Here is a 144,179-nt window from a genome sequence, read left to right as displayed (position 1 = left end):
AATTCTGAAAGTTGTGAAAATGAGTGTCAGTGCTGCACACACGGCTTTGGTTCATATTTTACAACTGTTGGCTCCGGCAAAAACTAAGGATTGTTTCTTTAGTGTGCAGCGGTTCTAACGTAGCATGACCACAAAAGTCCTGCATATATCATTGGGGAGCAAATTAAAAGCAAAGCAGCAACATTGATGGTTTGTAGCTGTAACTTAAAGACGCATGTCAATTGCATATGTTGCGCAACGACGTTAAAACTAACGGACAGTAGAATGTATGTTCCCATTTTTACACTACGATTTGAAAATAATGGGAAGACGGTCTGGAATGCTGGGAGGACTGAACAAAAAAAACTCAACAATACTGGCATGGTGCTGTATCACATGTTGGCTGTTCACCTTTTAATGGGCTCTGGAGATCGTTCGACCAGTAACCGTGCCAGGATGGTCTCCATTACTCCCCTCCTTGCAGTGTAGGTTGGAGTCAAAATTGATCTTTAGGACATAAAAGTAACCTTTCAAATATTTGTGGACTGGAACAGTAGTGCATTAGGTGGTGCAGGAGACAGACAAGTACCTCAATAATGGATTTTTGTAGGCAGTAATACACTCTGGAGATGTATTGTCATTTAAAAGGCCTAATCGATACCTGAAATGTGGCGCCCTGTGACACCAATAAAAGTTGTGCTTATGTCCTAACTTAAGACATTTTGACAATTTTACAAAGTTATCCATTCGACTGAGCAGAGCAGAGAGTACACTAACATTGTCACCTCGTAATAAACGTTAAACATTTATATTGCTTTGGCATAACAAGCCTGAAATTCTATTCTATGCGATTCTATCAAGAAGTTTTCCTGTATATACTTGTAGCCAATATACCTGCAGTGGTATGACGGATAAACCTTCCAATCAAGAAGCTGTCGTAATTATGATGGGAGCAAAAAAAGAAGTCGGGTCATGTAATTATAGATATGTTGCTATGCCGTTGGCATCGGCAGATACATTAAATAACCACATAGTAAAGCCTTCTGTGTGAATAAAAACCTTGACAAACTGAGTATTTTCTCATCAGGAACTTGATTTGGTATGTGCTCATTGTTATCAATTGTTGTCGTCTATCACGATATCACCAGATAAGATTTAATCACGATACGATTCCATTGAAAGACAATAAATTCTTATCATATTGAATCATGGCCCAACCGTACAAAGTCCCTTTTCATGCCGTGTTAATGTTATTTTGTCCCGCTACCCGCTTGTCTTCATTTTCTCGAGTGTGTTCAGGTCGTTGCATTATTTGTCGAACACAACACAGCGAAACCTGTGCATACTGCTACACATTTGTGTTCCTCCTTTCACATTAAAGTAAGAGAGGCACAGTTGAAGAAAGACGGTTTTGGAGGAGCAGTGGCTTATTTATGTATTTTTTATCTTTTTATTAAATCTATTTGAATCTCCCTTCCTTGTTTTCTATTTTAAAAAAAGAATAGGAATCAATGCAATAATCCATATCTGTATGATTTTCCCATCAGAGTTGGGAGATAGCGCGTCACATTCGGAGTTTATTTTCCAGGCCTGTTTGATTGTGACGGACTTGTCTTTTTGCTCAGACAGATATTGTCTTGAACTCTGTCAGAGCGGATAGATGGAATGAAAGCAGGCCTCTTCCAGAGAGAATAAGTAAAAGGTTCAACAAAGGTCAACGCCGTGAATTATTAAATCTCTTCATTTCGGGAACGCAGTCCATCATTTGAGAGACGAGGGTTGCGCAACCTACAAGATGATTAATTTGCCAATTTTGATGGAAAGCCTGCGGGATGAAACTTGAATCAATTGTTTTATATGTTTGCAGTGTTTTCTCTCACTTTTGATGTCTTCAGAGACTCATTATCAGCTCCGAATTTCCCTCAGATTCCACTTTCACAGCTGCAATGAATTTTTTACAAGGCCGGCAGATCTTCAGGTGGTACCAGCATCTTTAAATCCATCGAGCATGCATTGCTCTGTGTCTCTGGTTGTATGTCTATACATATTAAATGGAGTGAGACAGAGTGACGGGCCGTGCGCTGCAGCAGTTTGAGTACTTATGGTAGTGCTAAAGTGCTTATGACAAAAATACTGAACTGTTACCCCGTATCAAAACGGTTGTTTTTTGGTTTTACTTTTATAGTAACTGTTAACAATTTTTTTAAGAGGTCTGAATACCAAAATGCATCATTACATTACATTACAGTCATTTAGCAGACGCTTTTATCCAAGGCAACTTACAATAAGTGTATTCAACATAAGTATTCAAGAGAACTACTAGTCACCAGAAGTCTTAAGTGCATCTCCTTTTTTAAACAAGCATCTAAGAGCATAAACCAGAGCAAAGGTACAGTGCAGAAACAAACCAGTACGAATACAATAAGTGCAACAAACTAGTATGAATACAATAAGTGCTGAGTGGAAGGCTCAGGGTAGGCCTTCTTGAAGAGGTGAGTTTTCAGCCTGCGCCGAAAGATGGGCAACGACTCTGCTGTCCTGGCGTCAGTGGGGAGTCCATTCCACCACTGTGGGGCCAGGACAGAAAACAGCCGTGACCGGGTCGATCGGCCGCAGGGACCTCTGAGCGACGGGCCAACCAATCGCCCCGAGGCAGCAGAGGGAAGAGGTCGGGCGGGGGTGTAGGGCTTGACCATGGCCTGAAATACATTTTAAGTTCTCATCCTTTTACTGTTTTTATACTGGATGCTTCTCTGGCTGCAGGAGAAAAATGTTGATTTCTATATTTATTCAACAAATGGTGTTGCATTAAACATTTTTATTAATTGCTCGAATAAATGTAGTCTTCAAAGGTCTCAAGTGTCTCCTCTCTCAACCCCAGGCTTCTGCAACCCTTCACCCATTAACACACACACACACACACACACACACACACACACACACACACACACACACACACACACACACACACACACACACACACACACACACACACACACACACACACACACACACACACACACACACACACACACAACAACGGGCACATGCGAATCTCTATGAGTATAATTTAAAAAGTGCTTGTTAGGAGAAGTTCAATCCACTCTGTCAGTGTTTACACTCTCCAGGCGGGAGCGAAAAAGCCATTGAGCCGGAGAGGATTCGCTGTGAAGGACTAGAACGGCTACCAGCGGACGTGCTGTAGTGGTCCGAGTGCGCCAGTCAGACGTCAGGACAAACACCGCTCTGTTTACGTCTGGAGTTCAGTGACTAACAGGCCATGAAATTACATTTCCACTCTGGGAGTTGAGGTCATCTCTTCAGTGCTACACCTGACGACAGTAAGCCAATACGGCGTCAAACTGTCATTTTAATTAGTGTCTCCTGTCTTGTATTAAAACATCTATTTCAGATCACGCACCCACTGATCTGTCCCCCAAGGGTTGTTTTAGGAGGTACGGCAAAGGGAACAATTGACACACTGAGGCAGTGTTCACAAATGTTCTGAGATGATTCTAAACGATAAACTGATAACGCCGTGTGACCCTCTGTTCTTTAAATCAGTGACCAGATTAAAAATTACAACCTACAAAATGCCGTTATATTGCCGATCTCAACCTCTTATATTAAGACATAAACAGCAGTGGTATAGCTCTTAGAAGCTTAGTTCGTCAACTGCCACACACACACAAATCTTAACCCCTCTCCTCGCTGATAATGCACACCCAAAAAAAACCCATCATGAGGATAAACCGGCGAGTAATTGCTTAATAAATCAAAACTGTCAAGCCAGTCAGATCCTGTCACACTCAGGCCAGGTTGCAGACCTGTAGCCTGGCCTGCAGATTCCACTACCTCATCTTTGGAATGATTTATTTGAGTTCTTACATGAAGCTGTAAATTGACAGAAACTCAAGTGTCTGTTCGACCACAGTGCTCCCAATGTATGAATCTGTCAATGCTGCGAATGCTGCAAACACAGACTCAATACGTTGATGCAAGCCGAGTGCTCAACAGGGCTGTACACACTTGGCACTTTAGACACCGTGCGTCTTTTCTAGGGAATTATTTGGTGACAACTCTTTGCACATCACCAGTTCTGAGCCTGGTGTGCACCGCTGGAAACCCAAAGAAATGAGAGCTTTATCCTCCATGCTAACAGGCACTGTATGTAAAAGATGTACAAAATAATTACGAGGATGAACGTTTATTTAACAACCAAAACACAGAATGTTATTCATAACTGAACTTTCATCTGTATTCACTTTGTCTGTCGGCAACAACACTACAAAGTAAGAAATAACAACAATAAACAGTTAAAACTGACAAAAACCATTCAATTCAATGTATAACTACGTAGTAATTACTTACTTATGGAAGGAAAAATGACCAAGTGAACAAAATCTGAAAGTCATTAAAATTGGGGTGGCAAAACACTCAAAAAAAATCAATTGTATTTTTAAATAAATAGCATATATATTTATTCATTTCACCGATAGTTGTATTAAAACTAAAGTCATCCTTCAGCCTTAAGTTAAATGCTTCATTTCTGTGGGCTTGCTGTCCTGACATTTGGCCTTCGTGCCCTCAAGAAACTGACACCAAAGGCCGTGTGGCCTTGCCTCTAAAAGGATGTGATTCTAGGCCGGCTCGCTGTGATCTTTCACAGACATCTGAGGCGAGATTCTTTCTCTCATTTGCACAGTGAAAATGTGGGTTGCATGTACTCCCAGCACAGCCTTCGCCTGCATACTTTAGATCCGTTATACATACATGGTTCCCTTTCATGCATTCCACACATTGTGTTTATGTGTTTGTGCCTAAATACAAATGCGGTCTCTTCACCTTTTGTGCGCTTGAAGGAAATAGCTGATTTCAGCTAAAAATCCTTCAGAGGACGCTATCCGTCGCTGATCAAATATTCATTGATCGGTTCCACAATCTGTCGGATGTGTCGTGTCGGTGTTTCTCCGTTGCATTCCGTTCACAGCCAAAGTGGCCTTTGCTATTCTGATCAATGCACGCAGGCCGACGCTGCTTTTAATATTTCCAACCACATCATTCAAACTGCCAAGCGCTAATGAAATACACATACTGTAATATTCAACACTTGCGCCTCAACTCCCCCGGTGGGTCTCACAATCTCCTTATATATTCAGGTTTCAGGGAAATGGCGATATTGACCTCTGAAGATTACCGGAGGTCATTCTGAGCCGAGGCAAAAATAAGACGGAATAGGAATGAGAAGAGGAGGCTCTTCAAAATTCATACTGTGTTTATCCCTGACGTGATTTCGCCCTATCACAATGGAAGACAAGACAATGCACGGGCGATAAGATCTATTGGGTTTATTTTCATTGTCTCTGAACTCACGGTCTCCTCCGAGGCGCCGCCCGCCCCCAGCCATGACCTTCTCTTCACTTACATCACAAGTTTTCACTTCACTTGTATTCCTTCCGTTTTTACTTTCTTTTATTACTAATTATACGGATACGTAACTTGACAATTCCCTCATTGCCTTCAGATTTGAGGAGAAACACTGGAGGAACGGAGGTTGAACCCGAGGTACCGATCAAGAAAGCTGCGCGTGAGATTTCGATTCAACGTTGGCGTGCAGCAGCTGGTGAAATAAATTATATTAAAGATAATAATGCAGCTCGTGTGAAGTGGGCTTCATTGGCCTTGTTGTCCGACTGCAACAGTGAAAGCGGAGCAATTAGACAAGCTCCCCTTGAAATCGGCATTATGTTTTTAAGAAGTGCACTGGTTTGAGTCCACCATCCTACATAACTTTTGTATTCATTTTCCCGTGCACAAGCCTTGCTTTAAAAAGTCCAATCGACGTGATGAACCAAGCATTTCACTGCCGGTATTTTAAGCAAATAATTGCCAAGTAAACCGCACCCCCACAGATACGACTACTGTTTTAAAACAAGGAAGTAATTGACTCTCAAAAGTTTCACAGCGGCATCTTCTGCTGTGTGTGTGTGTGTGTGTGCTGGATTTGAAAGCACGCGGTCCTGATTTGGTGTTTGACTTCACAGACTTGCAGAATCCCACGATAGAGGAGCTTTGTTAGCGGTTGTTCCTCAATAAAAACAAGTCTAATACCGCAGGGAGGAAGAGTAAGCAGTAAACATAACGGGGGACTTTTATCATGACATATTTATAAGAAACAAAATGCATTCATCGAACCGTTTTACAGTCTTTTGACCACGAAATATATCCGATTACAATCCAATCAGGCAGGTCGCATTGTGGACACACACATGCGGACACGGCTGAGTTACAATCTGGTATATTCGATCACAAAAGTTGTATTGAAAAGACAAGTGATTTTGACTTGTCCCAAAAGACTTCCAAACAACTGACCGTAAAATAAAAACGTATAAAAGATTAACTTCACACTTCAAGATATTTGAACAAGAGCCACTTCCTCTTCCTGTATATGCTCATGCCATCACCTCCGCCTACAACTCCTCTCCTTCATACTAAATATTGGTCTTTATCTCATGTTTTAGCTTTCTTGTATTGAGTTATGTACTGAGAGCACTCTGTGTGTAATTAGCAGTTGTACTTAATAACAGCTTCCATATTCCACTCAGGGCTGAACTCATGATAGTTATTTTAAGGACAGCGCGAGTGGCTCACATTCGGGGGACGGCCTGTGATGAGGAGAGATCCACATCCGTTCTGAGCAGATACTTGAGACCAATCGTTGCTCCCAGTCAAGATAATAAGAAGTTCTTTTCCTTATCACCAAAAAAAATGCTCCTCTTATTTAAATGGGAGAGGCAATTTCCCCTAGTAACTCTTATACCATTATCTTAATCTCCATTAGCAGAGCGGAGAGACCATGTCTAATCAAGACCAGGACCAAAACCAGAAGACATTTTTAAGATCTTCCGTCTTTGAGGGAGCGAGCAGCGGGACAGCGAGTGAACCTGGCTTTCACTTCATTCTAATCTCTCAGTCAAATTGTTTAAGAAAGGACACAAAATTACTTTCCAAATGAAAAATAGGGAAAACTTTCATGCTACTTTATGAATACTATTCCATTTTCGGCGTGACTTCACCCTTAACAATTTCACCCAAATTGAAAGAGAGCTTGGCGAAAAGTAAAATAGTGCAAACTGAAAAATTGGGGAATAAGTAATGAAGGTTCAGCAAAGAGCAAGTTATGATCCCTTACTGAATTCTAAAGCTAGAGACCATTAATTATCAGGGCTCCATTAATAATAAAAATGTATCCTTATAGTCAGTCAGCTACAGCACTTGAACACCACAAGTTGAGAGTGTCCTGCAAGCCAGAATGTGAAACTATTGCCAGTGTTGATGAATGGGTGCTGGTTCCTCTGACAGGCCATCAGGAAAAAGAAAAAAGGTTGAGAACCACTGCTTTAGAGAATAAAATAATAACAGAAACTTTTGGACTTAAGCAAACACGTCAAACAGCCAATACAACGTCTTCCTCACGCTGCGCTTTCCACCCCCATCTGCCTCGCACAGACACATTGTTTTCCGCGCTTTCATTTTTGACATTTCGCTTTGACGCACACGTGCAGTGATTCACCTCAGCTGTAGACAAGCGTGATGCCAGGTGTTTACTCCGGCACTGCAATCAGCTGTCTAGCTTGACACTGAGTCTCCATGATCTTGTCAACAGGCGGACATATTGCACGCTACATCGAAACGCGCACATGCGTGCAGACACATGCGCGCACACACAACCGTATGGGTTGTTAGGCTGGCGGCTTGAATCAGTGGGATGGATCTGTTCGTCATTGCTGTCATCTTAATTTTGGGCTTGGCGCATCCGCAAATCGCCCCCCACCCTCTGCCACCACGCACCACAACCACAACTAGCTTCCTCTGTGCCATCTTCATCGGAGTGGAAAATGGATGGGACACCCGACCACAGACACTTCTACATGGTTGTGCCTCCCTCTCCCAATCAACACAGAGCAAACTTGTTATGACTCCCCGGCAAAAATGTCTGGGGGGGAAAAAGAAAAAAAAACGCACGTTTTATCTCACGTTTGCAAATGCTCGGCCCTCGTTTCATCGAGCTCCCCTCTGTGAAATATATCCCTCCCTACTCAAGCCAAAGCCCACAGGGGCCAAAAGCCAGCGAAGCCTCTTATTGAAATTGCCATCTTATCAGACGAAATATCGCCGAGACATCGCTTCACAAATAGAGTGGCCTCGGTCAAGTGAGGTGCCATTTTATAAACCCCCCCCCCCCTCAGCATACAGTGACGCAGTCTGTATATTACTCAGATGTTTGGAGGATAAAGTGGCATAGCAGCAGTGGCCGACTCTCTGGGCTGCTTCAGGGAACAGCTGAGAGGGGAAGAGAGCGAGAACACACACACACACACACACACACACACACACACACACACACACAGTCCGTCAAAAAGTATGCTATTATACAGTATATTGGATTGTCTTTTTTTTTAATTCTCTCCAACTGAATAGAGCAGATACAAGAATAGAGCAGGAAATTAGTCTCGATGGAAAACTTGTGTCCACACAAAGTGGAAAACAAGTCATACTCCTGTCAAGAAATGTATCTAAATCTCACAGAGAGCCGAAGGAGGGAGGCTCGCTGGTACACTTTTTCCGCATCATCTTTATTGAATTCCAGTCACTCCTTGAAAACATCTCTGCTCCGAGCCCTCGACGACGCCGCCGATCGAAATCTAAACAGGTCTATACGCATTTTCTGCTGTGTGCTTTGAAACAGTTGCATTAAGATTTTTGCCTTTTTCCCCCTCGGCCTCTCACCAACGTGCTCCCTTGTTCAGGCCGCTCTCAATGCTCTCTGATTCGGGCTATGCTCAAATCTCAAACCCCTATCTTCAAAAGGCCATATGCCATTGCCTCTCTTTTGGGGGCTGCCTTAGATTGCCTTCTGGTAAGCACTTTCTGGGGAGCTCTGTGGGGATTGCTCTGTTTGATCTATGCTACCTGAACTACAATGGAGCCGCCGAGGAGGATCCCCTCTCTCTGATCTCTTCAACGCGCCGGCAGCACACACTGTGTCTCCCTGTGGGCTGCAGGCTAGTGCCTTCTGAGAAATACAAGCCATTTCATAGGCGCTCAATTCCAGCTATTTCAATTCCAATAGCTCACTGTCTTTAATCCAATTGGAGAGCTTTGAGATATCTGTGGCTCTGGCTAAAGTCAAGCAGTTGTTCTTCAGGGTCAGATCAGAAGACCCCGTCCTGATGAAATACTGGTCTCGCGCTTACTTTTCTTCTTCAAAATCTAGGAGTTTTATTTTAATGAATGATTGGTAGAAAGTGCAGCACATGGGACTTTGTGGTCATTTTGTGGCCAGCTTTGCTTGCTATGTAATCACCGGTAAAAAAAAAGATGAGATGATATCAGAGGCTTCAGGCTGCAAGAGGCTTATGAGAAATGTGTGTGGTTTTATTACAGCGTTTGGTTTGGCGTCATTCATGGCCAATCTATTCATCTTTACCTTTCCTTTAGAAACATCAATGGAGCTGTGACAATTGTGTGACACAAAACGTTTATCCCAACAGGATACTAACGTCTACATTGAGCAACTTAAATTAGCTTGGAGGGAGATTACACGTTGGATTTCTATGCAGTTCTGTTGCTGAAAGAACTTTTGCCCAGCGTAGGAAGTTGTTCACATGCATACATTGCGGGGTGAGTGCACGGTAGCTCCCATAAACTTCGCTAGTTTCTGTTTTAATTTGTTGTCTTTTCGTGTTCATTACTGGAGCGCGTATGGCGTGTGACAGAGATACGCTCATCAACATCAAGGGAATGAAGCGAGGGGATTGGATTTGAGTGCAGCGACCATTGAGACGATCACCGACTGCAAGAGCAGCCGGACCAAACTCCGCCGAAAGCAGAGTGGATGAGGAGAGGGAGGAGAACAGGGATGGAAGCTAAGCTAACCCAGCTAGGACCTCAGGCTGCTCCTGATGGACAGAGCGCAGGACTCCGGTTGGATGAGAGCAGGCGATGTTTACATCCTGAAAGTTGAAAGACAACATTTCCCTGATGTCGAATGTTTGATGTTAAGATGCCGTTAAAATCATCTGCCCAGAGAATTGTATTGTTGCTGTCGTTTAAAATCTTCCTGACAAAATGCACGACAGGAATCCACAACTTTTTGTTGTTTTTGTTTTGTTTTTCCGTGTGTAGCAAATGGGCTACAGCTGCATTTCATTGTGCTACATAATCAAAATACATTATCCTTGAGTCCTCGGACAGACTAATATTGTTTTGTGGAGGTCAACAGAATGGCACCAGACCAGCTCACAGACTGTGCACCATTAGCTGCTGGTCCCTCTCTTTCTCTCTGCTCCGTAATGTCAAAGCAGCCCAATGCTTGAATACCAAGAGGGGCAGATGAAGAATCTGGAAGAAAATAGACTGCAGCGGGGTCTCTTTAATTCAAGAGAAAAGCCATGTAGTGTCACAGATGCCGGCGTAGCATTTGGTCGCCTTACACCGAAAACGTAGCTCGCTACTGGAAATGTTATACGACTTTGAAAATATCTATGCAACCCAAACATTACAGGGAAATTAAATTAAACTAGTAGCACACTCCTAAACACTGTGCACAGGATCCAACACTTGTTTACAGCGTTACTGATTGATGTGTTTGCAGTGTTGAAAAATAGCTGTTGCATTCCTTAACCCCTTGACCTTGGATTTATTTTCAGCTGCAGAGCAGTGACTAAATTTAGTCCAGTAAAGCACACACAAACCAGATGGACAACAGTGGAAAGAAAAGACAATGGCTTCACATTAAGTTCTCGAAGTGGAAAAGCAATGGCAGCCTCGACCCTGCATCATCCTGAACAAACATTTCTATGTTGTATGTTCATGATGATGACCCGATGGATTATATGACTGTGGACTTTAGGCCCAGCAAGACAATTGTTGGTTAAAAAGATGGTTGTTTTGGATTGTGGATCAGAGAACGGTCTCATAACCAATAAATAAAAGATGTTTGAGGACATTTAGGAGACACACGCAGACTAATTGGACTTTCACGTTTTTGTAAGACAAACATCGCACTAGTTCTGAGTGATGAATCAGTTTTATCTATAGTTAACAAGTTCTCTTCAGACACAGGTAAAATATCAACATGGCAGCATGAGCGAACAATCTGGCCATGAAATACCTTTTCATCGCAAGTGCCCCATCAGAGGCACTGAAGATTAAAATCTTAAATGTGATAAAACCTGAGACAGCCCTACGTAACACCACTGTTTTAAAGAACTCATAGGCCTCAAGTAAGGAATTTGAACTAACGTTCAGCTAAAACAAACTACTTAAAGCTGGTGAAATGATCTGAATGGCTCAGCAGTGCCAGATGCACTGAATAGATTATAGCGCTCACATACACTGATAAATTAGGCTGATTAAGTCATCTACTATAAAAGATGCAAAGCCAGGCGCTTCGGCAGCTGAGCCTCTCATCAACCTCCAGTCAGTGTGTTTAAGCTGACCAATGCCAGCTACTCTAAATGAAGCAGTTAGGATCAATGAACAAACCATAAACCTTAACTATACAATTCATTCCTCTTGTATACAGTTGCTCCACATGTAAACACAATACCAATCAACGTTTGGACTATAAAAGCTCAAAGTCTGAAGTCTAACCACAACAAAGGAATGGCATGTGTATGTCAGCTCTCAGTTACACAGGCTTTGACTCCCATAACGATTAGCAAGCAATGCTACGTTTACTAGCTTTCCTTCAGCAGGGGGCCTGCTGCAAGAACAGCTGTTTGGTCTTTCTTGTAGAACTTTCCCCTCCAGGACAAAATGATGAATGAGCTCAGAGTCATTTCAAGGACAAGCATGCAGAGTCAGAGCTGTGTTGGTGTTGAAAGTTGCGTTAGTGTGTATGCATGCGTCTTAGTGGGCAATCTGTTGTTTAATGTCGTAGCCTGTCCAATAAATACAGTTATGTGGTCATACAGAGTGGTTAACTTGATGGTCAGTGTAATAATGAGGCTGTCTGCTCCGTCTCTTTTTTTTTTTTTATACAAACCCACTCAATTGTAAAATCCCCTTTCTGCATAACAATTAAAATTCAATTACCTGCAGATGCAGAGAGATGACTTTGCTTCCGGAACATGTGTTTTACACATTTATTTCCCTTCTGTCGCTCTTAATGCAATGACAGAAAAGCGTTAATGGGAGTGAAGATTGGAAATGGAGCCGTTTAGGAGGGGCAGTGGAAGGACGAGAAGACGAGAGTCAGAAAACTGATAATTGATATTGACGTCTGCGGTTAAATGATATTGCCACATGCTCCTCTTGGTGCCCGAGGAAAAGAGTGGTCGGTGAGGTGACATCGTCAGGGAATTTAAATTATCGGAAGTTTAGGAAATGGGCAACATTTCTTTCCTGCAGCTTGTTTTATTATAGTTTTAACATTCATGAATTTGTTCGAGGGATTTACAATCAAAGTGAAAATTCTTTTATACCAAGTTTCCGAAGGGCTCTTTAATAAATCAGCGGTTACAAATCAGCCATTACTTTGGTTAGTGCACTGTTATCATAACCACTAAAACTGATGGCTAAAACAACACAAAGATGAGACTAAATTTGCAATAGGAAATTATAAAAGACTTTTATGATTTTTGAAGTGTGAATGTAATCACCAGAACTAAAAAGCCAAGGTTAGGCTATAAACTACCTACACCACTGTCGCATGAGTGTGATGATGTTCTGACCTCTGCTCTTTTCAATGCTGTATCATAAGATTCTGCCTCCAACACTTTTCAAAAGCTTACTCCAGAGATGGAAATGAGAAGGCGCCATTTCCTGTAATTCATCGCGTGAGCTTCAAAAGCCACGGCATTGGCTGGTTTCCTGCCCCTACGGAGACTTTCGCCACGGCGCGTGTTGTGCACCATGACATAGACCCAATTCATCAAATGTCTAACTATTTATTATAATCGATTTAGTTGTTGCAGGCCTACTAAATTGATTGACTTATTATAATATGTTGGATTGTTCCATTAATCTCAGTCCTTCACCGCCACTGCCGACTCTTGAGAAAACACAAAAGCTACCGAAGACGAGGACGATAAACGCGGGGGAGTGCATGAACGTCCTCAGGAAGAGACTCCCTTTTATTAGCAACATCCGATCTACAGTACAAGAGCAAACATGTCTTGTACATGATGTTTAAATGTGTGTATTGACTTTTCGAAGTGGTCTTAGATCCCAGGGCGGTGGAGCATGACGCTTTATGTTAGGAGATTACAACGAGAACTGGGCCTCCATATCTCTGCTCAAGCCTAGAGGGGCTCAATGGTTATCTGGCCTTTTCTCATTAACTGAGAGATGAAAGCGGGGGCTCTGCTTCAGTCATGCGTCCCTTAGAGAGAACCTGAACTGGGACATTAATAAAGGACTAAAGTCTGAAGGGAATCACTCTGGTCCTATCTGTCATGGCCGAAGAGGAGTCATTTCTCAGGGCGTCGTAAGCCTCGGCTTCCACTTCGGTCTTTCGCATTTCCACGAAACCCCGTCTCAGACCAACTCCTAACTCAAACGAGAGCCCCGTCACCCTGAACCAGCGAGGGGTTAAATCACCCAAAGCCCCCGAGACTGTTATAATATGTTACATTTTACCGAAGCGGATATGGTTGGCTGCTTTGTGTTTAACATGAAAATATTATATATCATATGTGTGCAATTGTCCTAAGGCACCGAAGACACTTCTAATAAAGAGGAAACCCTTAACCACGGAAAGAGCAGATATGCAATATGAATCAATGGTTGCAAAACATGCAGGCCCAAGCAATGTTGGAATAAACACCACATGAGGTTTAATTAGGTTTTCACACAAACTTCCCCCTGGTCCTTTTAAAGAAACTAACTTTTTTCTACCTCGACCTGGGTCTCATTCTCATAATTGAGTCCATTATGACTACGGGTTATTTGAACTCACCATCTTCGGCAAAACAATTTGCTGAAGTCGACAGAGACCTAAAGCCTCTCATGTGCAAGCACACCGGTGTACACAGATTAATTGGCAGCTACTTTATTATGTAAGTTTCCCTCATATCCCTCTGCAATTAGCTACAATAGCTACGTTGATTTGAATGGGAATGTCCTCTCTCCTCCTATCCTATTTCTATGGTTACAGTTACATGAGTTGATCACAACAAGCACGTTCAGTTTACGCACACTCGTATTATTTACTCGTTTCTCTTGTTTTCAACATGGAGCTCCATTTGAGCCGATGTAAGTTGTTCACGCAGCTCAAACATTGATCAGGCTTTACATTCCTGGTTAAATGACCATTGGAATAAGCTGGCTAGATGATGTTAGGGGGTTAAATATTGGGAAAGTTATGTCCTTCTTAGTTTTCCTTTTGCATTTGATGATTACAGCAAAAAGTCTTAAAGGGCCAGGCACCCCAACGTGACCTGCCGCTCCATGCAAAACCCGAGTTGTCTGACATAGATTTCGGCAGTGTTTGAATAAAAACTGAATGCCATTTCTCTTTTTCTAGAGAACACCACATTTCCTACTTCTGTGCACAGGTTCAGAAGTCATTCATGCCCGGACTGCAAACCTGGCCAAGGATAAGACAAACTTAAAAGATGGCAGCGGAGTTAAGGCTTGGCAGAGTAAATGTTCCGAGATGGATGTCTGGATAGCTTTACAAAAGCACATCTCGGGAATTTTAACGGCTCTCACCTGCAATCCGTCTGGGCAAGACAAAATAGAGAAACACAATGTTGTTGCACCTTGAAAGTTTGACAGAGATATCAAAAATACTTTGCCAATCGATGTGTGATTCCACCAATTAGGCCAAGAGAGCCAGAGGAAATTCCTGACAGCATGACTGATCTGAGCGGTTTTAAATTGGGCCTATAGTTTTGAATTCTTGGCTGTCAGGGTGTATATTTGCATTTGCCTTAACAATTATCCACTTCCTGGATGGAAATCTCATTCTGGTTTGTTTAAGGTGAAGTAATGAATCCACAATTGGAATACAGCAAGTCAGACAAAGAAGAAACGGGTTATGCAATGAAGACAAAGAAGGGAAATTGAAATTTTCCGAGCCAAAGCACAGGGGAATGAAAATGTTGATTCCGGTAGAGAAGGGAAATGTGGATACAATATTACAAAATCTTCACAGCTAAATGTCGTGCTTTACTTGATTTTTGAAGAACAACGTCCCATCCCTCTGTTGAATTTGGTGCCCAGATTGGCTGGTGAACTCGTATCATCAAATAACAGGAAGCAATCTTCAAAAATAATGGAGCTTGCGATGAAAGATGGAAGCCAATAAGCCATGAATAGAAATAGATTTACGTCGTGATTATAATTTGAAATAGAAGTTTGTGGTCAATGTAGAGTACAAATATACATTAGAAAAGCGTACTCTGTGTAAAACTCAATAAGCGAGTGAGAAAAGCTTTTTTTTTTGTCTTTACCGTCTGTTCCCTCAAAAATATTACAACATATAAAGTTTAAAGGAGGAAATCATTTTTGAGAACAGCTGTCCTCTCTCTTGTACCGAGGCCTCGTTTGCTCTCTCTTTTATCTGGTTAATGTTAAAGTCCTGGACGTTGACAGACAACATATGACTTAATTAAACGGAGTAATTCCCTGGCAAATAAGTTTGAGCTTTTCTCAGCATATCGCCTGTTTGATGAGAAAATGCCAGAAGAAATGAAGCCCATCTTTCCAAATGACAGAGATTTAGCTCGTAGACAGGAGATTGTGGGGGAGCTTTCTCACTTGGGCAATTTGATATAATAACTCCATCTAATAACAGTCATTTCTTCAGTCGGAGCCCTTCCTGGGTTCTAACTGGGTTTTGAATGACTACCTTGTGAATTACCTGCGAGAGTCGTATTGCTAATGGCTTTTTAATCACCTTGAAAATCACTATATCCACCGCAAAAAAACAGCTCTCTTTTACTTGTAGAGAAACTTCTCGCGTCGCCTTAATGATCCTTTCCGAGCACACACTGTTATTGTTTTCCCGCTGGTGTGTGTTTCTGTTTGGAGTGAAGATGGCTCGTTCTTAATAGCGTCTTCCTTTGCCAATCTCCAATTTATTCCCTGGTTCACCTACATCATCTCTGACAAAGAGAAGCCACTGGGAGAAAGAAGGAAGGAGAAACAGAAGGAGACAGTGTGATCCCCTTTGCTGAATGCAGGTAATCTAAATTGAGTCTAATCCATAAAAAGATGGTATTAGACTTCCGCGGTGTATAGCATCACTGCAGAGAGTAACTCATAAGGGAATTCATTCTCCTGCCACGGCTCGTAGCCCTCGTCCTGCTTTCCTAATCTATCATTTCCTCCTCTTACAAACAAATAATATGCTCATTCTCTCATGTCATTGTGGATGTAATCGAGTAAACCCAAAAGCATGAAAATGCCACCAGTGTAGGTGTCAACTCCGGTTAGTGTAAGACTTGTATATCTAAAAGCGCAGCTTGCAGAGGCTTGGCATCGCGTCTGAGGAGGGCAGCTGAAAGAGAGTCACGTTTTTTTGCTCTTGAGTGTTTGCCAAATCCTCACAACTATTAAAGTGATAGCATCATGGTTTGGGAAAGGGCCAGAGGCCTCGATCCACAGTGTCACATGAGCACGCTGACAAAAACATTTAACCGGTTCAATGCTATCCGTTATTACATTCTCAGAATATAAAAGAGACTGCTTAGGCATCAGCAGGGAGCGCCGATACCGTCATCAGGCAGATACTGACTCAATCAGCTGGATCTATTCAATTCACTTCTATAATTATATACTATTCATTTTAATTCCGGTGTAGATTTTGACAAATCTGTTGCTGTAAAGCAAAGGTTTACACTTGAATTGGAATTCCTGTTAATTCTGAAGATTTATCACTGAGTTGCTGGTGTACAATTTATTTTAATAATAATAATAAATAATTCAGTGAATGTAAATCTATGTATTTATTTGATATGTATTTTTAAAAAAATGTTTACAAAGTTAGAAAAGCAATGTTTAAGTCAAGCCTGATGTTGCCTTACACATGACATCGTATCGTTGCTCAGTATCGACCTATAAGTCAGCACCAAAGGAATCTGAAGTGCTTCTTAGACACATGAATACAGTAGCGGTGCACTATTAGCAGAGCAGAGGAGCTGGAATTGATGAATGTCAGTCCAATTTCAAGAAGCACAGTGTGACTAATGTGAGAATAATGACAATTCACCAAATAGCACAGACATTATGAGAGAAAATAAAGGCAAGTCAGACTTCTTTCAGACAGTTTTTTTCCGAACTTTTGGTTTAAAAAAAAAAAAAAAAAAGACTGCATGTTGACGTCTTGAACACACGTCAAAAAGTGATCAAACCAAGAGTCTCCCAATTTTATGCACCATTTGGCCCGAATGCTAACATAGCATGAACAGCGACCTTAACTTCGGGTCATGAAGGACAGCCCATTGTCAGTTTTGACTGGAATTGAATTTGTATGGAGTGAGGGATGTCACACATAGAGGGCCGCGGGGCCTAACAGCTTTTTGGCCCAGTGTTCGTCCCTCGGGATGATCCATAATTCATGTGGGAGTCGTGCACTTGTCACAGTGGCTCTGTATAGTGACTTCCACAAAGAGGAGAGGTGTGTGTGAATGGCAAACACAAATGCATCTTCCCGACCCAGCTCGGTTCCTTCACTTGTCCGCATGGTAATGTCGAACTGGTGGTGTAGGCAGAGGTGGCCTTGCTGTGCACGTTTCGTGTACAACATACGATTGTCGAGTCGCTCGCATAACATGCAAGGACATGTTTGAGGAGGATTTTATGAATAAATTACATTTAAAATGTATTTATTGAATACATGCACATACCTGCATATTATTTCATAATGTTGCAAGGGATGGACACAATGACACAAACACCTGTACGATATAATGCAATCTAATACAACGCCGCAGAAAATAGAGCTCCAAACATTACCATAAGGCTCAGTCAACACCTTTCTGGCACGTTCTCATCAGAAGATTTGCATTGTGAGCCTCACAAAAGGCTAGTATGTATTTCAGACCTTCCTTATTACATTAGATCGTGCAGGTGTTCATTTTATTATTTCCCCACCTGTTCACGCTCTGTTCTCCGGGTGTATTAATATATTCGTGGAAGAGAGCGGACAACATATGCATCATGACTAAACACACACACTGAAGACGCTGTTCAACCTCTGGAGAAGCATGTATAGCTAACCTGAGCTAACCTTGGTGTCATTTGCACTTTAGGTCAGCTGATTTTCTTCATCTGCTTTACTCACGCTTCCCAATCAGTGGCTCATTCACCAGCTGAGTGGCTAACAGCTGACCAGTAAAGTCCAAATCGAATATGTGTCCTTACGATAAAAGAACCTGAACCTAGCCTACTGCTCTTATTAAAACATTGTCATTCTAAAAGAACCGGTACTGATGGAGTATTGTACCGTTATTAATGGCAGGGTATTGTGATAACTTTCTACTATTAGTAAACCGTGCAACACCACCTCTGTTAAGCTTTGTTTACACTCACACATGGCACCGTAGCACTCACTAAAGCGCTTATGCTCAACGCGCTGTTTGTTGTATTATTCTCACAACAAACAATTATATTAGAGTAAGGTGACTCTTCACATGTAATGAATTGTGTGTACAAAACAACATTATTGTGATATTCTTATTTAATTGTTTAGGGTAATGGTATTCAATTTTATCACATCTATGCACATTTTTAAACCGCTTTTTTCTCTTCTGAATCCCCTTAAATATAGTTAGTAGAATTACCCAATTTCCCCACAGAGACCCGCAATATTTCTTTGTAATATTATTCTCTTTGATCTCTCCTGCCAGAGTTGCTGTTCTAATACATTACTACTCCTCTCCGTGATGAATTATAGTTATCGCTGTCTTGCACTTTCAGGGGGTTCCCGCTGAATGTTAAAATATGCGCAGCATATTCCAAACGGCTTCTTACTTCCCGTGATCTGTAGCTGAACAATTCCTATTTGTGTGAACTCCAGCTCTCCCAGCTCTCCTACAAAACCAGACACAAGAGGATTGAGACAGCTGCGATGAACTGCTACTGAACAAAAAAAAAAAAAGAAAGAAATAGGACGAATCTGAGAAAGCAGCAAACATACCGCTGAAAGCTTTTCCAAGGATTTTCTTTGAGTTACCCTCAGAATAAACTTCTCCATTTCCTCTAATGCATATATGCCATTCAGCAATGATGTTTTCACAGATCAGGAGACGGTGAGGAAGTTAGAGTTTAACACAAATGAACAGGAAATATTTAACTTTTTAACTTTGCTTTTTTTTTGTAACACTTTTACAGCTTTGACCGTATATTCTTTTTACATTGAAGTTAAATGTTCCCCATCGTACCCACTTGGCACTATTAACACATGTGTGCACAGGTCGATCCTCATCCGTGTTGCCATGGAGAAAATAGCTCAATGCCTGGAGGTCACGACTGGGTCAGTAATGGAAAAAACGAATGCAGTTATCACCCTTCAAAGACGTGGCATTTTGCCTGTCAACTCTTTCCCTGCATGCCTCCTTAATATCTGCTACAAGGAGACAACAGCTGAAAATATGTTAATGTGAAATTTCTCATTTTTAAGCAAGGACACCTTAAAGAAAAAAACTCTGTGACCCCGCCCCCGAGAAAGAAATGTGTTTACATTCCTCCACTGGCAGTCAGTGAGTGGAGAGCTACAGAATGGATAAATAGACACATTTTGTTTCAGAGATCATAAATATCTCATCTGACTATAACAGTATGGTGGAGGAGAGATTGGATACATATTCAGCGACGCGAGGGAGGGAGTAGGTGGAAAGGGAGAGATTTCAATATACCTCCATAAAGCAATAGACTGCAGCAGCAATATTCTCCATGCACAAAAATGACATGTGCTGATGGACTGTTTTTGGCATTTGAAAATTGATTCTCTGTCCCATCTTCCCAAAGTGCCCCGCAGCCATTTTACAGCTTTATAACCAGGGCAACTCTCACTCTGTGATAACACTAATTGCCCTTAGAATTCATCTTAATATGTTTTGCTGCAGATCATCACCTAATTACCGCTAACAAAGAGCAGCTGGAAGGTACATGGTATTAGTGGAAGTAATGATCCAATGGTAATGAGAACGGCGAGTTAGATATAGACATGAGAGTTGAATCAACGTTACGGCCGTACTCGTTTCAAGAATAGAAATTTAAAAAAGCATACACACAACGCAAGGCAGGAGTGTGGTGCTTCAGCACTATATGCTGCAAAGGGTCATTGTTATACAGCAGTCATAGCAACCATCTCAGATAGACCACTGTCTGCTCCAACAGCTGCACTTCACAGGTACTTGTTTGCCTTGCTTTAAGTGGTATGAAAATAGCATGATGGCTGAGGTCTAAATGACGATGAAAGCAGATCGTATTCAAGGGGCACTCCATCGATTTTACATAATGGAGGTCGGGATATTCGTCACAATACTGAAGGCTCTGAGAAAACAACCTTGACGATGTCTTCGGAGTTATCTCACGTTGGGTTCGAGACTACAAAGTTCTTTACTCAAAGCTTGTGTTACCAACTAGGTGGTGTGGAGCTTGTAAGACATGGACATCAGCAGGCATGGGAGGCCTAATGAGAGACACTAATGCGTGTTTTTGGTGCAATGCTTACGTAGGGTATAGTGCCCCTTTAAGAGATGAAAGCACTAAGCAGGGCTTGTTGAAATATATCTTGAGAGAAGAAAATGCTAATTTTTTTCCCAGTAATGGTGGATATGTTGCTAATGGAGGCCCATCTCACAGTAGAAGTTAGTACTTGGAATGACAGCGATGCTTCCAGACTAAAGATGTGCTTAATGCAAGTGGAGTCTGTGCATAGATGCACATCAGAGGTTTGGATTTAAACCCGAGCATTGGATTTTGCCGTTGATAGCACTACTGCCACACTATACGCCCGTTTGGTCCATGATCAGGATCTATTATGCTTCAACTATACTGCCCAGCTACATACTTCAAATAAGAAGAATAAGAGACTACGGCTATGAGTAGAAGGTTTGGGTGGAGATGTTTGTTATTAGATGCGTTACTAAAGAGCAGCAGATTATCGAGGTTTTCTTTAGTTTTCTTTAACATTGTCTTCACTATTAACAATTTCTGCCACCTTCAGAAGCTTGTCGGAAAGAACACCAGCAGCCAATCACAGCCCTTGCAGTCCCCACATCACATCTCCGTAGCCACCGTAGCACAGTGTAGCTTCGGCGTGCTACGTGCGTAGAGTCCGAGACTACGCGGTAACCCCTTGACATGCATTTAAAAATCAAGCTTGACTTCACACGTGTAACCGAGCAGAAACCTTTGGCAGAAACACAGATTCACAAAACCTGTGACATTTGTCAGATGAACCGTTGCGCTTGTTGTAAGCTGCTCTGATGCAAAGAGGTGAGTTTCGGAGCAGCGTCCGGCCAACAGCTCTGTCCGTGCTGAGCAAACAGGAGGCCAGGAAATGTTAGCTGGCTAATACGGGCCTGCAGTCAGCCAAGACTGACAGTGTGGGTGCAGAGTGGAACAGAGGCAAGGACAATCTGACTGAGGGCATGAGGGACGATAGACATCCTGGCTGTGTGTGTGTGTGTGTGTGTGTGTGTGTGTGTGTGTGTGTGTGTGTGTGTGTGTGTGTGTGTGTGTGTGTGCGCGCGCGCGCGCGCGCGCTGGCTGGAGGGAAGCAAGTGGAAATTAATGGTTGTACAGACACCAAATGGCAGCTGGGCAGGTCTCCGGCACGGTCCAGAGGACTGTCGGAGAAAACCTGTTTATGATGTAGCCTACTGGACTCTGCTGAACAGCCAGATGAAAAAAAGCGTTCCTTCCCACAAGCAAGAGATACGGTGAAATGTCATCGTGTTGCTCGGGAACTTCCATGCGAGTTTAGTCCAAGCCCTCACACTAACGTGGAATAATTAGTCATACTACACGGATCTAATCCAAAAGGGAGAAGATTAGCAGATTAGCCCAGCGGTTAAGAGTTCACGTCCCTCGTCTTCTGCGCCTGCTCCAAGCTGGACCCAGAACCAGAATGACGAGTCACTCGAATCATTCTTTGAATGAAACAGTTGGGATTGATTGTGCTTGACCGCTGCTTATATTGCGAGTATAATTTAACTGTTGTGGAATTGTTTTAATCCAACATCAAAAAGTTTGATCAAAAAATGAATGTGAGAGGATCCTCTTTCAAAGTTGTCTTGTTATTCTTCTGGTACTTTCATTCAATCTGTGTGTAAAACTATTCTTTCATTCTGTTTTTTCTCTTGACTTTTCATGAAATAAAGTATTTTTTAAACCCCCTTTTTTCTCACACCACAGCCAATCAAAATTAACTTTGTTCTCATGCCCAATCACATTTAACCAGCAAGTTTTGAGTCGCATGTTTAAACTGTTCCCATCCACCTTGCACGTACACATTGATGTATAGATGTGCAGTATTAACACACGAAAGCTTAGTACCAAAAAAGACACTTTTACAGACCGTAAAATGTAGCGCTGATCTAACTAGCCAATGAGGAAGTGTCTTAAACTTGCATTCTCTCTACTGACCAGCAGGGGGCGACTCCTCTTGTTGCAAAAAGAAGTCTGGTTGTATAGAGGTCTATGGGAAAATGACTCTACTTATCACGTGATTCATTACCTCAGTAAACATGAGTTTATGATCCCAATTGCTAGTTTAATGTCTTCTTCAATGCATCATGATGTTCGTTTAGTAAGGGCGGGGTACCTTGTGATTAACAGGTTGTATACATTGTCTTGACGTCACTCTTCCGCATTCCAAATATGGTCATTTCTCTTCACTGGTTGCAAAAAGCCACGACGGCGACGGCCGTTATCCAAGATGGCGATGGCCAAATTGCAGAACTCGAGGCTTCCACCCATTGGTTTGTGGACACGTCACAATGACTACGTTCACTTCTTCTATACAGTCTATGGCTCTAAGCCTGGGCCAATGACAAGGGCTGAAAGTCACACATTCATATTCTTTTTCAATTCATTTCAACAGCTTATGTCATCAGAATACTTAAAAAGATGGTGCGGGCGGTACTTAAACTGGCTTTAAAGTTATAAAACACCACTTGCAAATAGTCTTTTCGACCTTGCTGCCACTCAATAAATCCTTTGTATCTGCTCTTGAGTCTTCTGACTACCTTCAATGTACAATTCAATCACCACCACAAAGTGTCTCAGCATAAATCAAGGTGCAGTGGGTCAGCCCTCAGGCCCTGCACGGCTGCAAGTGTGTCTTTCAGTTCTAACATTTGTATTTTCCTACTGCGAAACATTTGCTGAAACCTTCAACTTCTCCATTTCAGAACCGAAACTAGGGATGTCAGTTTCTGTTCATACAAGAGGCGCTCTTTTGACTCATTGAGCTTTGGCGCCACATTGAAGCGCTATATCCATCCAATTTTAATATTTTGTGTCGTAAAGGTTTTGTTGAAGTTTGTCCTTCTTTGATCAGGTCTTGGGTGTTCCGATCAATCGGAACATACGTTCTGAACAGTGTGATAGGTGGTCTATAAAGGCCGATCAGATGACGCATTGCTTCTGAATTGAAACGCTTCAAATACTCATTCGTCTGTTTTCGAGCCTGCTCTTTAATTCGCTTTGAGAGGGACACAGCTCGCTAAAGCTTCCTTTCAGCGGCTATGTTAAATTAACATAACAGACTGTAAAAAAATAAAAAACATGCATAGCCGGTGAAAAATGCTCTCCGTGGTTAACCAATTATTAATTAAACTGTTGACATCCATAACCATAGCCAGAAAACGCTGCACGTGCGTTGGTGCATTTACTCTGTTAGAGACGATGGCGAAGCAAATGAAGTTGCTTGACTGTGGGGTTTGAAGTTTGACTGAACCGTCAACATCACAAATGAAAGTGCAAATTTGACAAAGAACCACGACGAGCACTGGAGCTAAAAGCCACTCAAGCTGGCAGCTCAACGACATGATGAGACCATTGACGAGCCGATGATCAACGCCATTCACGAGATTTTCATTATTAAGCTGACGAATGGCTGCATAGCATCTTACCAGCTCAAAATATAAGGTGACTAAAAACGCCAGCCATCGTTAGTAAAAGTTGATGTCTGGTTGCCAGCCAAACGCTTTTAAAAGTTAGTGTTGAGCCCCGCTCTAACCTCTGTAACCTTGTCTGTAAAAGCTCTCAATGCAGCATGATATCTGCAAAATGCTCATAACTGTTTGGCCAAACTGTCTTCCTCCTCCTCCTCCTCCTCTTCTCTGTTCTATTCTGTTTTTCTTTCTAACTGAACGGGCCTGAACGGCAGCGAGTCGTAAGGAAAGCCGACATTGCTCCTCGGGTCATCATTTAGAACATACAGTAAACTTTCTCAACAGTTTGTGGCAACTCTGACAAGTCTTAGTATATCCACATTGAGATTCTGTCAGGGTAAACCCTCAGACTCGCGAATAATCTCCTCTCGTCTGCAGATGTACTTTAAGTTTGCCTCTGATAAGGCTGCCGGAAAAGGGATCAATACTTGACAAATCAATCTGATCAATAATCAGGGAGATTAGGGAGGCGGTGCGGTAGAGAGGATTTTGAAGCACTCTCCCCTTGCATTCCTAATGACGGGCGTACTTGAACACAACTTCAATGACACCGAAATTCATTTCAATTTCACGTCAACTTTTAAGCCTTTGTGTTTCCTCCCACATTATCACTGGAGGTGGTTTCCTGCAGTGAATAACAACTTTTTAGGTACAGTTAATCCTTTACATACACGCTACCACCTCTGCTCTATTTTACAGTGCTAGATGTTTAAAACAGACTTCATGACCGAAGGAAATCCAATAATGGCGGCTCAATAAACTATTTTGTTGGATCTTTTGTTGCCTTTCATGCGTAGATCAAGTCGTGATTAATAACAGACACCTGGTGCTGCATTAGCTCTCAGGTAGAGTCGCTTCTACTGTCAACCACACAGGCCCCGCAGGCAGAAAGGATGTGTCACGACCCATAATGTCTACGGCTCCATCATCCACGCTCTACGTGTCTTTACTAACTAAACATAAAAAAGGGGGATTATCTTTTCTTTGGCGTACTGTTTTAATACCAGGTGTGTTCAAAAATGAAAGGACTTCAAATGAGTTTTCCGTGCAGAATAAATTAAATCACAAATAAATAAATTAGCAGTTGCCCGAGGCTCAACAAATCCATCTTTTGTAAACACAAATAATAAGAAAGGCAGAAAAAACGTCCATATCTCTAAAGACACAAATATCTTGAGGCTGAAACAGCTTAGTTGTATTCACAAGAAGAGTCTTAGCGTGTTTTTGGCCAAAGATCCCATGTTATAGAGGATTTTAGGGCTTGAGCCTGATTATATGGGATCTATTTAAATGACATCAAATTGTGTTTGTTTTCGTCCTGCATTAATTCCAGCCCTGTGATCACTCCCTTTTTCCAGAGCGATGAGAGCTGGTGACTAGTGGAGTCCATTCCTTGATACACAGCGTCTCCCGTCGTCACGGGGAGGATGAGACACGGTCCGAAACCCGTTTCAGCGGTTACCCGCTGCCCTCTTCTGCCAGGAGAGCAGAGCTGCAAGTGTGAGAAATGTGTATTTAGAACCACGCTGGGTTTCTACAAAGAGCTCGGCACGGAGGAGCACGTCCGTTTCTGTGCGAGCAAATGGAATAACGATCATGCCGGTGCAGAGGAGCTTTAGTTAAACAGAGCATGGTCATTTGTTGTAATCTGTGAGGCTGAGCTGATCCTCCCCGTGCACTATTACTGAAATACATCCATCCCTCTCAGACACTCAATAAAGACAACAAATAACAATATAACTATAGGAGAGGTACTGAAAAAGCACACCCTCACATACATGAATTAATAAGATATAATCAACATGGGGCCTGTGTAACAACTCAAAAAAAGCATACTCAGCATTGCTTTATCAGCTTGATACATCATGACTTTTCCTAATTTTATCAGAATTGCTTCTAAACATGACGCTTTTCGTCTTTTTGGGGTCACAGACACCCCAGCAGTTAAACATGGTTAAATACAATTATTGTAAAAAGTACTTTTACGCAGCAAAACCCGTCCAATAACAATTTGTGTTATTGGAGTTTTGTTCTCATTGACATATCCGACTGACCCCAAACATAAGTAACATAACTATTTAGTGTCCATTTCTTTGCCTGTAAATGACATCTTGGCAAACTGAAGGAATATATTGGTTTACGCTTAAACCATATCTAACTTTATTAAACATGAAATATTTCTTTATTCTTATAATAACATTGGTTTTTGGTCATTTCTGTATTCATCAAGCTCGTTTGTTGCAAATATGTCACTAAATATTCTCCAACACCAATATCTGTTGGACCCCAGACAAGAAGAAAAGTAAAACCAATAAGAACTAAACATGGTTATGTATAAAGATATTCGCCATGTTGATTTTATATTTTATGATGTAGCCTATGAGCTCCTCACTATCCATCTCTGAAATCAGATTTCATATTGTCCATACAATCCTATAACAATGAAACCCTGCAGTTCCATCATACCTCAGTCTTTGAGCAGTGATGGAGGACATCTTTCTCCATCTTAAAGAATGGAGTAACGATCCAGCGTCCTTTTACTGAAGCTAAGAGTTGCCTTCACGTCCCCTCAGCTGTGCCAAGGAGCCCTGTGACTGAAAGTCAGTTGGACAAAAAATATAGAGCTGCAAGCAGTAGGGCTACTAAACTGTTAATTCTAGTCCCTGATGTGGTGAGAAACACGGTTCAAAATTGTAAAACAAGGCACACAGAGCAACAAGGGATGACAGCATGAAAACATCTCAGTGTGTTTCTAGCTTGTGATGCAGGAGATAACAGAGGCCTCCTCCAAAACCCTGAACAATTACCGACAGAAACCGCACTCCACCTTTCACCGTGATTGACAAGAGGCTGCTGAAAATTTAAAAACTCGGAGTGAAACGTGTCCGATAGCGCGAGCGCTGATTGAGCATCTGGGGGTGAAGATGGCCTGTGGACACGTAGACAGCAGGTTGATTAAAAACGACTGATCTGATGTCTCCTGTCTTTATGAATTAATGCCGTGTCAAGGTGGATCTCCGCGGAAATGGACCGAGGTGTCACTCAAAACTTTAACGACCAAATGTGCTCGGCTCGCGCGGAGCTCCCGGTGTAAATTATTGACAAAGCTCGCCTGTCGTGTTTGAAACGTGAATACTGAAAGCGGTCTTCGGCTGATGGGGCTCGTTAACGAACTCGGTTCCAGGAGAAACATCTATACTGGAATCTGTATTCAATAGTGCAGCGAGTGCATTGCCATTTCCTGAGCAACAACCTTTTCCTCCAAAAACAAAGTGTATGTGCAAGAAATTACCAGAAGCCAAAGAAAAGGAAAAGGAAACCGACACCCACCGAGCAGAAATGTGTTTCACCATCTCGTAGGATTGGCCCATTAATTGTGCTCTGCTGTTGCAGATATATATCGAATTATTTTTTTTGTCAAGAAGTGGGGATAATAGATGGGAATACCTTCAGTGTGAGCCATTTATGTACTTAAAGGCTTATTACTCTAGCACCGTTTGGATTTATCTGTCTTGACTGTAAAAGATAATTGAACCCATAAGTCAGCGGGTTTGGATGTGTGTGTGTGCGTGTGCATGTGTGTGTGCGTGTGTGTCTCAGAGGCGTCTCAGGCGAATCTTTTAGCTTTCTTTGAGGCACCATAAATTACGGTTAGTCTGGGAACAAAAATAAATACCTGACAAAATGTATACAAGTAAAACAAATAACACAAGCAGTCTTGCAGGAAACAAATTGGGCCTCTGGGCTTACAGCCTCTTTGTACTTTAACTCAGTTTAAGAAGAGAAAAACATGGATAGATGGATGCTTAATTTCACATAGCACATCAACCATTTCACGAGTCAAACCCACTTAGTAAAATGGACTGAATTCAGCTTACTTTGGCTGCTTTATCTTCTTAAAACAGGAATGTTGCGTCACCCAGAGGCAGTCTGACCTTGGGTTTGCTTGAGAAACCTGGAGCACCGACACCCCGTCTGCTGAGTGAATAAAATCATGAAAGCGTTTTAATACGACTTGACGTTTCCTTTCACCTTTGCCTTCCTGGCAAGACCCACTTTTTGGAGGTGCCACTTCCGAAGAGGTTTTGTTGTCCATAGGCGAGGAGCTTTAATTGACTTTTGAACCGGCTCAGTGGTTTATACCCTCTTCTGCTGCATATTTTTACTTGAAGCACTGTATTTAGGCCTATCAGTTGTGTTTTTGGGTGGAAAAAAAATGGTGGGCAACAACTTTGCACAGATGTAAAAGACATTCAACCTATCATGCAGGTGATAACCTAACGGGGCACATACCTCCTCAACTTGTACTGCTCAATTCCCCCGTTTGTACCGCCGCTGTCCTGCTGCTTTCATGTCTGGGAATCGTCTCATAAAAGATGTTTGAGATGCTGACAGCCAGGTCTTGACCAGGTCACCATCACGAATCCGATCAACACACAGGGGAAGCGATAGAGCATCTTCTCCGACAAGATAGCGTTAGCAATTAGCCACTTTACCACTCCGCATTAATTTTACCAGAGGTTTGGTTTATAACAGTGTCTGGTGGCTGGTGGGTATCGAGGTGTTAAGTCTTACATTTTTCTCGTGCAGTATAGAAGATAATCCACACAGTTCACGGTGATGACAGTTAGCCTACTTTAAAATATATAATGACTTCTGCAAACTAAGAGCAAGTGCAGGCAACGCTACTTTTCAATTAGCCAATCAAATTGCAGCTGTGCAACAGGAAATCAGCCCCAAGTGGCATCACATTTGAATCACCTGCTTTCAAATACTTTGGGAGCCAAACACAATATAACACCATTTTGAATCTATTAGATTCAGCCACTGACCTTACATTGTCAAAATCATTAAATAACAATAGGTGTTTTTTTATGTCATGCATTAATCCAAAATTATATACATTTCTAAATGACCTTTTTCCCACTTTGTTTTTTCTGTTGCCAGCAGGTGGGGCTTTTTTTTTGGGAATCTTGTAGATTATCTGACCTGAGCAGGAGTTTACAGAAATTGCCCATGATAGATTTTTTAAGGCTGATTCTGATGTGCTGCCCTTTTTCACTCACTACATCTGAAATTAAACTGCTTTTGGCCAAAAACATATCTGCTTTTACAGTGATTTAGTTAGTTTTCCAGCAGAATCATGTTCCTGACAGTGTGGAGAAGGCTTTGAAACAGACCATCAGTGCTTCCACACAAAGTCGGCCGGGAGTCACAAATTCAATATAGTAAATATGAAATAAAAACAGCTACACATAAAAAAGGGATTCCCTGAATTTTCTTTAATTCATGCCTTTTCTTGTGAAATGCTACAAAGTTTTATCTCTTGTGCCCAAATAAAATTAAGTTTTGCTTCAAGTCACCATAGGGTGGCGCACCAGCTCCACAGGGGAGCCTCAGTATTTTGGAGCCAATATGGAATCAGTTTGGAAGGGTTAATTCCTTTAACATTCAGTGAAAATACACTTTGTCCAGAGTTACTTTCCAAAGACCTCAGTGCAGGGCAAGGGATTGATTCACACTAGTGCATCCATTACTGCAGTCAGTGTCAAACTGTTCTCCCAGCAGCTGTCACCAGCAGCTTACATGGCCAGAAGAAAGGGCGCGTGAGGTTTTATGATCACTCACTGAGGTAGAGGAACAGGAAACCGTCCATGGCCTATTGTTGCTTCACTGGTAGAGCTTGATGAAAAACAATGTAATGAATTGGAGGACGACAAAAGCGCCACACAGAAGGTAGACAACTTCTTTGGGCAAAGAAAGGCAACATTTAATTTGAAAACTTTTCTTTGAATAGGTTGAGTTACTTTAGTATAATCTTAAAGTAGCCTTTTGGCATAATCACAATTCAGTCAGTTTCCTAATCTGTTTTGTTTTCTTCTTTTGTCTGTGTAAAAGCCATAAAGCCAAACACTGCTTTCCCATTACAAAAAAATAGAGTGTATAAAATATCCACATCAGCATAGACATTAGCTTACAGTACAGAGGTGCAATAGTTAACACCTATTTTGAATAGACTAAGTTCTAATATCGGTAGACCTTAACACACTTTATATTTGACCTTACAAACAAGAACGGGTAAATCGCATTTTTTCTTTCTTAACATTGTCTCTCTGTACTTGCCGTAGTGTTGTATAAATTCCTCCATAACCGGAAGTTCCACCCCTTTTCATCCCCTCTCTGGCAAACTGAGTGAGTGCAACATTTACACATAAACGAAATCACAATTTATATCATCATCCATCCTCTTTAATACTAATAATCATATCCTCGGTCCTGCTAATTTACACATAATCAATGTAGGAGCAAGATGACCAGATACTTATTTGCTTTCCAACACTTTTTCCCCCGTTGTTATAACCGATGAACTGACTCCATCTTTTTCTGCCATTCCGCAGCGTTCAGTCCGCTGACACGGCAGCATGGTAAGGACTACTTCTCATTAAACTACTTGGAAGAGCTACGTCTGCATACCTGCAAATGTTGAATATTGTTCCCGTGGACATGGCTCGACGTGGGATGTGTTTGTGCTGATCTATATATAAAGCGTCACGTTATAAAGCGGCTAGCAATTGTGATTAGCATTAGCATGTTGCTGCTCGCTTGGGCCAACCGTCTACAACCTGTCTCACAAGAATGGCATGTCCTCGTTAAACTACTAGGCTAGCTAAATATGTTAGCTCTAGCAGTTCCGAACTAATATGAAACTGCCACTTTGTTCCGGAGGTAAATACTCTTAAAACTACTATGCTAAAGATGTTAGCTAACTGATGTAGGCTTCAACGTCACTAGCCATGGGTGCCCAGGATCAGTTACTAGTGAGACTTTGAATAAAAGTCCTGTTTTACCGTCAGCAAGATATGCAAACATCTCAGGCTGATGTGCTCGTGATGCTTTTAAAGTCTTGCTAGAGTAACGATGGACCTAGTGCTGGGTTTCGATTTCTAGCAGAAACATCAGTTCCACCGGTCCCCTAACATCACTTTGTTGTTAATTCTCAATCTGTGGATTTTGTTGCCCTCCAGAATAACTGTGCTTTCTCTGATCTTCATTTGTAGCCTCGCAAAATTGAAGAAATCAAAGATTTCCTGCTGACAGCCAGGAGGAAGGATGCCAAGTGTAAGTTGACAGTCCAACCTCTCTGTACTAGTTGTAAATGACAGTTTACTTAATGTATACACGTAAGCCCATTTAACTACAAGGTGGATGGACAGGCGACAACTTGCAGTTTTGCCACTGCAAGATATTAAACTGTACACCTGAGCTTTGTTCAAGTAAAACAGCCCAGACATGTCCTTCCTAATTGACTCTTCCTTACAGAGGACGTAGATGGTGTTATTTAATTCTTCAAATGTATTTTAAATATTTGCAAGTGTAACCTGGAGTCGTCCACAGCAGGTCAGCTGAACATGCCAAAATGTGAAAGGCAACCAAACACGTTAATATATGTTGAGGATAACAATAAACTGTTAGCTTTCTTTGTCTTGAATGGTACTTTTCTTTTTACGGATTCTTCCTAGTTCCAATTTTCATGCGTGTTCAGCAGATGTGGGAAATGATTCCGAAATGATTGGCCTGCAAAATTAATCATTAGTACAGTCGGTTTTGGAAATTGTTCAAACACTCATTGTGATTTTAATCAACGCTAATTTTCCTGTTGAGTTTGATCTGGACTGTCTCGTTTGTCTTCCTTCAGCCGTAAAGATCAAGAAGAACAAGGACAATGTAAAGTTCAAGGTGCGCTGCAGCAGGTACCTGTACACCCTGGTCATCACAGACAAGGAGAAGGCGGAGAAGCTCAAGCAGTCCCTGCCCCCAGGTCAGTGTTCTTCTTTCTGTTTTTATTTAGTTTCAGGTGTTGTTGACGAGATGTCGGCTTGTGAAGCAAATGCAACACATCTGGAAAATGCAGTCTCTGCCCAAACATAGAAATAGTGAAATAGTAGTCAATGACATTGAATATATTAATAATGTACATTTGACTTAGATTGTTAAGTTTTTAAGGTTGCATCGTCCCTGGGTCTGATTAAAGATACTTTGTGGAGTATTGAACCACTACTGACTTAGAACACGTTTGTACGAGTGTTTTGTTTAACATGCATGTGCACAAGGATGCACATGCATGTGACCATCACAGGCATAGCGTGATACAACTGTTGACAGCAGAGGAAGGTTATCCTGGTAGCGATGCTGTGTAAAAGGAAAGAATGTGCTAATAATACAATAAGTCAGACTGATGTAAACAAGGCTGATTCAATGTGTTTATTGGGCTTAAGGAACATAACCAGTGCATACTTTGTAGAAATATTTGTATAAAACTGTAGTTGTTTACAGTATAAACTGGGTTTTGTAGTATTTTAAATAGGAAAAGTCCTTGGGGATAGATGATGGGTTCTAATGGAGGATTTTAAACTGTAACTTGGTTGTGAAAACTTGCCACGTTGGTTTATGTTATATTTGAAAGTCTCGGTGCTGATGACCACTGAACTTTGTGCAGGAGCAAGAGTCAGAATAAATCATGATTAAGAGGAACGGTATACACATTTAATAATGACTACAGGTCTATGATACAAAGGAGGAGATGTTTGGGTGTGTAGCCTGATGAATCACCTTTTTTGCGGAGTTAGCAGTTGACGCCCACGTCTGTATATAGGCCTAGTTGACCAATTAAATATTGCCGTTATGATCTACTTAATGATTTTTGCATCCGACGGTCACCTGTGTCTGAACTCGGTGCATGTGGGTTTTTCATTCTGTCAATCTGAATGTGCTCGTGACCAATGAAGAGTATGAAAATAGTGAACATTTTAAGCCAATGAGCTCAGAAATTGTGCTTCTGATGACATAGTTCTAGTCAAACAAAAACCACAAAGTTGTGCAAATAAAACATTCTGTTGCGTCTGTCTTCTGTGGAGATCTGCCAAGCTGTGATGGAAATATAATTGGACGGACTACTATGATTACTAATTAGGTTGTGTTATGTGGCTAGTTGTGTGCATTCAGTTGCTTTTAAAGTAATTTGACACTAATCCTCCATAGTAGCCTCCTCGTTAAAAGATTTCTATCAACTTAATTATGGCTGGCAACTATTTTTAAAGGTAACTGCAGAAGCCGGTCTCTGTATGTTTGTTAGATTTTCAATGAAGGGAATGTTTAGTGTTTGTGGTAATTGAATTTCCACAACGGATTCTCAACTGTGGTCATCAGTGGGTATTCATGACACATTCCTTCAAACACGTTGAAGGAATAATCACAACAGGAAAATGAGTTCCTGTCTTTGCTGGTGTGATGTTTTACTCCAGTGAATATTTTCTAATCTGTCGTCTTTGTGTTTGCAGGTCTGGCTGTGAAGGAGCTCAAGTAAATCCGTGATGTACAGATAATTGTAATAAAAATTGGAAAAAAACTAGTAATTTCTCTGTGGTTTTGTGTCCGCTGTATTGAATGCCGTAATGCAGACATGATGGATTTGTAAAACTGAATTGCATCATGTTGCATTAATATCAACGTCCTGGGTATAGTGTTCCTGCTTGTTAAAATATTATAGGTCACATGTGGTGTTTTGACATCTTCCCACGAGATGTCAGAATTTAGTTTTAATAAAGTGTGTTAAGAGAACATCCTCCATTCCTTAGACGCGTTAAAATATATCCACAATGTGTTATGAAAGATGTCTCTTGACTCTTACCTAAAACGTCTTTACCGTGCCTTATGTCACATCTCACTCTATAATCAAATGTCCATTAAGTACATATATGTACTTATATCACCACTGGTGAATTATGAGGCTTTGAGCAGTAAATGTTAAATTAGAAAAAGTTGACTGAATACTTGATTTTCCAGAAATGCCTCGCAAGTAAATGTATTTGTTCATTTGTGCAGCAAATTAATAGGAACATCTGCAACTCTGTTAACTCTGCGTCTATTTAAAAACTTAAATTAGGTCTAAGATGCATCTGAATATTCATACATTGTATAGCAAGGACAATACACTTATAAAAATGTTTCTGCCCTGGTGTTGCGTCACACAAACGTGTTACTAAAACCCCAGGAAACGCTCACTCCTAACTGGGTTTCCATAATAAAACCAGAGATTACAGAATGTATGAAGTGACCAGTCAATGGGATGAAAACCAGCACTGGTTTGATTTCACTAGTGTAGTTACAAAGTGTCCACAGATGTGAAGACAGCCCCATATATAATGACCACCTGTTTATTTTACAGGTGGGGAAGATAAAAGTAGCTACAATGTGACATGAATTAGACTCGGTCCATGAATTGTCTTCTGTAATTGTCTCAGTTGACCACTAGGTGGCAGTGCTGTAGTTTAATAAACTAATGGAGCAACACTTAAAACAATGAAGCATGTCAAAATTAAAATGATATTACAACACATTGAATACGTATATCTGTTTAACACTCGTGCCACAAACATTCCGGCATATATAAAACTCCTCAAAGGGGCGTTTTTGCGCGCTCCCGCACGCTATCTCCTCCTGTCCTGACTCGGTGCGCGTTCCCGCTGGTGACTGTTGTGCGAGTCTGGAGCAGCTGTCGGTCGGATAGGAGCTCGGGGTCCTCACGCAGACGCGGAGACATCGTCGGAGTGTGATTTATTTCTTCTTCCATGTAAAAGAAAAAATAATAATCTCCGTCGGATTTCACTTTGCAACAACACCGTTGACTCTGCAGGACTTCTACGGTTTCCCTCACGTGCAGCTGAGAGTGTGTTTCCACAAACGAGCATGCTCTAATCATTGCCTTTGTTTGATATGAGACGGGGTTAAGATCTCCGGAGCCTGCTTGAGTGAAGGGAGGCTAATTCAGGTTGTGGCCGAACTTTTTTTTTTTTTCTTCCTCGGGGTTAGGGATGTCTTCGGCTCGGGTGGATTACATTGCGCCCTGGTGGACTTACTGGCTTCACAATTTCCCTCATATCAACCTGAGGTTGCAGCCCATCGACAACAGCTTCCAGCCCGAAGAAGAGAACTACCAGCAGGTCAGTAGAAGAAGATGGGACACGGGGCTTTATCAGGAGCCCAGTGATGAAGGACACGAGTAAAACAGGGGCACAATATGCCAGTGTGTGATACCCAATAGTGAGTTTTTAACGGTATTGGGACCTCTTTATATAATAACCCTTCAGTATATGGCTCATCATCCTGACACTCCTGTGCTATCACTGAAATCAGTTATCATCAGGCTCTCTGCTGCCTTCAGATTCAAATTACATTTTGCACTATTGATGGAACAAGTGGCCCATAATGTCTCTGTGAATGTCGTCCAGTCCACCACAGTTATTAGGAGTTACATCCAGTCCCATTCATCAGTGGACCAAGTACAAAAACAACAACCTCGCTGTCTGTTTAAGGTGTTCTTTCTAAAAGCAGTTCATCTTTGCAAAACAAATGGCATGAAACCATTGTGTTGGTAGCTCAAGAAGGGGTTTCCCCTTCAGAAATATTGCAGAAATGTTGTTTTGCATAAGAGACCGAACATGCACATCTTGTAAATACTGCCCTCACTTGGGCTTGGTTACATTTTTCATTCATTATTAAATTGGACAAATCAAGTAAGTCCATGTCCTTTGGGGGGCCGGAGAGTGGATCAGGGAGCCCACTTGTGTGCGAGTGTTGGCATAGATTTGTTTCCCACATGGGACTTAAAGTGGTTCCCGTCTGTCTCCGGAGGGGAGCGTTTCACACAGTTTGGAAGTGGCTTTGGGTTCAACTGTTGGATGGCTAATGACCCGCTTGTGAACACATGTCAAATACCATGAATGATTTATGATTTCAACGTTTAATTTTTCAGTGTTGCAGCTGAGCTCCTGTCGGTGCACATGGTGGGCACATCATGCTGAGAACAGATGACATTTTAAGTTAATTGCTGCCACGCAGAGTCAGGAGGTCAGGGGTCCAAGGGAGTCAGAGAGGGGCCTCGTGAAGATGTGGAAGCGATTCATTTCACAAGAAGTGACAGACAACGGAAGAACCAGTCATGGGAACGTTGTGTGTTGTCAGTCGAAGGTAAAAGAAACATCTGATACAGGATAAATCAGTTAAATGTAGGCTCAAAATGCCTGGAGGAAAGGAAGGATACCAGGCAATAATATCACAAAAAGAAGTGAGATATTGCTTGATATTACTTTGCCATTCCGCTTTCACTTTCGTTCGCCGGCCGGTGTTTTCAGTAGGCCAGTAGGACAGCACAGAAGGCCCATGCAGGTATAAAATGCACGGGCCACCACTGGTAAATATAGTATTCACAATTGACTACATTTACCATCAACACTGATTGGACATCCCCACAAAAGCTGACTAAAACATTGGCTTCAACATTAGCTGTGATGCTACACTTAGCTTTTAACGCTACCACCAACAGTAGCAGTTTGATGCATTTCTGCTATACAACATATCGCATGGCGGCACAACTATATTGTTTTTTTTTTTGGTCGTGTTGGCAAAGTGAAGGTCATTTCTTTTCTTCCTCCGTGGCGTTGTAGAAGTAGAGTCGGGGGTGCGGGAGGGGAGCAGCGCTGCTCCGTCTGAGAGTCTGAGAAGACTGTCAACCACAGAGAGGGAAACCCCCATCATCGCAACCATCATCCCGCCTCCATCTCTGACTTTCCCATCTCCGTTTCTCTCCCTCGCCGACTCAGCCGCGATGCTGCTGCTCTCTTTTGTTTGTTTCTGTTTGTTTCACAGATGTAGGTCAGGTCCTTCCTGCTCCCACTTTGTAGAACTATTTTCCCGCAGAGCACCAGAGCTAATGACACAATTTCAAGCTGATGTAATGCTACTTATGCTATTACATTCCCTGTCAAACTTCATCCTGATCACCACCTCCTTGGTTGACTGCATTAGTAGCAGTGATGATATGCTGCATCCTGCATAGCATGAAGAACTAGGAATGTGTGTGTGTGTGAATTATACTTGAATTACAGAGACACTGTGGTATTAGTGAACGTTTTATCCAGTTTGTTTGTGCACTGGGGTGATTAACAGCATTGCAGCTGTGTTTAATGCTGAAGAATTCAGTCTAACGGAACAAAAATGAAGCTTTTATATAATCGAGCCGTGTAATGTTGAGTCTACTCTTTTGTTCAGGAATTGCTGAATCGATGTTTAGCTGGTCGCTGTGAGAGTATCGAGCCTTTTAATCCACACAGTACGCCTTTTCAGGGGGAAACTGTAATTGGCCGGTTGTAGTGTGGGCAATCCTGGTGGATTCCTCTGTTGGCTTTGGGCCATTGAATGTGATGGAATGCAAGGGGTCATGATCTTCCACTGTTCTGTGTGTGTGTGTGTGTGTGTGTGTGTGTGTGTGTGTGTGTGTGTGTGTGTGTGTGTGTGTGTGTGTGTGTGTGTGTGTGTGTGTGTGTGTGTGTGTGTGTGTGTGGTAGTTGGTTTCTTCCCTCTGTTGGATTGTTAGTAATGGAATTTCTGAATCACCTGACTAGAGCACTTCTCTAATTTCTGTCTTCTGACAATAAGCAAGCTATTCTTCTTCATCACACACACACACACACACACACACACACACATGTTTTGGAAAATCTCATCCAGTGAAGCATCAGAGTTACGGGTTCTGTGTGCGGTTGAAACAACCTACAGTAGGTCTGTCTCATGTGTTTCATGTATTTCTCTGCTCCTAATCATCTCCCTGTCCCGAGGCCTGGAGGACGGAAAGAGGGCAAAAACTGAAAAAGTTCATCCCAAAATAGGACAGGGGCCTAGTTTTTCTAATGTGTGTGTGCGTGTGTGTGTGTGTGTGTTGAGCCAGACATCATGTGTAGGTCAGCAGGTCCTAATCCATCTGACATCCCTTCCTGTTTCCTGCTTTGTGACCCAAACAAGTTTGTGCCAAATGTTTTTTCTGTCCATCACGTGGACTGCTGGCACTCACACCCTGATACCATCCAAGCAGCCGGGGTCACAACAGTTCATGGAGTGGTGCCGGGATGAGTCCTAAAACCACAAATGAGTCAGCATTTTTGCACCTCCAGTTCCCTCGTTTTCAAGTCGGTTTGTTTTTTGAATGGGGTTCAAAAACGCACGAAATACGGTCTGTGGTTAAAACAAGCTTAAGAGATTTTAGCATTTTGTTCTAATGTAAAAAAAAAAAAAAAACGCATCCACGCTTCAACAACCCTAAAAGTGTTTTTCCTTTGTGAAGATGATCTTTCTGAAGAAAACGCGTAAATATTTTCTTCAATAAGACTTCAGCTCACTTTATAGAACTGACAGCTTCGGTTACTCAGTAATTACGTTTGAGTTCAAGGCAAAAATAAATCAGTTTTATGTCCTTGACTATCATGGACATCTAGGTAGATTTCCCACTTCCTGTACATAATTGGAGTTAATGAAGGAACATTTGTCCATCAGGGTAACAAAGGCTCTTTGTCCTTTACAAAACGATCTGCACTTTTGTCGTCTCGCCACTGATCACTTCAACGTCGAGCTCAGACAAGTTTTCTTTTGAAAGCTTTTATCTTGCTGCTACCGTGGCCTACAATGATACGGGATACATGAACGAGCCACAGACCAGGATATTCAATTACGGGAGCAAACGCACACTCTTAACACCCACGACGTTTCTGCTTCATTGGCGCTTCTTGCAGAGATTCCCTGTGAACAATGTTCCACCCGAGCGCATACAAACAGCCTCCTCCTCCAGACCGCTCTGTTTCTTCTGTTGTCTTTGGTCCACCCCCCCCCACACTCTCTCCTCTTCTGTGTTCATCAGCATTTCCTTCACTTTCCCCTCTATGTGCACTGATGTTAGACCTTGGCATACCGATCTAAATGTTGTCGTGTGTGGAAGACGGAGAAGTCATGAGGGTAAAATATGTATTTTCCCACTTTTAGAAAAAGGATAACGTCCTTCAAGTGATGCGTTTACTGCCGCTATGATTTCCCAATTTTTTTTGTTCTCAAACATTTAAATAGCCCATCTTCACACGAAGCCTTTTCCTGATCACAGCTGATTTTACAACTGAACGCGGAAGCTGTTGTGTTCGCTGTGTTTATTTTCCGTGATAGAAAAGGAAAAAATCCATTTTCTGTTCAGCTCTCACAGCTGCTCCGATTTCATTGGAAATTTAACAACCCCTGTCGCCTCCTCCTCAAGAAAAATCAATCCTCAATCTGTCGTTCTTGATTTCCATGCTTCTTGTCCCAACTCAGCCGTTTGTGTGAATGACTGTGAGACCTTATTGTTAAAACGGGGATTCTCCTCAGCTCAGCCGAGCAGTCTCTGTTTGTTTTGGTCTTCGTTTGTGTCATGCATGCATACAGAAAGATGCACTCAGAGTGTCCCCTCTGGCTCTCCAAAAGGCCATTAACCCCAATCGGAGTAATTAGCTTCACCCTATTGGCTACTAGACGGTATGGCCGAGGTCTGTACTAATCAGGCGGCACGTCCATCCCTCGTGCTGATCCAACAACATCTAAGCAGGATACGGCAGCACTGATGCCGGGGGTTTATCAATGTTTGGTGGTCCTCTGTGTGTCGTGATGCGAGTGTGGCGATAAAGAACTGAACTGGGACAGTCGGATTCACGCAGCCACATTCCCATCCAGCAGAAACAACAATGAGAGTGTGCTCTTCATAGGAAGCTGGGGGGGTTGGGTTTTTTGTGGGGGTGCAGCATCCAAACCCCGACCTCTGACTCCCCCGGGGGAAAAGGTTTGGGCTTTGGGTTCGCAGAGGGTGTCAAGGAAAGGGATGACTCGCTTCACTGCACCCCAAAGGTGTCCCGGTAAGCATGGCCCCCGCACAGAAGTGGTTCCAAGAAAGAGATTCGTAGCGTTTTTTTTTTTTGTTTTTTTTTGGGGGAACAACAGGAATAAGCCAAACATTTCTCTCGCCAAAGCTGAAAGGAAAAATCTCAGAAAACGAGCAGGCACTAGACCTCGCAAAGCTCCAGAGACCCTCAGGTTGTTGTGGCAAAATGTTCAGGGTAACAAAGCAGTGCAGCGTAAAAGATAGGATCCTTTACCAGCAAAGCCCCCCTTCTTCCTCCTCCTCCTCCCCCCTGTCATCCATAACCCATGGGTCACTTTGCTGGGACTTAATGGCGTCCCAGCTGTGAACACGGGCAGGCCCGGCCGAGTGCACTCTGCTGGAAAGAGCCCCGGTCCCTGGGGCGCTCACCCGAATGTCAGAGTGCGACAGGCAGCAGCATGGAGGAGGACAGTGAGTCGGACTGCTCCATTGATCTTTGGGGGGGGGGGGGGGGTGTTTCTTCATAGTGATGATGCCATTTCTCAAGGCATTCGGTAGCCTAATTCAGCCCTTTGTGGCAGTACAAATTCTTTAAATAAAGTGCTGTTATTATACTGTGCAGCATGTTAAATATATCAAAGGAGGAACTGTCTGCTGCTGTAAGATTTCTAAAAGGAATCTGTCTGTTTTTTGCTCTTCGAAGGGGAACTCCACCAATTCATGAAGATCAGTTTACACGAAAAGTACTGAAGACGGTTGGATAACGTCCGGGGGAGCTTTGAGAAAATAACTGATCATGCTATTAGTGTTATCTCAGCTTGAGCTTGCATTATGGGAATTGTAGAATCCATTGCTTTCGGAGCTTTACTTCCAACTAAAAGTCATGATGTCGCCCCATGATTTTTGAAACCTGAAAAGAAAATCAAGAGCAAATTACAGTAGTTAAATGTAAAAGACTAAAACCATCTCTACTGATTTCCAACAGCAAGAAGAGGCTCCTTCTGCTCACTTTAAGGTGGAATTGTCTGTCTTTGTCCATGTCTTCCTCCATCTCTAACTGACCTGACAACCGTTTAACCCCTTTCGAGTCGAGGGAACGTCACTGTCCATCCGGTCCACACACATTGTACATCGGTGCACGCTGTGCGCCTGGAGACCTCCTCCACCTACGCACAGCTGTCTGCCACCTGCCGGGGAGCAGCCATGCTTGCGGAAGGCACTTCATATCGCTTAGCGTGCAGATAAACACGACTCCAAGCTTGTGGAATTCCACTGTATGCCTTCGCTCTGCTCTGCAGATGCATCGCAACAGATGGAGGAGCTCTCCAGCTCCATCTATTAATTATGGTCACTACGTGTTTATTAAGAATAGATTCATAATGGGCGCTCAGCGTAAGGCACAGACTATATACCACTTAGACTTAGACACCTCCTGTGTTTTCTGTTGGTTCCATTCTGCTCTAGTGAACAACCTGGAATAACAGAGTGCCCATCAAGAGGCATTTATTTAGGTCAGATCTTTCCGTCTGATGAAATGAAGGCGCGTGACTGTGAGGCTTTGTAGGACCAGTGTGTTGCATTTTTGGGGATCTATTAATAATAATTATGAGTAAAATATTCATAACTATGTGTTCATTAGTGTATAACCACCTGAAACTAAGTACCGTGTTTTTCGATGGCTTAGAATGAGCGGTTAATATATACATCGGTAGCGGGCCGTCTTCACGGAGTCCGCCATGTTGCACCGCCATATTTCTACAGTAGCCCACAACGGACAAACTAAACACTGGCTCTAGACGGAGCCTTTCGTCTTTTTACGCTACCTGAAGGCCACCGTAGTTCTACAACAAGCTTGTGAAACTGCAGCAAACACGAGCAAAACTGAAAATTTTGTGATCGGTGAGCCGAACCAACTCCGACCCACTACCCCTTTAAATACGGGTACATGGACCACGATGACGCTTGATTTATTGCAGGGCTTCAGTGGTTTAATCAGTTACTTTGTTAACAGAAGCTTGATTGACAATCCAGACGGCTGGAAAGTTCCTCTTGTGTTAACTTTGCTGAGTTCACCTGCGTGTCACCCCTTAAGTTAGTCATCCTTTCGGGCAGAGCGTATGGCTGATTTTTCCTGCCACGCTCTTGTGTGTTTATTTTTGCACATTCAACAATGAGATGCGTAGGTTTGCTCATTATATTCGGGGGGAAGAGAAAGAAAGAAACGCAGCGTTACGCAACGCTCCAGCCTCAGGGGGGACTACAATGGACTCTTAATAGGAGGGAAACTAGGCCGTGCACTGAGTGATGAAGAGTGTGTCTGAGGTGGCCATGTGGATGAGGAAGCTGTGTCTTTGTCTTCCCATTGTGTGCACATGGAACGCCCAAAACACACACTTTCGTCATTCAGGCGTTCTTTCCTGTGCCTTCACTCCTTCTCATTCACACGCTGCTGTCTCACTGTTTTCATTACCATCAACAGTCCCTCCATCACACTGTCACCCGCTCTTCCTATTTCTCTTCCCCCCCCCTCATCTTCTACTCCCTCCACATCCTCACCTCAGGGATTGCCTTTCCGCTCAGCTAGATCTCCCTTCCTTTCTTTCCTCGTGTCATCGCCTCCAGCCTCGTGCCCCCCCCCCCCCCCCCCCCCCCCTCCATAGAGGAAACAAAACCGAAGAGGCAGTGGAGTGGGCCTCTTGAGTTAAGAATGAGTAAGTAAGGAGAAGGTTGTTAACATATCGAGTCGACTACTCAGACCTAATTCAGATAGCGGTAAAGTGGTCAGAGCTGCCAATTTGATTATTTACCAAAGAGCGAATGTGTGCACACTCCGGTCGGTGAAAGATAAGTGGTGTTTTTTAAACTAAATGGAAGGTTGGGAAGTGATGGAGTTGTGTGTGTGTGTGTGTGTGTGTGTGTGTGTGTGTGTGTGTGTGTGTGTGTGTGTGTGTGTGTGTGTGTGTGTGTGTGTGTGTGTGTGTGTGTGTGTGTGTGTGTGTGTGTGTGTGTGTGTGTGTGTGTGTGTGTGTGTGTGTGTGTGTGTGTGTGTGTGTGTGTGTGTGATCTTCCACTGAATGGCTGCTACATAATTCAGGAGCCATTACTTGTGCGTCCTACTACTGAGAAAGAAAGGGCAGTAGAGAGAGATGGACAGAAAGAAAGTGGAGAGTGTTGTTTTGGCCATAACTGCGTTAAAAGCTACCTTTGGAATAAATCTTTCACCAAATACATTTGTGATTTCCTTCTAAAGGGCCGCGAGCACTTTTTACAGACGGGCGACCGCGAAAACCGGCGCTGGCACGGAGGTATTATATTATTGACGGTTGTCCGTCTGTCCGTCCCAAACTCGTCAACGCGATATCTCAGGAACGGGTCGAGGGAATCTCTCCAAATTTGGCACAAACGTCCACTTGGACTCGAGGATGAACCGGTTAGAATGTGGTGGTCTGCGGTCACAATAGTCTAACCAAAACTCTCAAAATTCACATGCTAATTATGACAATTTCAGTATCTGAGTATCTAATAGGATAACATGATGAAGTGGTGACATGGATGTAAACTGCAACTTGACTAGTTGACCAGAGGAATACAACCCCCGAGGCTGGTTGAATTCTACAAGGGGTTTTCGGCAGGTTTGGAGGCTTAAACACCATGAAACTCAAAGCTAAAGCAAAGTTTATTCTTTTTAAATGATCTGTGTGAGGCCTAAGGAGCCCCAGCCAGCCCCCCCCACCCCCTTCTGCCACATTCCCTCCTTTCTCTGCATTGCCTGGCTGCAGGGGAATCACAAGGCAGAGGCACGGCAGCTCAAGGAGGCCCGTCACATGCTGCTCGATTCAAATAGGCTGCGATTAATTCGCCCTTTCACTCGTCCTCCATCCCTAACTAACCTGCGCGTTACCATGACGATAAGAGCAGCTGGGTGGCCCTCTCTTTCTCCTCTGTCAAACAATCTGCCCCCCCCCCCCCCCCCCCCCCCACTATTATCCACCTGAACCCCACATCTCCATCTCATTTAACACGTTCACCTCAATTACACCCGGTTTACGCCAACTCTCATCACTCCCAAGCCCGCCTTCGAGACGACACGAGGAGCGCCTCTTTGTCTCACCTTGGTGCGCTCCGCCATCCATCTGTCTGAGCACACCCATTAACACATTTACCATCCCGCCTCTTAAACCCGCGGCGCTAAATTTCCGCTAATCTCCGCACCTTTTTCACGGGGCACTGGAGAATATGAGAGAGCGGACGGGGTCAATGAGAGGAGATCCTTCCTTTGACGCTGCTTCGACGTTTTCCTTTTTGTTTTGTCTCTCTCAGCAGATGCGTGGCCCTCTACATGAAAGGCATGTAGCCGTGAAATGGGACAAGATGAGGCACTGCGCCCCAACAGATGGAGCTAGGTCGAGGAGCGAGGATAGATTATTTTTTTTAGGAGAGGGGAGCAAGTGACAAAGATTCAAAGTGCAAAATGAGTCAACACGCATGATCATGATATCCACAAACATCCTGCAGTCGTGTTTTTGCTTTTCTATTAGCGAAGTCGACAGCAGAGGGAATGTGTCGGATGATGAACAGCTGTTTTGAGGCTTCTGGAGGATTAGTCAATTGGCGATTTACCTGCCTCTCTCGTGGCAATCGTTGACATATATCCTTCCATTTTTTGATTTTAATCCCACACATCACAGCATGAGAGCAGATGGCTCAGCAATGAAAAGATTTCAGATAAACTTAAAAAAAAAAAAAAAGGAAGAGTAAAGGGGGGAGGGACCGAGCTTCAATAAACCCATCTGCTCACAGATGGATGCAGAATTCATGCGAGGCTGTTAGGCCGGTCTCGCAGAAGGTGGGATGGGGGCTAAAGGAGGAAGGAGACGGGGAGGATAACAAGCTCGCAGGATGCAGCTGGTCTTGTTTTCGGAGCTGTTGAAGACGTTCATTCGTGTTTCTTTTTGTGTGTCTTATTCACAGTAACTGTTTGCGTTAGTTTGAAATTGTTTGTTTCTGCCTACAGAGACATTTAGCAGAGGACTGGGATTTATCTAATACTACAGTGGAATATGTTAAATGGAAGCTACGGGAAAAATTAAGGATCTGTAATTTTGTTACTTCAGTCCATTTCACTGACAATACTTTTTCTGTACGTTCACGTAAGTAGATGTTGAATGTGGGAGTTTAAATGGGTACATACATGGTGTGCTTGTGCACACATTTGGGTATTCATGGTGCCTACCAGCCCACAAACTATCAAATAAGACAGCCCAGTCAGCTTTTTGTGGGATGTCCTGTTCAGAAAACAAGCAACTCAACAAGCCCATCAGATTTGACGTCCCCCTTTCTATGTCACATGCAGACTCATTTAGAGTATAACCCCCCCCCCCCCCCCCCCCCCCCCCCAGACACACACAACCTCATCTGAGTATCTCCACAAACTACCTTTGCAAAGGTGCAAAACATATTTTTCTCACAAGCAAATCAAGAGCAGACTGGGCTTTTTCGGGAGGCGGGGCTTAAAGAGACAGGAGCTAAAACGGAGTGTTTCAGACGGAGGGTGAATACAGGTATATTCAGACAGACAGTATGAGAAAAATAATGTGTATTTTGAACATTAAAGCATGTAAACATGTTCTAGTAGAAACCCCAAATTCAAGTATGAACCTGAAAATGAACATGAGATGTCCCCTTTAAGTAGGTTCACACGCTGGTTTTGCTACTTTTATTAAGGTAAAGGATCTTCTTTCACCACTGTGTACCTGTTCACAAGTCGCTGCATGCATTTTGCATACAATATCTCACTATTGCCATTATTGTGCGTGCACTATATCATGTGTACACTTTCTTTTAGCGAATGTAGCTGCTGCACACATCTTTATATATTCTAAACTCACCACTCACTGTTTATTCCATGTATTATCCCTATACGTGTGCATTACTATGCACTTCTGGTTAGATGCTCAACTGCACTCTCATTCCAATCGAATTATCATGTAAAGCACATTTAGTTCACTTGTAGCTAAATGTGCTACGTGACCTGAAAAAGACTGCATTGCCTTGACTTTAACGGGTTAAGTTACGTAAAAGCATTAGTCACAAGTGACCCTACATTCCACTTCAATCATTCAATGATCTCCCCCCCTCTTCTCTCCCTCCCCTCCCCCCCTCCCTCCCCCTAGTCCCTGATATTCCTGGGCTGCGTGGCGGCTGCGGGGCTCGGCCTCAACCTGCTGTGCCTGGCCATCTACCTGAGCTGCTTGTGCTGCTGCCAAAAAGACGAAGAGGAGGAGAGCAAGAAGCCCAACTCCTGCTGCGTCACCTGGTCCGCCGTCGCTGCCGGCCTCATCACATGGTGAGGGAGTCAAGACGAGATGTCATGACTAACTGCTGATCACAGTGCACACACACACACACACACGCTCTGTTGATGTCTGCCGTGCTGCGTGTTTTCACGTTTTTCACTGTATTCCCACACGAGATCCATAACATATTGCAGTTCATAGCTCCTTGTCCATGCTGTGTGTCTGTCTATCTGCCTGTCTCTGTTCTCCCATTTTGTATTCTCAAGGTGTTCAGCATCTCTCTTTTTCTTGTCTACATGCCTTTCAGGCCACCTCTCTTTTTGAAATACCCCGAGCTTCTATTTGCAGTTGTGCAGACACTTGTGGTTTGGGTTTTGGAATAGCATCGGCAGTCGTCTTTATTTGCTTCCTTTTCATGAGATCAGTCGTCTGATCTGTCTCCGCTAAGTCTCTTTTACTTCTGTGAGACATTGATGTGGAGGAAATCTCTCCGATAACCCTTAGCCATTCCACATTTAAAAAATGATTTAAAAAAAAAAAAAAAAAAAGAGATGCAAAATGCACAAAAGAGTGGGAGTTTTTGACATTTGCACAAGCAGTGTTTTCTTTGAACATCCGTCTGTGTTTTACACACACAAAACCGTCCCTGTTGGGAAGCTGCGGCCTCTGGTTTTGGGAAGGATGTCGTGGTAGAAGCCGTCCTGATTTGGGTGTATCGTGAATATTCTGCTGACAATGTGCATTACTGCCTGTGACGGACAACTGGCAGACAAATCTCATCACCTTGATGTCCTGAACCTCTGGATGGGCTGCATCAACTGAGTCTGCAAAATGAAATGCAAAAAAAAAAAACGTCATGTAGGGGAATAGGTAACGATGCAGTATACAAGATGCATATAATAAATAATATATATACATTGCAGCTCTCTGTTGAGAAGCAGCACTGTGCAGGATAACAGATATATACAGAAAATAAGACCGAGCTAAATTATAAAATTCTAGGAATATTTTAGAAATATTACAGGGATCATATACACTTGACTTGAGATAATAGTCCATGCAGGTCACTACTCTGCATACTCTCTAAAGAATATTACTCAGGTCTTGAAACTAACTACAGCTCAGAAACGATAATGGACTCTTCTTTTTTTTTTTTAAACGCTTACAATACTTGTAAACAACATTCCCCTCCAGCGTGATGCTCGCCTGAACCAGCAGACTGTTAAGTTTATCAAGCGTAGCCTATTTATTTTGCTTCTATAATAACCTCCTGTTCACATTGCTGGCTGGATAATGCAGCACAAATAATGGAAAACAGGTCACACAGGTCGCTAATGGTGAGTGCAATTTACATTTTCATTAGTGTCATTAGCACAGATCTGTTGTCGCCATCACAAAACAGAAAAGAAAGAAAATAAGTTAAAGCCTTATTCTCATGTCTTATGTATGAGAAAGTGGAAATTGTTCAATAAACTACTTATGTGGTTATGTGCGTCAGTATCTTTCGGATGATATCTGACCCAGTGTGATTTAACAGCGGAGGAGCCGTGCAATAAGATGCAATTTGTTTGGGCTGGAGGCTGCTGGATCTCAAACGAGTCTGCGGTGAACTGAAAACTTTCCTGATGTGAAATGACACGATGTTTAGTTGCTCTAAAGATTAATAATATCAGTGTTACAGCGGTTATCCCTGGAGCAGTTCATCATCTCTACCTGGATCCAACTTTTCATTCTGCTGCCGACTCAAACCTGCAAAATCAACCCGCGACGCTGCTGACGAACATCAACTGTTGCTAAGATTCATTTAGTCTGCTAAAGGTACCAAAACACGTGTACCGATGCAACGCAGTCAGCACTTCCGTCACAAGAGAGATCCGATTAAGCCGGTCAATGAGATGCGCTCTCCCTTCAAAGTAGCTAATTGAATTTGTTGCCAGCAGAGTGGATGCTTTTCTCAACCATGCGACATTCATGTTGAGCGACCAGCAGTGGGTAATATTAAATTAAGCCTCGAGCGTTATCGTACATCCATCCATCCGTCGTGTTTCGGAGAAGGTTAATTGATAAATGGATACGCTGAGAGCTCAGCGCTGCCGGCTAAGTGCTCGTGTTCTGTGCCACCTGTAGGCGAACCACGACAATGGCTTACATCAATACAGTGTATATGAAAAAAAAAGAAAGGAAATAAATGCATATCCATGGAAACATTTCAAAATAATGAACACTCTCAATTCAAAGCTAAATGCTGGTCGCTAAAAGCAGGATGATGAATATTCTGCATGTCAAATAAGCTTCGAATTGAACGCCACTAAAGCACTAATCATACAACACTTTAACATTTATTCTGCGGTTGCAGTCCGCTTCTGTTCCCCCCCCAGTCAACCCGTCTTCATTATGTGACATTTAATTATGCATGTGCAGTTTCTTAAAATATGCCCAGCGACTTTAAAGTGGTAGCCCTCCTCGCATTAAAGATGTATATGTTGCAGAGTCACAATGAGAAAAAGTGAAAATACAGCTGCAAGTAGAAGAAGCCGAGGACTGTGGGAACTGTTGTGTAATGACGTACGGTGTATTCACACATATAGTACGTTAAAGTCTTGTTGCGTTTTGCTTCTGACAGATTGGCCCAAGATGGTGGATTCTGTCAGAAGCCCTTGTGAGTCGATTATCTGGGTGGTGGATTAGATTTTAAACCAATCTGCAAGAATTCTCCCCTCTAAAGAAAATCATATCCATCTGTCTGGTCTTCACTTCATGTTGGATACAGAAGAATATACCTTGAGTACCATGAAAAATCATGTGCGTGTCATATATTTTGGCTGAATAGTAATGCCATTAGTGACATGTTTTGGTCTGGAGTAGATTTAAAGAGCTCGCATTGGCCCGACTTGATGAGCTGTAAGACTTAATGGTGTGAGATGAATGAAGAAACATCCTGTGGGAAATCAACTCTCCTTCATGTGATTCCTAACTTTGATGATGACAGTCCTCTGGATGTTTGGAGCGATTGTCAAGTGGGGGGGTTTTGAATTGGACTTGGGAACCGGAAAACTAGCTTTGCTTTAATCTCGTCAGTCCAGATCCTCTTTTCACCCTCACTTTACCCCCGACCTCTCCTCCCTTTGTCCTCTCTCCGTTCACCTCTCCCCTCGTCCTTCTGTCTCTGCTTAAAGTCCTGCCGTCATCCACTCTAATTGTTGTTTGTCCGTGGCTGGAGCTGTCCGTCCTAATTAACACCGGTGAACCCAGAGCAGATCTCACATTTAGCTGTGGTTGCGGCCCTGTACACAATAATTAATATCGGCTTATCGTACAACATATGGACATGACTTTGATCCTTTTTATTATCGAGGGTGTTATGGACTTTTTGTAAGACTTATGGACATTAGCTTGATAACTTTTACATTTAGACTTTTACAATTCCAATGTCGTAATTTATAATATATTTTGGAAGACTTTTATTAAGCATTGCAAGGGTTCTTTATGTTTTGCCAATCAGTTTCGACCTTATAATCGTCCCTTGGACAGTCGGATGTAAACCATCAAATAAATGAACATGTCAAATATTAAGACTTGTTGAAGAAGTCTGAGGCACTCAGGAGGGTAGTGTTTTAAAAAGCCTTTATTAATACCGTGATCAGTAAGTAAGTGACATGATAAACGTTTTAAATGCTTTAAATGAAAGAGGTATAAACCGTTGTCAGTATTCTCCAATCTACTCCAAATGCAGAGACTGCCTACTGCCAATAGGATCCTCAGAAGTTATTCTTCTTTCCAGGACACTTGAAATATTTATTTGTGTGTGTTTATTATGATGGGTGTCCGTTGCCAAGTGGAAATGAGAATGGAGGAAACATGAAAAGGGTGTGAGAGAGAGAGAGGAAGAGAGATGTCTGTTTACATGACATCGCTGTCCTCCATTGGATCCCGTACAGAAAAGATTTGGCACACATGAAAGCAATAGAAATCACATCAGCAGTAGTGTTTTAAAGCCCTCATTTCACTTTTTTTTTGGGGGGTCATATATTTTTAGTAACTCACACTGTATAACTTTCACTTCATGTCAGGCCTTAAATTGGGTATTTTGAAAGTTCTCCAGCTCTGAAAGTGGAGATGTGTTCATGCAAAATTCAGATAGGAGCTACTTGTATTGTATATTCTAGGCCTACTGCATATTAAGGGACATTTCTTTTTTCGGGTGGCTCTTGCTGAGACTTCAAGTAAAATCTAAAATGTCTATATTTGTCATATCAGGAGAGTCATTGCTGCCATTTTGGGGCAAAATCTCAAATATTCAAACATGTCTGAGTCTATTACTAGTTGCTGAGGGCATTCTTTCTGCTGCAGGCTTTTGGTTCCCTTTTTCTGAATTCCCCTCAATGTCTTTTATCCACTTTGTCATTTATCAACATGACAGTTTGGATTTTTGCTCAGTACATGGTATGTCTACTCCGATCTATGATATTCTTTCTCTTTGAATTAGACCGTGGATATGTGAAGGAGCAGCACTGGAAGGGGCAGAGGAGGAGACCTATTCTCCTTCTCTGCATGTGCCTCTCTAGTCCTCCCAGTTCCCTTATAAAATAATTAGATTCCACCATTAAAATATTTGCACGCTTCAAAGAAGGCCGTGTTTCTCCTGGCTACTTCTTACCCGATACATTTTTCTGTGTTCAGACACAAAGAGATAAAAGGAGAGAAACTCCTGTGGTGTGTTTCCGTTTTGAAGGTGAAGCTTTGGTGGGAAACAAAAAAAAAAAACATCCAACAAAGAAAATGTACCAGTTATCATTTGTAGATTATTATTAAATGTGGGTGCATTAAAGAAGTAAAATCTTCTCTAATATGTTCCTCTGCTTTTTCCTGTCTTGCTCTGTTCGTCCCATTGTCTGTCTCTCTGCCTCAGTGTCATGTTGTTTGTTGTAAACTGCCTACATGTATATTCAGCCTACACCGCCTGCTTGTATCACTGTCAGTCTGTCTCTTTTGGTCTGTCTGCATCCTTTACTTGCTGTCTCTCTCCAAACTGATGCTTTTTTTTCACGTCTATTCTGCCTTAAATGTATCCCCCCCCCCCGCACCCCCACCCCCCTTTTCTACCTGCGTCTCCCTGAGGTTTATGTTAAAACCTGCAGAGTGGGTGGTTTACCTGCAGGGGGTCAGTTAATGAGGCTCTGTCCTTGTTTTACTAAGTAGGAAAATAGCCCCTGTTGTTCTGCCCCACGCTGCGCTCAGCATCCACCACCACACTGCTGCTGCTGCTGCACAGGTACAGCAGCTCTGCCAGACCCCAGCGGTTCCATACCAACGTTGCAGGAAGCGTCGTTGACCGTGGATTCATGGCATCTCTTTTTTCTGCTTAACGCTTATCCGGAAGATCAGGGAGGAGTCGGGAGAAACCACGAGGTTAAATAGGCTGCTCTCAAGTCCCCTGACCAATCATACAAAGCTGTGGCCTGCTCCAACCATGCTCTCACAACAGTTTGGCTCTGCTCCATGGACTCTCATGCAATAGTTTTATATTTAGTCTTCATTTTTAGGCCGGTGTTGTGGATTTGAAGCTAGTCATGGTTAAGCGTTGAGTAATAGTGGCACTCCTTACCCGGAGAGGTTGGAAGGAGATATATACGTTTCTAAAAACGTTACGTTTCTACCTAAAAACTTGTGGAGCTAGCATTAGCAGAGTACGTTAGCACATCATAAACTAGCATTAGCACTTCTCTGCTCTGCTAGCTACTGAATGTAGAGACAAGCTGCTCTTGCTTTTCAATGTAACGGTGAATAAAAACCTACTTGGTTTTACAGGAACAGTATTTCATTGTCTTCTGTCTCGATCGGCACTTTTACATCATCATCCGTCGGCTTTAGCTTCTTCTTTTTAACCTGTTTTTGCTGATGAATCAGTTTGACATCCTGGATATTTCCTTGAAATTCAAATCTGTGACCCCTCCTTCTCTCTGGAAATTTTCTTTTAGTTTTTCCAAAGAACTTGATCAAATATATGTAGTGAGTGCAGTTTGTGACAGTGTGGGCTCCATGGTAGCTCTGACAGCTTGGTGGAGTAGCAGGCGGGGAGGCAAGGCTTTGTAAAGGGTCAGGGAGGCTGATTCCTGCTTCATTTGGTACCAACCTGCCTCTGGCCTTCATCTGGAGCACATCTTGTGACGGGGACAGTGGTGGTTTATAGCAACCAGGAGTACACCAGGGGGTACTTTCTCAGTTGCTCGAGTATACGTGGAAAGATTGTAGAGTAGAAATCACAAAGAAAACACCTGAACACCATCGAGTGTGCATGGAAACTAATTATCAGAAGATGTAACCGATGTTTAAAAGAGATAGCTAAAAGTACGACATGATTAGTTATCTGAAAGTAATGGATGAGCAGCCGGGATAGAGGTAATGGATACATCCTTGAATTGAATTAGCTATAAGTGGATGTGGTGATTATGAGATCAGAGAAATCTGTATTGATGTTTTATGGTTTATGAAAGAAGTGAAGAGGCAGCCACACTCATGGAACCTTGCAGAATTAACGAGGTCATAAAATATAGACCTTTAATATATCATCAAATCAAACAGCCAAATGCTGCATCCGCTCAACTCAAGCAGTGAAATTGATCCCAGTTAAGCAGTTTGCCTCCCTGGTTAATATTGACTGGCGTTGATTATCAGATAAAGCACTGAGCTCTGTCTCTTTGTAACAAGTGGCTACCTCCATTGTAATACAATAAACACCTTTGAATGTAACGCAGTATAGTTTAGGGAATTATACTGGGAAAACCTGAATAAATGAGGAAAACAAAGAATGCAGATTGTTGCATACAAAGAGGTACAAGGATCTCAAACCAGTTAAACCATCATGGGACATTTGGGAGCAACATGTTAGACAGCAGAACTCTCCACTAACTCCAGTAGAGTTTCAGACACTTCTCTGCCAAAGAGCATTGAAAATGGAGGCTGGTGGTGGCCAAACACCTTTTGCTGAGACGCTTCACGTTGGGTTTGTCTCTCAATTTGACAGCCATGTTAACCTGAATCAACACCTCTGAACATTAATATTTCATAAAAGTAGGATTTGCTTCAGGGCTGTTGAATTGGATTGCGCTGGAGGTAGCTACGGGTGCACCTCAAGTCCCAGTGAAAGGATAGTTAGAGCATCTTGAGCTTCTGTGCTGTGAGTATTAACCAGTGAAGCGGAATGTTTGAGCGATGTATGGTTACAAGAGGGATTTAAATCAAATCATTTGCATTTGATTGTACCGCTAAGAAGTGGGTGGGGTTAGAACATAGCGTGATGCGGAGCGTGACACCTCACTTGTCGCTAAAGGCTGCAGTTTGATTGATGGGTGGATGTTATTGGTTAAAGTTGTTTATATTTTGTTTTGCAGGCAGAAAAGAAGATTTGGTTTTGATATAAAAAATAGGAAGAAATTGTTTTGTGAATATTTTAAATAGGTGCACAATATGACCCGATGGTTTCAAGGGACTAAAAAGGCATTTCTTTCACTTCATCTCTATTTTAATAAACTGGTGACTCAGTGTGACCCAAATATGTCAGCGGAGGTGTAGGCCATGTCATATTCTGAGTCTTAGAGATCCGGACCTCATCTCTCATCTTATGATCAATTTAGTGTGGTGAGTGTGTGTTGGTCGACCAAAAAGTTTTACTCGTCACGGTAACTTTATGTCCTTTTGCTGTGTCATTCAGAGACTCCTTTACCTTGGAGCTTTATCTTAAGTTCCATAAAAGGGTAATCATTTCCTCTGAAGTTATCACAGGTGGTTTTTATTTCAGGCGAGGGACTATAGGAACTATAAAACACACCTGGCATTTTACCGCACTGGGACTGTTGTTTGTTCATTCGTCCCTAACGGACATCTTTGTCTGTGCCGTCAGAGTGTGCTGTGAGGCATTACGTGTCCACATCTGATTTATTTGTGGGGTTTGTCGAGAGCGATTTTGTGGCGGCTCTCAAATCCCATCATGCAGCAGTACAATGCCACGGCACTTTGGGGAGAAAAGAAGCTCAAAGAGACTACTAAGAGTGCGGGTTGATGGTTATTCTGTCTGTGCCGATGCTCCTGCTGAACAAATGGAATCCTTGGATGACTGAAGCAGTTTCAAAATGATGCATACACACACATGCCAAAAACCTGTATTGTATAATTTCTGGTTCAAAGAGTTGTTGTTTACGGAAATGAACACAGAAATCCAAACAGTTTCTCGCGGCTCCACTGCTGTAAAGACGCCTTCGCTTTCTGCTGCAAACCATTCGTTTGTTTGCAGGTTTTCTGCACGCAGATTTCAGTTTCAGTCACTTATACATCTCGGAAAGCGATGCACGAACAGTAAAAGAGGACACACTCAGGATGAATCACATTTGATCCCTCCCACAACCTTAATTGCGTGTCTCCAATATGCTCCCACAAGACGCACACACGGCAACTTTCCCAATCTGTCATTCATTCTGTTTGGCTGACTCTGTTGACAATTAACTATTTCTTCCGTCTCCTTTCAGGGATTGTCCCAAAGTGCCTCATTACCTTTGTATTTCTCTTTCCCTGTTCATGCAACAGTGTTCATGGAGAAATTGATGATAAAACCAAAACGCCAGAATGACAATGAAAGGACTGAAAAAAAAATCAATAAATGTTGTGTATGTGCTGTGATCTGTTGAGCCCGAGTCCTTGTAGGTATTCTATCTCTATGCACCCAGCTCCCCTCATCCATATATAAAAAGGCTTACCTGTGCTTCCACACCTTCTTCTCTCTGCAGCATCGCGGTGGGTGTGGGATTCTATGGCAACAGCGAGACCAATGACGGCGTGTACCAGTTGACCTACTCCCTGTACAACGCCAATCACACGCTGGGCGGCGTGGACAGCCTGGTGGGTAAAACGTTAGCGTCGAATGGTGAAATGTGTCGCGCACATAAACGCCTCACGATGTCCGTGTGTGATTTAAGTGGCGTCGTGTTTTTAGTTTGTGCCGTGTCATGAGACATACAGATTATAGATGAGAGGCCCATCCCGCCGGAAACAAACAGCTCTGAGTGAAAGGCTTCAGAACAGCCGGTTGTGATATTTTCATACACACAAACAAGCCCAGAGGACTCAATTTAGTATGCCTTTAAATGTTTTTTATAGTCTTTTTATGGCTTTTTACTGCTACAAATTGACAGCCTCTCCACACAAAGACTCCTTCTTCCCCGACACACAGCCTCTCACCCTCCTTGCTCCACCTTCTCCCAGCTGCTGTGGCCTCGGCAGAAACTCAGTATGTGTGCCTGATCTTGTTTCTATTTTTATCTGCCTCACTTCCCATCACACAGACGCCCAAATGTAGCTCGCTGTTTTACAAATTGAACTCTCAAGATGAGACTTTTTTTCTCCTTTCAGTCAAGAGTCAAACTTAAGTTAAATCAGTTTGATATTTTCTCTCTCTTGACTCCCCCCCCCCCCCCCCCCCCCCCCCCCACCAGTGTTTATGAAAAGTTGTCTTTGAAGTGATTTGTAATATTAAAGATAGAGACTGGTAAAGTTGAACTTGAGACCTAATTTGAGACTTGCACAGATTAATTTGACACTTGTAAATATTACCTTGAGACTTGACATGAAGCTGTGACACACAACATAGTGTAGTGTAGTGTTGGTACACATCAGCCGTGTGTTGTCGCCTCAGCGCTGTGTGACCTGCAATGATCCTGTGACGTGTCGGCGCTGGCAGAGACCCCGGGTGACTTGCTGTCGAAGAGTAGGGATTAAGTCTCCATCTGTGTTAATGGAGATTAATGTGGTGGTATGTGAACCACTTAGTGCGCTGACTCAACATGGCCTCAGTAATAAACACTTTGCAGAGAGGGTGAAGAGCCCACAGCACTATGTCAGGACTTGACTTACACAGATGATAAGGGAACACAATCCCAGATTTGAATGCAGGCTAGTTCTCAGCTGTCTGGCTCTGATTGATGCACTTTATAAATAATTTAAACTGGAAACATGTAAGAAGTCTGCGATTACTGATGTTGAAAGATCAGTAGTGCTGCTTTAGATTGTCAGTTGGGATTAGTTCTCACGTTTGCCTTTTTGATTTAACACGGAGAGGTTGATACACTTCTTTGTCACTTCTAGATTGTATGAGTTGTCCTCTCATCGTCTTCTTGTGAAGCACTTAGCCACGTTCATCTCTCAAAGTCATATTAGCAGGCGGTGAGAAATCATTAATATATAGCTCATCTGAAAGCTTGTCGGCGTGTCCCTCTGGGATGTGTGAACCCGCGCAGGCACATAATTGGACATGGTGGCCTTTATTTTAGCAGTGTATGCGCGTGAGTGCGCTCGCCTGCGTCTAAGTGTGTGTGTGCATGAGTGAGTTCATTTGCACGCAGCTATAGACTGTTAAGGAGTCCGGTTCTCGAGTGGGACAAAGAGCCCAGTGTGCCACACACAGTTCCCAGTCTCCCCCCACCTAATCAACCATGAGCCCCGGAGACAAAGCCGCTTGATGGGGAAGAACAAGGAGCAGTGCTCGCCCGTCTGATTGGCAGAGTCGGGGTTGAAATCTGTATTGAAATCATCGACAATGAAGGCCTCACTGCCCTCTCCCCCACACAAATGCCTTTTTAGCGCGGCTCCAAGAGAGTTTAGAAGTGAGTTTGCTTCTAAAGACTCCGTATATAAGAGAGGAAAGGAAAGAAGTTAGACTCATTATCATCAGATGCTTTTTTTTTTCGGGCTACTGTTGAGACCTTGATTAGCTACGGTCTGGAATATATGCATATGATGTGTTTATGCACACAGGAACACACTGTCTCTCTTCGCGAGAACGTCAATTTGACAAAACACTTTCATATCGAGAGAGGTGCCATTTGGAGACGCTTAAAAAACATCATCAGGGCTGTTGAAGATATCTGGAAACTGGCCAACCAGGATGCTTCATTGATGCTGTGATGGGACTGACGTTTGAAGTGGTTAGCCACACTAATAATAACTCTATTGTTTGGAGATGGGTGTTGCGAGAGGTTTTGGCAGCCAGCAGTCACCCAGTGGGCTGGGTCCATGTCTGGTTCGGTCCCTTAGCATTTGGCCGGAGCTCAAACACGGTTTGGAAGTTGGCCCACTACATAATTACAAACATGCACATTTCCACAGCATTCTCATCATCGATTTTTTTTTTAAGAATAATACAAAATAATAAGGTTCCATCACGTCAAAGACCGATAGTAGATGATTCTTTGTGTTTGTGCATGTTCCCAGTTTGACCCTAGTTTTTATATAGAAAGAAAATATGTTTTCTGAGAAATGGTTCTCCTCAAAGGAGTCCAATTATCTCGGGGTCTTGGTGTATTGTTCATGAGGGATGGGTGTGACATCCACAGACGGATCAGTGCAGTAAAACATGATTCATGGTCACTGCAAGAGGTTAACTGGAGTCCATCTGTGGTTACTTACAGCGAAGGTCTTTATCTACAGTTCAGCATCATATTTCTGCTGTCGATGTCACCGCCACAACACTGGCTGGATATATCGTATGCGACCAGGTTTCTGCCTGTAATACAGAGAGCAGGGCAGGGCATCACCATCTCTTTCTGTTTGTTGTAGTTCTTAAAAGAGAGAAATGCGTTAGAATCCAGGAGAAGAGACAACATCTTTTTCTTAGTTGTTTAGGAATCAGAAGGTACTATTAAACAGCTGCCGTCCCAGGGTTCAAATGTAAAGACCCCTTTGATGAACACATTCTCTCTCCCAGCTAGTCAAGTGATGTCAGTGGCCCGACGGTTCATTCTGTGACGCTGCTAGTGTCGGTGTTTGATGTGTCAATAACGGTGTGTCAATATGCGATCGTTGCATACATACAGTCTCTTTTCAAGATACATTTCTTCTGTAGGTTTACTTAGTTTTTAGGTTTACTGATGCAACAAAAGTACTTGATGAGGTTTAGGCAACAAAAGTACTTGGTTATGATTAGGCAACAAAAGTACTTGGTGAGGTTTAGGGAAAAACACTTTAAACTAAGTATGCTTGATATATAAAGGTCTGTTACGTAACAAAACTAAAATCAGACAAAAGGTAACAAAAGGTAAAATCCGATACTTAGGATCTTAGGCTGTTTGGATCTGGACGTGTGTGTTGTTTTGAGCTCACTGCAGGTGTGATCCAGTTGAGATATGGCTGAGAAGCTGAAGAGAAAGCTCTGACGCTGTGTCATCTCTGCAGCCAAACCCACTTCCACCTCTGTGTGAGCTCTCGCTCTCTTTAAAGAACTAAACTACTACTACTCCTTGTTGGAACTGCTCTCCTGTGGTTGTGTGTCACTGTACTTGCAGACACTCCCACTTCCTTCCTTCGGTTGACAGTCTTTGCCGTGTGGGCCATGGTCTTGATTTAATGCCGGCTCAGTGTTTCATCAGCAAAACCCATGCGGGGCAGCCTCTTAAAATCTCCGTGGTCATCAAGTATCTGAGAGAGAAAAGAAGAGGGAGGAAGGGGAAGAATATATATTTTTAAAGAGATGTTCTGCTGAGCTTCGTTACCCAGCGGTGAAGATGCGGTCTCCATCTTCGTGGTGACCGAGCTGCTGAGGCACTTCGGAGTTCAGACCCATGTTCCATTTCACGCTCTAGCTCCCACATTCAATTTTAATGGAAGAAAAGTCTCTTCACTGCCGAGCAGAGACGAGACGAATTGGAGCAGCGAAAAAAAAGGTTTAATCCTATATTTCAACCTTTGTTTTACTTTAACAAATGTGCACATTTTGTCATTTATCAAGCGATTACGGGACGATTACATAATCTACAGTGGAAGTGGTTCTTGGATGCTGGCTCAGTCTTAACGTGGTCTTTGGGGTATGATTCACACCTTTCATGATACAGCATGAAAACCGACTTTGCCCAGCAATTTTCTTTCTCAACTCAGAGAACGACACTCTGGGAGGTTTGCGTCTTGAATTTGAAAATGTTTTTTTTACAGCCTCTCTGTTATGTGCTCAGAGAGTCATCGCTGAAGAATCGCTTCCTCTGACATCGTGTACAAGCCTCAACGGGCGTAAAGATAAAGATCCAGTTCTAGTGAAGGGAGTAGTATTCATATTCTGTGGAACCTCAGAGACAGTATTGTAGTACACACATACACACACATCATTTCACAAAGAGATATTTGCAATCAATGTTGCAGTATTAAAGGACCAGTGTGTTGCATTTTGCGGGATCTATTAGCAGAAATGGAATATAATATTCATTAGTATGTTTTCATTAGCGTAACATACTATATAATAATAATAATTACACTTTAATTACTATAAGTATAAATTATAAGTGTTGATAGTAATACTGTTTTTGCCATCAATAATGCACAAACGTAGTTCTTTGAAATGGCATATTAAACCCATATGAAACAATAACCAAGTTCTATGTAACTATAGATTATATTTTATGATTTGATGGTAGAACCAATGAGGCAAGGAGAAGGATGTGTGACTAGCTGACCACACCACCCCCACCCTGTTTATTCCCTTTCCTCAAGCTCAAATCTGATATTTCACTTTTATATATTTGTTTCCAGCCCAAGGCCACTTGTCATTTGTCACATCTGAGTCATTTATTGTGATTTCTGATGTTTTCTTCATTGTGGTGTTTCGCCCATAGTAAAAGAGCTCTGCGCCAAACACACTCCGCTGCAAATTGTTTGTTTTGAAGGATGTGTGGAAGAGAATGCTTCTCCGTGCCATCAAAACATCAGACTGAGATAAAGACTGAGGAGACTGGGAATCATATCTACTTGATCGGTGTGGATCACTTACACGGTGAGGTTTAGACCGAGGCCAAGGAGAGATTAGCTGGATTGGCTGTCTCCCCAGGCGTCTTAGATAAGATTCTCACACAAGAGGCAAGGATCAGATACGCGCCTGCATTTCTCATCTGCGATTTCAGTCTGAGGAGGAAGCGATCAATGATCAGATAACAAACTACGCAGCACCACCGGCCTGTGAATGTGCTCTCAGGGGCTGCCTCGGTATACGGTTCTTTGTTTGTCGTTTAAAAATAACCAAGTGAGTGTGGGATCATTGTGGTTCTAACTTGGGCTGCACGATACATCATTTCAGTACAGTGATCACCGTTCATATCTATGCAGCCACTGTGTTTATGACTATATTGTTTACTAGAGCACATCGCAATATATATCGCGGAAATAAAAATATTCTCAGTAGTATAAATCCATTTATTCCAATGTTGTTTTGTCATTAAAAATATTAATCACAAGGGATTTTTCTTGTCCAAACACGTGAACTGTACATGGGGCAGTGGTTAGCACTCAGCAGGAATAGCTAATGAATGCACTGATGGATATTTTTGGCCATGCTGTGTGTTTAGGGAAGGCATTGGCGGTCTGTTTATGTGTTTACCACTTCGGCTCAGTACTGAAATATGTCATTAACATTCTTTAGCACCACAATGGCATCGTTGAACATCCTGAACACTGTTTGCTTCACATAATCCCAAGAGAATGCATTTGAATAACTTTGGTGATCCTGTATTTTTTTATTCTATCATCAGAATTATTTTCATTTGTCCAAAACTTTGGTTTAATACGAGATTCCTGCAAAACTAATGGCAGTCCCATCAACCTCAACTGTACTTTGTGTTTTGTGCTAATTAGCAAAGTTGGCATGCTAGCAACTCAACTAAGATGTTGAACCTGGTTAGTATTACTGCATGTTTGCATTGTCACTTTGAGCATGTTAGCATGCTGCTGTTAGCATTAAGCTCAAAGCACAACTGTGCCAATGAACGGCCTCGCTGAGCCGCTAGAGAGGCCGCGGACTCTCTGTCTTGTTTGCAGCCATCTAGCGTGGCTCGCTCTTAGAATTCAAACCCAACTAATTACTTCCACCCAACCTCCCCTCACCTCAGCTCCAGCAAATCCTCTGCCTGACAAACACAGCAACAATATGAGTTTTCTCTCCTGTGAATGCCAAGTACCCAGAGCTGAATGGAAGCGTTTATTACCCTTTTTAATTATCAAATAGCGGGATGTCTCTGTGAATGCCATTTCCCTGTAAACAACTTCTCCCTTCAAGCAAAGTACAGAGTAATTAAAGCCAAGGAAACGGGTCGGGTCTGTACGCGAGATGCCCGCTCCCCACAGATGATGTGGTTTTGCGGTACTTGGCCGACGAGGTTAAAAACCTGATGTGTGGAAATAAACGAGTCAATATGTATTACTTTTGTTTGTCTTAGAGGATCACGCTTCCCCTCGGGGAGTAAATCAGTTGCTCTATGATTACATGGCTTGAATAGCTAGTGAGGTATCAATTTGGAAATAAAGTCGGACAAACAGCAGCAGTCATGGAATACAAATCTCCAGCACCAGCAAGCCTACTATTTCACCTCTGTGCTCTCCACTTTTGGCTGATTTCCAAGCTGAACTGTTTACTTCACCGACACCCAGCTCTCCCACACTGCCCCCTCCCCCCCTCTCTCTCTCTCTCTCTCTGCTCTGCTGCACAGACCAGCCTCATGTATAGGCTAATCTCACCTCTGGCCACTCTTTTTTTTCTATTTCTGGGGAACTTTCTCAGGCAGAAAAGCTGACCAAAGGCACCTAAGAGAAAGTCTGTCAATACATTATTATTTTAGTAGCAAAGCGGAGGATATAAAACATTAGTGTATCCTCAAACTGGCATGTTTTTCTACTGTGCCTTACTTTTACCGGAATCGTGCTCAATCACTGCTCGCCTGTAACTTCTCAATGCATACATTACCATGCCTCATGAATAGTTCAGTTCATTAGCTTTCATGCTTGATGTTCCACTTCCAGCGGCAGCGCATGGCGTACCATTCATCTCTTTTCCTTCCTCTCCTCTTCTGCCCTCCAGGTGACTGGAACCATGGGCAACATGAGGAGCGGCCTGCACCAGCACCTCGCCAGGCTGGACGAGATCTTCGCCACGCGGGGCGACTACGTGCAGACCCTGCAGTTCATGCAGCAGATGGCCGACAACGTGATCAAACAGCTGCTGGGCCTGCCTGACTGGGAGGAGGCTAAGGTGGACCTGGCATCCATCGCTGATCAAACAGCGAACATGGAGTACTACAGGTGAGGAGCAGAAAAATACATGTGTCGGGCTTGTTCAGTGCAGGGTGGCCACGGAGCTCGGGTCATGATGCCACAGATGTACAGGTTTCTGAAGAGATAACCCCTCAAAGAAAAAATGGAACACATCCAGATCTCAGAGGAAGACATTCAGGAAGTGAAGTGGAAATGTTGTTTACTGCTGCCATGAATATTTTTCAAGGGTTAAGTGCATCAAGAATTTTGAGGCAGTCACAAATCCCATCACTCATGCATTTCAAAATGCAAATTAGCAGAGAGATGTTTAATGGATATAGTTATTTATATCTTGGCAACAAGTTGCATCTTCATACACTGGTTTGTTTGGGAATAGCCGCCTTAAAGGCGCGGTTCCCACACGATACTCGCGCTGAATGTGGGCCGCGCCAATTTGGGTCAACCATACACACACACTTCTTTGCGATGCGAATGTGCGTATTTTGTGCACGTGTAACCGAGGCGCTAATTGCAAATTACGCAAGACGAATACACGAGATTTCCGTCATTCATGTCATTAAAACATATCGCAGATGAGATTCTCTTGTCGTCACTGACGTCGTTGACTTGGAAATTGAGGAAACGTTGTTGTAGCCGCTCGTGTGGGCACTTTAGAACTATTATTTCTATGATCATTTTTTAAAAAACACAAATTCAAGTCAAACATATAGATATATCTCCATCTTAGACATGCGAGATTCACTTTAGCTTATAATATCATGTCTCTTTTATGGCTGCAATCACTGAGCAACTTGTCAGTTGAACATGCAGTTGAATAGATAATTCATGTGTCGGTAGTTACATACTTTATGACCTTAATATATCACATGATATTTAGTGGATGGGATGAAACTTGGTGGTTGCACGCGTGTATAATCCATTCACGTGAATGTGGAGGAGCAGAGGCGGTGCTGGTGGGGCGTTTAAAAGTAGCAGAATCCAATGAAATGATTAGCAATCTTTGCATCAACACTACCGACCCTAATGAACAGCTCCAGTATGTTAAGGACTGTTATCCTAGGACGTGTCTCATTACAGATAAACTCACACTCTTATCTCAAAGCAGAAACGGGCCCATTGCCAATTGTTTAGCCCTTGTGTAAGCTCGATGGGAGTTATGTGCAGTCTGCAGTAACAGACAGGCTGGTGTGTTTGTATCGATCTGCAATGTGACTCCTCTCCTCGGCCGATAATTCAATGCCCCACATAGCTCCGCACTAATAGAGCAGAGCAACCGGGAGCAGACAGCCGGACACTGTAAGCTGTTAATAGACTCGTTATCACTGCCTCAGGCCCCCAACACATAGCTGTGGTCGGGCGTGCATGTGTGTGTCTGTGTGTGTGCGCGTCTGTGTTTGCGTGTTTTTGATTTGACTCATCAAAGTTGGCTGTCTGTCGTCAACGTTCTCGTCCTTGAATATTTTGCTTACTTGTCGAACTTGCTCAAAGTGTCATCTTACTCAACTGAGAAACAAACAAAAAAAGACTCTTTTCTATTTTTATTCATTCTTTAATCAAACTTTCTCTCACTTTTTGACGTTGTCAACACGAGTACATTTGTGATTTTATTAATTTTTTACTCCAGCTTTGCAGTGCTCAGGTATTTTAAGACGGGGGCTCTCAACCTTTTGTAACTTAAGGCACACTTCTAAATGTTAAAAAAATGTACTTGACAAAAAAAGGAGAACAATAAACTGGGCTGTAGATATTTATTATTTATTCCGGCCGGTTCAAAGTGGTCGCGGACGCGGAAAAGTGCTGCCGGGGTTATTTCGGCTTCTATAGACCAATTGTGCTGCTCACTGGCCTCTGGTGAATGAATAAGTGAGTGAATCATTATCTAGCGTAAACAATATCAATTCTATATACGTGGTATAAATGATGTGATTTACATAAATGATGAAATATGCATCCCACGTACTTAACTTTCCTCTCCTCTTTCCCTGCGATTCCCCTCCCACATGATCAAACTTCAAAATCCATCCATTATATTTATTATATATAGCCCAGAGCACATATTTATCAGCCGTGTCTAAACAGTGACGAGCACACACACACACACACAGAATAAGATTTGCTAAATAAGGTTCTGCCTTAATGCGACAGACAGTGCACTGGATTTTGCTTCTCGTTCCACTGAGCAGTAGCTTAGCTCTTGTAATGTGTTGTGTAGCACAGTGGAACCAACTATACCTGGGAAAGACATCCTGCCAGCAAAAACTGATTATGTTTTTACTCTGTCTTTTGAAAATAAATAGATTTGTACATGCATAATACAGTAAGTGTTTCAAATCAGTAATACAAACTGTAAAATGTAATTTATGTTACATAGAAGTATGATGTCATTTTACGAGCTCATTAATGGGGTCCCTCTGTGAGTGTGGGCCCTGGGTCAGTTGGCCCCCTGCTATCCCATAAAACCCAGTATTGATAGACTGTGACCTCTGACCTCTCTGTGGTGAATAAAATGCCATTTCTATTATCGCTATCAACCTTTCAAACTGAAGACAGGCACATTTGGATCTGCTTCTTGATATGCAACACAATGTCTTGAAGACGTACTTTTCTATCGTACGTAAATCTAACCCCCGCATCCCCATGCGTGTCTCTACGCTGCACTCAGTCTGACTCTAATTGGATTAAGACGACACAGACAAACACGGTGGCGGTGTCACCCGAGAGCCTCCGTGTGCACGTTGATGTCCCAGCCTCTCGTGCTGTTTACCACTACCAAGAGAGGGGGGGGGGAGATGAAACGAGGAAGAAATATCAAGGAGGTGGTGGCGAGGGAGAGACATGCAGGGGGAGAGAAAAGGGGCTGGAAGGCAGAGAGAGACAGAGGGGAGGGAGATTAAAGAGCGTGAAGAAGAGGAGGATAGAGGGGTGCATGCGGGTGAGTGATGAGGGAGGATATGGGAAGAAGGCCTAGTGCTGCTTGATGGAGGAATAAAAGGAAAAAAAGGCTGAACGAAGTGAGAATGATGTGGCGCCGATGGGTGCAGGAGGTATAATGGAAAAAGAGAGTAAGATGCACACTGATGAAGATGAAATGAGAAAAACAGGAGGTGACTTTAATTAGGTGTATCGATTGGTAAAGAGTGAAAAGGTGATATATAACTGCCCCTCCTCCCCCCCGTTTGTTTCACAGCATGACACATTCAGCCATATGGATTTGAGTCCATCCATTATTAACCATCTGCACAGGCTTTCTGTGTGTCCGGTCCCAGACTGACCACTGCTCACATAACAGATGGGTACACTGAGGCGGGCAATACCGGACAGGATTACACCCTCAAGCATCAACTCTCTCTCACACACACACTTACACACACTCACACACACACCTCAGATGACAGCATGTGTCTGTTGAGGTGAAAATAAGTGGGACTCTCTCCTGGTTGTATGAATAGAGCTGGAGACGGCGTTGGAAGAGAGGCTCTCCAACGCTGTTACAAAATGAAGTCAGATTGTATAGAAGTCTATAGAAAATGACTCACTTGATTTATTACCTCAGTAAACATTGTAAACATGAGTTTATGGTCTCAATCGCTAGTTTCAAGTCTTCTTCAATACAGCATGATGTTCATTTAGTAAAATAGACCATAAAGTGGAGTGTGTTTTAGGGCGGGGCTTACTGGGATTGACAGGTCGCTGCCGCTACCAGAGGTGTATATGATGTCTCTACGTCACTCCTGCGCATTCTAAATATGGTAACTTCTGTACACCGGTTGCAAAAAAAACAACATGGCGACGGCGAAATCGGCAAACTTAAAATTATTTTTCTTTTTCAAGTCAAGATTTTGTTCTGGCATGCTGAAAGACTACCACTCAACACTGTTTGGATGCTGACTACAGAAAAACATACTTGAACAAGCAACACATTAGATTAATATTTTATTGTTTGTAGTTTCTAAAATTTTGTTTAAATTTTACAATGGATACAGTGGCATTGTTACTGATAGGGAATGATGGGAAAAACCGATACCAATAACACCCAGGTTACATGAAACCGTGATTCCCCCTTTAACTTAGCATTCAGCAGCAGCAGTTTGATTGTGTGTCTCTGTCTGTCTCTGCAGGTGGCTCACATACCTGCTGCTCCTCATCCTGGACCTGATCATCTGCCTGCTGGCCTGTCTGGGGCTGGCCAAGCAGTCTCGCTGGCTGCTCACCACGTGAGTCTAATACGTCCTGTAGAACTGAGCCATTCACAGAGCCGAGAGCTGTTTTTATGTTTACAAAAGAAAAGAAGCAATGCTTTGGTTTTATGTGTGATTTTTCTAAAGGCAGGAGAGGGAAGGATGAATGAGAGAAGGAGTGGATTGGGAGACTAGCTGACTCCAGTAAATCCCAGCTAACTGGGAAACATTCATTTAGTTTTAGTCACATTTGTGCTGCAGCAGCTGCTACAGATTCCATTTGTCCAGATGTTACATTACATTATACACACATTGTATAATGCTCACTTCTCCAAACACTAGATAATTCCTTGTACATTGTCTTAGCTAAAACCAGACCAAACTTATGTTTTCTCCCAGTTACTCCTCGATTTACTTAACTTCATAAAGGTATAAAAGACAAAGTGGATCTAAAAGACAGAGTTTCTACCACCTTTGTGGCAGTTAAACACGCTCTCGTCCACATCTTGTTATCCTGAAAAAACAGATATGATACGATTTAACAGAGAATGAGATGAGTAAGTACGAGTTGGTGTGGACAGAGGAAGGTGGGGGGCGGGCGTTGCTTCACTTCTCGTGGGAAATCGCCCGTGAACGAGGCAGCAAAGTATTGGATCATGTCGCTGTGCAAACACTGCCCTGCGAGCCCTGTTGTATTTCACCATTTGCCTTTCAGCGGTGCCAGCGGTAGGTGGAACTCGCTCGGAGCGTTTGCCGCGTCAATAGCTTTGCTCTACAAATTGGATTTGAGAGCTGCGGAGAGACGGGAGCGAAGCCGTTTGATGATATCAACAATATTACAACTTCCTGCAGATCGTTGTTCCGGTTTAACACTCGACCTGCTTTAAATGGCTTTGGACATGAATTACATCCAATAACAGACGCAGCGTACTGTATCTCCTCACCCTTGTATGGCACGCCGTTACTTATTCAGCACTGTATTTTTAGACCTTTTTTTTTTTTCAGATGAATATTTTTTTTAAAACTGTACTGTAGAAACGGTGTATTTATATCACGTGCAGTGCTTTCATTTAATCTCCTGACTATCTATAACTTAATTGTATCCTTCTCCTCTGGAATGGGATTTTTCTTTTTTTTCTCGCTGTAAAGGAGCTTTTCATGGGGCATGAAATCCACCCGGGCCCTCCGCTCATCCAGCCCTCTCACTCTGTCTCTCGTAATCAGTCAGTTCAGGGTGTGAGCCGCACTAAACTCGCCCTACTAACCACCACCCCCCCCCCCCCCCCCCCCACACACACACACACACTTCCCTCTTCCCAGCCCCATTGCACACACAAGATGAGTCAGTGTCAAGAATGTCTTCCTTCCCAATTGCATGCTCTCTTCCAGCAGAGTGGAAGTGGTTGGAGGCTAGCGGGAGCAGATTACACTCACGGGCCTGCCGACTCTTCCTGGTGCTTCTAACTGGCTGACTCTGTGTTAGCATGACACACAGTAACAGCTTAGAAAAGAAGATACCCCCACATGTGAGGGAGGAAGAGACGTCCGTTGACCTCGCTGTCAGCAGTTTACCACCATGGATTTCTTCTGGTTCTGCATGTAGCTGCTGAATTCTTTCAATTTGGGCACTGCAAACAAATTCCCATTCACCTGGGAACACAACACAACATCGGTTTGGGTGAAGTGAACCCTAAAATGTCATGATGTAAAACAGCGTAAGCCTATTTCCAGGTTTAATGTCATGGATTTGCAAGATTGCCCGTGCACCTCATGCACAGGAAAAATAAAGGAGTGTAGAAACTAATTTCCCTGGATGACAGAAATCATTTGAGCGAGGACGTACACCGAGAAGAATTGTCATGTAAACAGACAAAGCGAATGATTTGAATGCGCTGAAATTATAATGAAACACAATCGCGGCATTGAGAAGAAAGGAGAAGAAAAAAAGCCATTATTTACTGCCCGAAGGAAGCAAATGGAAATAGAAGTTCTGTGTGTAAAGTAATGTACAGTTTCACAGAAATAGTTCAGGTGATCTCAAATGTCCAAAGCATGGGCGGACCATGAGACAACGGGTCTCTGGGCACAGACATGTATACGGCCCCTCCATGGGAGCACAACACACACACTTTAGAGTTGTTTGGCCTCTTTTTGTTGTCGTTGCGCATTTTTGTAGTTTTATGTCTCCTTAAGTCTCTTTTGTAGTTGTTTTGCGCATCTGGCTAGTCATTTCACATCTCTCAGTAGTTTAGTCTTGTCGTCATTTTGTGTCTGTGTTGTGATTTCGAGTGTCTTTGTAGTTTCTTTTTCGTCTCTTTGAGGTTGTTTTTCCCATTTTCATAGTTTTTGTGTCTCTTTGTAGTCGTTTTATGTTTCTTAATGGTCATTTTGAGGCTCTTGCTGGTTGGTACGTGTCTCTTCGAGTTACTATTTTTAGGTGGCCCTTGACACTTTGGGCCCCTAGACCTCGGGTCCAGTAGCTGCAAATCCAGGTCAAAACAGGTTTTGTAAAGGAGAACTGGTTCTCAATTGACTTATCTGGTTGAATAAAGGTAAAATAATAAGTTGACAGCATGTCCCCAGTATTTCTCATACTTTTCTGCTTTTTTTAAATTTCCGCTGATTTTAATTGACACATATAATGATGATTTATGATGGTGAATAGAGACCTGACTTCCTTGTATCCTTGTATAATCTAGACATGACAGCAGTTTGGAGAAAAACAGCTGTGTTTGTTAAAGCCTCCACGCCGGCCACAACACGATATCTCAGGAACGTCCACTTGAACTCAAGGATGAACTGATTCGAATTTGGTCATCAAGTCACTGTCACTTCACAAAACATGCTTTGGGCATGAATAAGAAGTCATATGCTAATATAAAGAGTATAAAAATGATGAAGTGATGACATTTTGGACGGACACGGACGTAAAGTGCAACATGACTGGCTGGCGGAGGCCGACAACCGAGAGGCGGCATTTCGATGTTCAGTAAAGAAGAAAATGTTCTTCCCACACTGATTTAATTCAGAGTGACTCGGCCTCATCCTCGGCGAGTGCGTTCGCTGTAGCATCATCTGCCCTGCTCATTTGCTTCTGTGAATTTTTAACTTAATGTGTTTTGCGTCAGGTTTACACCCGAACTCCTGCTGTTCTGTGGAGCTCAGTGAATCCCCTTTGACCACCAGAGCGCAAAAACTGAACGCAGTCTTGGTTTCTGACGACGTGGAAGAGGCAGTCAGAGGGCATTTCTCCATTTCTCCATAGTTGGTCAAAGAAGCTCCCGCACTCCGATATCACTCAACAATAAACTGTCAAATGGGCAAAGCCTGGCCGATACATCCTGTTTAGTTTTTTTATGAATTAGAGAGATGTCAGAAATACAAAACATCATTTTGTTTAACAGACTTTTTTTTTTCTTGCTCATCTTGTGATGCCTCAGATTCATCGTGGAGGGCACTAACTAACAGATATGATCAGGTTTAGGAACCACTGCGATAGAGATGCAGCATGTGTGGACAGACACACTTGTGTATTGGTCTCAGAAAACAAAACTTCCCATGTGACCGTAGGCAGAGACGGACATTACTGCGGTAAAACCACGCTGAACCACTCAGACAGTCGAGCAACCTTTGCATCTGTCCTGCTTCCTGATTTTAAATCAAGATAAGGACGCGGATGTTGACGCCTTGCTCTCCTTCCCATCTATCCCCTTGTGAGGAGTCGGGGCTCGGTATCGGAGAGGAGGAGGAGGAGGAGGGAGGGGGGGGGGGGACACACTACAAGAGTGAAAAACTGATAAAGAGGGAGGCAGAAGGCTGAGAGAAGATAGGGGAGGCCGGGGCGAGGGAATAGAGAGAGTAAAGAAATGGTAGGGAAGAAAAAGATAAAGGATGAGTGAGAACAGAAGTGGTGGCTTGTAAATTCAGTGTTGAGAGCTCAGTATCTTCTCAGCACATTGAATTGAATTGGATTAGCCAGAGTGTTGAAAAATGAGTGGGTTCTGGACATGCATACTCAAATTATATTTAATCACAGGTGACATGCTGAAAGGGGAATATCTGGAAAGTGCCACAGTGGTGAAATCAACAGGAGCTTATTGGATTATTTCACATAACAATAGCTCAGTGTTCATCTTTAATGCGTATTGATCTTCTGTGCTGTTTCATACACAAAGACAGACCCATCGACGCTCCCCTGCATGCAGAAACGCTCACCCGAAACCCTCCCATCTCTCCCCCTTTACTGTCACATGTCTCTGATGTCATTTTGGGATACTGTGAGCTCATCAGGGAGGGAGCCTTCGGTAAAACAAAACCACATTTGTATGTCCTCGTGGGTGCAGGGAGTAGTCACCCTCCCAGGGGAGCGTAATCGAATGTAGGCCGGCGGAGCGGATACGCCATGCCTCGGTTCGTGAAGCCGCGGCGCCGCAGCTGTACGAAAACATAACGTAGCCGATGACAGGACAATGACATCACCACTCCGGGTCCCCCGGGGCTCACGCTGTTTCCTTTCAGTGACAGAAACCGTTATGTATATAGCTCTGTTCGCGTCACTGTACTCCCCTTGATGCTCTGCAAAATTCCACTTTTTTTGTTTTAGTTTTTGAGATTTTCCACTCATTAGTCATCTGTACCGCAACGTGTTAATTCTTCCTCTATTTTTGCTGCTGTTGAAATTGATATACTTTCCTTTATGGATCTCTGCAAGCGGGACTTTAATTTAGGAAGCCTAGCCTTATATGGTATTCTGTAATTATGCTAATTTACAACTGTCAAGAACTTCCACTCATCTCTTTTCAGCGAAAAAGCTTTAACAAATACCAAGACAATTGACTACCTGCCCGAATACCAATCAAATGCACCTAGCAGGTCAACATAGTGCGACATTTACCAGCTACAATGAGAGATGCCTTTTTGTTTGTGTAGAGCAAAATAGAGCTGAAAGAGAGTGGACTTCCATTCATTAGGTTGGACACAATCACGTCAAACGAATGCTCCTTATCTGTAAATAAGCATCTGTTTGCTAGCAAGTCCTGCATATTCACTTAAAAGATATGTCAGTGTTGTGTTTGCACCTTGTTTCTGCCTCCACCAATTGGCCAGAAAATCAATTATTGCAGGTTAAACTGACAAACATGAAGTACTCTCCCAATGATTTAATCAATACAAATGATTGGAACGAACTTACTGGAACAAGCGATTAAAATCATGAATTATTGTGTTATAATTGGACTAATTTAGAAAAAACAGTCTTTCCTTCATTTGGATAAATGACGAGCCTTGCCAAGCCGTCATGTCCTCGTTGCCGTGGCTTCAGTTAACATGCATCCAGTGACTATTTTACCGTGACCTTGCTGTTGCTTTGTGTCCCTGCAGGATGATGGTGTTTGGAGTGCTGACGCTGGTCCTGAGCTGGACCTCTCTGGGAGCCGAGCTGGCCACTGCTGTGGTAAGCTGCTCCGCCTCCTCGCCCCTGACTGATGCGCTTACCCTAATGTGAACGAGCGTGAACCGGTCTGCAATCAATTCTTGTCGTGGCTGACAGTGATGATGAATCGCTTTAACTACACGCACATCGCACTTGAGAAATGTCTTTTAATGTGTGTGGGTGAGGGAGGAGAGACGATTATATACACTGCTGCACATCTGCTTATACTGTATGTACCTGCACGTGTAGTATGAGCTGCATAGCTGCTGATGAAGGGTCTTTATAGCCTTCATTCTTCTTTTTTTTTTTTTGCCTTCTCAGTAAAGAGAACTGACTGCCCCGATCTTCTTCTGAACTTTTGTGTGAGGTTTGTCTTTCTGTCACCTCGTACGCTTTTGATCTCTTTCAAACGGCACGCTGCTGAAAATAGGCCCGACAAAAGAAGAAAATCCCAAAACACGAACCATGTCGGCATCATTATACAGTACAAGCCTGAATAACTTGAATCGAAGTCAAGGATTATGACAACAGGAATCCAATTGCGGCTTTTAAAGCCCATCGTGCTGAATAGGTGAATCATTTCAGTGTTTCGCTCCATTATCGTCCCCAAAATGACTGCGACCTAGAGGGCAAGAATTAGAGTGATATGCAGGAACACAGAGATGCATTTGAAAGAATATCAGATGGATGAGCGCTGGTGTTTGACTCACCTGCCTCAGGCAAGTGTGCTATTTTTCTCAGGTTTATTGTTGGGTGTTGTGTTTTGACTCAGGGCCATAGAGGATTTAACAAGAGTGAATTTAAGTTGGCGATAATGAGCATCGGGTGGAAAGCAGCAGGAGGTGCGATCAGCTGCAGCAAATTAGTCTCTGGTTTCATCTTCCTTTTAATCATCCGTCTCCTTTACAAGTCTCCACTCTCTGTGGTCAATGTTTGCCAGACCGATGGTTGAAATCCTGGTGATGCCGGTGCTATGAAACCAAGACAGGGTGCACAATACAGAACTGCCAAAATCAAAAGTGTTTTTCTCTGGGTAACATGAATATCACAGTAAATGTCATGAGAATCCAGCATTACTTACCTACTATAAAAAATGTAGTTTGAGCGTAGCCCTCCATGAAAGCCTCCAATGTGAACGAATAGGAAAGGTTGCCTAGGAAGCAGCAGAGGAAAGGTCAGAGAACGTCAGGAACATCTACAGCCATCTTTTACCAAAAAGCGAGGCCATCAAAATCATTGGAAATGATCATTGGGGGACCATAAATATCCAAACCAAAATCATAGCAATCCGAGCAGAAGTTATCGAGATATTTCACTCTCTAGTAAAGTGAACTATTAGTGGACAGAAATCATTCTTACATGTTGTCCTCTCAGCGTGAGTCACAGATTCATGACATTTACGCCGGCCTGTTATGTAACCTGTCTGTAGCGGGGCGTCTGTCTGAGGCTGACCCTGACTGGACTGTATGGTTAATGTCCACCGGGCCTTTTCTCCACTTTGAGAGCAAAACACCTCCGCTCAAAAAGGCCGCATAATTGCTCAGGCGTCGATACAAACAGCTGTGGAGAAAAAAGCAATTATATGAGCAATCTGCAGTGGCTCCATCGTCAGCCATCATGTCTTTGTGTGAATAATTGTGTGTTGCGTACGTGTGTGTGTCTTCTCTATTTTGTGTTAATGTGAGGGGTACAGACCTGTGTATGTGTGTGCGTTTGTCTAGGTTGAGTGTGTGCAACCTGCTTGCATGAAGGTTACACTGTGTGTGTGTGTGTGTGTGTGTGTGTGTGTGTGTGTGTGTGTGTGTGTGTGTGTGTGTGTGTGTGTGTGTGTGTGTGTGTGTGTGTGTGTGTGTGTGTGTGTGTGTGTGTGTGTGTGTGTGTGTGTGTGTGTGTGTGTGTGTGTGTGTGTGTGTGTGTGTGAGAGAGTTCTGCAAGTTCTGCTCTGTGACTCAGCACAGTCTGCTCTGAATATGAATTACACTTTTTTTGCCATACACATAATACTCTGTAGGGCTGTCAATTGTTTAATAATTTAGTCTCTAATATGTGGGAAAATGTCCAAGGTTTTCAAAATAGCTTTTTTGTCCGACCTAGTCTCAAAGATATTACATTTAAAATGATAGAGAAAAGTAGCAAATCCTCACTTTGCATGCAGTTAATTAATTGTAATTTGTTGCCATTGTAATAATTGATTAATTCACCAGTTGTTTTAGCCTTAGTACGTCCACTTCCTATAACGTCTGTGGGGGTTAATTCAGACTCTTGATGCCATTTCTGGGGGCTTTTAGGGGCTGCAGACTGTAGCCAACACTGGACAGGTCATCAGTCCGCTGCAGGGTTTAAAATGAACTGACATTCACGCCTATGTGCAACTGTCCACGTAAACTGGTTTAATGGTGTCGGCCTGTTGAGGGGAAGGGGTGTGTAAGCTGGGAGAGTATCCCAGCCAATGGTGGCCACTTAGCCTTCGAATCTCCCCAAACATACTGCCGTCTGAAAATGTCTGAAAATCCCCGCGGCCTCCTCCACCCTGACTCAGAGTTGAACTTGTGAGAATGTACTCGCCGCTGCAGCAAGACTGCTGTGTCCCACTTTAAATGAGACCGAGTGTTGCTGCTGCGCTCTGATGATGTCGGACAGCTGACACAATCCACAGAAAAACCCAGCGTGCCGGTGTGTGGCGCGTTGACGGTGCATTTGTTTGTCTTCCTGAGGATCTTCCTGAGTGGCTACAGTCTGTGTTCACAGGTGTGCATGTCAGATGTTTTTGTGCTTGAGTGGTTGACAATGTTTGTGTGTGCGCATGGGAAACTTTAAATTGTGTGTGTAGGCTGCAGTTAGTGCATAATGCATCAATGCATAATAAATGCAGCCCTTCGCAGAACTTTTAATTACATCATCTCTCAGAGAATCACTGGTTTCCCGTCAGGAATTCAAACAAACTCGCTCCCCTATTGCAGAGCTCCTTTTTCTTTACCCACTATTTCTAACAAACTAGCTCCAGTTTGCCGAGGAACTCTGCTCGCTGTATCTCAGCCCTCCGGAGAAGGTTAGGCTCCGCGCAGTGTGTTTGACCTGAGCCCGAGGGACATTTAACATTCAGACAGAGACCTCCGCTCCTCACTTTCGTTATTTCGCCGAGGCGGGTTTCTTGTTAGCACTGTGCGGTGGAGTGAAAGTGCTCCGTGAGTGACAGAACCGAAAAGTATTCCTGTCTAGACGTGTTAAAGTGGATTATAAGAGCAGCCTGTCTTCTTTACTTTCCTGATAAGAATGATGTCAGCAAAACTTCATAGAACTATTAATGAAGTAATGTCAGAGTATTTGGCACTCTGATTCATGTCTTCTCTGAAATTTCTATCTTCAACCTCCTCATGTTACGGATGATTCATTCTTTTTAGCCGTTTTCCGTGTCGCTGCTCTCACACGTCTCCTGTTGTTTTGTTTTTTTCAGGGCACAAGTGATTTCTGCGTGGCCCCAGACAAGTTCCTCTTGAGCCAGACAAAGGGCGTCATCGGCTCTGGTGAGTTTCAGTGTGAGTCATGTGGCGTTAATGGAGTTGTGATTACGAGAGCCTGAAGCTGTGGCTGTGACACTAACTGCACTTCAGTGAAGTAAAAAAATAAATAAATAAAAAGCAGACGTATGATTAGTTTGTGTTTTTTTTCACAGATATTGTTCATTACTACCTTTACTGCAACCAGACCCTCTCCAACCCCTTCCAGCAGGTAGGACACAGGAGGCTTTGCTGAATGTTGACTGATGAGGTCTAGTGGAACATCAGCTCATAAAACGTCTACATGTTTAGGTTAAAACTGCTTAATGTAGTTGAAAAATGTCGTGGACATCTATTAGCGAGGCCAGTAGCTAACGCTGTAGTCATGTCATTGATATTATTTTTTAATATTCTACAGTAAAAAGATGTACACAGGGTATTTACAGGCCGACTGGAGTATGTTTAGACTCAATTTACTTAAATTTGACTTTTTATGCCAACAAAATAATCCCACAGTGGGAAAGTGATGGGTATCGGTGTCTGAGTCTTACTTTTGGGGAATACAGATACCGTTTTGATCCCTTGCTTTTGCATTTACTGTATGTAAATGTGGAGCAGGACCTCACTACGTACTGAAATATAATCATTGAAATGATGATGCAGAGGTGGGTTTATGTAACCTAGAGGTTTCAACATAACTGTATAAACAGATTTTGACCTGCAATTCACTACACGAGTGCTGGATGAGGAGTTAATTTCTTCTTTCTCTATATATCCAGTCCTGTCTGTCTGATTTACATCCTAACTTCACCTCACAAGTCTGCATCACAAGCCTCCAAACACTTCCTGAATCGGCTGTCACCTCCATCCTTCTCTCTCTCTCGCCTGTATTTCTTCAGTCAAGGAAACAAAACATGGCAAAATGTTGCAAAAGCTCCGAAAAACAAAGGCTTTTGAATGTGCGACAGTTTGGTTAACCCTCCTCTCCCCCTTCTCTTCTGAGGGCTCTGTGAGATTTGCTCTCTGGAGAAGCAGAGTAGATGTTACGGGTCACCACACTGGCCTCAGCGCTGACATCAGTCAGTGGCAAAGTCAATTTGTGCGAGCTCGGATCTTATTATCTGGCTCGGCTAGACGTGCCCCGAGGATAACAAGAGCGCAGCGGCAGAGGGCAGACAGCCGTCACCCCGCCTGGTAAACAAAGTCGGCGCTCTTCTTCTCTGCCACACAGATACCCAACAGGTGCAAAGTTCGCCAGCGAGCTGCCAGATGCATGAATTCACTTTCGCTTTGGCAAACAAAACAAGCTCTCCCTCTCCCTCTCTTTCTCCCTCATGTGTCTCTCTCTCATGTATTCTCAGTCTGAACTGCAGCACTGCCCCGCAGTTCCACCCTCCGCGCTCCCTTGTGCTTCAGCGCTGCGGTGCATCTCTCCTGCGTCAGCTCTGCTTCTTACCGCAGCTCTTATTCTATTCTCATCAGCGTCATCTCTTGCTTCTTTTCTCACCGTCCTCCTCCATCCACTTTCTCTCCGTCCTATTGTTATTTTACTTTATTTGGTCGAGAACAAGCTGAAAGCCAAAATGCGATCAGGCTTTAGATTGTGCTGCAGAGAGCAGTTTTGACCACGGACAGATCCAGAGGAAAAAACTGCCAGATCATAGGAAAGCAATTACATTTATGAATGGTTGAAGTAATTGACCATATCCTGTTTCAATTTTAATATTGTGCCACATGCCAGGGGGTTTCCAGGCTGCTTTTCTTAGGTTGGGTGACTGTGAAGGTAGAGTTTTACTTTGGAGATGTGACAGATTAATTCATTTATGGCCGCGTGTAATTTAAAAAGAGGCATTGAGCAGAAGGTGCTGTCTTTCAGGTGGCTTGAGATTATCCACTTATTGTATTGTACTGAATGTGGAGGTTTATTTTGCCCCCTGTTGGTGGGAACATAAACCTACACCACAAAGACTTGAATGTTGTAAGATAGTAAAAGGATATTTTATATATATTCACTACAAAGTCATGACATAATAATATATTTGGTCAAAAGACTAAATTGACAATTTCCACTTACCTTTTTGTGGCCCTCTGTTGTATTTGCACGCTCTTTACTCTGCGTGCGTTCAAACACACTTTCTTGTTTGCAGCCTCTGACCATCTTCCAGAGGTCCCTGACCACCATGCAGATCCAGATCCAGGGTCTGCTGCAGTTCGCCGTGCCTCTGTTTCCCACAGCTGAGGTATCGTCACGCAACACAAACACCCGGCTGTGACTTTCACGCTGGAGCGCAACAGAGTTTGATACTTGTCTGTCTGGTGACCTCCCCACAGAGAGACCTACTGGGCATCCAGCATGTGCTCAACTCTTCGGAGGCCAGCCTGCACCAGCTGACCGCCCTGTTGGACTGCAGGGGGCTCAACAAGGTTCGTTCACTGCATCCTAATTGGCATCACAGCAGCACAACTAGGTCATCGGGAGACTGAAAGCTGAACCGGGACCGGAGCAGAGCAATGCGGAGCGGAAAGAATTTCAGATTTATTGGGAATACCTTTTCTCAACGGTGTTTTCCTACTAACGTGTGTGCACTGTTAAACCTGTGCAGCGTGGCTCATGACTGCACAGCAGGTTACACGAACAATGCCTTCCTTTTTGTCTGTCATATTATTTGTTTGACCTCTTCAGGACTACCTGGACGCAATGGTGGGGGTGTGCTATGACGGGGTGGAGGGCGTCCTCTACCTCTGCCTCTTCTCCACCCTGGCAGCCTGTGCCTTCACTGTCATGCTGTGTGCCATTCCCAGGGCATGGAGACAAATTGCATGCAGGTCAGTTCGCTCTCTGCTTCTCTGCCCGAGCGCCCTCATTTCCCCAGGCTGCAGCCATTTCTATGCAGCTTCCCCCTACTGAGCCAAACCAGTACGAGGATCCAAGGATCATTTATTGTCATTATGCAACACAGGGATGCACAGCGAAATTCAGATGTAGCCCGTATTCAACACAACAAACGCAAAATAAAAGCAGTAGTACATGCCTTGTAGTGCGTCTTTTGAATTTGCATCATAAGGAATGTAAACAGCAGCAACAAAAACAATTCTCTGGGCAGATAATACGGCCGACATCTTCACATTATTAATGAAACATGAGAGAAAAAAACATTGTCTGTGTTTGAGCACCAAGTGTGTATGTGTGTGTGAATATTCTGTACAACTGCTACAGATAGAACTTCAATTGTGAGCGCAAGGTGTTAATGATACTTCTTCAAGTAGCGTATCATTCAGTGGCATTAATCTATGTTCACTGTGTGTTTCCTTCTCGTAAACGCTTCTTTCACTTTGCAGTCTGACACCGATGACTGATTCTGCAACCCTTATCAGTCGTTTCACAGTTGCCCTGATGGCTAACGCACGGTCAGCATTAGCTTTGAGCCAAAACGGGCATGATATCCTGTGAGAGTAGTAGTATACACTGTAAGTTCCACTGAATTTAATAATATGCGTCATGTCTGTAGTTCAGATTTGACTGATAACTGAGTTGTGACTCAGAGAGGAAGTAGTTTAAGTACCTTAATTGTCTCCATGAGCTGTGCGTCACAGCCTCTGCTGCTGCTACTGCTGCTACGACTCACCATGTTGACTAGCAGCCAAATCAACGGCCAAACTATAACAATTAACTTTACCAGCATGCCCCGGCCCTCCTTTTTACCTCACACCGTATATCTCTGCCTCACGTCTCTCCCTCCGGCAACACCTGACACAGTTTGAAAACCTCCTCTCTTCCTCCTCTAGGGAACGAGATTATGACGACATCGACGAGGAGGATCCATTCAACCCGCGGGCGAGGAGGATGGCCTCTCAGAACCCCAACCTCACCAACATGCACAGCTTCTGCAGCTACAGCAGCAGCATGGGCAGCCAGAACAGCCTTCACCCGCCCGCCCCGGCTGTCTCCAACGCCCCCGTGTCGGAGTACATGTGAGTGAAGCGGGAGTGACGTGTGGAAGCAAACTTCTAAAGTTCTTCATTTCCTCTGAGCCGCTTCTTTCGCTCTCTTTCTCAGGAACCAGGCGGCTCTGTTCGGGGGAAACCCGCGGTACGAGAACGTCCCTCTGATAGGACGAGGCTCTCCACCCCCCTCGGTGCGTTGGGTCCCAGAGGCCAAGTCCTTCCTATGATGTCACTTCCTTCTTACCTAACAGACAGATTTAGCCTTCAAAGCTCAGGAAATTGTTTTATTAGAAGTAACTGCTGGTAATTTCATTCATATTTTGACTGGGCTCACTTGCTCGCGCAAATGTTAAGCCATATCTAATAACCTTAATTGAATCAACTTTTAAAAAATTATTTCTTCATTTAACGAGATACTCTTTCGTGCCTTCCTCTGCCCTCCATAACTCACTGAGGCTGACTTACATTACCAGTGCAAGGAGAGGAGACGTAATGTGGTTAATATTTAATATGTAATCATGAAGTGAACATCATTTAGCCTTTCTCAGGCCAAATTGCCAGGAGGGAGAGATCCAGGTCTTAAACCATAAACTCACTCGCTGTTGACACTAAAGCTTTTATTTCCTCGTTGAATTAATTCGCCCCTCGCTGGGCCACTTGTCTCCTGTTACTCTACATCACAGGGATAAAAATAGAAACATTCTGGATTCAATTTTCACTGGGCAGAGCCTCTTATTAACATGCTGTACGAGTGTGAGATGAAATGCAGCAGTTAAATGCATTCTGCAGGTATTGAATCGACTTTAGAGCAGTGGTTTCTATTAAACAACATTGTTGACATTGTTGTGATCATCAGGTCAGGAAGTACAAACTAAATTCATATTTTATTTTTGATAAATTGCATGGTATTTGTTGTTGAGGTTTATATTTCACAAATATGTAACAACGATGAATACATTTTGTACTTTTGATGTTGTGTATTACCACAGTTTTATTGTGGTATTTATTACAGTTTGTAGATGAAGAAAATGATTTTGTTAATGTCATAACTTTCATTGACCTATAGTTCCAACATGATGTACTTTGCCTTAAGACTTCTTTCCTAATGAATGCCAGCAAGTGATGTATAATGATCTTCTCCTCATGACTTCAAATGTGCAGCATCATGCAGTAGTCTGCGGCTAACAGCTTCTTTTATATATTTTTTGTCTGTCCGTTTGTCATGTGTATGTTTGTATCTTTCATTTCTATATTTCCTCTTTTTTTTGTTTTACTCAACTTTTGGAGATATACTCCCAGCAGTATAGGAACCGAGTAAGTCTTTTCAACTCTTCCTCTGGGTTAACTCACTCACTTTTACCTCTGTTGCATCTTTTCCTTCACCTCACATCACTTCGTTTGGTTCCTGTGCAGTTTTCCTGTTCGGCATGGCTTTTTCAAACTCACAACCTGTCGTCCTCATTCTCAGAGAGTCTGTTTGAGTCAGTGAGGGCGTGTCTGCCCCCTGGCGTTCACGGGGTGCTACTGCAGCCACGTCCCTGGGTTTCCTCACAGTTAGCCTCCCTGTGCATGCAGTTCTGCTCCACTCATTCAATTCTACAGCTTGCACTGCCGCAAGGTGTTCTGCACCAGTCGTAGTGTACTGCTATAGAATTTATTTTATCTGGGTATTGACAGATTAAAAACGACGCTACTGTTAATGTCAAAGTGATTGACGTGTTACTAATTGTACAAAGTGTAAATTACATTGGTTTTCTTTGCCATGAGTCAGTTTTGTAGGTATGAGTTACTAAAGGAGTACTCCGCAAAAAAATCTCTCTTTTAAGCGTAGAACATTCTCATTCCTGTAGGCTTGAAGGTGGCTCTGAAATGTTTGTGACGTGCTTCTTTGTGGAAGATGACTAGACTCCCAGCGGTTACGACGGATTCCAAAAGGCAGCCCAAAGTTGTGTCAAAATGTCCTCAGAAACTTCTGAAACCACTCCTGTGAGCCGTAAATTTAAGTCCACATCCTGCTTGCTTCAGTATAAGGTCAATGGCAGAGAGGTGGATGATGCTGCAGCAGTAACGGGGACAAGCAAACAAGTCCAGAGGGGCACAACCAGACAGGCGGAAGGCAGACAGTGGGGGGGGGGGGGGGGGAAACACAACAAGAATAAAAAAAGGTCAAACATTGTGTACTCAGTGGGTGAAGGGCAGGTACCTGCCCTGTAGCCAGTGGCTGATGAGTAAATCGGGAGCATTGGTGCAGGTGGGTGTGGGGGTCAGGTGGTGAAAGCTGGTGAGAGCATATCTGGAACAACTGCTGGAATAGCCGGATCTGAAATGGCAGGAAATATTAAAGGAATGGCTCCACATTTTTGGGAAAACTGTTCGCTTTCTTGCCAAGAGTTGATGAGATCCACACCGCCCTCAAATTTGCATTCTGCAAAAGATGGAGCTATAGCACACAGTTAGCTTATAAGACAAGCGGAACAGCTAGCATGGCTGTGTCCGAAGTAGCATGTGTTGTCATTTATTGGTGAAATGACAACACTGCCATAGTCTGGGCCGCCACTTCAATCCATCGTAACTTCTGCGTATCCAAGCTGACTACCTACACCTGCTAAGCCTCACTCTTTACAGAGTCACCTTTCAATCCTACACGTGGTGAGAAATTGATGGGTTTTCAGTGGACTATTCCTTTAAATCCTCATGGCATTTTATTTCTTATTAGCTGATGATTAGGTTCAGTTTGTGAAACCTCACCCTGATCTCGTAGAATCAGCTCGTAACATCCTCCGTGTGTGTCTGTGTGTTTGTGTGTCTGTGTGTGTGTTTGCCTTTTTCCTCCACAGTACTCACCCAGCATGCGGGCCACCTATCTGTCCATGACGGAGGAACAGATTAGACACTTTGGGAACGACTTCCAAGCATAGACTTCTTTATCTGACCGAGGACGGAAACAGCATCACGCACTCACACACACTCTGCAGACAAACAGTGTGTGGCCACTCCAAGCATCCCAGAGGGGCAGTGTGTGACATCTTATCAGTCCAGGTCTCCGAAGTCTGTGCGGTGTTGGGACAGTAGAACCATATCGGTGGTATATTTTGGAGGGAACTTGCTAAATATTCCTGACACGTGCTGTCGAACTTAACCTGCTGTTGATACGTTGTGTTCGTCATGCTGTGTCCTCTATTGGGGAGGCATTGAGGGAAGATCTGTCTTTATATACCTGAGGATTCATTCCTCACTGCAGTAAAACATAGCAAAGTGTTCACTATAAAGTAAGAAAACAACCTGACAATTAAATAAGAATTCATCCCGCCCTCCCGTTTTTATTACATTACGAAACTTACATTCAGGTCTCCAAAGAGAAAAATGTGAACATGACAGCTGATGTAAACATACTATTTGATATGTATTGCGCTTCGTCCTTGGTATTTGTGAAGCACAAACGCAGCACTGGCAGCACACAGCGGGAGGTATTGTTGAGGTATTTATTTACATTCCCACACAGACACGCCTGCAAGTGAAGCTTTATGTTTCTCAAATCTCCTGGAGACGAGACTACCTTGAGACCACGGCTTTTGTATATATATATATATATATTGTACAATAACAGACAGTTGTCTCATTCGGATGTGGTTTATTTTGATTTTGTTTAAACAATGTGCCAATTTTATATATTTTTTTTCTAGTTTTATGTGGCGATCTCACATAGGATCACTATTTTTTTGTACTTTCTAAAGAGCCATTAATTCATGTTCTCTACATATCTAATCCCGCTAATAAAGTTGCAGTTTATGTCATAACTTGGGAAGCCGTGCTGCTCTAACAATGATTAATGAGAATATTGAGGTAATTATTTTCAGCAATTCAAACCATCCAAGCGGTACATGTTTGTATTGCCTAACAATGGTTTTCTGTGGGGATTAAATACTTGCAGTTTTGCTTCATTCTTTTTAAGCAGTGTCATTTCGTTAAGCATGTTGCATTGTACAGGCACTGAACATGGTGCTTAATTGTATGTGTGACCCCAAAACTATGGGGTGTAATTGTGAATTGAATAAATCTGTTTTCAGTACAACTTGATTGTTGTTGGGTGTTGATGTCCTTTGTGACCTACCCAAACAAAGGGTCCTCTAAAGTCTTATGGGCATGATGAGGAATTTTATTCTTCCAGCAGATGTCAGCATAGTGGAGCAAAAAAGTACAGCTCAGTGGATACTTCATTAACGCCTTGTTGGAACTGCTAAGAGTATAGCACGATACTTTGAGGTTAACTTTAAAGAAGATAAATAAACACAAAATGTATATATGTTCGCGTCTGCTTTGACAGAAGTATTACGATATTTTACATTAGTAAACAAAAGTTATACTACACTGTACAACATAGTCTGTTTCAAGTAAAAGTCCACACTGCATTTAATAGTCTTACTCAATTAAAGATATACTTAGGCTATTCTTATTTTCGGAAGTTAAAGTACCAAAAGATAAAAGTAGTACTCATTATACAAAATAGCTGATTTCCGAAAAATAAATAAACATAAATACAAGTATATAAATAATATATATAATTACAATAAGAGTTTCAGCTTTACACTAACATTACCGTGTTACTTAATCTATAGCAATACATCATTACTATTAATTGATTTATTTGTAATAAAAATCGACATAGTAACTAAAGCTGCGTTAGTGGAGTAACGTTACTATATTTTCCTCCAAAATGAAGTGGCGTAGAAGTAGGCTATTAAGCATACAAATGGAAAAACCCAAGTAGCCTACAGTAAGTTACCTCAACATTGTATCTATTAGTAGGCTACAGTACTTGAGTAAATGTACTTAAATCCCCCCACTGTGCATCTATGAAAGAACAAAATAATAATGATATTGGAAAATCCAGGTTTTATGTTTATAATCGTAAATTTGTTAGCGTTGTTTATCTCGCTTTAACTGGAGTCAGCTCGGATAGAACACCGGTGTTCCGCGGAATCTCCAGGGACGACGACGCACATGTGCGTACACACACATAGCAACCCGCGGCAGCGAGCGGAGCGAGGGACAGACGAGGAAGTGACTGTAGCAGGTGGGCAGATACCGGCGTTACCACCACCACCACCACCACCACCATCTCTCTGCAGCTCTTCGTCTGATACATTATTCCCGTGTTTCCAACCTGCGCGAGTTACGCACAGGACGCGCAGGACGAGGTTGGCTGACCGTCGACGCGCTTTAAAAAGACGGAAGAAAGAAACAAAAGGGAGACAAACGTGAATAGCTGACAGTGAGACGAGAGAGAGGTCGTTAAGTGAGCACGACGTGAGGTCGCTTAGCTCCGTGGTCGCTGTTGTCAGAGACCATTACACCAGCTGCAGAGTCCATTAAAGCGGCTTGTTGACTGTGAGAGCGCAGGGCTGCAGGTGTTTTTCTTCTTCAGAGGAGTTGACATGCAGGTACGGACAGTGAGGAGGAGGAGGAGGATGGTCCAGTGTCCCGTCTGTTGACTCTCTTTACCCTTCACTCTGTGACCATGAAGGACACGGGGGAGTCAAAGGAACACCAACTAACTGTGAGTTCAAACTACACCTATAACCTTTAAATGTTGCTTTTTTTTAACAGTGGCCACTTTATTAGGCGCATCTGTACAATCTGCAATCCAAATGCAGTTTTTTCCTTAACGTTTGTGATGCCTGTACGGTCCAGTTTGTGTTGACAGTCTGAAATGTTCTTATTGATTGATTTATAGTTAAAGGTGGCGTTACATCTCACTAACTGTTTGTCCGGCCTATTTACGTTCAAGAGGGAAAACACGAAGACAATGGGTCTTTGTGGTCATCACATACAGGTGGTTTGGATCTTTCAGGTGTAGTGTGCTTTTTACATCTTGTAAAGGGCTCACTGCATGGGTGGAATACGTTTGAAAAGCAAATGCCTTTATTTTATATTTACCTTTATTTAATTATTGCCCAATGCACAAACCCTTCAGTGTGCCTTGTATTATTTTGCATTTTATACTTTTTTGAAATCCTATTCCACCTATGCAATGAGCCCTCTATGACAGCCTAAAAAAAAACCAAACCTGCACAGTCTGCATGCTTTGGACTGCATCACATTGTACCTGGAAAAAAATGTATTTTTCAGTTTTTTTTATTTATTTTGTTTTTACAATAACTAGATCTTTCTTTTTATATTCCTAACAACATCCATTGTTGGTGTTATGTTTTCGATTCGCCGGCCTTACAAGACCTGCACCGTGTTCTGCAGCTCATATCTGAATAATTGAAGTGGCTGTTTCAGTTGCCAGGCCTCTCCCTTGTCCAGCGTGTAATACACTTTCTACAGGGTGCTGACAGACAGAGCGCTGTGTTATTACCCTTTGCATTCCCCCTTTTAACTGCGTCTGTCTGTGGCTCACATGCATGTGAGCCTCTGGGTAGGTGACACCCCCGCTGGGATTGTTATTGACTTTTTTCATCGTATTTGCTCCTATCAGAAGCTTTCTTATTGATCTCTGAATGTTGTCATGGAAAGAAACCATGCAGGGAGATAAAGTGTAAAAATAAGGAGGCCGTGCATGAGTGTATTGATGTAATAATAATACAATATTCCTCTCAATTGGTGGTTGAACAATTGGTACCCAGTGTTTAAAGAGGGAAGGCTAATATTTGTTGCAAAATGCCATCGCTCCGATTAGTTTCTGAGACATTGACATTAATCAGGCTGTGAAGTGGTTAAATGTGGAATCTAGAGTTTAATTAGATAGTCAATCCGTTCATACATCTGTTTCCTACACCTATTTATCACATCACCAGTCCACACACATACAGTCACGCACATTCATACTCATTGTAAGTCACTTTGGATTAAAGCATCTGCTAAATGACTGTAATGTCATTGCGTTTAAACAATTTAGTTAGCGTAGGTTTGAGCACAGGACCCTCTAAATGAGAGTATTCTTAATTGTCTGGTTGACTGTGGGGGAAAAAAGATATCTTACATCCTGTGCTTGACATTTAATAGATTACTCCTGTCATTTTTCTATTGCACTTTCATAAATTCGGGCAACTCTGGAGAGATTTCTTTTTCCTTTTTCCTTCAATAATCAAAACTCCAAATCGATGAGGACATCTAGACTTTTAGTCCTCACTCTTTGGTCAAGCTTTGATAAGCCTACACCTTCTTTAGACTATCTCCGTCCGGTTATTTGTCCACATATTTCAAGTTTTACATCCCCTTAATTGTAGTACATTTAATGGTCTAAAATCTCAAAGATAATCTGGACGTAATCTTCAAAGGTTATTTCCTTAAACTGAAAACATTATTTACCTGGCTTCACAACTAATACACTGATCAACATTGATGGCGTTATATTCACATGTATGCTGCTACTGATGAATGAACCCAGATTTTCTCCTATACCACACTCCTAAGTACTCTCAACTCATTTGCATATTCAACTACACCTCTAGCTCCACCTGAATCAACACAGAGTCCAGGCACATGTGTTGGAGAAGCAAGTACTATTGTGTGCCGTCAATAATGTTCCTACGCATCAAGGCAAAGTCCAAATCATTTTTTTTTTAAACTTACATTTTCTGTATATTGAATATTTCTGTCTTGATTAAATTGAAAGAGGAGTCAAATTCCCTCTCTGTGCCGCAGGTTGCCTTGAGGATCCGACCCCTCAGCGATGCTGAGCAGGAGGAGGCGGCTACGATCGTGGCCCACAGAGTGGACGACCAGGTGAGAGGGCCGTCCTTTATTCTACTGCTGTGTGTGTGTGTCAGTAACCTGTTTACCTCTGTGTGCATACAGTATGCAATGCACGTGAGTGTGTGTGTGATGGGGTCAGTGTGTGTGTGTGCTGTTGTCTCTGTTTCAGAACCCTCTGCCTGCCTGTGATCAGGCTGACAGATAAGGTATCTGCAGGGACCTCTGTAATGCCAACAGCTCTTTTAGAAAACAACTCATTTGTAAAGCTCAAATGTCACATTTCATTTATAACTGGATGCTGGATGACTTATACCCGTAGCAAAGAGCGTGACCTTTTCTAACGACTCAGATTTTTTCGTAAGCATGCGGCTGAAAGCTTCGCCATAGTGAACGCCCGGGGTTTAATTGGACATCAACCACTGCAGAGCTGTACTTGCATAAGTCATTGGGATTGATGGTAGGTCAGTCTCCTTGTGTTTGTTTGACTTGAATGACAACAAAGAGTTACAAACAAGGGCAAGCAGTCGTCATCTCTTTGATGGATTCATCTCAGTTATGGAGTAATTCCAGTGAGTCAGTCAGTTCGTTGTTTGAAAGAGTACTTCATCAATGTTGCCCTTTCATAACACTGCCAGACTCACAATGGACGGTTCAAGAATACAAAAATGAAAGAACAAAAATCAATGCAGCAGAACCAGATTGATCTTCACATTACCCACAATGCAACGTGGCCAACAAGAGTTCCGTTATTATAGCGACAGCTAATGTAGTCTCAAGTAGAGATGAGTAGCAGCTAAGGGTCTGGTAAGCTCACTTCCTACTAATACTACACCCCCACATTTATATTTTCATCTTTCAAACTACTCTTCTGCCCAAACTGACAATTTATCAGACTCGACACAGCTCCCTTCTGGAGCCACTAACGGCTTTACACAACTTGTGTTCACATCCCCAAGACCTGTTAACGGACTTTAATGTGTGAAACCACTTCTTTTTTAAATGCTTATTCTTTGCTATTTTTTAATGTTCTATAGGCCAAGCGATCAATCAAGTAAATATTCAATAGATTAATAGATAATGAGAGTAGTATATCAGACATTTCAGTATACAGTATATTTCAATCACCTAACATGTGGAAGAACTAAATTTGGCCCGACTGTTCACTGTATTCCCAACAGTCTTGTTTTGTGTTCATCTCTACTCAATACGAGCTGGCTGTCTAATTTATTTGGCAAGTAAACTGCTTTGAATAGAGCCTTTGTGCTGATTGTGTTTTCCATTAGAGGAAGCCGTGAGAGGAATGTTTGTGCACAAACAGAATGTAGATTGGTTATGATGGCCACAGTCCTACACCAGCAGCAGAAGGCTGTCTTACAGATATATGAATTACAACAGAGACACGGATTTATCTAATCCAACAATGAAAAAATAAAATAAACAAATAGGATTTGCTGTCCCTGAGAGGATCTCGTCCTTGGAGCGCCACCACTGTGCACAGCATGTAATGAGGTTGTTACCATGTGACCATATGAGAGGGACCTTCGAACTCCACGAGGACCGTGTTTACCAGCAGCCCTGGCTGTTGAACAGGGCCCCTCTTGGAGACCGTTTAGCAGCGCTAACAGTGTGAGTGTGTGATTATGATGATGATGATCAGGGAGCCTGCTGAGGTGTCTCTCCGCTCCGTGTGGGCTGATTGCGATGGTAGTGGGCGTGCAGGTGGTGGGCAGACGAATCCAGAGAAGTAACAGCGTAGCAACAGCTGACATGGTGGCTCACTTTTGCCTTGGTGTAACAGTGCATTCTATTCATGATTAGTAGGGGCTGTGTCAAGCTCTTGAAAGATTGTACAAGAGCACACTTCTAGAAACCCATAATCCACGGCGCTGAGGCCGGACTTGTTTGCCTTCTCGGAAGTAATTGAATTACGCCAGGTCTTAAGGACAACATCAGCACTTCTGTCTGCCGTGACATCATTAAAACAAGCTTGGACTCAGGGGATTAGAGCAGGTGGGAATGGTGCTGACACAGCCACCATAACACGGCTTTGTTATTGTCTCCAGCACAACCGAACCTCAGCGAGAAAAGAAACCCGTTTTATTGTGTGTCTCCTGTTCAGCTTTACCTGCAGTGTGTTGATTTTATACCCGAATAGCATAGTTCATAATGTATTATGTCTGTGGAGAGAACTGACAGATATGCTGTACGGTCTCTATGGGGTCGTATCAGGTCCACTCACGTTCACCGTTAAAGATTAGCGGAGATTACAATATACACACTTGTTATTGAGACAGTGTCTTGACAAAGTCTTACCTGGGCTGCCCTGACATGAATGGAGGGGATATAGTAGTGAGGAAGCAACAACAACACAGGCATGTTGTGAGACTTTAGACCACTAGAAGGCTGAATCTGTTTACCTGTAGCCGTCACACACGAATACATGCAGATATGTACTGTTACTACGATACATTCCACGCGCCGTCTCTCCACAAATACACACCACTGTGCACTGCTAACTTTGTTTGCGAGACATATGGCCTACATGTAGTGCTCAGACAGATTAGCAGGGCGCTCGTGGCTCACTGGTACGACGAGTGGGTGAGAGTACCCAGATCTGGCTCTCCTGGCAGAAAACAGACAACTTGAAGCTGACTAAGCCTGCAGAGATGAGCTCATCGGATGGGTTTTAGCTCAGGTTAAGCCTTCTGCCACCTGCTCTCTCTCTCTCTCTCTCTGTCTCTCTCTCCCTCACTGACAGACTCGGGGGATCCAGCCTCTGCCTTTCATGGACCACCTGTTATGCTCAAAGGGCTTTTCTCGTCCTTGAGTGAGTAGCACACAGTTCAGAGGTGGATTTACGAACGAGATATTAAACGGCTCAGGTTGAAGTATGTTTTTGTGCAGTCAAGGTCATAATATAAAAAAAAAAAAAGAGTGGCAGGCACACTGTAGGGAAGTGGCTTTTATTCCAAACTGTATACAAGATACAAGTTGGCTTTGCTGTATCTAAGCAGCAAAGCATGGTGCTGGTGGATTTCTGTCTTGGGAACTGATGGAGGAAATAGCTTGATTTCAAAAGAAGGAAAAGTGACTAATTCAAAAATGACAAGTGTAATGTAGGAACGGATTCATTTTGGCAGTAGATGAAGCGTCCTGGCCGGCTTTATAAAGACGGGGATATTAAGAAACCAGCCCAACCAGTGTTGAAAATGACAACAATGGAGACCAGATTTGGTTCAGAAAACCTGAACATTTTATGTTGAAGAGGAGAAGAGGAGAAACATGTTCTTTAGATTAGAAACAGACTTATGTGTGTTTTGAAAAAGCCTGTTTGGTCATTATTACCAGTATGCGTTGGTCCCTCTATTCATGATTTGTAGTTAATGAGTTCATATTGAAACCCACCAGTATGGTCCTTCAATAGCAATAGTAGCCTTCGTCGGACATCGTGCTCCGTCCCAGCTTGGACTAAAAGACCCAAAGAGGTGATGTCACCCCTCCTTAATTAAGAGGCTAACGGGGAATCTATGTTTATCCCCTAAGGGATAAAAATGGTCGCTCAGCCTCGTGAAAGAGAGACGCGAGAGGATCAATTCATATCACTATGCTGAATTCACTCTACTTGTTGTGGCCTTGGAGGCAGTACATGTACTTGTAAAGGATCCATAGCAAACATTACATCTATACACTACAGAATACACTTCATTTAAAGCATCTTTTTAGCTTTAGTGCATTTACACAGATCCAAGGTTTCTTATTCAAAATCAGTTTTTGAGGTCTTGCGAGTGGTGATTGAGTCAGTGCAGTAATCAAGTGTGTAAATGTATTCGTACACGTGTCGATCTAAATGTCTTGCTAGTAGGAGTGAGTGTTTACACCCTGCAGGATGTGTCTTACTTAGCACTGGGACTTGTTGAGCATGGGCTGGCCGATCAGTAGCTCACAGTGGGGAATACTTTATGGTGAGGCCTCGTCTCCATGGAGGCACATGGACAAGGTCGGGGCCATTGTTTTTTATTGTTTTTATTCGTGTCCCTCAGTAGTACAGTCCTACGTATGGAAGAAGAAAGAAAAACAACAGGGAAAGAAGGCTCTGTTTTGGTTGGGCATGAATTTTATATATACGTAAATACGCTTTGAAGAGACGTTTGTTCGACTCGATTGTTGGCAGGCTTCTCGAGCCAATTCCAGGTGGACTTTAAATGTAGTAACAATAAATATATCATAAGATATTGATGGTGGCATTTCATGGTCATCTCTTCAGAGTGATAATCGAGGACTTAAAAGCTCTTCTTTATAACAACAAGAGGAGCAGAGAATGAAAAAGACTTTCCAACCATGTATTCTTTCATGTGTTTATCTTAAAAACAAACAAACTGTGTGACAGGTGATTCATTCTGATCCCTGATAGAACACAAAAAAATTGTCATTTCTCCCCTTGATTCCTTTGTACAGATCAAGTCCTTTTAAAACAATAATCATGAAGCCTGTTCCAAGTACAAGTCTACTTGATTACAGTATGCTATGAATTGGCCCATTTTCTGCCTTTGTGGAGTACAAAGCACCTCACCTCAAGTGCTCCGTGTAGAGTTTTCTCCACCCTCCACACAGGTCTGTCAGTCAGAGGAGATTCTAATTGTCTTCACCTCAGAGGCTGCACTGGAGTTCGCCTGATTCAGCTAAACCAGCTCCCCCTGGAAAACACACTGGTGTGAATGAGAAAGGCGTGCTCCAAATAAGATGTAATGTGCTGCTGCTGAATGCAGAACAAATATCAGTATGTTGCATAGGAAATGCAATGCATAGACTAGGGATGTCATGAGAACCGTAGAGACTATCGACTACCAAATTTCAGGTATTGTGACATCCCTAGTCCCTAAAATTGTGAGAAGTTCCGGTATCCATTGAATGAAAAATGGACTTGTTTACTTGTGCAAACACAGAAAGTGTGATTAAATTAGAAGAACGCTGAGAGAGTGGACAGTGAGTAACGTGCATCGGAAATGCTCAGTCTGCATAAAAACGACCCAGTTCCCTTGTGGTCTTAATGTTCCCCGGCCCCTGGCTGAAGTAAATGTTCTCTCCAACACACTCCATCACGATAATAGCCTGGTTAAAAAACCTGGGTGAAAACATGAAAAAGGGCACACTTTGTCCACGCAGAGGCTTTTTTTTTTACGAGGCCGAGTGTTTGAATAGCCTCGCGGTTGAACAAGAGAGGGACAGGAACTACAAATGGCAAATGCCCCTCTTAGCTGTGAAGATTTAACCTCCACACAGGGACAGAGCCCGGAATGAGACCTGAACCCAGAACGGTAAGTGTGGCACAGCGGAGACGCAGAAATGAAGCACTAAAGAGTTTCTACTTTCTCACAACGCTAAGTTAACATGTCGGTTGCAAATAGACTGTCTGACCCCGGAAAAGTGGCTAATCTCATTTCCTCTCAACTCCACTTCTACTTCTCTGCCTCCGATGCGATGCTCTCTCCGACTCCTCTGACCGCTGCCCCTCCCTTTGAGTCTCTTTTACAAACGAGGGCCATTGTGCGTGTCGGTGTGCACGTGGTTTGTGTGAGTAGTACGTGATCCCTCTCAATGACATGTCTGCTCTTCCACTCCTAATCTCGTCGAGAGGGCAGGGCGTGGCGGCTCGCCACAAGCGGCCTCTGAAGGAGACTAGATGCTGGAGTGGCCCTGCTGTGAGTTCTTCTGAACAGCTTTTAGTACTCAAGAAAACACACTCATTGCCCCTGACTAAGCACTGCTAGGCCTTTGCTGCAAAGACCAGGAGACACCAAGGAATCACAATGAGTTTATTCATCAATTTTAAAAAAGCAGTATAATATAGTCCAGGCATCCCGGTGTCCTTGGGCGTATCATGAGTCATTCAGTCCACAGGGGGTTGATGAAGAGGAAGGAAGTACCCAAAGGGCTTTTGCTGTAACCTCACCAACTAATTATGTTGCAGATTACGCAAGCGTATTTTCCCATTTGAGGGGAAAAGCAGAATTGTGAAAGGAGCAGATCATTCGGTGTGTGCTCTGTTCCGTGTAATCGAATCAGGAGTGCAGTGTTTTCCTGCTTTCTTTATGACCACCTGAAGCAGGAAGTAGAGCCCGGCCGCGGGGCCATCGATGTGCCGTCTTTATTGGACTCCTGGCCAGAAAAACAGGCAGGGAATGGTCAATTGTAACACAGCTAATAGGTCCTAAGTTGATTCTCGTGATCGGCAATCGTCCTCTCTGAATCCCCTTAAGGCACAGACAAATTGAACTGAATGAGAGCTAAACAAATATACAGAGAATATGAAATGTGAGTGTGGTGAGGTGGAAGAGCAACAGGTGGCAAATCAGGATGGAGAACCGAGGTGGCACCGAGGACAGACAGATTGAAGCTACGCATTGAAGCATGTTTACAGAGGCAACATCTCCCATAAGTCCTCGGTTTTAAGGCAGCAGTGGGAGTAAATCTCTGAGGGTGTTTTTCTTCCTAATACCCCCAGTCATAACAACATGTTGTTTGTCTGGTAAGGCTCATCCATGGGACTACCTTTCCGGAAAACAAAACGATGGAAATGTAATCAGGAAGTAGTGCGAGCCGACCGTACCTCATCCAGAGCAGTGACGGAGCAGAAAAAGATGAGTCATTTTAGGAAACAAAAGCCTTTTTTTGTTTAGTTTTGAGGGCTGCATCCGGAAATCAAGAAATTGCAATTTTACAAAAATAGTCCTGAATCTCCACGCAAACATGCTAATGAATTGGGCTGAAGGGACTTAACGCTATTGTACCCAATTATCTTGTAGCCGGGCGAAACATAGAACACACTGAGACTTAAACTAAAGATACATATAAAATATATAATGAGTCTCACAGCTTAGACTACAAGTTTTCATTCTGGTTTCAAAGTTACAAAAGATCCATGTGCATGATTGTTGTGTAATAACAGGAAATGACTCATTAGTGCCAGCAGATGTCAATCAAACTGACAATAAAACTCAACAGTCACGAAGCAAAATGTTTTTCCAAAGCTTCAATACTGTTTGTCTCCATCTGCATACTAAATTATATCAGCACACTGATGTCTTTAGGGGATGCTTCATTTTTGGCTCTCTGCGTACTCAAACCCCTTTTTTGTGTGTCTGTTTTTCATCCATCCAACAATTTTCGTTTTCCGTGTAATGAGCTTCTCTGTCTCGCGGGGCAGCTACGACGCTGTTCTTTATTCTACGTATGTGAGCTCTTTCATCTTAAGAAGACGGGAGTGCTGTGTGTTTTTAAAAAAACCCAGTGGAAAGTTCAGCGCGTGCTGTGGCCGCCGAAGACGTGAAGCTACTTGAAAACACTAATGGCTGCTTTTGTGTTTCACATCTCTTACTCTGTCATGACTGATGGAAGCAAAATGGACTAAAATGCCTGAAAATAGCATGCTTTCTAGGGCCATTATATTACTGACGTCAGTACGTGTGAACATGGGCAGGAAGTTAACTTGACACTGTACTCAATGGCTCTCTGCACAGCTTGCTGCTACCAGCGTCTGAAAAGACCCTCCACAGGGCAGTAGTCAGCAAAGGTTTAAAACACATTTTGTTTTATACAATATAATAGATAAAAGGCAGAAAAACCTGCAATAGAGAGATCTATATCATTATGATAGAGTAAATCATAACACTATATAAAGTCATTAAAATGGAAAAAGATGCTGCTCTGTTATAATTAGACAAAATGTGATATGGATGATGTATATTCATCTTTATTAAATGTTTATGTGCTCTGATGGATACAAAATTTATTTTTGTTTGTTTTATTACATACCTGTACTGGTAACTAGGAATGAACAAAGACTGAACATAACATCCACTGTATGAATGGAGAAATGCCGGCACTATGTTCAATTAAAATAAGAGACAGTCATGAGTTTATGTCAGTTTATTTAAGCTTTAGCTGAAAGGTGCAATTTCGAACAACTCCAAAGCGGTAACAGCTGTGGTGTTTTGGGGATATGTGTGCGCCGCTTTTAAACATAGTTTCAGAATATTCTTCATCAAGGCTTTTTCTGCTATTGTGTGTTATCGTAATCGTCGGCGAAGTCAACGAAGCGGTATTTGAACGCTGTCACTGTTTTGATGCCGTAGCTCCAAGTTTCTGAGGTGTGACGTAAGCCGATTTGTTTTAAAGCCCATGGAAGTTATTTATTTCATTATTTATCGGTGTAAGATAAGTCTGCTGTTTTACTGTTTACTGAAAAAAAACCTATCATTCACCATTTTTGCAGTCAGTCTCCTAGCAACAGTGTTCTCACGACTTAGACCACCTGAAAGTGAAGCACACTGACTTCCATTTCCAAATTAGCGCCTCGCATGTTTCATTTGAAGGCAGCAATTATTCCTGGTTCACAGCTGCTCCGATGAAACTGTTGAGCGCTCACACTTGTTGGCAGACTATAACTCCAGCATTGCAGGATGTTTATCAGTTGTTATTGTTATGGATGCGGATACGGAAGGAGATTTTTTCCCAATATTATAAATACCAATGAAATTTGTTACACAAGGAAAAGGAAGAAGTTTGTGATATTTTTGCACTTGTTGGAAATAAGAACGTCTGGCACATGGATACTTGGTATATTTTATTTTATTTTGAAGGACACCCTGCACCCGCCACATCTTCACACTTAACTGAGATCCCTTGGGGGGGTTGAATGAATTGCTTTCATGGATGACAAATTGCTGTATTGTTCCTCTTATCCTTTGTAACCAGCTGTGCCTGTGCTGTCCAATAATACATCTGTGCGACATGCTTCAAAACAGAAATGATGAGGGGTAATGAGCGAGGAGGAGAAAAAAGAAGAGAGACAAATTGACAGCTGGCAGAAAGAAAGAAAGAAAGAAAATCTATTTCTGTCACCCAGTTCTTGATCTTTAGAGATGTCTTGTCCACTTAACATGTCTTTGAGATGTTAAGTGTGTGTGTGTCTCTGCAGGTGCATATACGAGTGTGTGAGTCTGAATTACAGCGTCTGACTGTACTGATCTGGCATTCGATTGCCACAGCCAGACGTCTTACGAAACCACAAATGTAGAGCAGACGTTGCCATCAGGCACCCAGTATCAGGTACGCCGTGATCCAACACACACCTCCGATCACCGAGAGCCCCTGAAACGGGATCTACAGCAGCATTGTTGGGGGGCAGAGAGGGCAGCTCCAAGGTTTTCTATCAGATAACCAGCCGCAATTGTGCCCTTTGGACTTTCCAAAGTTTCGGTTGCGTCTCTGAAAGAGCAGCTTGAAAGGTTGCCCCGTAAAGGTCACCGCTTAGACCTGATTGCTTTCTTTTTGTGATGTTGATCCTTTTATTCTTCGCGGTATTCTTGACCGAGTGCACAGATGTCATCGCTAAACGACTCTACGGGTATGTCATTGTGCAACCCAAAGATAAGGGGTGGATGGGGGCATGGTGAAACCATTTGCCAAACTATTTTACCACCTATACATCCCACTCTTTTGTCAATAACAGATGTATTTCTATGCAGATCTATATCCAATTGAAAATATCTCCTAGGATTAAAGTATAACAGCCTTAGTGGCGCCTTGATGATGACCCCCCCCCCCCCCTTCCCAGTTTCACACAAATTCACAAAGCCGTTGAAACTGAATTGGAAACATTCTTCATGGCAACAACAAAGTCGCACGGAGATGAGGCTTGAATACGATGGCGTCTCTGGGGAAAACAGGAGATGCACTTTAGATATTACCCGCTGATACATGAGCCACAGTTAAAAGCCTGTCTCTTAATCTCTCCGATACATGCATGTTCAACCCTGTGAGCTTGATAAAAAAGAAGGTTGTAACCTCATGACCCTTTGAAACCAAAGCGATAAAGACAAGACAAAGCTATAAATGTGACACCGGTGTGTACAGGTGGTATCGCTCCCATTCAGATTCCTTCTCCATCTGCGGTCTTCCTGTCTTGGGTTTTATTTTCTTCATTTTATCAGGCTTGTAGCAGCATGCGTACCTGCTTAAGTGGCAGTTTATCTTCTTGTTAATTACACTTAAAATGTTGAACAAGATATGTCTTCAGTTTCTCTCCCGTCTTACCTGCTGGCAATGAGAGCAGATGGAAGCCTGTTTTTGATGAATAAATTAAAGACAGGGAACCATTACTTTAGCCTCTAACCTAACTCTGTGTGTTATTACAGAGTGAGTGACGGCCAGCGAACCGTAGGCCGTTAAAAATGATTGAGATTCCCAATTGCTCTTTTGTCATTTTACTACTGATCCGAGCCATCATTTAGGTGTAATGAAACCAGTGCCTATAAAAGCGGTCGATGTCTACACGACCGCTGACTTTTGTTGGTTGTCTTGGCAGCGTTTGCCACTTGGCACACGCTAGTGGAGCGAGTCGGGGAGAAGCAACCGGGGCGGGCTGTGCTTGTGAAACCGTACCACATCCAGCCTTTGAATTATGGATCGGCGATGGGAGCTAGCAGCGCTATAATCAGCAAGAAGGCCAACCAAGTCAACCCTGCTGCTTTAACGAGCAGAACAGCAGGTCCTGTTGATTAGAAAAGCCATCAGCCGGGAAAGGTGCCGGGGCGAGGGTGCTCCATCGCACCCCACTGCTTTTCATGGCGTTTACGTAACTCCATCCCGCTAATTGGTTTCATGTCGCTGCATAAGCAAGCTGTTATTTTGACTTTGGCTGATCCTTGTGAGGATATGAATATTTTAGGAGCCTCTCTCTTTCACAGCCACAGAGTGTAAATTCACGGTCTGACTATTTGTTTTGTCGGCCCCCGGGGTCACGTTAAAAGTGAGACGGGCCCCGCGTCCAAATGCAAAGTGGCTGTAGCTCGTGATGTCCGCTGTGAAAGGGGGACGGCGTGATTAAAACGGTTAAAAGTGACACCACGTTTACAGAAGCTGTCAACCAGGAAATTGCTTTCCTTTCCACTTCATGGGGATTCTTGGCTCCCTCTGGTCCGCTTGTTTTAAAACTGAAGTCTCCTTTAGCGCCGGCCAGGAATTAGTCAGCAGTCAATGGAAAAGGGGCTGATTGGTCCCAGTAGAAAGAGCGACTAACTAGACCCAATTTAGATCCCAGCGGAAAATCTGACCAAGACGTCCCTGAACTGGACCATAATTGAGAGATTTCTTTGTCTAGTAAAGATCATTGTTAACAAGTCACTGCTTTTTCCTGATAGGAGTGCAGATAATGGCTAAAGGTCAGATAGAATTAACTACCATCATGTACCAAATCACACTGAGGACTCACACTTCTATTTTTGTTTCTATTTTATAATGTAGTAGTTTCCACTGTCAGATGATTATTGATCACAGTCTGGCCTAGACGAAGTTTAGACGACGAATAAGAGGTTAGAGAAGCAGAAACGTTGGCAACAAGACATGGAGAGCTGATAAATGTGCTCTGGTGCCCGAGTCTTGTATTAGAGTCTCAGCCAAATGTCCCAGTAATTAATTATCATTGCCATAGTTACAGCTTGCCCACTATTTTGTTAATTAACAGCAACACCAGAACATTTCTATTAATCTTATCAGGTGCTGTGTGTTTGCTGTATTGTGCCAGTGGTGTTTATAGAGTGGTTGCTGTGCAGCTGTCCACTGAGTCCCAGTTGATTCAGGTACAGCAAATAAGAGGGGTGAATCGGTCGGCTTCGCTGTAGCACCGAGTCTGCCCGTTCCAACTGCCTGATGAATAACTGACAGTTGGACCAGCTGATCAGGTCCTGCTTTGATCTGTGGCTGTGTGATGTTGTCGGTCAGTCCAAGTGGAGATAAAAATCACGTGCAAAACACGTGTTCACAGCTGACCAGCATCGCCTGCAGACCTCTAGTAATTTGTGATGCGTGCGGAGGTCGTCTGTGATCTTAAGTATGTCCGTAATTTGTCAAGGAAAAATTCCACCACAAATGACCGACCATGTTTTCACCAAACACAGAGGTCATGTGATCATTTTAGTCCCTTGCAAATTGGCATCTGGGTGAGTTGGGGTCGTAAGTTTTTTTTGTTTTCTCCGCACCATGTTCTGCCTTTTTCCTGGTGGAGAATTATGAACGCTGCGTTGGCAAGAGAGGGGAGCAGGATTTCTAAATCACATGCTTGTCCCATGCAACTAAGGCTATAGAAATGACTTATTTTTTTTAATAATCCATTAATCAATGCTTCAATCGATTTCTCAATTATGAGTTTAGTCTGTAAAATTGTCAAATATCCTGTTTTGTCTGATCAAAAACAGTTCAAAACAATTCTCAATTTACCAACATAAAAGAGTATGAAAACCAGAAAATATTCACAATTGAGAAGCTGGAACCAGTTCATTTTGCCAATTTTTGCTTAAAAAACTGCTCAAATTCAAAAAATCAATCATAGTGCCTGCTATAGTTGCTGAAACCCTTCTGTAGATCAATTAATCGTCTGATTGTTGCAGCTCAAACAATTGAAAGGTGTTGAAATCTTGTTAAAGCTGTTGACATCTTTTGTCAGCATGGCTTAATCATCAGTCTTTTTGTCAGTGCACAGCTAAATAAAGTCGCCACTGCCTGAATGTTTTTAGTGGAACATATATAGCCGACGACGCCTCCTCTCGTGCACACACTCGAGCCGAGCGCACCGACTGCGTCGGAGTGTGCCGGCCTCAGCTCTTGTGGTCAGTCATGCCTTTTGCCACCCAGCTTGCACAAACTTGCTTGTTGCAGAGGACATTAAATGCTGCCTGCTTAGTTGCCATGCATGTGTGAGTAAACGTTTCCACGCAACTGTGTATATGAGAGAGAGAGAGAGAGAGAGAGAGAGAGAGAGAGAGAGAGAGAGAGAGAGAGAGAGAGAGAGAGAGAGAGAGAGAGAGAGAGAGAGAGAGAGAGAGAGAGAGAGAGAGAGAGAGAGAGAGAGAGAGAGAGAGAGAGAGAGAGAGACTGAATGGTTTCCATGGGACCGCCGTGTTTCCACATGCTTCTTCAACCTGTTCTGTACTCTAGAAGTGTGACCCATACTTCACCCCTTGTTGTCTAACAGCAGCCTCTTCATTGAACTTATAGGACTGAGAAAGGCACCTATGTTGGCAAAGTCTAATGACGGGGAGGTTACCTGTAGTCCATTATCGGCATCAAAACCCTGAGGCACATGCCAAGACTTCCAGTATTATGTTGCCACACAGTGTACTGTCATTAGGGTCAGCATCTTAGAGTCTTATCAGAAGACTTAGTGGTATAGAATGTGCCCAAAGCAGCAGCTGCTGTGTGTGGAAGGTTCTGTAACTTAAGAAACACAGACGGCAGATGGGACCAGAGGTGTTATCAACACCCTGGACCTATAATGATTTACCCCAAGTGCATGCGCACGGACAAAACTGTGCATGGATGAGCACACTATTTGATACCTACCATACATGAGCATTGTTGCACACACACACACTCACAGGCGCTGTTCACATTAAGTTTGAAAATGCATCTTTTTCTCTCCTTGCATCCAAGATTAACTGTTATTTTTTACATCGCAAACACTGCTCTTCACAATGGCCCAGATTTTGAAAACACCATCGTCACATTTTAGTGTGAATGAGGACGTTGAAGCTTTAAACGATGATGCATGTTGTTACGGAAACATTTTGATGTCGTGTGGAAGCTCTGCTATGCAGACGTGTTTCTGTTCATGTTGTCAGACTGTGTGAACATAAAGTACTGACTGGAGGACAGTCTTGGTGCAGCAGCTCAGGAGTTACAGTTTTCCTTGGTAAAGAGATTACTACTTTATACTCAGTATGAGAACAGAATCACAGAAATAAGATGGAAACTGCAAAATTGTGTTTCCTGCTTTATTGAAACATAATATAATACATAAGGTGGAGTGGGAGGGGAGGGAACAGAGTTCTAACTGCAGACCAGCTACGGCTTACCAGATGATGGTTGTATTTCTCACTTTGGTTCTTTGCCCGCTGGGCTTTTGACAATATACTTTCATATCGACTATTAACGATTTAGGAGATGATGCCCAATGCTCCTGCTGATTTTAAGACACTTTATTTATGTTGTATTTATTGTGCATTGAGTCAAAATGTATTTAAGATGTATATAAAAGTATGTATATCAGTCTGGTAATTACGACTAATGTTACTCAAACTTTAATAGCCTATAATATTGGTGTAGAACAGCCCAAGGTCTCTCCTTCTAGTGTATTTTCAATTTGTATCCCTCAATACCATTACACATCTGACAGTGGGCTCCTGCAGCACATGCTGCCACTCAACTCTGTCTGGTTGCCACTCTTACAAACTGCTGTGAAGTCCCATGTTGGGAAGACAATGGCTAATAAGGCTGAAAGACGGACCAAACTCAGTGTCTCGTAATGACAAAAGCTTCACACGGTGCACCGTCAGGGACGACAGTGATTGAACTACAGGCTGCTGCCGACTGTTCCCCTAATGCGGACACGTTTGTAAGTGAATCCACCTTCGTGTGAACATCATTGAACTGCATGTCACGTCCTCTTGCAACTCAAGAAACTCATCACTCTGCCATTTTTTTCAACGAACGTATTATACTGACTACACTCACATTAACTCTGAAGGTTGTCAGATTGGTTTAAGTGGCTTAAAAGTGCCTCTGATACTGAGAGAAGTTCACAATATCTTTCGTGTGAAATGCGATCAGAACACGTACGTCATTGCAGCTGGAAAGAAAAGTTAGAGAAGCAGGAAGTTAAGAGGATGGGAAAGGAAACGAGCATGCTGCTCACCACTCCTCGTGTGCTCTCCTTGTGTCTTGAGCACAATTGGTACGTGAAAAGGCATATGTTGAGCGCAGTCAACGACTGCACTGGAAAAGACAACCAAGTATTGCTTCATCTCTTCCATCTTTCCTCTCCCTCCGTATATATATCTCTCCCCTTGAATTTCAATCGAGGGGCTTCAAAGTGAGCAGCTCAGCGGTTGAGGGGGTCATCAAACAAGCCGGGTGATTCAGCGTTACAGTCCTCAGAGGGCTCTCCAGGCCCACTGCTGAACAAAGCTGGGCAGCTTAAAAAAGAAACTGCCAAACTCCCAGCTGCCCCGTTGTCGCATCTGAAATAAACTCGAGGGTTCTCTACCTGCTGTTATTGACTTTTCTGCCAATTACATAGCAGGAGATTCAAACCCACAACTCTGTAAGGGGGGGTAATTTCCCTGTCGCTGTGGGCAACCCGTCAAGCCAACTGTACCCAGTGTGACTCAATGGTTTGTCGCCAGCATTATGGTATTTTCTTCTGACGCCGTGCTGTTCAGAATTTGTCCCTGAAATGTTCTTTTGGAGAGCTGGGATTTACTGATGATTATGGGTGAGGCACAAGCTTTGTCTAGCAGCACAATCGGAACAATGAGACACGTCAGTCTCTGTGTATTCACATACAAGTACTGCTCAGACTGTCGTATGCACACACAAAAAAACACATTTTCATCAATCGCAAGCTGCCCTGACCTTCTTCTCAAGAGTTAAAGGGCTGATGGTTGGGTCATTATGTTCTATAGCCAGGATTTAGAGTAAGGCCGATGGCTTTAGTGGATTTCCATTTGCATACATACTTGCTATGAAGTGTCCCTGATCGAAACGGGGGCTGTTTTTGTCACCAGGACAGTCTGTCATACACTAGAGCAGACATCCTTCCTTGACGTTTCCATTTTTTTTTTTTGACGATCATTCTTTCAATCCGTGGTAATGAAATGTTACAAAAAGAAATACTGAGGGCAGTGTTTCAGCAGGAATAGACATCTGCTTTTTGTGTTCGCTCGTCCTGCCAGCTGACGCTCCAGCTGTGTGGGAAAACAAATGTAAATGATAACAGCAGCTCCCAGTGAGACCATCCTATTCAAATGGATGAGCCGCCCAATCCCAGCCGAAGTTAATTGTGACGGTATTTTTATATTCCAGTAACCCTTCGTCCGTCCTTTTGTTCATGTACTTTTTTCAAACTGAACCTCACTGAATTGAATTGCTCATTAGCTCAGCTGTGATTCACGAGAGACATATCATGAAATTAATTGGCAGCTCAGATGTCAATATGGGCTTAAAGACGTAACACCCGCTCAAACTCTGTGCCTCTTTTTCCGCCTCTCTTTCCCATCTCCGCCTTCCTCGTCATCATCAGATGGTGGTTCTGATGGACCCCATGGAGGACCCCGACGACATCCTGCGTGCCAACCGCTCCAGGGAGAAAACGTACATGTTTGATGTGGCGTTCGACTACTCGGCCAATCAGGTCAGCCATAAGTAAAACTAAAAAGAAAACTAAAATATATAAAATCTAAACAAATATGCCACAGCACTCGTGTCCCTCGAATATGCACTTAATGGCTTACGGTTATTTTCTTCTTTCTGTACAGGAGGAGGTGTACCGAGCCACAACCAAAGGGCTGATTGAGGGCCTCATATCAGGCTACAATGCCACCGTGTTTGCCTACGGACCCACAGGTTTGTGTGTGTGTGTGTGTGTGTTGCACAGAACCCACAAAGTTAACCGAGCACTCTCTCTGAGGTAGATCAACCACCACATGTGTTAGCTTTCTGGTGCATAATCTCTGGTCAGCTAGCCAGCACACTCTCAGGAAAAGAGTGAGACATCTTATTCACTTCTAGTTTTTTATTTTTATTTCAGTACAGGTTGAATCAGAAGATGAGTCGTGCTTTACCTGCCATGTTTCCAGCAGGTGGGGGCAGATTGTCAAAGACTAGTTGAGCACTATTGCTCTATCAAGTCATTTATCCGTCTCACTGACTTCCTCTGCCTTCTGACTGTCCATTGGTCTCAGAGGTTCTCCGCTCCTAGTGTCCTCTTGTGGGGAAGTAAACACAGGTTCTAGTAAGTGTGTGTGTGTGTTTATGTGTTTGGTTGCATCGTGTTTAACAGTGTGGTCAGGTCAGCCAAGGAAAGATTAAGACAGCACACCGTGAACATTCAGTCATACGGACACGGTATACAGTATTTACTTTGGTTACCAATGCTATCTTATATATATCTTATAATTCACTTTCTTGGTCCTTCGGGCCGCAGGATTGACACATTATCTCCTCATCGAGATGTTGTGGGAAACATGTTTTCAGGTTGTGGGAAGACATACACCATGCTGGGGACGGACAAGGAGCCAGGCATCTACGTTCGAACGCTGAACGACCTGTTCCGTGCCATCGAGGAGACCAGTGACGACATGATGTACAGCGTCTCCATGTCCTATCTGGAGGTCAGAATTTCACTTTCCACAGCTTGTCTCCAGACATTTTACTATCATCACGAGCAGATCGCAGAATCTAGTTAAAGCGACAGTGACGACACACCTCCGGATTGACCTGAAGTGGCGCTTGAAATGTTGTAGCTATTAACACGAGTGCTCACTCGGAGTTTAAAGATTTCTTGTGATTTCTTCACATTTGATGCGTGTCTGTTCTTCTTCTATCACCGTCATCTATTCATACTGATAGGATCTGCGGTTGTTAGCTAATGCTAATTGCAGGAAGATACTACTAGTGTCCTTTTATTTTTGCCTGGCCTTTGTTTCACATCTGAAAGGAGCAGAACATGCGTCCTTGTACACAGCCCTGTAGAGAAGCCCAGACTTTGCAGAAGTTTGTGTTTTTAAATGCCTTGTGTGTCTTTTATATCTGGTTTTGATGCCTCTATGTCTCACTTTGAATTTTTGAAATGCGCTGAAGAAACACACTTGCCTTGCCTCTCGCTGCCTTTTCTAAAACAATTAAGGTTTTCTTTCTTCAACAAAAAAAAAGATCACAGCAAAAGAAACACCATGTGAAACAATCAAACACTTTCTAAATTGGTATTCCGAGCAAACATAATACAAGCGCATTTTGTCTCCGTTATATTCTTTGAACTCTACTGCCTGATTGTTTTCTCTCATGCCGACACAGAATGTATATCCGTGCTGTGTGCATCCTTTTTTACAAAAACAAAATAGATGCAAAGCTTTGAATCACTCGGGTCAGCTTGGTGTGTCAGGGCCTTTAGATGGAGTTGGTTTTCGAGCATCGTGTCATGAATTGATGCTTATTGAAGACGCAACAACACAGCGCTGTAAGTAACCGTGCTGTCGGTGTAGAGGTGCTTTTGTTGCACAGAAGCCTGCAGTACTTTCAGGTGCGGAGTGATCTCTGGTCCTGTTGGCTGGGTGATAATCTCTGCCTTTGTCACTCGTGATGAACCGCAGATAAGACGGCAGGCTGATGATGGCGCTTTCTCTGTCTGCCTGCTGGCTGTGGTTCCAAACCTCATTACTGAGACGCAGGGAGAGCTCAGACCGTGTGTTTCATGACAAAGCCCCTAATAGCGCTGGATACAATGGGGTTGGTTCATTTGACTCTGATAGCAGTAACTGAGCCTCACTGGTGTGACTTTGTTTCCATTTAAAGTCATTTTTCGCTTTTCTTGACTTTTGTCAATTTGAAGTTAGCGTAGTAATACAAAGTTTTCTTTGTTTATGTGATATTCCTAGTTATGAATAAAGTTCTGATTGCACTTCTTACCTCGCATGTACAAATTTTGCCTATTAGGAGGAGGGTTTGCAACCGACATTTAAATTACATTTTGTGTTTTTTGGTGCCAAAAGCTGATATTATGTCCGGTGATTGACACTGTTTTTGAAGGACGGCTCTTTAGTAGCTCTCTGGGTGGGTGGAGGTAAATTTTCCTGTCAAAATGCCAATCATGGTGTCTGGATGTTCTCTGACCAGTATAACTCTTCAGGATGAATCCCGACACAAAGCTGTGTGTGATGTGTGTGTTTGCCGTCTCCAGGGAGCAATCTGTTGCCACTGCTGCCTCACCACAAAGACGTTAAACGCCATTTTACGGCCTGGCTGAGCGATGGGCACACATCTGCTCCGTTGCTTCTTCAAATCCCTCTCTCTTTCATGCGTGCAATCTGTGAAGCACAAACACACACAGAAACACATACAGTGAATGCAAATAGATATACTCTGTACGGATTTAAAAAAAGGCACATTCAGTTATTGTTTACCACTCACAGGCACACAGTGCTCCCTCCCCCTTTTCTTTTATCTTCATCCTGTCTTTAGAACTCTTCTCACATTTAGGAACCTCAATGAAGAAACGAGAAACTTTTTTAGAAACGCTGTACGCTAGCGTCTTGGATGGCAAAAGAGATTTTTCCTTTTGGATTATTGCAGAAAACAAGCTTTGTGGGAAACATTTGTTCATGATAATCACGTTTTGTTCAGCAGGATAATCTTCACAAACTTTTATGATTTGTGAACCGTGAATGGCAGATGTAAAAAGCTAACGTTAGGCTATAAACAAACTACACAGTGGTTGCATGACTTCCTCGCCAACAAGCTAAAGGCGGACTGGTGTTCGGCGTGATGACGTTTTTTCGACCTCATTTAGCCACATGTTAGCCTTTTTTAAGACTCGTACAAGTGGGATATATACTGGTATATTTTATGGAGTAGAATAAAATATGTTACGCTTGTGTTAACCACAGCGTCTAACCGAAAAACCATTGACTTCGAGAACCGGAAGTTAAAAAAAATGCTAACTAGTTTCCAGGTTTTAAGACTAATTCATGCAGCACTCTATGTGCTCAGTTTACAACCAAATGATTGACTTTCCCATCAGCCTCAGCTGTACTTTGTGTTGAGTGCTAATTATAAATGTTAACATGCTACTAAGATGGTGAACATTATACCCGCTAAACATATTAATATTGTCTTTTTGAGCATGTTAGCATGCTGACATTTCCTCAAAGCACCATAGTGCCTAAGCACAGCGTTACAGAGCCGCTTACGTGGCTGTTGACTCTTAGTCTTGTTCAAACTTCACCAGCAATGAAAAGTACAGATGGAAAAAATAATACCACTCCTCTCAAAGTGTGTGGCTGGGGTCTGCTTGACAAATAAAAACTGTCCTCATTGCACCGGCCTCCAGAGCGGTTTGTTGTCCAGTGGTCACTTTCCAGGATGTCACTTCTTGCGCTGCGCTTTTACGTATGTTTAGGGGCTTTCATTGCACCATCGGTGTCGGGCCAGTGAAGGCACATGAATTATATTTTTCCGTGAAAGAAGAGCACTGACACCGGCTAATGACAGCCTGCCACCCAACAAGCTGCGGTCTCTAAATGACAAGTTGCTGAAAATATAGCACTTGATGTTTTTGTACCAGGCTAGTTCTGTCTAGGAGGCCTGAAAGGCTGAATGGAGCTTTTTCAGAGGACACGAACAACCTCCTGTTGATTCATTTCTCAAACGAATATTAAAGACCTTGAGCAGATATATAAACTCTACCAGTCCTCTGACTTGTATGGTGTTTTTGTGTCTTTCCAGATCTACAATGAGATGATCCGTGACCTGCTGAACCCATCCTCGGGCTTCTTGGACCTGCGAGAAGATTCTAAAGGCGTGATTCAGGTTGCTGGAATCACAGAGGTGTCTACCATCAATGCACAAGAGGTTAGACAAGCTGATCTAACTGTGAATGACGCGACTACTCATTTATTCGAATCCAAAAATATTCAGATGACATTCAGCGTAAATGCACACCTGACAAAGGACTCTGCCCTTGTGTTTTCAGATCATGGAATTGCTGATGAGGGGCAACAAGCAGCGCACCCAGGAGCCGACAGCCGCCAACCAGACGTCCTCTCGCTCCCACGCTGTTCTGCAGGTAGCCGTGAAGCAGCAGAGCCGGTCTCGAGACCTCCTGCAGGTCCGCTTTGCTCGCCTCTTCATGATCGACCTCGCCGGCTCCGAACGAGCAGCACAGGTGAAGTGTACATGTGCTCTGTCAAGAAGCGTCTAAATGGCTGGAAGTAAACTGGTGGTTTTGCAGCTGGACAATTTACTTGGTGTTTTTGTATCTAGGTGGGTGCATTTACTTTTGTCAACTAGTTTTCTGCCAAACTCAAGTTCATGTGTCTGTTGCATACACTGCTTCTTTTAAGCCTGTATAGGCACATTACACATTTATAGCCTCAAAACTACAAGGGTCTGCTTTGTGAGTGTGCGCTCACTGGGGATCCTTGGCAGCGGATCCTTAAAACAGTCCACAGGATTGAGGTTCCCATAAACCTTCAGGAGGCTTTAATAAAAGCCTCTTTGTATCTGCCGATATGGCCCGCTATGCAGTATATTAAAGTAATACACCGACGTTTTGGCAAATGGGATCGTGCAACAATGCCTCTCAAGCAGCTAACGAAGCTAACAGTGCAACTGAAATAAATAAAATATACTCTTTACAAAGAAACATATGACACAAAAGAAGAAGTATTGAAGAGTATTAAAGATGAAGATGACTTTCGTGATTGCCAAACAAAGCATTTTAAAGCACAGCACGTTTCATGCTGTTTAGCTGCTCTGTGGAGAATATTGTCTCTGGCGTCGCAGTGCTGCGGTCGATGCTTGTGTGGAGAAGAGCTCGGCGTTGTTGTCAGACAGGAAGAGAAGACTGATTCATTTCCTGGGTTTTGTTATTGCTTTGACCTTCTCTTCTTAAGCAGTCAAGTGAACAGTCTTAAACAGTATTTATGTTGTCTGCAGTTTTTCAAGTTGAGTCTGCTTTTGTCAGATGAATGGCTCGTCATGTCGGCCATGTCATTACTGCCACCTACCTACAAACCATGAGAACAACACGCAAACAGTCTGAGCGAGAGCTATTACTTAACCATGGAGACAGTTTTAAAGGTTCACAGCCATACTGTTGATGGATAGCACATATGGCCTCCATTAGGAACTGAGCATAACAGAGAGTTGTTTGTTGCTTGAAACAACAGGAAACATGTTCTCTGTTTTTAAGAAGAGGAGTGCATGTGGTTAGTAAAAGTTGAGGAGGTGATGCCATCTCCTGGGCAAGAATGGAAACATGGAAACATGGCTGTGAAAGAAACAGCCAAGAGTCTTCAGAGGTTAGGCTGCCCTAGTTGCAAAGGGTTTTAAAGCCCCTCAAATGTTGTTATTAAGTATTGCTCTGAAACATTAAATAATCATGACTTAATAGGCAAAAAGTAAAAACAATATATATAATTGGGTATTATTTATTACGGTGTTTAAACTCAGCTAATCTGTTTCATCAGGACCGTGCGATCCTGATTGGACGGAGAAAAAGAAGAAATACAGAAATCTCTCGTGTGAAATAACTGAAATAGTAACAACAGAAGAAAATAGTTTTTCATGTGGGATCACATTGCTTATAGTAACAAGTTGATGAGGAAGTTTTCTGGACATTTGAGGCGCCGATGTTTCCCCCCCCCCCCATCTCTATCTCCCCTCATTTACTAACAGCTGTCTCTGTCTACTCTGTAAAAAAAGGCATGAAATAACCTAAAAGTACTTAGAAATGCTCAGAGGTTTCGTCACTCACACCTGTCAATCTATTTATTAGACTCAGAATAGGGGTCAGAGGTTGAAAGAGGGGGCCCACATCAACCGCTCCCTCCTGGCTCTGGGCAACTGCATCAACGCCCTGAGTGACAAAAATGGCAAATATGTCAACTATCGAGACAGCAAGTTGACTCGACTACTAAAGGTACAGCAATTTAATGATTTATAGGGGAACCAACTCCAGGATAAATATAAGTGTATTTTGTGATTCAGACATTATCCATTTATCATTTGACTTTGATTGACAGGACTCGTTGGGCGGGAACAGCCGGACGGTCATGATAGCCCATATTAGCCCCGCCTCTGTGGGCTTTGAGGAGTCTCGTAACACGCTGGCGTACGCTGACCGTGCCAAAAGCATTCGAACACGGGTGAGAGCTCCTGTTTCATCTCGTCTGTCTATTTAAAGATTTTATTACATTTCTTGAAATTATGCTTCACTGTAAAATATGTTCTCTTGGCATTATTACACTTTGTTTTAATATATATTTTCTTTTCTTTGTCTTTCTCATCATTGGGTGCCTCAGGTGAAGAAGAACCTGATAAATGTGTCGTACCACATTGCTCAGTACACCAACATCATCTCAGACCTGCGCAGCGAGATCCAGCGGCTCAAGAAGAAGATCGCAGATCAGGCGAGCCGCCAGCTTAACTCGGACCGGGCTGACATCCGCCATGTCCAGGGTAAAGCCTCGTCCACACTGCCTCCTCCAGCACATGAACAATATCTGCCAAATGAAGCCGTTTCTCAATATTTGTATTATACGCTGCCCGTTAATGACGATATCCTTACTCCCCTCTCCTTATCATCATCTTTCCTCATCTTTTTCAGCGGAGGTCCAGGCCCACTCCAGCCACCAGAGTCGGGCAGAAATGGACCAGTTGAGGGAGCAGCTCCTGGATGCTTTCCGCCAACAGATGGAGATCAGGAGGAACCTGATGGAGCTGGAAAACAGCAACATGGAGGTCCAGATCGACACCTCCAAACACCTGTTGACCATTGCAGAGTCAGTGTTCAGGATTTATATCTTTCTTTCTCTCTTACCCTATCTGATAGCAAACATACGTTCAATAATACGGGTTGTTGACAAAAAGATTGAAAATTCACTTGCAGTATGTGTACCTCAACCAGTATTTACGGTACAAATATTTGTGTATCTTACTCTCTGCGCTTCTTCTATCAGCTGGGAGCAGGAGCGGAATAGGCGCAGGAGGAAGTGGCGGGCTGAAAGGAGGAAGGAAAGTGTCAATAAGGACGAGAGCGAGAAGGACTCTGACTCCCCGGAGTCTCCTCCGGACAGCACAGAGACCCAGCAGGTGGCGATGGCCCGAGAAAATCTGGTTACACTCATGGCGGAACAGAAAAAGATCCACAAACAGAAGGTAGGATTCTTGATCTACTTTTTAAAACTAAGAGGAAATGGTTCAAGTACTAACCAATTGCCTCTAGTGAATAGTCTGAAGCTTGGATATTACATGAACATAGCATTTTCTGATAAATACAAAACAAGACGGTGCACACATCTTAAACCGTTCTTCTGATCCTGAAGTCGCTGCTCGAGCGCAGATTTCTGGAGCTTCGGGATCGCGCCCGGCGCTTGGAGGAGCTGCTGCCTCGGCGGGTGAGCTCCGAGGAGCAGCGCGAGGTCCTGTGCCTCCTCTGCAAGGTCCACGAGCTGGAGATCGAGAACACGGAGATGCAGTCCAACGCGCTGCTCAAGGACAACGTCATCCGGCACAAAAACTTTGTGGTGCAGCGCTTCGAGCAGCACAGACACCTGTGTGACGAGATCATACAGCAGCAGAGACAGTTCATTGTTGGTGAGACTAGCAGCATTCACTCCGGAATTTGTTGAAAGGCCTTTATTTAATATGTGGAGACCTGGAAAATGCACACTCAGGGCATTCTGGTCCTTCCTTGACTTAATGCAGACCTCATTTTAGCCGATACTGTCAGCTAGAAACTCTGATGGCCCTTCTGAAATTTCTTTGATGTCTTAACCTTTTCTGATTGAGGGTGACTTTGAGCATTCTGAAACCGAGCTGGAGTGAATATTAAAGAACCTGCACCTATTTTGATAATCTTGTTGAAAAATGAACTTTTGATGGTTCCCGTTTCTCAGATGAGAGGATTTTCTTCTCAGGTTATAATAAATTAAATACTTTGAACGATTGGTCGGACCAAACAAGACGCTTGATGAAGTTGCAATGATTTATAGATCAAAATAATCTGCAGATGAACCGATAATGAATAGTCTGGTTTTTGTTTTAGGCACCGTGAATTACTGGTTTTCTGAATTGTACCTGTGCGCTTGTGTTCCAGACCACAGTCTGTTAGTACCTCCACACCTCCAGGAGCTGTACGAGATGTACATGAGGCAGCTGGATGAGAGGAAACTGGACCGAGCAATGGCCCTGGATAAGGTGACCACCAGACACACCATCAAGGTAGCCCCTGCCTGACAAATAAAATGTAGAAACTAGATTATACGAAAATATTAAATTGGCCTCGATGAATATTGATACTAACATTTCATCATCATTTCCAGGAGGGCTCTCTACCCAAGATCACCCTGCCCGGTCAGGGTCGTGACAACATGCAGGACATGGACTCAGACCAGGAGAGTGTACGCAACATGTGCTCCGATAACAGACGAGGCCACGCCAAAATCCGTAGGCACACTTTGCCCCCCATTCTGCCTGAGCCAGAACAGTAAGAGGACATCTTCATATGTTTCCCATTTATAATCTATACAACAACGCCATTTAATTTAACAAGCATCACAAAACCTCCATATTCCCATGACCAAGTTAATACCTCAGTTCTCTCTCTTTCAGCGACAATAACAGAGTTTTTAAGAGCAGTCCTCATGCCAGGCAGATAAAAAACTCTGCTGTAGTGACCCCGCCTCCCATCCACTTAAACGGGAAGGGCAACCGAGAGGTGAGGACAATTTTAATGAGCAGTATTTGACCCGATTCATCCCACTTCAATAGCCGTCCCTGAGAGGTGCCTCATGCTGTGAATTAATACAGTCTAGTCAGGTGTCGCTTTTCACTTCAAGCAATGTGGGTTTGTGTTTGAATTAAACTCACTCGGATATTTCACTCTCGTAAATCTGTTTAATTTTCAACTCGCATGCCTCCACAAAAGATAAAAGTTTAAATAACATTACCTCCGTCTAATTTTCTCTCTACGCAAATGTCTCAGGAGTGTTGCTCAGACGAGATGAAGTAAGAAGAGTGCTGGAATTAAAATGCCCTATTCAAAGTAAAAATGTAATTTTCGAGAGGCACAGAATTAATTTAGATGGCACTCAATCTGACCTTCTACTGAAAGCAAAGGACTGCAGTGAATGTCTGAAAATAATGTGAGCACTCTGCTTCTCATGTCTGCAGCTACAGCCGCTGGCTCCTGAGAGCTCTCTGAGCTACAGCCATCTCAGCCACAGCGTCAGCAGCCACCTGGACTCATCGCCCGAGAGCAGCGAGGCCGGGGCTGATATCCCCCTCTTACAAAGTGGTAAGCTGTTCAGTATGAGGTTCAGGTTAGAGAAGGGACAATTAGATTCTTTCAAAAGTCTTTCAGCACTAACGGATGGTTAGCTGTGGCCATAAAAGCGTGATGAGTAATTCTCTGTCTTTCTTTAATGGCTGGTAAAGTGGGTAAAGAAAGTAAAAAAACAAACATGTCCTCTTGTCGCCGCAGAGCGGCAGCAGATCCTAAAGGGGGTGCAGAACATTGTGGTGAAAGCAGCCCGTCGGCGCTCCAAAGCCCTGGAGGTGGATGCCTTGCGGTTGCCCCCTCCCCCCTCTCCCCTGGACCCCAAGAAGCAGAAGAGCAGCCTCTCTTTGAGTGAAGCCCCCCCAAGAGGTTTGCCAATGCGCCGCGGCAGGCAGCCCAGCCCTGAGCTCAGACACGCCACCTCGGACGATAACCTATCCAGCAGCACGGGGGAGGGGCCCGGCCTGCAAGTGACCTGGACACGCCCACGTAACCGTCAGGTCGCCGCCAAGAACCAAACGCCCCGCGACGTGGACTTTGCGGCTCGCCGCAAGAAGAGGCGCTCTCGCTCTTTCGAGGTCACTGGTCAGGCAGTGAGTGTTTTCCATATTTCGCATGTATTGAAACATTTCTGAGTACATCCTCAGGAGACACTGACGCATTTACATTACATATTAATGCACCTCACACAACGCAGGAAGTGTTTTTTGGCCACAAAGGGGAAGAAAGACGAAGCAAATGGCAGTCGGGCTTATTATACCGCATCGGCTTGTCACATTCCTATTTTTATTTTATTATTATGGAGGCCCAGCATAGAGAAAAATAAGTCAATCACTCGTCCCTACATTGAGCCATCTAACAAAAGCCCACAGTAACAACATTTCACCATGTTAGATTGTTGGTACAAGAGAAATATTTTCTTCCTCTTCTCGCTTGCAGCTGCCTCAAACCAAGACAACCACAGCTCAGAGGTTCCGTCCTCTGGACAGCACATCAGACCACCATCTCTACAACAACGTTCAGCCGCAGGCTCCCATGCTCCGCGCCCAGTACAGAGGGGTCCCTCCTCTCGCCAAAATCAGGGCACCCCACAACATCCAGCAAACAGGTGAGCCGCTGTCCCTGCAGACTACGACACGTTCCTCTGCAACGACCTTTTTACCGAGCTTTGCTTTGTTACGTCCCCCCGGTCCTCCCACAGGCCCAAATGCAGAGTCCTCCGCAGCCCACATGAACAACCCGAAGCGAGGGCCCCAGCTGCGTCAGCCCCAGCCCCTCCTCTACATCAACACCACAGGCACCGGGGGCCAGCGCACACGCAGACACTGAGCCATCACCCGGATTTATCCTCAACACCAGCAGTAACACCCAAAAACCAGCTGAGCCTGGAGAGGGAACCCAAGAGCAACCATAGGTAACCCAGCCCGACAGTTAACCCCTCAGTGGCGGACATGAAGCAGGATCGTGACGCAGTATGACGGAGACGACCCAGGCGGTAGCTGGACACCTCCACACAGGTCTCCTCTGTGCTTCGTTGTGGACACTCAGAGACCCACCAGCCTACAGTGCGTGTTCTGTTCTGTCAAGTGTTTCCACTTTAGCTTGCTGTCGTGCTGAATTGTGTGTTATCCTGAAGTCCAGGATGGTGTCAAGCTCACTGTGCTACACTGTACTAATGTTTGTGCGTTACGAGTATATACGCTTTGGTAATGTTCAGCGCTCGTTATGAAGCATTAAGCTAATGGGGAATCTGTATGAGGACTCAACCTCATCGTAATGATGTATATGAGAACCGGGAAATGACCCGCTTTATTAGACAACGCATGAAAAACAGCTGAGTATCCTCTCACTAACGGCAATGTAAAAATTGTTTAATGAGAAATGGCCTACTGTCAAATTGTTTCAGCATCGTTTTTTCTTGTAGTGAGGTTGTTTCAATTTAATGACACACTAATATTTGAGTGAAACTTGGATCATCTTGATTGTTGTGCACCTCTGGATTCAAACTCAATGTTGTATTCTCACACGCCCGGGTCGATGCCTTTTCTTACCCAAACGTGACTGTTTAATGTCATGTCTGTTTGTGTAGCTGCAGAGTACCCCGAGTTGTTTTTCCAGATTAGTTTGCTGTATTTTTAATGAATTATTTAACTGTTGCCTTTTCTTTTATGTTGTTGTTATCAACATTGTTTTCATAATTGCTACTTTCTATGCTTCATTTTGTACTTTTTTCATTTGTACCAAAATAAATTCAAATGAGATAAGTGAAAAAGTTTCTTCTTTCTTTCTCGGTGCAAACACACAACTCACTGGCTGTAATATAAGATTACACATTGCTGCATCTGTGTGCAAATTAGAGACAAGAGTCTGTGGATGTGGATAAAATGTGAAAGACGGACAACCGGATCAGGGTTCAAATAAACGCATGAATTAAGGAAATTGTTTAAGAACAGTTTGGGAGTAATGCTTTAGAGTGAAATATTCTATAATAATCTATCATGGGAATGAAAATTGAGTGTGAGACTCACAGAGGATGCTCTCTGCTGACTGGATGAGCAATATTCTAAACGTCTACTGATGATGCACAGTGGCCATATGCCATCAGATGTGCAAGTTTCGTTATAAGCTCTTCTGTTTACTTTAATTAGAATACACACTTGGACTATTGTGTTGGCATTATGCCGACAACACAAATCAAGATAAATATGATTGGGTGTAGTTGGGAAATGGCCGGGGTATTATTCTAGTGATTTGTTTTAACGACACACTTATTTTGGCAGCAAAACCATTATTTCAGAGATGAGAAACTGCTCTGTGACCATAAACCTTCCTTAGATGCGCATTGAAAGCTCCAATTCACTATTTAGTTGGCATATTTCAAAGCTCACTGACATGACAATGCTTCAAGTAATGCTTAGTCATTATGTGGCAGGGAAATTCATCACAGATGCAATTTTGTTCCAGATATGAGAGGGTTTAAATTCAGATAATCCAGTAAAACTGACTGCTCCTTGTGCACTGCTGCACCACTTGTTTAAATCATCTCTCAGCCTAAAGCTGGTAAGCATATCACTCTTAAAAAAAATAATAATTTTCTTGCATTTATATACTTTGACATTTTAACAAGTTTATGTCCGACGGCAACTCCGAAAATGAGGTAAAAAGACAAGAAAACAAAAGACTGTCAGCCCTTTCTGTCTGGATGAGACTGAATCGGAAATAACGCCTCCTCTGTTCCACTGTCAGCATTCTTATCCAATGAGGAGTCACCTTCCGCGTGATTGACATGTCGATGGACCAATGAGCGGCGAGATTCCGGCTCTCGGGCGGTAGTGCACGTAGAGCTGATTTGCAACCCGCCGAAGCAACAGCAGAGAAGGAGGAAAAATGTCGCTGTCGTCTACGCGGACCGTTCTAGGATCAGTGTCGTTTTAGGGAAGAAAAACCCGACGGCAATTCGGTGAGCGGGCCAGCCTTCACTAGTTGCATCCCAAGGTTAGCGGGGGAACCGGGTCTGTCACCGTCCAGAACCACCACTCTTCAATACAGTTTTACTCGTGTTTTTATGTGTAACATCTCGGGCCTGCTGTGCAGAAACAAAACCCAGCAGCAGCCGTGCCTGGCAGCCATGATGAATGTTATAACTGTGGCATTGTTGATGCAATTTGCATCGTTACTTTGTAACGTTATCTTTAAAAGCCAGCGGGGTTTTTTTTGTCATAAAGTGACAAGTCAAAGATGTCTCTGTTTATGCATGACAGGTGGAGAGAGAAAAGCTTGTCTTAGTGTTCTGGTTACGAACGTTGTGAACTAACGTTACATCTGTGACGATACTGATTGTTGGCACTAAAACTGACCTAACTCGCTCGCTTGTTTTAACTTTAACAGGTGCGAATACTCAGACCTCTGTGCTTTGTTGTGAAGCCTTACGTAATGCACTTAAAAGTAAAACTCAAAAATGATTCTGCTTATTTCCCACAGTTACAAAATGTACTGATCTAAAACGAAATATCAAATACTGAGGTCATTTAACTGAAATCCCCTCAAAGCTTGCTTTTAATTGTTTGAAATTAATATAAAATGTAAAAATGTGGACAAGATGTCCGATTTTGAGGAGCTCTCCTTTGTTGTGTAGGACATGTGTAACAAACTTCAGCTCTCTGGAGAGATTAGTTGCAATGACGTCAGCTGCTGTAATGAACCTGCTCATGTCTGCCACATGGCATGTGTAGTGACAATGAAGTAAAATCACAACATGTAAAACACAGATTCCACCTTAACTATCCAAAGTGAAGAGTTTGGCTCTCCCACAGACGATTTAAATGTGTAGGAGGTCATTTCCGAAAGTAGAAAAACAACTTAAACTTTGGTGCTAACCACGATTTTTCTTTTTTTCAGATTGGAACGTGCTGTGGTGTTGCTCTGAGAGATAATAAGCTTCATCTATCTCTACAGCGAAAGCGACATGCTCTAACACTTTGAATGTTGTGGGTTTTTACCTTGACACAGACAATCAGTTTACGGTAACACTACATGGGCCTCGGACGTAACCTGATCTGATAATTACAGCCGGTGGAGCCTCCTCCCTCATACAGAAAGGTGACAGTTCAGTGACGACATGGACCCGTCTACTAGGGTGGTGGGTCTGGATGCCCAGGGGAACATGGTTTTCACTGTGGTAAAACCAGTCATGGGCATCTACCAGGTGTCCTCAGAGCAAACCGGTAGCGTTGCACAAGGGGGCATGGGGCTACAGGGTTTGTCCGAAAACACATTGATCCTCCCTCAAGTGCAAGACCAGGCTCTGCTGGACCAGAACCAGATGGAAATGCACACCATGCAGTCTCATATTCAGATGACCCAGATGCAGATTTCTGCCCCAGTCCAGACGGAGGTTGTGTCCCAGATTCAGGACCCGCTACCGAACTCGAGCACCAATCCAGAGTCCGTTACCCACATGCCCTTTGCAGAGGTGTCGTCGCTCCTGGATCCCAACATGAAAGGATCTAAGGCTCGTAAGTGGCCAGCTGTTTAGCTCAACAGAAAATGAATAATCTGAGTTCTTGAATTTCACTTTTTTTTGTTTGTTTAAGTTATGTAAAACATTTGTTTATTTTAGGGAAACATCTCATCTCGTATGATGAAATCAAACGGCGCCTGGAGGCCCCGGAGAAGATGTCCCTGCGCTCCTTGGCGGCGTACACTCGGGTCAGCAGAGGCCCGGCCAGCAAGAAAACCCTTCTGGAGTCGCTCAACGTCCTCGGCCTCACGCCAAGCACAACTACCTCTGTGTCCTCCTCCTTCTCCAAACTCACAGAAGGTGACGGAAATGTGTGTTAGTGTGGGGAGGGATGTTTGAACTTGTCAACATGGAGAAGTGTGCGCAAAGACTAAACTGGGTTTTAACTTGTGTGTGTTTAGGCGACACCAGGGCTTTGTGTGACGACATGAAGGACTTCGCCCATGACTACATCGACTACAGCAACATGGCTAAGCAGCTGATCCCAGAGACAAACCCAGTTCAACACTGGTCCAAAATGATTGAAACTAAGTACGTACTGTGCGTCCTTGTTGTTTCACGGCCTGTTTTTTTCGAAAGAACCGTTGATAAACCGAGTAATAACACTCTTGTTTCCTCTCAGGAACCACCTGGAGGATATGAGAAGATGTTTCAAGGACCCGGTCAACAGCGGCGGGTTTGACAATGTCACTCACGGCCTGGGTTTGGGAATGTTGGACGTTGCGCTGGACATGATCGTTATGGTGGTTGAGCAGCAGATTCGGGTGCTGTCTGGGGCAGCGGCGTCGGACCCGGCCGACTCCGGGCCGCCAATGCGGGGCATCCGCAGGCGCATCCGCAGGCGCCACCGCAAAACCCGCTCGGCTGACAACGAGAACCCTCACAAGATGTCTGGAGGGGTCAAAGAGCCGGGGAAGGCCCTCTCAAAAGGCAAAGGGCGAGGCCGAGCCAGGAAGAAGATAAGGCAGGAAGCCGGAGCCGCTGTTCAGATGGAAACCCAAGCAGAACAATGCAAGCCGGCTGACGGGGAGAATAACGTCCTAACCCTGGTTTCTGTTGGCTATGAGACAGTTTCCAGTGAACTCAATGCAGTTGGAACCGGTTGACGCCTGGTCACGTGACGGGTCCAAAGAACCAATCGTAGTCCCATTCAAAAGGGATTCTCAGCGATGGGGAAAAACAAACGGCACAAGTTGAGCTCCTGCGAGGGAGATCACAGTTGTGACGAGCTCAGCATCAAAGTATAATCTCAAAGTCCAACTGAAAGGAATAGTTTGACATTTTGGGAAAACACACTTTCTTTCTGGCCAAGAGTTAAATGAGAAAGATAGATGCCACTCTCACGTCTGTACGGTAGATATGTAGCTGGAGGTGGTTAGCTTAGCATAAAGACTGGTAACGGGGGGGAACAGCTAGCCTGGCTCTGTCCAATGGGAACAAAATTGGCCTACTATCAACCCTAAAAATGGTGTTTTGTAATATTGGCAGCGAGAGCATCAAGTTAGCAAACTAATTGTGTGTTTGGACGCTGTCTCTCTGCTCAGTGAAACAGAGATCAAAGGAGAGGAGAGAAACTAGTGCGACAGTAAATGCTAATGCTAGGTTAAACACTGATGCTAATAGGCACGTTCCCCTTAATGCCAAACTATTCCTTTAAGTGAATCCTCTGTTTCTTTCGTAGCAATTTTTGTACGTGTGTAGTCTAACTGAATCCAGTCATATATTATTTTTGTATGCTTATGTCTGCACTGAACAGACTGAAATCCACCACCGATGTATGTCGTAAACATGTTGACCACTGAGAACAGATAATATCAGAGGTCTGGATTATATGTTTTACTGGTGGAACAATGTCTTTTATTTTCCTGTTGTATTTATTGGTTAGATTTGCAATTGAACATTTGTTGTTCTGTACTAGATTGTTGAAAATAACTTTGTTTTTACAGGAGCCTCAAGAGTTGAGTAAAGTATAAAGATTTAATTTTCATAACTACGTTGATTCTGTGATTGTCATGTGATAATGTCTTAAATAGAGCAAGCTGTGCCTAAATGTGTTGATCACAGGTGCGTGCTTGTCTGTGTTGTTGTTGATGTTTTGACTTTGGATTTACCAGAAGCTGAAAGGCATTGTGGGAGATTTTAGGGCATGCGAGAGTACACTCCACAGAGTCAGCCAAGTGCACGCTAATACCTTAACTGCACCCCCACACAAACACACCCAGGGAGGGAGGGAGAGGGAGAGAGAGAGAGACAACTTTAGAGAGGATTTGCTCCGTATTAACCCAGAGAGGAGACAGAGACAGCTGGAGTACGACAGACCGACTCGACAGGAGCGTTTTGAACACACACAGACAACTTTTTATGTTTTATTCTGCACAAAACTACAGTGCAGGATGAGTGCAGCAGTGGGATTAAAGTGCGAGGCAGTGCAGGTTGAAGCAGGTGTCCTGGAAGCAACAGCCGATGACTCCGCAGACACGACAAGTAAAGAGGAATAACAATAAAACAGTGCCGTGTGTGTTCTGCACGAAGATGTCGACCTGAGAAAAGTTTCACCACCGGATGTTGCACGGAGCAGAATGGGACACACTCATGTACCGCTCATGTACACTTACACGCGCTCCCACGGGGATAAACGCAGGTCCAGTCGACTGCAGCCCTCCATGCCAAACTGTGAGTGGAACAGTATTGTGATTGGTATTTAACTGTGTGAAATCGTGGTATCTTGATGTTGATGTTACTGTGAGTGTTATGTCTTGTATTCATTCATTCATAGAAGCTACACTTTTCCTTTCCAGTGCCTTTCTTCATGCGTGGGACCTGCTGCTGTAATACCGTTGGCCACTGAGCGGCTTAATTAGACAAGTTAAGGGTTTACTGTCTGATGGCAGTTTTTGAAGGGAGGAACATTGTATTAATTCACAGCTTGTTAAAAAGCCTCTGAACATCCACACAGGTGTTTTTAATTATTATTCTGGCTGAGGAAGGTGGAGCTATGATTTCATCTACCAATCAGAATCATACAGGTGCAATTTGTCCCGCCCTAACAGGTGCAACAACGCTAAACGGGAGAGTCGGGACCCATAGAAGAGGTCTAATCAGCCAGTTAACTGAAAACACCTGTGTGGGTGTTCAGATCCAAACTTGTGATCTTTCTTAAAGGATCATGCCAGTGTTATACTTTAACTCTTGAATAAAAAGAAACAAACATGTGCACTTTAAATGTATTGCTGAACATCATCGTTGATATTGTTAATGTATCTTTCATATCATTCTACGCAGCCATTGTTTCCTACTGACTAAAACTACTACTATAGTCCTTTAAGTCCCCTGATAAGCCTTCACATGCTTGTGTCCTCAGTTACTGGTCTGGTCTTTGCTGAAGTAAGCGCTGGGGAGAATACAGTGATTACAGCTAATCACAATGCGTCACTGGCTTCTGTTTTAAGTTAATTAAGGGACCAATTAAAAAAAGAATCTGGTCGGAGACTGGAGGGTTTTTTCTATTTGTACAGACGAGCCGGGAGAGTCGGAGCAGAGAAGTGCTCACTGTTTATTGTGTCCTTGACAAGCACTCACCATTAGGCCGGTCAGTTCAGCAGTACGACATTGTTGTGGGCGGCCGTCTATCGTCTGGTGCTCGAACTCTACTTCAGAAATGTTTTAATTAATTTCCATGAGTAAATCATTTAATGAATTATGTTCGAATAGTCAAATCAAGATATTCATTCCCCCTTTCTGGTTATTAGCTTTTGGTGAACCCCTTACATTTTCATCTAGATCTATTACATTTTATTTGCCCAGTACTTATGATCAAATATCTACAAAACTAATGCGATTCTCACCCACCTCTACTGTACTTTAAGTGCTAATAAGCAAACGGTAGCACGCTCACACTAGACTAAGATGGTGATAATTATAGACAATAAAGCTGCTAAACATCACCATGTTAGCATGCCGATGTTAGCCTTTAGCCTCACTGTGGACTCTTTTAATCTTGTTCAAAGTGCCAAAAGACCAACTATACACTCAAGAGATGCTCATTGGGTCCACACCAGAGAGACATCGAATTGTTTTGCAAGTATAATGTGTAATAAAGTGTTTCTTGTCCCCTCGTTTTATGAACAGCCTTTCTTCTTTCTCACCCAACTGTGATGACTTTGAGGTTTTGTGACTCCTAATATGATTCGCCTTTCCCCCCCCATCTCCCCAACAGACAACCTGAACAATGCGTTAGGCGCTATCGGAGTCCTCGGTTTGGAACTGATCGCAGACGAACTCAAACCACATCTGAACACGGTGCTGACCAACATTAAGGAGAGGAGTGAGTTCATATCCTCTCTTTTACACTGTGATGCCTCATTTATAATTGAAATATATATTTAAGCTATGTTCAGGCTATGCTATCCCTCAAGCCTCAACTGTAGCACTATCTGACAGCATTGAATATATCAAAGCATCTTTTCAGTTTCTTTCGTCTTCCATTTGACGTGATTTGAATTGCAAAAACCTGACAGTCCTGCTGCCACACTTCATTTACATATTTATGTCTTTCCATACATGTATACTTTAAGACATAATGCCTCCCACACCGGTAAGAGATGGGGAGCTGTGGGTTGAGAGGCTGTGAAGGGATCAAGGGTATGACAGTCATAAGTCCTCGGTAGACGTTAAGCTGTATTTGTGTCCCCTAGCAAGGGAGCAACCGGGGGATAGAGAGGCAGCGGAGATAAAGACTTTGAAATGAAGGCTGGAACAGATTCAATTCAGTGCTGCTACAACAATTAAAAGGAACAAATCATATCAATTTAAAAAGCTTGATATGATTTATAAAGACACACTTTTCTTTGGCTTTATAAAGTGATTATATAGATGTTATGTTTGTTGTGTAATTGAATCAGTGATTTGTTTACATCTGTCCAGAGAAAGGCGCCGCTGAGCAGGTAGTGATCAGTGGGATCCTGCCAATCCTGGCCCTGTCCCTGAGGAGCAGGGGGCCTCTCACTGTGCTGACCGCAAAACTGGTGGCTGAACTCGCCAAGGAATGTAAGTTATTTCTGCAGATATATGTTGGTCTCGAATCTATTAGAACACAGTATGTTTAAGCCCCTTAAAGCCTGTTGGATCTTCTTCATACCTTATATGTTACATTTTTTTTATCAGTGCAATTTGACCTCCAGTGATTGAGACTTTTTGTTTCCTGTCAGCTGTGGTTCGTAAAGGTTTCGGCGACGCGGGTTTGGTTACGGCTCTGCTGTCCGTGCTGACCAGTCCAGACCAAGAACTGCTCCTTCACGCTGCAAGAGCCATCTCACGCATGTCTTATGACAGCTGTAAGTAAAGTAAACCAATCAATGTCGTTTAATAATTATGTGTGTGCACGTGAGACTTTGCATTTCACAATTTTAGGTCAAAGTTCACCAGTGCTGTAACGCAATGTCTAATAAAATGTCTATGTCCCTGTCACCCTCAGCTAAGCTACAGGAACAGTTGCTACGTCGAGGTGCAGTGCCCCGTCTCGTTGCCATCCTGCTCCGCTTCCCTGACAAGGAGGCCCTGGAGGAAGTGTGCCTTCAGGCCCTCTGTAACCTCAGTGGTATGGGGGTGGCAGAGGAGGCCGGCATGGTCTGGGAGAGGGGGACGTCTGTGAGGCCGGGGGAGTCCGTCTTTCATGGCGTTTCGCCTCACACTTGTGGTTTTGCCTCCTCCGTGACTCTGGTGTGCGTGTCTCAATGGGCGCCGGGTCAATACGCGGTCAACATCGAGGTCTTCCAGCGCTGCTCCTCCTCTCTCTGGAGCCTTCACGGGAACAAACGGCCGGCTCGTTGGTTCACGTTCTCCGGCTTGGGAAGCTGCTCAAATCTGTACAAGGTGATCAAGTTCTCTACGAAGAATGTTTCTCGAACCAAAAGTCTGAAGACTCGCGTGTTCCACACTTTCCTCTGACAGCGTAAATACTGCAGACTGACCTAAGTGGCACATACAACCCTGAGGGGATTACTGCAACCCCTCCACTAACTACTGGTACACACCAAAACATCAGGGGAATGTTTACACACCATGAACCTGCACACTCGGACATATTCAAACTGCAAAAAATGCTATATATCCGTGGAAATTATGGATCCAAACATGAAACCCTTAAAGATGAATGTTATAATGATGTCCTTGCTGTTGATTTAATTGTGAAATTCTTTCCTAGGCAGCAATATTGATAATGTTCTTTTTTACAGTGCAAGTAAATCTTTTTTGATAACTGCTCACTCAGTTGTATTGATCGGAGACTCCCACTGTAAACAATAAAACACTTTGACTTATATGTGCATCCTTTGCTGTTATATACTTATATTTTATGTGAGAAAATTGTTTATGTTCTGTTAATTCAAATGAAAGGTCGAAGTCTTTCTATGCACACAAAAGAGTTTTTCCTCTCAAATTTCGACAGGTGCGGCATATCAAGAGGCTGATTAAACAGCAGGATTACTGAGCAGGTGTGCCTTGGGCAGGGAGCTTGCAGTTGGCGCGCTGGCTGTGGGAATGTCCACCAGTCTCCAGTGTTGTTTCTGAGACAACTGCATACTACGTGTAACTACGCCAGCAAACTTTTCCTGTGTGTGAAACTTGTCTGCATGCTCAACGTCTTCACTGTTGTCTTGACCGACTTGAGTGCGTACATGCCCACGTGCGATGATGTCTGCCACTAAATCCCATGACACCAAAAAGAGCATCTCTGTAGCCCGAGTCATGTCATAACCTGTAGTTACTTAATAAATGTATTTTTTAAAGCTAAAACTGCACATATTAGAATGTCTCTTTATGGTGAACAATGTTACACACACCTGTTTAATCAGTATCTTGAAAATTAACACATTTTAACAAATTTGTACACAGAATTTGAAAGAGATAACTTTTGTATGCATAGAAAATACTGGGAGTGGAAACAAGAGTCAACATCTTTGTGAGTCAGCCATGTGCAGCCTTTCTGGACCAACTTGATTACTAGAGTTAAACACTAGATGGCAAGCACGTGCTTTGTAGAAACCTTTATAGTGCAATATTAAAGAATTAGAGCACCAGTTTGTGACTGCACACATGGACTGAATCTAATAATAACAAGCTGCCTTGCTGCGCATATTCGTGGATATGCTCAGATATTTACGTAGATTTAATTTGTTGACTTTCACTTGCTTCTATGAAAGTGGTTTGTGATGGCGTCTAAGTTAAATAGTGCTCTTGCCCTTTGACCGCAGAGTATCCCCTTCTCAGTGTTTCTCCCGTTTCTCTTCCTCTAATCACGTCTCTTATTGGTTCCATCCTGCTCCAGGCGTCCAAACGCAGGGGCGTGTCCTCTAATCAATCCTAACTTTATTACTCTGGGAGACACTTAAATATTTGATGTGATAGAGACGAGTCTTTGGAATTAGTAACCGGTAGACAAGAGGCACACACACTTATTCTTGACTAACTTAATCTGGTGGAAAATTGGTTCACTGTGTGCTTGTTAAAGTGGAACAAAACATATTTACATAAAAAAACAGCATTATAGATAGACAAACATAGGAGATAATTACTGCATTTATGCCTGTGTAAATCAGACCAAACACGTTTTATATGCTCCATGTTGTTTGCGGGCCAGTAGCAAAGTGCAAATGCTTCAATTATACAATCCGAAAAAAATAATTACAGTAAATAATAAAAGATGTGAATGTTTCCTTTAGTTTTCTTCTGTTTTTTAAAGAACTCGGAACACAAATTATATATTTCCGGGATCGCCAACGATTCAGTCAGTTGCATGATGAAAAAGATTTAGAAGAAATGTGTGTGCCACTTTCTCCTAATCTAAACAAAGACGGTAGCTAGATATGACATATCTACTTGCTCTATCAAATAATAAAGAAAATTAGAAATGTATTTTGATGGTTTTGATTTAAAAAAGCATTTTGATCATCCTCGTCACCGCGGGGAAAGAATGTTGGCATTGTAAGTTTCTGCAAACCCCGGATAAATTGACTGTCCATGTTTTTTTTCGGTCGGAGCAAGTGACGTAATAAAACCAACGATTGTTATTGAAAGTTATTTGGTATCATTACAAATATAACAAGTAAAACGAACAGAGGACTTTAACCCAGCAGACCGCAGTTCGAGTCCTGTGTGAAACCAATTGTCAACATTGACTTTACACTTATTACGTAAAAATTTGTACATTTGTTAGGTAACGTTACGCTTGTTAACCCTGTGACATATATCAATTTCAGCTTAAAGCTTTACGTTATGTTGCTACGATATGTTGCTACGTTATAACGTAACTAACACAAACCTTAACCAAGTTTCATAACTTTAACCATGTGGCGTTGTGTGTTTCTGTGAGGCTGACATGAAACATATTTTAATATTTAACATATTTAAGGTTCAAAAAGTTCAACATTCAATGTATCCCATGGTTTGCAGAACCTAGGGTACAATACCAACACATTTTCAGGCGACTGGGTTAATTTTCATGCAACTCCATATGCTTGTGTTTTACAAAAAAACAAAGACATACATGTCATACATTTTTTTGCAGCTGTTGCCTTAGTCTTTGCATAAACACATGAAGTGTTTAATCAATAAGTCCACTTCCACTCTGTTATAGGAGGCCCAGGAAGCCTGCATATATAACTTTTAATATAAGACGTATTAATAATGCATGATGAACTTTGCATTATATGTCCTCAAATCCAGATCACATAGCTGAAGACTGCTTTATTGCTTGTCTTTGCAAATGAGTAATTTAAATTTTAATCCTCTTGTTGATTTCTGCAGAAACAACTGCATGTAATTGCATTAGGATTTTATGATGCAGGGATTCATTTCTCTATTGTGGCCTCAAGTTATTCTTAGCCCGTAGCATCCTTCAGCGATAGACAACAATGATCCACCTTGTTGACTCACAACACACGCTCTCTCTGTTGATATGGAAACACAATCAAACCACACAATATAGTGCCAAACACAGAGACACAGATAGGGTATTATGGAATACTTCAACACACAGAGAGACACAAAACAGCACACACACACACACACACACACACTGAACATGCATTTCACTGGACAGTAAATACAATCACTTTGATAGATGCCTCTTGTCTTTTAATATAACGTATTTGATTGTCAGGCAGATAAGATGATGGACCCCTGATTCTCCCCCAGATTCTCACTTATGGACCTCTGGGACAAGGCGATGACATCTCTCATCAGCAGAGACTTCAGAATTAGCGTGACCCAATCAATGCCTCTGTCAAGCGTAAGTGACGTTTTTTGGGACGGATCAATCTCGGCTGTATTGTGTGCCATTCTTACATGGGGGCAGCAGCGTCCTCGGCCTTCAGGAGAGAGCTAGTGAGAAGAGTTTAAACCTAAAGCCAGGGGAAAGTGACAGCCTGAAGAATCATCTACTTATTTTCACAGAGCTGACACAATAGCAAGTAGATGGGCCGAAATAAACACTCACAGTTAGGCTGCCTAATACTGATTTTTAACAAACCACCACCTACCTACATCCCTCATGTTTTTCATGTCACTCCATTTATGCGTGTTTCCTGTTTTATTTTGTTACTCACATCTCCTCTCGTCTCAGACCACTTCACCTCTTCCTGCTAGTTTTGATTGTCCGCCCTGATTAGTTTCACCTGTCCCTCGTTAGCCCTGCAGTCACCAAACTCCTGCTCACCTGTTCCCACTCCTCCATTAGTCCCTCACCAGTTACACCAGCTCAGTTCCTTGGTTCTTTGTCAGTTTGTCATTGTTGCATTATTTGTTTGCAGTTTTGCTGCCTGTTTCCTTGTTGCCTGACCTTTAGATTCGAGAGCTGTAAGCCATCGAACTATGAAGCAACAAATCTCTGTCTTCTGTAGGTATATCCTTCGCATAGCTCAAGATCCAATCATCCAATGTACTATCCACTTGGTGGGTGTATTGCTGGCAACCCAAGGGAGTGCTGTGTTGAATTTGGTGCAATTTAGACACGCGTCATGTTCAATATTAATGCACTATGAATAAACAAGCAACACAGGGGGGCGGGGCTTCAAAACTCTGCGGACTGAGTCGAGTATGTTGTCTGCAGCGTGCCGTTCACTTTTGCTGCTGGATGCTGGATATACTAACTTTACGGCCCTCCGAGCAGGCAAGCCCACCTGAGAATGCTTCAAGCAGCAATTTTGGGAGCCAATCAATGGGCCCGCTCCAAACGGCCACGCTTTCACAACGGCCACTTGTTCCTATTAAATCATTGAATTGTTCCTGCCGCCTCCTCGTCTGTGTCTTAGTTTGAGTACTTCTCCTGCTACCTGCACTCCACTTCAAGGGGATCCTGTCCTCTCACCTATCTTATTGCAGGCCTATGCTTAGTGAAGATACTTCCCATCAATGGAATCATTGATCATTCAAACCCACTGTTATAGAAACAGGTGAACTCACTGCATTTCTCTTGAGTAGCACCAGCATTACCAAAGTCATGAAAACTCTTTTATTCCTTCCCCTCAGTCACTCAAGGCTGCAGTCTTGCCTTGCTAACAGCACTAAAGAAAGCAAGATGAAGAACTGCAACCGCTGTGAAGTAACCTCGTGTTTTTCCTGAAAATAATAATAATAATAATCCTTGGCAATAATCATGTTGCACTAAAATGACAATTTGTCAGTAAAGCATTATAGGATCAGAGGTGGTGATGTCAGTTCAATGAGAAATCTGAGATTTTCACATTTTATTTTTCCATAATGTAAGTTGTTTGGGGTTTTTCTGCATGAAAAACAACATTTCGTATTTTCTGCTGCTAAACTCTGCTGTACCTCCACTGGATATCTCAATGTGATTTCCACATTGTTTATTCACTATTAACACAATGAAAATGGCATGACATAGCCATTCGTTTTCAGTGTTACAGTATTTTACTGTAGATTCTTTCTTCTATTCCAGCACATGGAGCCACTCGGATGCCAAAAATGTCACCAGAAGACAACAAATCTGACAATGATGAGGGAAATAAAACTCTAACATACCTGTGGCTGCCCCGTCACGGTATGATGCCGTACTAGGTTATGAAAAGCAGATGTTAAACTCAACACCAAAGAGCCCACCGCGTCCCAGACAGCTTATTTTTACCCAGGGATGTCAAGAGAGCTGAATGGTCGGTTCAAACGCCAGCTCCTTCACTTCTATTTCTGTACCGACATCACAAGCAAACGCGGCACAGATGTAACTCTCTCCTGCTGCTCTGAGCGACAGAATAAGGCTACTACTAGAACAGGCAACAACAACCACAACCAAACACAGAGGCTGTGCTTCAGGCGCGCGTGTGTGTGTGTGTGTGTGTGTGTAGTGGCGGGTTGGTGGGAGGGGTGGCCATCTGTGCTGGCCTATTACGTCCATCACAGGAGGGCCTTTACACACAGACACACACCCACACACACATACACACAGTAGATGTTTTCAGAGAGGACAGTGCGCTAATTTTGGACTTTGTTTTCACGTGCTGCATTTTGTTCAATGGCGGTTTTGAGAGAATATTGCATTTTGACATTACCAGCGGGGGGTAAGCGGGAACATGGCAAAGGAACAGAGGGACAGGCAGAGGGGTGGCGCACAGAGATGACGCGGCAGATGGTTGATTGGAGATTATCACCGTGGGAGGAAGCACCAGGAAGCCAATTAGAGGGAGGGGGGCAGATCAATCGAAATTCGTCATACTTGAGACGAGTGTAAGTCTGACACAACTTATGTTAATTTTGCAGACATATAGAAGCAAGTCCTATGTGAATGAGTGTGTGTGCACGTGTGTGCATCTGTGTGTAAAGATACATGCTTGTATGCTGATTATGGGTAAGACCTCTGCGACGCTCTTTTAATCAAAAAATAACATGACAGGAAAGAGTGTGTGTGTGTGTGTTCATGTGGGAAAGATGGTGAGGGAGGCTGGCGAGAAGAATAACAGTTACAGACAAAGATAGAGGCACAATTTAAGATGAGTCACTCGCAAAGCAAACTGAAAGGAAGACAAGATGGCAGTGAGACAGAAATGAAAATATAGAGCTGACATTGTCAAAGGAAAAACAAATGGTACTTGAACTCTCTTTTCATCCTCCTGTTTTCTCAATCTCAATCTTCTGCTTTCTTTGTCTGTTTCAGTAAAAGTCTCGACTTGCTGTTTCTTTCAGCCCGTGGGTAAACAGTACAGTATGTGTTGCTGTCATTCGTCTGAAGAGTGATGACAGTGTTATAAGCACGGCTATCACTGTGTTTCTAAATGACTACAGCTCTCCGTGAACAGGCTGTACCTTGGACAACTCTCTCTTCCTCAGGGCTCTGGTACAGAATTTGATCAAAAGTTCCATTAAAATATACTTCATATATAGATGTGTACAGCATGCACATGCAACGTTAGAAAGAGCAACAGCTGATGGCAAGATGCACACACCTGAGCGGAGGCACGTCTGTTTTAGAAGTATCAAGGCTTCCCTGGTGCCTATGAGTCACCAGGCGTTAAGTGCACAAGCTAGCAGCTCTTAAACACACACAAATGAAGAAGAAAATGTAATCGAGCTCGGTTGTGAAGCGTGCCAATTTGTCTGAACGTGGAGGAAACTGGACTTGTCAGTGAATGTGTGAAGGGCAGACGAGGAGAGCGAGAGAAGCAGTGAGAGGGAGGTTTATGCTAATACGTGCCTGAGTGCTGCTCATGTCCTGGAGGAGGCAAACCTGAGAGTGAAAACCACGTGTGACCCCTGGAGAAGCACCCCGCCTGACACGGGGATGATTGACTGCTCGGCAGCCAAGGATATGCAAATCTATTTAACTTTTCCACGGTGCAAGGTTCAAATTTAACTTCGACCAAATTGGAAAATAGTCTTTGGAAGGATGGGGGGGAAAAAGGGCACAGATCGTAACAATTGAATTAAATTAAATACGGATAAGAATTAATGTAAAATCTGTACAATACAGTTACACATATGACCTTTAGGGCGATACGGCAACCGTCGGCTTTGCATATGCCCATAAATACTACTGTTCAACCTGCTCCGCATTAGGCTAACTTACATTATTACATCCACAATTACAAGCATACTGCTGTCAACCATTAAATAAAGACTATATACACCCGTGCTGGCTGTACTTGGGCTCAGCATTTTAGCTAAATGCTAACTTTGACAATGACAATACAAGCCTGCTGATGTTTAACAGGTATACTGTTTACCAACGTCTTAGTTTCGCATGTTAGCACGCTAACACTTGCTCATTCCCACTAAATACAAAGTGCAGCTGAGGCGGATAGTATAGTTTTGCAGGTATTTGGTCAGTTATTACAAGTCATCCTGAGTGGAACATGAATTTCTGCACCAAATTCTTTGGCAATAAATCCAACACTGTCAAGACATTTCACTTAAAACCACAATTTGTCCCGGTCATGGCACGGCTCCAGCTTTTTTTTCCAAGTGTCTCATGTGTCCCCTCTCCCCTGTGTTTCCAGTTGGTCCCTGTCTCTCTCTCTGTCTGTGTGTGTGTGTGTGTGTTGCCGTGGGCGTGGCTTCTCCATTCAACATTCCGAGCGCCTTGCTTCCTGATTGCTGCCAAGCTGTTTCACCTGCTCCCAGCCACACACCTGCAACAAATCAACTCATTAGAAGAGCACTATTTTAACCCCCAGCTCCTAACACATCCAGTGCCAGATCATTGGTTCAGCTACTGTGGTAGTAAATGCCGCAGACCTCTGTGATTTAGTGTTTACGGAGAACCGTTCCCCGTGTTGTACAATTCAATTTATTATGATATTGTTAGCAAGGCAATATATTGCAATTTTTTAAAATCTAATTTTAAGAAAACTGTCCTGATATAAAGAATGCACCACCATGTGCATGACATTTAAGTAAAAACCGTGGTTGTACGATATGAAAATAGAAATGATTGCCCAACTCTACCTGCTGGTGGCGCTAAAGAAAAAGTCTGGGGATCACCAAAGTCATTAGGATTCATCCTCTGGGAACCATAAATATATATATGGAGAATGTTATGGCTGTTTATACATTTCACTAAAGAAAAAAGAAAATGTATACCGATATTTTCATCCCAAAAGCTACTCTAACAGCGTGGCTAAAAATACAAAAGAATGACATCGGTGACAAATAATGTAACAATGAAGAACCCATCAATACCTTTTGTCCTCCTGAATCAAACGTGTTTGATTGAGACCATAGCGGAGCGCTGCTCTCCAACAACCCTACAAAGCCTAATTAAGATACTCGGCTGATTACAGACCTGTCTGATTAGGCCGTTCATTATATCTGCACAGGGTGAGAGCTCTCACACCGGCTGCACACCATCTTGATTGATATAAGCTTAATGGCGCACATTTGATCCCATTTGAAAACATCATTAACAAGCGAGCCTCCTGAGCATCGAAAAGCAAGATGGCCGCCACTTGAGCACTTCTGAATTTCTTTTTCTTTCTTTTTTTTGGTCTCCCCACCTCCAGTGTCTCCCAGGATTGAAAGACAAAGCTGCCAGGCTTCCCTTCTCGTCCCCCTCCTCCTCTCGTCTCGCCTGATCTGTCAGCGAGTGTCTCCCAGCCATCACTCTGTCTGACAGACGGACTATCTCTGAGTCGTCAGTCACTCTCCGCCCTCTCTGCAGCCGTCATCTCCAGCCGGCAGGGACACCCCCTGCAACACAGCCGTCACACTGCAAATGAAGAGAGGCCCCATGTCTCCTGTATTAGGGGGAGCGTGTGAGGAATATTTCGCCTGATTATGGAGCCTCCCTTCTCACATGGTCATTAGCATTGCTATCAGCGGTTGTAAAGTGAATTTTAATAGTCAGGATGAGGTTTGACCTTGGAGTTGGAGAGTGTATTTCTGCTTTAATGTGATGTAACACACTGTTGGGAACGTAGAGGAGCGTGTTTGGTTATCAGCATCTAAGAAACTAAATTCTTGACATCAATAGAATTATTAATGTCAGTAACAATTATTAATGATTATTAATAATAACGGGGCACCACCCTGCGAACAGGGACCAATAACCAAACAATAAAACTAAGTCTCATAATTAGCGTTCACTCATAATGTCAATAGTCTGAGTACTATTACACATTCGGAGTGAGAGTGAAGGTTTGAGTTCGAGCACAGGCCACTACATCCAGTTATTATTACACACATATGCACAAGTAATCACAGACGACTGCTCTTTAAAATATAACAGAGTTTATTAAATCAAAATAATAAACGATCAAATCAAGTACTATCAAAATCAACAAACACTATCATACAATTATATATCTAATACCTAAAGTCAAATGAATAAAGTGGGGTAAGGATATGTGTATCAATATATGCACATGTAGGTGTGTGTGTGTGTGTGTGTGTGTGTGTGTAAAGAAAGGGGGAGGGGGGAGCCTACTCAACAGTGATGGTGGTTAATCTCAATAGGGCGTGTGAGCCTACAGGCCAAGATGGTGAGTCTAGAGACCGGCGACCAAAATGGCGGAGAGGTGGCTGCTAGAACCACGTGGGACGGTGTACCATGTGGGTAGGGGTCAGAGATTAAGTAATCACGAGTCTGAGAGGTTCACCCAAAATCAGTAGCTCTAACTACGTGTGTGTGCGGGTTAGTAGAGAGAGAGAGAGAGAGAGAAAATCGAGCTCTGAGCGCGGTGCTCTGCGCAGTAGTGAGGCAGTGAGGAACAACACGCTTTTGCGGTGATAGTTGCGGTTCTAGATCTCACTCGCAGAGCCGATTTAAAGAGGAGAGAATAAAACCAAAAACAAAATAAAAGAATCCCCAAAACAAACAGATCTTTGTCACTGCGGTGAAACGCGAGTTTGTCTCCCTATCACCCCGAAACTCGGTCGGCCAGACGAGAGTCGGCCACCGTAGTTTTAGTTTTTTAAGTGATAGAATCACAAGCTCCACATCCACTAACAGCGACGGATCAAATGCGAACGGTTACAGCAGAAAATACACAATATAACGGGACTCCGTGGTCCGCGATGCTGGCGTAATAACACGTTATAACACGACAGTAACTTAACACAACAAGATACAGGAATAACAACGACATAAACGAATAGTCTAAATTAAGCTAATGCTATGCTAAGCTAAGCTAGGCCCAGATACCAGTAACTCTTACTTGTAGAAGCTTCGTTCGGTAGGGTACGTTTCCCGTGGTGGGGATCACTCGGTCCTCGAGTAGCCGCTGGCTCTCGGTGGCGCGGCCTCGGGGCTGGCTGGCGCAGACTCGGCCTCCTCGCTGCAGAGAGGGGCTTTTTAACTTCGGCTGAGGGACGAGGTTTGGGTCGTCCTTCCCGGAAATCTTCGGCGAGGAACGATTGTTACCTTCTGCCGGCGGTGTGTACACAAAAAGGGTGGGAGAACGGGGCATAGAAGTTATCCGTTCTCGCACTACAGGATCCAAAACTCAAAATAAAACACAGTCTGTTCGACCAGCGAATGTTGCATGTGACCTGATAGGATTTGATGAGGCCGCGGTTCCTCGTGGATCTTCTTGTCCCCTGGACGAGTCCGGGGTGAAGAGAGCCTTGTGGATCTCCTTACACCAGCGGTGTCTGGACGGAAGAGAGCGAATGGCGTTTCCTGCTCGCTTATAAACCAGGTCTCGAACAGTGGGGGGCCATTTCTTGGCCAATGAGGGGCCAGGATCAAGTTTTGGCTGTGCTGGGAGGTGTAGTCATTCATCTTGGAGTTTCCATCAGACGTTGTATGACAGGACGGAGCATGGGTGCTTCTAGACTAGGGCCAGATCCCAACAACACTGTGCCACTTGAACTTTAATGGCCAGACTCCCATCTGAAGCATAACATTTTATGTTAAAATATATCCTGTTGGCCAAAAGTAAATACTTAACGACAATATTTATCAGGTGAAAGAGATATAGTGCAGATGAATACATTTTAAGAGCACTTTTCTGTGTCATAAATTCATAAAAACAACCGTAGTCAAAGTAAAGCTCAAAAAACCCAAACCCTAAAAGGAGAAACGTTTCTAGTGGGAGCATCTGATTGACACAGAAGAGTAATACACAATGACTGACAGAATTGCCTGTTGCCCTTTGTGGAAAATGATATTTCCCGTCAGCAACGACACTTTCTGACAGAATTAGAAATGAAAGATTGGGCCAAAAGTGACAGAAGAGGTTGTGCTCTGTGATTCTGAACAGGTTGCCTTCAAATTGGAGGAAGTTGCTCTTACATGCCAACATGTTAACACAGGTTATTTATTTTAATATTTGGGTTGACCAACTCAGGATAGACAGATATTCATTCTATCCAGATTTTGAAAAAGGGTAAAATCATTTGTTTTCTTGAAAACATAATCTTTACACCTCCAGATTGAGGCGGGTTGTGCGTTATGCCAACCCAGACGCAAGAGTAAAACTTTGGCTTTGTACGATTCTGCAAACTGCGGATACGCTGAACCTCTACTCTTCGGAACCCAGAAATCTGTTTCAACATTTGTAGTTGCGTGTTTCTGAACCAAACAAACGTCGCATATTATCTTGCAGCTTCCATTATATAAACGATATTTCCATTGAACTAGTTTGCCTGCCCTGTTTTGTAATGACACGCATGTTCGTGCCTTGTAATTATAGGCTGGTGGATTTTGCCAAATAAAATTTTTGGTTATGCCATTGGTTTGTCCCTCAGAGGCGACTCTCCTTTAGGCCGAGGCAGCCAGATGGAGATGTGGAGTTATAAATGTCTTTTCCCCCAAAGCATGACAGATAGCTTTGACAGAGGTGTGCACGTGTTCGTGTATTAGCATGTGTGAATGTGTATGTGTGTGTAAATAAACCGAGAGCCATTCTCGATACATATATACACCCACCGGAGCTCCTACTGCAACTGTATTTTGGTTTACTTCCATACATATTCTAATACAACTGTCAAATACAATTGGGAGACAGAGTGCACACAAAATGCTAATCATAATGTAGTGCAACCTCTGCATCTCTCTATGTGGTTTTACCAATAAAGCCAACGCACTCGCTTCATGCTGCAAAGAGTTGTGACGTATCAAAGAGTAGCAGCATAGTGGTTCTGAATATATGTTGGTGACTTTACTCGCTTTATGTGGTATTTTTTATCATTTATTTCCTCTCATTTTCACCAAAATGCTTCTTCTCCCCTCTCTTCTCTTAAATTCTGTCTCTCCCCTCTGTACCTTTTTGTCAAACACAATTCTCAGTATCTTCCTGTAAACAAAGACAACACACTGTTGGTCACTGCTCCAGTTTGTTCAATAAAAGCAGCTGAATGAGCGAATAAAAATAGCCACAAACACAGAGGACAATTGTTTGGTGCGATGCGTTGTTTGAAGTGGCGTCGAGTGCAGTTTCCAGTCCAAACATTCAACATCGCTGCTCACACAAATGCCCACAGTGACCTTGCTCGGTCTGTGTATCCACAAATGACGAGGTTTGTGTGTGTGAGTGTGTGTGTGTGTGTGTGTGTGTGACTGAGCTCTTATATATTCTGTGTATTACCGAGGATGAGGGTATTATGGATTGGCTTGGATTAAACTGTTGATCCAATTAAGTTATGCATGTATTCAGCCTATCATACACTTTACTGTGTACTATATCGTAGTCAATATTGCTGGCTATATACTGTATATGAAACCATAATTAGCCACACAGACTTTGAGACACAGACTAAAATAAAACTAACACCTGTTCCATACTGACGGATCAATTACAGTTGTGATTCTGTTTTGTGGCCCTGTAGGATCCAGACTGTGTATTATGCTATTTATGGCCACGTGAAAGTCAGTAATACAATTTCACACCCACTGAGGAACACCAAGACAGAGAGCCAAAGCAATGCTGTCCAGACTATAGTCTCCGTTTCACAAAGTGAAGCATGTTGCCGGGGTTTAGTTTCCATCTTCTGAAACAGATAAATTGGCATCCATTGCAGCGCTGGGTATTAGAAATCGAAACCTTTTGTAAATTTAACAAAGTTAAACAACAGTTGAGCAAAGAAAAGAACTACAGCTCCCATGAAAATTTGGGGCATGATTAAATGGCACAAAAAAACAATATTAAATAAACAACCATATTACCAGTATTTTAAAAATCGAATGGTTTATCTGGACATAGCGAGTCGCATTACATCATTTTGAGAATTCCAAGGCTGGATTTTTAATTATCAGGCTTAGTTACAAATGTCACCCTGCTTCCAAGCTTCCTGTGCACACCACGCTCTACACCTATTCCATCATCTGCAGAATACAAACTATTTTCTTACCGCCACTGTCTGCGTGCTGCGTCTGGGTCCCACCTGAGTATGTAACAGTTGTGCACCAAATACAAAAGGCAAATTCCTTGGATGTGAAAACCTACTTGGCAACAAATCTGACTCTGATTCAAATACATACCCAAGTCAAAACAATATGTCGATCACGACAACCATTAGTTATCAGCATCTGTCTCCTTGCCGTATCAGCCATGTGCTGACATTGAGGACAGCTGTTTCACTGGGTTCTAATGTGATTGAGACCAGAGGGCGGTTGGTACTGCGTTTCCTGGTCGAGGAATATATGAGAGGAGAATGGGGCCAACACAATACTTTAATCACCTCACACCTATCCTCCGTTTCATCCTCCCATCCCAGATGCTCAAAGCAGCCAGACAGAAATTCTGAAGATCATTTTTTATCTCCAGTTTTCACATTCCCTCCATTTTCTCTCGTCCTTCTGTGTCCTATTTCTCCGTCTGTTTCCTTCTTCCCACGTCCTTAACTCTCCATCTTGTTGTCCTCGCTATTTATTATGTATTGACCATCTCTTCGTCGCTCTCTGTTTCTCTCTGCCTCTTTCTCTCTGTCTCAACACGCTATGAAGACAAATGTCACCCCAAGGATACATGATCCCTATTTTCCAGCCAAAGTCAATCTGCCACCGTGTAACAAGGATATATCCTCACTTAAAAGGACAGAGAGGTGGAGAGAGAGAACGGGGAAGAGGGGAGAGAGAGAGATGGTCTGTATCTCAACATAACAAAATATTAATATTTTCAACACAAGCATTAGCTCAATCAGATGTGACCAGCTCTTTCTTGGCAGGAGAGGACATTTTATCCATTCATCCCGCCTCTTGGGGAAAGCATAAATCTGGTTTATTATTACAACCTGGGTCTTATTTTCTTCATCAGATAACGTCGTACTCACAGGAGTAGTTGGTGGGATCTTGAAACAAGGCGACATTGCCACTAGAAAGTCAGACGGGGTGATAAATGAGCAGACAATCAATCAGACGGGTTGTAAGCAATCCAACAATGATCCAAACCACTTTACCCGGAGGTGTGTGTTTTTTAAAATTCATTTTTCTTAAACAAGACGATCTTTCTCCACGGAAATTATGGTGGGTGCAACAGGTAATATTAAGACATATAAATTAGATAACATTTCTCGTAGAATCAACAGCAGAATAAAACCAAAGCAGGCAACATGTATAAGCCTAAATAAGAACAAAGTGTCTGCAGCCACAGACACACATTGCAGCAAAGAGAGCTGTTACGTTTTACAACTTCTCGTGCGCACAACGCTACAGCCTCGATCTTTCTCTGACCCTAACCAAGTGCTCTGAGTGCCTAAACATAACCATGAAAAATGCTTTAGTTGCAATGAACAGATATTGTACGAAAACAAATGAAATACGTCGTCAGCAAATATTTTCCTGGTGCCTAGAGTATCCTTATTATAGAACTTGCCAGCTTCTTAAATTAGCAACGTTTCCTTAATATATTGGCATAATAATCATAACCAGGGCAGCATTCTTTGAAATTTGATTTTGCACATTCGTTATTGACAAAGTACTGTCAAGTACGATAATAAGTCAGTCTAAAAAAATTAAAATGGATGTTTACCCAGATGTCAGTAGTAACGAAGTGAGAACTGTTATTATTATTGATGATGATGATTAATGTCCAAAACTACAACAATAAGACTCAAGTTGTAACAGTCCAGTTACCGTCTTCCTGTTTGGTCTATTTTGTCATGTAATTCAACTTACATTATTGTATGGTGCTTGCTTTGATAAACAAAATAAATGTCAATGTGTGTGGAGGAACGAGAAGCATGCAGAGTTAGTCTTTCTCTCTCTCTCTCTCTGTTTTCTGTGCATGACAGGGTAATTGTTGTGAAAGTAATTTTGAGGGATTGTATTGATTGGTCCTGATGGAGGCTGAGTTATCAAGCAGAAGGACACTTGTCTCTTTGTCTGTCTTTGGCTCTCTCACTCTCTGTCTCTCTTTCTCTCACACACACATGTGTCTAGAGTTGCCACACCAGTGGATAGCAATAGAAAGTAATCGCATAGTTAAGTGATTAGACGACAATTTCAGTCTAAGAACCATTCTTTGCCTCGCCCTTGTGAAGTCCACCGCGTTCTAACGACTGAAAAGGGAATTCAGTGGCAGCTCACTTCATCACTGCCCTGTAGGAAATCGTTCTTTTCCATTAACTGGATGAGATCCACTGCAAATGTTCTTCCATGTTACGTCAAAGTGGCTCGATATTTTCAGACAATTTCTGCTTCACGCTTTAGTCATCCTCACCTGCCATCCATTGAAAAAAAAAAGGGGGATGAAGGAATATGATGTTATAGGTCAACACGATAAGCTGTGACCCTGTCATGTCAGCGTGCACTGTCAGCACAACCTCATCGCCGAGTGTGACATCTGACCATGTGGCTGTCAAATTAAACTGTACTGCTCAGGTGTCGGGTCAGATGTTTCTCCGTTTGCACAGGTTGGTTCAGACCTAACAGGTACTACTCTTCTCATTATTCTGTAATGGCTCTTTGATTAGTCTTTTTTTTTTGAGGGCCTAATTGGAGTTTTGCAGCGCAGCCAGCGTTTCCTTCCGCCTGCCAGCGAGAGCGGGGGTCCTTAGGGAGCTCTCAGGTGTCTGAGCTGATTGCCTGCCTGCCTGTTTGCTCTCAATCTGTCAGTGTTGCGGCCATGCTGGCAAGAGAGGAAGTGGCATTGCAAGAGAACATTGAGAGTGTGTGTGTTCCCAGTGAAGGCGTCTGCATGGCATATCTGTATATGACAAAATACCAAAGAAAATAATTAATTGTTCCTTTCATTAAATATTTTTTTAAACTGTATGTAGAATATGCATACGATTTGTTATAGATTGATACTGACTGATATAGCAAATGGCACTGCCTGCATTATTTATCTATATTTACGCCCCCTGCTCCTCTGTATTCATCCAGTCATCACTCCCCTTTACTTACCTTATCCACCCTCTGCTCTTCATCCTCACCCTTGAATCTCATTTCCATCCTCCCTCTTTGAGAGCAGTAACTTATCCGGCTCTCTCGTTTAGCCTCTCCTCCTCTCACTGCAAGCAGACGAGCCTGCATCCTCTCTGTTTAAATTAAGAAATATATAAAGCGCCCTCTTAAATTAAATCTATTTTTGACTCGTGAAATGTTCCGAGTTGTATTTTATTTTTGCATTAAATCCCTTCTTATATCTATCAGTTACTCCCTTTATCCCTCCCACTCCCTCTCTGAAACAGGTGGGTGGATTAACACGGTATTCCTATTGATTTATCCTACTGAAAAGGCGGAGTGAAGTGGGTGCACCATTGCCGTTATATTATGCCTGCAGAATTAAACTGTCTGCACAGTATCCTCTGCTTGTTTGACCCCTGGAGTACAAATTAAAAAGAGTCACGGGTCAAAGGTCATACAGGTGGGGTGACACCAGAGTTATATAAGCTTTCTGAAAAGCGAGATGCAGCCCAAGTCCATCAAATTATTATTCAAAGTTATTCACACAACGACACACACACACACACGGTAACAGCAAACACGTGTAGGTGCTTGTGCATTAATACTCACAGAGCTGATAGTTAAAACACACACATACTATGAAGAATAAAACAATACAAGTACACAAATTTGCAAGGGCATACACACACAAACACACATCATTCTGCTTACTATGACCTGTGTCTGTCTGTTCAGCCGTGCAGAAAGTAAATGTTTTGCCATGAGCTTAGTTTATTTAGAGAGAGCAGGTTCAACCTTTACACATGATAGTCAAACCCCGATGCTTTTAGAAGGACTGTTCACCTGAGAACACAGCAGGGAGTTTTCACTGACTTTCACTTTCTTCATTTAGCTGCTGTGATGCTGCCAGTGTGCCACCAAACACTGTCAGGTCCGGTCTGGGAGAGTGAGGCCCCTGTCCAGTAATTAGCAAGCTGCTATAGGTGCAGACTGGGAAAGGGCAGCCAACACGACGCAGCAAAACTCTTACATTTAATGTTGTTTGTAAATTGTTTGTAAATTAAATTACTATTTGACTGCAGTTCCCCTGAGCTCTACATAGTGTTATAACATCCTTTAGCCTCATATTTTCATTTCCCACCCCACAACTTTACTGTTTCGGTCCAGTCGCACAACTGTGCTATGCATCGATGCTATGCATCTGTACGCAACCGGCCCAGCACCACAGTTAGGCAATAGCTGGTGAACACAGTGGAGCATTTAGCAGCTGAAGAGTCAGATGTTCCACCCGGGAGTTGACAAAGAAATATTGGACTTATTTACAGAGTGGTCAGAAAAATGACTCCAAATGAATGCTAATGTTGCTAACTGCTGTTTAAAGAGCGCTGTTTTGCAATATTTCTTTGCCATATCAACTTCAAAAGGGATTCAAATTGATTATATGTCAGCTACAGCTTGTTTGCGATGCCAACAATTCAGTTGATGCAGGTTGAATGTGTAAAAAACAAGAAAGCTAAATTCACACACCAATTCAAGATTCTTTGAAACGGGTTTGTTAAAAAACGATTTGAATAATTTTAGCTCTAGAGATTCGACGTGTACAGTGAAGTTTCCCGGCTGATTTGCAGGTCAATGGCCTGGAAGCAAAATATATTTGGCTGCAGATGGTATTCCCAAGTGTATTCTAGTATTTACCTGCCAGATCTACAATGTTTAGATAAAAAAGTACAACACAATGTTCTACATTTGGATACATTTTGAGTAACAATTTTATCCATTCTGAATGACATGATTATGATTCTGACATGTAATTGCAACTCCTTCTTACCGTATTTCATATCCTTTCAGTTCATGCTAAAAAACTCTACGTGCGCGCGCACACACACACAGGTCCAGTCACAGGAGATGAGCAGGCTGTCCTCATTTGAATTGACATCACCTAAAAATAAGCAGCCATATGTTTCTGTGACATAGAGGGTACATATTGTATGTATGAGGGTAATGTATCCTTCTAATGAAGGTTGACATGAAACAGACGTGTGAGCGCATCGGCCACGCACACTAAAAGAACAAATACTCTCAGCCAACTGCAGTAAAAAAGCCTCAACATGACAAGGACATCCGTTAAATAACAGTTATTTACGGTGGGAAGGACTTCAAAATGATGCATTCAGATAAAAGCATCTACGATGTACACTCGGAGGCAGTAAATCATAGGCCATCCTCAGTGAGATCTATAGTTATACCATTATCGCTGAATTGAAAGCGCACACTGAGGCCTTTACTGAAATGATGTAGGGGGATTAAAGGATGTCTTGCTATGTCTAGGACTAAGGGCACCGCTACTGAAGAAGATTCAGGTATTAACAATTCTGTAATCATCATTAGTGTCATTATGTCCCTTCCTTTACTCTCCTCCCCTCTCCCGCTCTTCCTCCCTCTCCCATTGGCAAAGTGTAATCGTCTGAGTTATCAATCATGGCGAATTGCCCAAGGCACAGGACTGTAATACCTGCAATGACGGAAATGATTCATATCCACAGCTTGCTCATTATATCAACACAGACATATTGCATTGGCTCAAACATTTATTCCCTCACTCAAAGTTTGGATTTAGTACACAAGCTATTTGTCCTTATTTATCTAAAGTCTAGAGTCTATGGGGAGATATTGTGCTGTAGTGATTACTGCAACAAGTCGGAGTGTTTTGATAATACACATTAATTCTAAATATCATATCTGTCTGAGGCTCATCATGTTCTTTATTTCCAGGATTGTGTACAAAGTCATTTTTCAAATATGAAGTTTTTACGAAGTATATTTAAAGAGAATCGCATTCAGAACACCAATCCTCAAAGTTTACAGATATTAGATTATTTCCTGAAGTCCACATTTATTTAGCCCACTGTCTTAAAAAAACCACTATCACTGTACAAATGACTTTGTTAACAACTGATCAAAGGAATCCAGAACTTCAAGAGAACTTTTACTGTGTTTCTGTGGGAGTGAATCTTTAAGGAAAAAAGCTGTTTTTTAAAGATGCTAAACAAAGGCAGGTGCAGATCTCTAAAAACAGCACATTATTAATGGCAAAGTGAGGCCCTATTCCTGTGTGCAGTCTTCAGCATATGCTGGGTGTAGAATATTCATATACAAACAGTATTATGCAAGAGTTTGGCGCCCTTAGGTGTTGCAGGATCCATATGCAGAACACTGACGCAGCGGCAGCTCGTGAGCATCATCTCTTCGGCCATAGTTTGCGGTAACAGTTCTGATGTGATTGTTTGACATTTCAGTGTTTGATTATTTATTTTCTTAACAATTCTTCAATGTATTTGTCACTCTGAGCAACTCCTTTTACTGTGCATCATCATTTAATCCAAACTTGATTTAAAAGTATAGGTGCAGCTTTAAGTAAAAGTTGAAATACCACAAAGTAAAAATACTCACAGGGTCCTGCATTCAACATGAGTATCATCTCCAAGATGATGAAGAAGGGATCCTTTACAAGTGTTATATCATTATACATATCATCGGTTTATAATTGCAGATGTATTAACTTGGAAACAGCAATTTATAAAGTATTGTGGAAGACCAAGCTGGAGCTATTTTTAACAACTTTATATACTGTTAAACAGTTAGCTTCTCATCTGTTGTATGTGTGTAATGATATGTTTGTGTAGGTCAAAAATGGGAGTACACTAGTGAAATGAAAACTGTACATGAATAAACATGACTACTTACGTACATTTCTGTAAGACAGAACAGTGGGAGAAACATGTCTGTTGACTTTTTAGTTTTAGTCCCTTTTGAGCCTCAAGAAAAAGAGTCAATATTGATCTTGTAAACCGGTTGTGAGGGACAGATTGTGACAATAATGGGACTGTGTAGTAGTGTGTCTCCATCATAACACAAACGGGACAATTAAAAGCCTTTCCTACTACTCTCCAGCTCTTATCTACAACTGTTTTGGAAACTCCGGTGACTGTTTTAAAAGTGTAGCTGCTGA

The 144,179-nt window shown here is 43.0% G+C and overlaps 5 protein-coding genes and 1 long non-coding RNA gene across 11 annotated transcripts; 5 read left to right on the top strand and 1 right to left on the bottom strand.

Annotated features, from left to right (window-relative positions):
- The first annotated feature begins 30,227 nt into the window (after positions 1-30,227).
- rpl38 (ribosomal protein L38) lies at positions 30,228-34,055 on the top strand. The gene is made up of 5 exons (XM_076094048.1): positions 30,228-30,314; positions 30,521-30,547; positions 31,181-31,241; positions 31,819-31,941; positions 33,461-34,055. The coding sequence occupies exons 2-5, from the start codon at positions 30,545-30,547 to the stop codon at positions 33,484-33,486; spliced, it is 213 nt and encodes a 70-aa protein (XP_075950163.1). The 5' UTR covers positions 30,228-30,314; positions 30,521-30,544; the 3' UTR covers positions 33,487-34,055.
- A 614-nt stretch (positions 34,056-34,669) lies between these two features.
- Positions 34,670-83,344, top strand: ttyh2 (tweety family member 2). Of its 4 annotated transcripts, none has more exons than XR_012954639.1 (14): positions 34,670-35,122; positions 46,023-46,195; positions 54,926-55,037; positions 62,023-62,243; positions 66,335-66,430; positions 71,774-71,846; positions 75,280-75,349; positions 75,499-75,554; positions 77,470-77,562; positions 77,654-77,746; positions 78,006-78,148; positions 79,109-79,294; positions 79,380-80,581; positions 82,105-83,344. XR_012954639.1 is itself a non-coding variant. In XM_076094045.1 (14 exons), the coding sequence occupies exons 1-14, from the start codon at positions 34,994-34,996 to the stop codon at positions 82,183-82,185; spliced, it is 1,605 nt and encodes a 534-aa protein (XP_075950160.1). In that variant the 5' UTR covers positions 34,670-34,993; the 3' UTR covers positions 82,186-83,344. The 4 variants fall into 4 exon arrangements, 3 of the variants coding, with proteins under 3 accessions (XP_075950160.1, XP_075950161.1, XP_075950162.1); XM_076094045.1 differs by having other exon boundaries at positions 79,380-79,458; XM_076094046.1 differs by lacking the exons at positions 34,670-35,122; positions 46,023-46,195; positions 54,926-55,037 and adding an exon at positions 59,774-59,949 and having other exon boundaries at positions 79,380-79,458.
- On the bottom strand, positions 67,677-79,421 carry LOC142952054 (uncharacterized). Of its 2 annotated transcripts, none has more exons than XR_012954642.1 (4): positions 77,397-79,421; positions 73,185-73,385; positions 72,907-72,978; positions 67,677-72,829 (listed from the first exon to the last, which is right to left on the bottom strand). It is a non-coding gene; the product is annotated as an uncharacterized LOC142952054 (long non-coding RNA). The 2 variants fall into 2 exon arrangements; XR_012954640.1 differs by having other exon boundaries at positions 67,677-72,796.
- Positions 83,345-84,600: 1,256 nt separating the features above from the next.
- kif19 (kinesin family member 19) lies at positions 84,601-115,108 on the top strand. Its single transcript, XM_076092994.1, has 20 exons — positions 84,601-84,824; positions 86,918-86,998; positions 103,104-103,214; positions 103,339-103,426; positions 104,057-104,193; positions 107,303-107,428; positions 107,550-107,741; positions 109,356-109,499; positions 109,603-109,725; positions 109,882-110,038; positions 110,187-110,361; positions 110,539-110,737; positions 110,905-111,175; positions 111,678-111,802; positions 111,904-112,067; positions 112,193-112,298; positions 112,754-112,877; positions 113,064-113,452; positions 113,799-113,967; positions 114,061-115,108. Exons 1-20 carry the CDS (start codon positions 84,786-84,788, stop codon positions 114,186-114,188), a joined length of 3,048 nt encoding a protein of 1,015 aa, XP_075949109.1. The 5' UTR covers positions 84,601-84,785; the 3' UTR covers positions 114,189-115,108.
- A 1,090-nt stretch (positions 115,109-116,198) lies between these two features.
- On the top strand, positions 116,199-119,869 carry LOC142952051 (uncharacterized). 2 transcript variants are annotated; one of them, XM_076094042.1, is made up of 5 exons: positions 116,199-116,354; positions 117,258-117,874; positions 117,979-118,179; positions 118,281-118,410; positions 118,502-119,869. In XM_076094042.1, exons 2-5 carry the CDS (start codon positions 117,478-117,480, stop codon positions 118,983-118,985), a joined length of 1,212 nt encoding a protein of 403 aa, XP_075950157.1. In that variant the 5' UTR covers positions 116,199-116,354; positions 117,258-117,477; the 3' UTR covers positions 118,986-119,869. The 2 variants fall into 2 exon arrangements, with proteins under 2 accessions (XP_075950157.1, XP_075950158.1); XM_076094043.1 differs by having other exon boundaries at positions 116,202-116,319.
- A 236-nt stretch (positions 119,870-120,105) lies between these two features.
- On the top strand, positions 120,106-124,186 carry LOC142952052 (rap1 GTPase-GDP dissociation stimulator 1-A). The gene is made up of 5 exons (XM_076094044.1): positions 120,106-120,552; positions 122,096-122,203; positions 122,803-122,925; positions 123,087-123,212; positions 123,353-124,186. Exons 1-5 carry the CDS (start codon positions 120,459-120,461, stop codon positions 123,823-123,825), a joined length of 924 nt encoding a protein of 307 aa, XP_075950159.1. The 5' UTR covers positions 120,106-120,458; the 3' UTR covers positions 123,826-124,186.
- Positions 124,187-144,179: the final 19,993 nt, after the last annotated feature.

This window comes from Anarhichas minor, unplaced genomic scaffold (assembly GCF_050575085.1).
Source record: "Anarhichas minor isolate MPS153535 unplaced genomic scaffold, ASM5057508v1 ptg000017l, whole genome shotgun sequence".
Taxonomy (NCBI): Eukaryota; Metazoa; Chordata; class Actinopteri; order Perciformes; family Anarhichadidae; genus Anarhichas; species Anarhichas minor.
Note: the sequence above shows the minus strand (reverse complement) of the source record. Positions and strands in the feature narration are given on the sequence as shown.

Excerpts from the sequence above, each read along its gene's own strand:
- rpl38 (XM_076094048.1), top strand. Across the intron at positions 31,242-31,818 it reads CAGGAGGAAGGATGCCAAGT|CCGTAAAGATCAAGAAGAAC; the intron begins GTAAGTTGACAG and ends GTCTTCCTTCAG. Across the intron at positions 31,942-33,460 it reads CAAGCAGTCCCTGCCCCCAG|GTCTGGCTGTGAAGGAGCTC; the intron begins GTCAGTGTTCTT and ends TTGTGTTTGCAG.
- ttyh2 (XM_076094045.1), top strand. The coding sequence starts at position 34,994 with ATGTCTTCGGCTCGGGTGGATTACATTGCGCCCTGGTGGACTTACTGG. Across the intron at positions 66,431-71,773 it reads TCTCGCTGGCTGCTCACCAC|GATGATGGTGTTTGGAGTGC; the intron begins GTGAGTCTAATA and ends GTGTCCCTGCAG. Across the intron at positions 79,295-79,379 it reads GCCCCCGTGTCGGAGTACAT|GAACCAGGCGGCTCTGTTCG; the intron begins GTGAGTGAAGCG and ends TCTCTTTCTCAG.
- kif19 (XM_076092994.1), top strand. The coding sequence starts at position 84,786 with ATGAAGGACACGGGGGAGTCAAAGGAACACCAACTAACT. Across the intron at positions 104,194-107,302 it reads TCTCCATGTCCTATCTGGAG|ATCTACAATGAGATGATCCG; the intron begins GTCAGAATTTCA and ends GTGTCTTTCCAG. Across the intron at positions 113,453-113,798 it reads TCGAGGTCACTGGTCAGGCA|CTGCCTCAAACCAAGACAAC; the intron begins GTGAGTGTTTTC and ends TCTCGCTTGCAG.
- LOC142952051 (XM_076094042.1), top strand. The coding sequence starts at position 117,478 with ATGGACCCGTCTACTAGGGTGGTGGGTCTGGATGCCCAGGGGAACATG. Across the intron at positions 117,875-117,978 it reads CATGAAAGGATCTAAGGCTC|GGAAACATCTCATCTCGTAT; the intron begins GTAAGTGGCCAG and ends TGTTTATTTTAG. Across the intron at positions 118,180-118,280 it reads CTTCTCCAAACTCACAGAAG|GCGACACCAGGGCTTTGTGT; the intron begins GTGACGGAAATG and ends GTGTGTGTTTAG.
- LOC142952052 (XM_076094044.1), top strand. The coding sequence starts at position 120,459 with ATGGGACACACTCATGTACCGCTCATGTACACTTACACGCGCTCCCAC. Across the intron at positions 120,553-122,095 it reads GCAGCCCTCCATGCCAAACT|ACAACCTGAACAATGCGTTA; the intron begins GTGAGTGGAACA and ends TCTCCCCAACAG. Across the intron at positions 122,204-122,802 it reads GACCAACATTAAGGAGAGGA|AGAAAGGCGCCGCTGAGCAG; the intron begins GTGAGTTCATAT and ends ACATCTGTCCAG.